Source organism: Copadichromis virginalis, linkage group LG10, assembly GCF_057382275.1.
Source record: "Copadichromis virginalis isolate Kocher_CV1m ecotype Utaka linkage group LG10, C_Virginalis_male_GT1.1, whole genome shotgun sequence".
Taxonomy (NCBI): Eukaryota; Metazoa; Chordata; class Actinopteri; order Cichliformes; family Cichlidae; genus Copadichromis; species Copadichromis virginalis.
The window spans coordinates 10,803,264-10,947,442 of record NC_140627.1 but is presented as its reverse complement, the minus strand read 5'-3'; the positions used below and the strand labels follow the sequence as shown (position 1 = coordinate 10,947,442).

Genomic DNA, 144,179 nt, shown 5'->3' with positions numbered 1-144,179 from the left:
CACGTGTTCCTGTTCTTAATTATACTAAACCAAACAAACTTCAGAGTATTTTCAGTATTAGATCCCTGGTGAAGCGTGTATTTGTTTTTAAATTGTGTAATAGGTGTGTTTTAACTGTTTCTTAATAAGAGTATATCAAACTTACTAAAGTGGGGAGAGAAAAAAAAAAATATAATTTTTTATATATATATATATATATATATATATATATATATATATATATATATATATATATATATATATATATATATATATATATATATATATATATATATATATATATATATATATATATATATATGAATGATGAAGAAACAAGATAACATTCTCCACTATCTGGTGCCAGAAATTATAAGTTTAAAACAATGCAAGGATTTATTAAAAAAAAAAAATAAACAAAACAAACAAAAAAAACCCCCACCAACAACCCCAAAAACAAAAAACCTAAGCCCTGTGCTCTTACAAAAGGGTGATGGAGGTGGACTATGCACCAGTACTGCACAGCTACCGCCCCTCACTACCTCTCCAATCTCTTCATCCAGGAGGGCAAATTGAAGTGGCCTATACGTAAAGAGCGATTTAAGGACAAGTGTGAGGCACTCAGTTTGGCTTCAGAGGGTTTAAGAGGTGCTAAGGGCATAAACAAGTTATAAAAATAGATAAAACTGCAACGTCTGTTATTCCTTCAATGCCTGCCTCCACTTCCACAGCTCTGCAATGACCTGAGGAGAAAAAAACCCATATATAAACAGCTGACTTAAATTGTTGTCAAAAACAGAGCAGGTTCATGCAACATGGTCTCTCATTTACTGCAACACAACTTCCTCCTTACTTATGATTGGAATATTTGGACTTTGATGCCCCCTAGTGGCATGACAAATAAATGCCAGTACACCGCCTCCATTTAAATCAAATTACGGCCAGTAGCTACATTTTCACAATAATCTAAGAAAGTAAAAATGTTATAATAGCAGGCAATAGAAATTTGTTGTATACCTTGGGCTCTGTGACCTTGTGACCATGTTTCACAAAGTTCTCAAACTTGGGCTGGGCTTTAGGTAACGTTACTCCCTATTAGGAAAAATATAAACAAATGTAATCAATTTGCAATTTTAATCATGCCAAACAGATTCAAAGGACATCCAAGAACAAACCTTTTTCACTGCCTCCATCATCTTGGCTTTGATCTCTGGCACACTCAAAGGTCCTTTAGGAGTTGGTGGGGTTTTGGGAGACTTGTCACCTTTTCCTTTAGGTGTCTTTTCCTACATTGGGCAAAAAAATAAATACAAATAAATTAAAGTCTAGACATTAGAAGTGTTGAATTTAATTTTTTTAATATATTTGCCTTTGCTCGCCATTCTTGCTCATGTAAACGATTGTTACCTGGTTTTTGGCTGGAGTGTTCGGTTTTGAACTCTTGCCATTCTGTGCAGGTGCTTTGGGTTTGGATGGCGTCTGTTTGGATGGTATAGATTTGGCTGGAGCTGCCTTGGCCTGTAACAAATGGGCAGCTGTCAGTTGCAGAGTGAGCATGTGTAAATTAAGCTTCAATTTAAAACTCCGCGATAAAGATATCTGCTTGCCTTAACGGGAGATTCTTCTTCCATGCTCTCCTCGTTGTCCTCGTCGTCATCAGCCTCATCATCATCCCTGAAGAAATGAGAAAGATTAAAGCAATAGCAGTTCAACTTTTTTTTTTTTCCTCAAATTGACCTCTTGCCTGCAGCAAGGTCAAAGCTTAATTAAAAGCAACAGTGCTCCAAACTGTCCTCACCATCCCAGTAGAGAAATGCAACTTAAAGATGAACACAAGTCATAAGGCACTGTAGCCATTTACTGGAGGGAGGAGTGAGGGAGTGGGCTGTTCGATATAACGATATCGGATGATGATATGAAAACTTCTATATATTCTCTTACATTAAAATAACCACACTATGGACGGACAAGCGACTGCTTTTATGCGTTGTTGTTAGCAACCACGATTGCTCCAACATCCGCTTGTTCCCCCCCCCCCCCCATAAACCTTTCACAATGAAGGTGAATATCCTGTTGAGATTTTTCAAAATAAACAGAATCCCGTGAAATAGTATGCAGTGTTTACGGCCGAGAAGCTAAAAAGCTGTCAGTTGCTAAAAAAAAAAAAACAAAAAAACAAAAACCAAACAAACCTTAGAACAGGCTTTTCCCTGTAGCACAATGTGTAACTAGAAAGTGCATTTTCTGAAGAAACTGCAGTGTGAATGCTTGAATCTGAATGTATGCACTGAAATGAATTAATTGCTGAATTTTGAGTTAAAAATATTGAATGAGATTAAAAAAAAACAAAAAAAAAACGAATTTAACCTGAAAACAAAGGTGCTGAACTGCTAAAAGCTGAAGGTTACACAGAAGAAGGAGTTGGAAAAAAACTGAAAATGTTTTAAATGTAAATTAGAAAACCCTAAGAAATGAGAAAAGAACATTTAGAGTCAGAAAACATCTGAATGAATATTAAAAGGTCATATTCTTTGAATCACTGAATGACTCAAATGTGATCCCTCCACTTTGATCCACACAGTTTAAAAAGTTTAAATGCCTGAGCTTTGAAAGATACGGTGTTGGAAAGAGAACAATAATGGCGACAATTTGAGGGTAAAATGATGGCTGTAACACTGTGGACACAGCAGCAGTTGAAAGAGAAGTGCTTAAGATGAATCTTGGTACAGTGGCAGGCAGAGCTCGTTAAGCAGGCAGGTGTGAGCCTGGTTGCTATAGTGACCGCACCCAATGGCTCCATACACACGTACACAGACATGCGCCTCACTTTTGCTGCTTAAAATGAACAGAAAAGTCAGGCCGAAACAAATCGTTCCCAAATGAAAAGTAAAAGTTGTATTGACAAAATTCTTTCACCGTGAGTGACAGCAATGTCTAGTCTACTGAATTCTCAGTTTTCATGCCTGTGGAGTTTATTATATGGACGTGGTGACAGTGGAAAGACACCATGCTCTTCTGATTTTCAAACGAACCTTCTGAGACATTTTAACATTAGAGTCTATGGAAGAGTTGGAGGGAGGAGGCTGTGCATTGGTGACATTTACGAAAGAACCATAACACCTAGGACAATAGTAAACACATTGGATGAAAGAGGACAGCGATGGCTACGTTTTGAGGGTAAAATCATACCTGTAGAGCAAACGCTGCGGACACAGCAGCAGTTTTAAAAAAGATTTTAAGATTAATTTTTTTGCTCCTCTCACTCTAGCAGTTGAGCTGCCTCACTCTAGCCCCAACATTCCGTCCCATACACACCCATTATAAACTCTGAAACGGGTGAAAAAACATCATGAAACTTAAACTGGAACTGAAGAAAAAGTATAATAGATATTGAAAAGATAAATACAAGTTGAATAGTTGAATGTCTTGTCTTCGTTTTAAAGTTTGAATGGTGGCTCTATGTCAATGTATGTGGAAGTAGTAAGAGTTTAAAAATGAGTAAGTTGAATGAGGATTTGAAGGGTCTCCCCATTGAAATACATTATAAATTTTTGTTGAATAAAGTTGAATAAAATTAAAAATATAAATGTTAAAAATATGAAAAATAGAAGCAGTGTTGTCCAAAAGAATAGGAATCTAACGGTGTTTGAATGGTTTTTCTAAGTTGAGCGGTTTTGAAGGAGTTAGATGCCAAAAAACGTACGGAATATATAATAATAATAATAAAGATTCGAATAACAATACTGTGAATGCTTTTCAAGCATTCACACTAATAAATACTCAAGAAAATTGTGGCCATTTCAACTTATCTAACACTCAACTCCAGGTATATGACACCCAGCTGAAAACATTTCTTGCAAGTCAAGTTGCCCGAGAATCACAGAATTTACAGAAAAAGTAGAATTTTTGTGATATTGTTGTCAGGACGATAAATGTCTTATATCGGGATATGAGATTTTGGTCATATCACACAGCCTTACGAAGGGCTCTCTCTGTAGCATGAACATGGTTTGGTTTTGAAAAGTCTGACATGGACCAGAAAACTTTTTCCCTAGTTTCAAAATAACAGTAACTACTATGCACACTGTCATGGCTACAAATATAACCAGTTTTTAGATGGTTTCCTACAAGTTTTGCTTTTATCATGTTAGGAAGCAACCTCCATTAAGCATTATTTCCACGCTATTAGCAAGTAACAAATGAGCTCTTATAAAACATGACAGAACAAGTGTTCAAAAGCCATCTGACCTTTGCTATAAATTTTATTTTCACAATTTGAGTTGGTTGGGGAAAAAAAAAAAAAAAAAAAAAAAAAAAAGGGGTCATTTTCAACAAAAGCCTGCTACACATGCTGGCAGCAAGAGAGCAGAGGTATGTTCTTTTACCAGCAATGCAGTGACGCAAATATGAAATAACGCTTTGCCCAGAGCTGGCCATCTTTAACAACTGATCGCCTACAGTCATCGGCTCTCCAAGAGGCAGGAGAAGGAAAGATGTAAAGCTACCATCTGTTCGCATGAGGACTGCAACTTAAAGACTTCACAGCATTTGTGTGGTCAGACACTCACTCATCCTCCTCATCTTCATCGTCCTCATCGTCATCTTCCTCATCATCATCTTCCTCCTCCACCTCCATTTTCATCTTTTTCTGTGTATGAGATTAAAAGTCAGTCATGCGTTTTACAGTGACAAGTTTACACTTTATACTAAAACCAATTTAAAAAAAACAAAAAACAAAACAAAAACAAACAAACCTGAGACTTTGCAGCAGGGGAAGTGGCAGGCCTTTTCTTTGATGTTATGACATCCTCCTCCTCTTCATCGTCATCCTCATCGTCTTCATCAAAAGACTGATCTGCATCCATCACTGCGGGGGCAATTTACAAGGAATTTATAATAATAAAAAAAAAAAAAAAAAACTACTCCGTCTGCTGTGCTATGAGGAGTCTTGATTGTGTGAGGGTTTTCGCCACATTCTCCGAATTATGAATACTCACTGACAAGGTGCTGTCCACTGATATGGATCGGACCAGAACCTGCCTTCAGGCGAAAAACTGCTGGGGGCGTGATTGTGTAGCCGCCAAGACATGCCTGCAGCAAAACACACAAATAAGCCAGCTGCTGCAAAACTATACAGCGGTTTTTCCTGAGGCAGCACAGAAGCCCCTCAGTGAGGCTAAGGAAGAATAAAGCATAAAATTATTTGGTCGCCAAGGTGTGTTTTCAAGCAGAACGTTTACTTACACTTGGCAAGGTAGAGGGCTTAAGTGAAACCAGAACTGCCTTGACCTTCTGACCCTCTGCGTCCTGCCCTTCTACCTCCACCATATGAAGTTCATCTTTTGTGCTGGGGTCCACACACACCTAAAGACACAACAGAACATTTGATGTTTTGGTGGTGGAAAATTTCAAACTGAAAATGTTAACCAACGATTTGGTATTCACTGTACCACTTGGCTGCATCCTTCTCACACAACCACAAGCAATGTGCTCAGTGTGTGACAATGACATTTCGTACACTGTGTCGTAACAGCTTCAAGTATACAGGGATGAACAAACTGCATGAAAGACACTCACCATCCTCAGATCCAACTGATGCTCCAAGTCATCGTCGTCAGGATTGAAGACCACTTCCTTTCCAGCTTCCAGCACACACCCTGATGAAGAGATTAAAATAAAATTAATTTTAAAAGAATACAAAAGTAGAAAATGAGTAGAACCAATCACTTAGGTGTAAAGCGCTACATATAAGGTGCACACAAGAGGGAGCCCTACAGAACAAGGGGTGAACATTGCCACATGGCAACAGCAGGAATTCCCCTCAAATGAAGAAGGGGAAGAAGTGAAAATCACGTCATCAAAACTTATGCTAAAGTTCTGAAACACCTAGCAAAAGACACGTGCCATGTTAATATTCCAATATGCATCCTCTACAGGTATGACATTTCAATTAACCTTGGTTAAAAGCCAATTGCAGAGCTTTGGATAAGCATCACCAAACTGGAGACAGTCTATTATCAAATTAGAACGATTTGGCTTAGTTTCTGTGTGTGAAAAAGATATTTAGCTCTTGCTCTTTTAGAACCACCTCAGAATTTGCAACATTAAAACAGTACACTGTGACCGTATCTGCTGTTTAAATGATGTCTGAAGTATCCACCCTAAAAGAAGAGGTTAAATTTTAGTAAGGGGAGCAGAACGACAGATGAAGAATAGAAACTCTTTAAGATCTGGGGTGGCTTAAAATGCAGTCGCAGGAGGAGCGGTGGGGAGGTCAACGCGGTCCGCGTGTGTTTGAAGCCACGTTGAGACCAATTTCCCCGGCCAGCAGAAAACTGTCAGCTCTAAGAGCTTCAAATGGACAGTTCATCTAAAAAAAAAAAAAAAAAAAGCAGGTGCTTCCGTAGAACAGCAGCGCTAACTCTTTGTTTAAAGAAACTGATCAGATATCAACTCCGTTAATAAATCACTGGGGCCGCCATGTTGATAACCAAGCACGTGTGTGGCAGAGTGGTCTGAAGCACAGCAGCTCAGCAAGACTCATTCAACCTCCTGCCACGACTCATAACAACCAACACCACAGGACATTTTAAATGTTTTAAATGCAAACAGGTCCACTGTCTTCGTCTGGAACAAGGCACGTGTAGCTAAGCATGCTACGTGTCATTTTTTCTGTTGCTAATGCCAAAAAACACGAGAACACAGAATATAAAACAACCTCAAGTCACACATAAAACAAAGTTGTGCTCTCACCGTAAAGGAACGTTTGTGGCGCCATTGGTTCATCTAGCCCGTTCATGTTTGAGACGAGGACGCTGACAAACTCCTTATATGCTGTAGAAGAATAACCAAATGGTACCAGCAGCCACTAACTAACGTGCTACAGCGCTCCCGCTCTTCTTCTTTTCTCAATGAGGCACGGAGCGAAAAAATCAGCCCACACCGCCACCTACAGGACCGCTGCACAGAGCGTCTTAAAGCTAGCTCCATTGTTTGTGTTGGAAAAGTGTAAACGCGCATTGACTGTTAGGAATTACGGTCATTTTGAAATACGTCTCAACACTATAGTCCTTCATTTATTTCCCCATGCATACTACAGTCATTTAAGATGTTTTCTTTACATAAACCTTTAATTTTACGATCCCATCAAACCTATTATGTTCTTCTGTCACTGAAAATCTGTCTGTAGGTGTCAGCAGTGTGAAAAAGTCTCGAGCTCTTCCTTATTTCTTTACAGTTTACTTCCAAGTAGCCAGCCTTTCTTGTATTGTTGTCAATTTTATTTATGTAATGCCAAATCACAGCAACAACAAGGTGTTTTATACTGTAATGGAAAGACACTACAATAATAAAGTATTAAAAAGTATTTTTTTATTTGTTAAGCCACTCAACACTGATCTATCAGTCATTCAAGAATGATTGAATTAGGACGCATAACTCAAAGGATGAACCTTGAACCAATTTAAAGAACCAATTTTAAATTGTCTCTTTAAGCAGTTTACTAGTAGCCCGTCAAAAAATCACATCACTTGTTTCCCTTTTCTGAGTCAATCTATGAGAAATACCAAAGATAACACAGTTTGAAAGGCATAAAACAATATTTTTGCATCACAAGGTAATCCCTAAAGAGCTTTAGCCAAAAACTTGGCATATTGTGGTATGGTGTGCAGTGTGTCCTTAAAGACATAAAGTGAAGGACAAAATAAGTGGCAGGTCTAGAAAAATAATCTCCTGCACATCGACACTATTTGAAAGTAAAAAGTAGAAAAAGAAATCCAACAAAGGCCTGACACAGGACCTGAGCGATGCATCTAACCGTTCAGTTGATGCTTCATCACTCAGGGAAGTGAAACGGGGATAGCAGTCTCAGGTGTGCCAAGTTACAGAAGAACTGGACTGAAAATCTGTGGCAACAGGTCTTACGGAATGATTGATACAAACCTGAAATTTCACGTGTGGAGACCCAACAGTGACTCTCTACAGCCACATGTAAAACATGATGACGGCTTTGTCATGTTTTGGGCTCGATGCTGGGATCTTGTCAAAATTGATGAAATTAGGAATGCAGAAAAGTACTGTAAGGATCTGATCACCATGAAGAAAGATTAACTCAAATTTTGCGCAGAACTGAACTCATAATATAAATGCCAAGAAGTTGATAGATGGGCAATTTCTTCACCAAAAATCTTTTTTTCTGATTTTCCCCCACAGTTTGAATAGTTGAGCTAAATGAATACAGATGGGTAAGAAGAGAAAAAAAAAGCTAATTAACATGACCCAAAGAGCTTCAACTCTGAGGACTTGCAAATGTCATGGCATATGATTCACACAGTTTTCATACTTGTTACGTCCCCACGATGAAGGTCTAGGGGTGTGTGTGGACTGGTAACAAATGGGTCCAGAACAGAATGAAAGGAGAACAGACAGAGGTGCTTAGTAAATAAAATAGTTTTTATTATAGATAAAATTAACATAAGGAGCCGGCAACGCTGTTTTACCAATAACACTAGAAAAAGAAAAAGGTTGCAACAACAAAGAACACAACAACCAAACAAACTCCACACCACGAGGAGGCACTTCCAGGGGCCCACAAGCTCACCCTGTCACTAGCAGCAGCTAGCTTTACTGCTGCCGAGGCCCACAAGCCCACACTACTCATGTGAAGCAGCTACACTGCAAACTGCTTCCACAACTCCACACTATAGGATCTCTCCCGACACCTTCGACACACAATGTGGGAACACCAGAGAAAAAACACTCTCTCATATCCAGTTCATCCCCAGCTTATATGACCTAGGAGAGGTGATTGCTAACTGGGCCCAGGTGGTAAATGAGGCCAATGAACAGCAGCTGTGTCCTGGGGAGAGAGAAGAGCAAGAGAGAGACAGAGGGGTGGAGCAAGAGAGGAAGAGGCGGAGAGAAAACACCACACCCACACAAGGGAAATTTTAGGAGGCCCAGCTAGGGCCGTAACACCCCCTCCCATAAATACAAACCAGTGGTTTGCCACAGGATGTCCTACACAAATCTTAAATCTATCACCTACCGTGCACCATAATAATGGTTAGGCATACCCTGCCAAATCTGCCAAGACCTTTTTGATGGGTTGAAAACACTGAATCGGGTTGGCTCAAGTCCCTCAACATAGTGTCCCAAGTGACAGCCAGATTTTTTTTGAGCCATCACATATGGAGAACCCAGCGAATAGCTAGAAGGCCTTTCTGAAACACAAAGACACTTCTTCGCTAGCTCATGGCAACAGGCATGCTGGCTAGCCAGAGGTGCAGGTTGGAATGGTTGTGTCACACACAATCTGTCACACTGTAGGTCATCTGGAAGATGGTCAACAGGTGGCAGCTCAGAATTAGTCGACCTCTGACAGTGACCAAAAGACACCACTGAGCAATTATGCTCCAACTGTCGTCTCGGACTGGCAACTTTGTCCGTTTGTGAACCACGATTGACTCCTTTCAAAGCAGAGCCTTTTTGCTTTGAGTGGGCTTTCAAACAGTTAGCAACCAGGGCCCTGTTTCAGGAAGCCGGTTTAGAAAACTCAGAGTGAAAAACGATACGCAGGGTTGAGTAACCCCGAACTGTCCAACTCAGAATATTCGGTTTCAGAAAGGCTGATAACAATTAGTTCAATCAACGCGGAGTTGCTTTAACCCCAAGTTAAGCACGCGCACGAGGATACATAAAGCCCTGATAAGCGGAGCACAGATTAAGCGAGTCACCATGGAGACGGAGGGAAAGAAGGCGCGGTCAATGTATTTTACAGCGCTTGAGGCCGAAATTCTGATGGCAGCATATGCCGATAACATGCAAATTCCGCGGAAAAAAGTAACACAGCCTCAGCTGCGAAAGAAAGGAAGCATGCATGGCAAAACATAGCCGACAGAGTCAATGCGTGAGTGTTAATTTAAACATTGATCTAGGGATTTCCACCCATTTAACACGTTATTTTATTATATTTTATTTGTTATTTTATACATTTTATTTTGTGACGTGATGTGAGCGCAGGTGCAACCCAACAGGCCCCAAACGTTCCTGGCAGCAAGTAAAAATGAAATATAAAAATATAGTCCAAACAGGTAAGGTGTAATTGTATTATGAGCCATAGTGCTTGGTCTGTTTGTCCGATGTAAATCGATTGCAGTTAGAGGCTACATTAATTTTCTTTCTGTAAGCACTTATTGAAATTATCTGAGCACATTACAAGTACATATTTGCTTACTCTGTATGCTCAAATGTGGCCCGTTATAGCCAACAGAAAAAAAGCGGAGGCCCGAAAAACAGGTGGGGGTCCTCCACCACCACCACTCACAGAGGCTGAGCAGTTGGCCCTCAGCCAAAACAGTGGGCGCCCTGTGGCCGAAGGCATCTCTGCGGGGACATCCTCTGAGGCAATAACCCCGCAAGACACAAGTGCCTACATAGGGGGTAAATTCAAAATAATACATGATGTGCATACATCCTTTCTTCACAGTCACCTTTGCAGTGCGACTCATTCATTTGATAAACTCTTTACCATAATGAATTATTTTGTAGTGAAGTTATTTTCCTACTGATTTTGCCTTCCCTCAGTCTTGGTTGTCTCTGAGAGCATAATGACAATGACGTGTAAGGTGATTGGTATGTTTGTTAATTGCCATTTGGTCCCTTGTAAGTTATAAGTGACCTGTATAAACCTCATATTCTATCAGTTGATGGTGGTGGTGTACTGCATCTGGTGCAGCCTCCTGTTGAGCCAGACCAACATGCAGTTGTGAGTAATACTCCACAGATTATATGAGTTTACAGTAGAACAGCAATGTTGTCTATTTCTTTACTACAGGAAAACAATGAAGAAACATTGACAGCTGTTACAGAGGAGGAAGCAACAGAGACACTTTATGAGGTTTACATCTTTTAATACTTTGTGTACAGGAAACACAGGTGACCAATAAAGCCAGTTGAACAAAAAACCTGTTTATTCTTCTTTCAACATGTTGAGGTGATGGGTCAAAGGAAATGATTGTGACATATGGTGTCTCTGACTGCGCTTCCATCTTGTATGTCCGTGGGAGGGTCAGGATGTTCATGGTTTGGATCACTGCTGATGTTTGGTTCAGAAGGACAGTGTTCTCCTCTAATTGTGGCAATGTTGTGAAGAATCACACATGCCACAATAATGTCACATGCCCTTTCTGGGGTGACCCTGAGTCTTGGAAGGCACTGGAACCGGGCCTTAAGCATTCCGATAGTCATTTCAATTCTGGCTCTTGTCCTGCAATGAGCCAGGTTATATCGCTGCTGTGGGCCCGGTTCAGGGTCAGGGTAAGGGGTGAGCAAATAGGGTAAACATGGATACCCCCTATCACCAAGCAAGTAGCCAGTGAACTCTCCTAAGACAGAAGGATACACTTCAGTTCAAATGTCCCTGAAGCAATTGGTCTTTATATATTTTAAAGTATTCTCAACTCACCATGTCCAAATTTTGTGCTCAGTGTACATTCACGGAATATTTGTGAGTCATGGACAGAGCCTGGCCACTTGGCTTCCACATTTGTGATAATGTTGGCAGCATCACATATGATCTTCACAGTGCAGAGAACACAAATTAGCATCCATTACTATGATGAAATAATTTGTTAGTTTGAAATGCTACAGGGAACTATGTACCTGTACATTAATGCTGTGGAAAGACTTCCTGTTCACATAGTCTCCTTCATTTACTGAAGGAGCAATGATTGGAACGTGAGTGCCATCTGTACAGCCAATCACGCCTGGGAACCCTGAAAATAAATGTAAAATTTAAGTAGTAGTTCAAGTATCACCACATCATGAATTAAGTTTTGTTCATCCTGATACCTGCAATTTTGTGGCATCCCTCTTTGATAAATCTTGTGGGTCTATGACCGGGGAACACCACACACGAGTACAGGAGACGTTTCAGTGCAACTGTAACATTCCTGACTGCCCGACAGACGGTAGCCTTGGAAACGTGCTCAGCGTCACCAATATTATACAGAAAGCTCCCGTTTGCAAAAAACCGAAGTGCAATACAAATAATATGTACAGAACTGAGAGAATGTCCGCGATGTGTCACATGCGTAATATATGGCCTGAGGATGTTATTCAAATAAATTATAGATTGTGCTGAAAAACGGTAACGTTCGCACAGAAACTCATCAGGAAATGATAAAATGTCCAAACGCGCTCTGATCACTCTCTCCCGGCGGAGAGCTCTGCAGAGAATTTGGGCTTCACGATCTACTGGCTCTTCAAGGACGGGGCACGCCATGTCTGACACTTCCTACTGTCAGGTTTCCGACAAAGGGGCGGAGACAGTCAGGGTTAGTTGTAGTAAACCTGCTAGGGAGCAGGTTAGCTTCACGGCGTGTGTCGTCATAGTGACTCACTCAGGCTTCAGCTGAACTCGCTTTGTGAAACCGAAAAACCAGAGTTTTCGTTAACTCAGGGTATACTTACTCAGTTTTTCCACTAAACCGGCTTCCTGAAACAGGGCCCAGGTGGCCAGGGCCCTGTTTCAGGAAGCCGGTTTAGAAAACTCAGAGTGAAAAACGATACTCACGGTTGAGTAACCCCGAACTGTCCAACTCGGAATATTCGGTTTCAGAAAGGCTGATAACAATTAGTTCAGTCAACGCGGAGTTGCTTTAACCCCAAGTGAAGCGCGCGGACGAGGATACATAAAGCCCTGATTAGTGGAGCACAGATTAAGCGAGTCACCATGGAGACGGAGGGAAAGAAGGCGCGGTCAATGTATTTTACAGCGCTTGAGGCCGAAATTCTGATGGCAGCATATGCCGATAACACGCAAATTCCGCGGAAAAAAGTAACACAGCCACAGCTGCAAAAGCATGCATGGCAAAACATAGCCGACAGAGTCAATGCGTGAGTGTTAATTTAAACATTGATCGAGGGATTTCCACCCATTTAACACGTTATTTTATCATATGTTATTTTATTTGTTATTTTATACATTTTATTTTGTGATGTGATGTGAGCGCAGGTGCAACCCAACAGGCCCCAAACGTTCCTGGCAGCAAGTAAAAATGAAATATAAAAATATAGTCCAAACAGGTAAGGTGTAATTGTATTATGAGCCATAGTGCTTGGTCTGTTTGTCCCATGTAAATCAATTGCAGTTAGAGGCTACATTAATTTTCTTTCTGTAAGCACTTATTGAAATTATCTGAGCACATTACAAGTACATATTTGCTTACTCTGTATGCTCAAATGTGGCCCGTTATAGCCAACAGAAAAAAAGCGGAGGCCCGAAAAACAGGTGGGGGTCCTCCACCACCACCACTCACAGAGGCTGAGCAGTTGGCCCTCAGCCAAAACAGTGGGCGCCCTGTGGCCGAAGGCATCTCTGCGGGGACATCCTCTGAGGCAATAACCCCGCAAGACACAAGTGCCTACATAGGGGGTAAATCCAAAATAATACATGATGTGCATACATCCTTTCTTCACAGTCACCTTTGCAGTGCGACTCATTCATTTGATAAACTCTTTACCATAATGGATTATTTTGTAGTGAAGTTATGTTCCTACTGATTTTGCCTTCCCTCAGTCTTGGTTGTCTTTGAGAGCATAATGACAATGAAGTGTAAGGTGATAGGTATGTTTGTTAATTGCCATTTGGTCCCTTGTAAGTTATAAGTGACCTGTATAAACCTCATATTCTATCAGTTGATGGTGGTGGTGTACTGCATCTGGTGCAGCCTCCTGTTGAGCCAGACCAACATGCAGTTGTGAGTAATACTCCACAGATTATATGAGTTTACAGTAGAACAGCAATGTTGTCTATTTCTTTACTACAGGAAAATAATGAAGAAACATTGACAGCTGTTACAGAGGAGGAAGCAACAGAGACACTTTATGAGGTTTACATCTTTTAATACTTTGTGTACAGGAAATACAGGTGACCAATAAAGCCAGTTGAACAAAAAATCTGTTTATTCGTCTTTCAACATGTTGAGGTGATGGGTCAAAAGAAATGATTGTGACATATGGTGTCTCTGACTGCGCTTCCATCTTGTATGTCCGTGGGAGGGTCAGGATGTTCATGGTTTGGATCACTGCTGATGTTTGGTTCAGAAGGACAGTGTTCTCCTCTAATTGTGGCAATGTTGTGAAGAATCACACATGCCACAATAATGTCACATGCCCTTTCTGGGGTGACCCTGAGTCTTTGCAGGCACTGGAACCGGGCCTTAAGCATTCCGATAGTCATTTCAATTCTGGCTCTTGTCCTGCAATTAGCCAGATTATATCGCTGCTGTGGGCCCGGTTCAGGGTCAGGGTAAGGGGTAAGCAAATAGGGTAAACATGGATACCCCCTATCACCAAGCAAGTAGCCAGTGAACTCTCCTAAGACAGAAGGATACACTTCAGTTCAAATGTCCCTGAAGCAATTGGTCTTTATATATTTTAAAGTATTCTCAACTCACCATGTCCAAATTTTGTGCTCAGTGTACATTCACGGAATATTTGTGAGTCATGGACAGAGCCTGGCCACTTGGCTTCCACATTTGTGATAATGTTGGCAGCATCACATATGATCTTCACAGTGCAGAGAACACAAATTAGCATCCATTACTATGATAAAATAATTTGTTAGTTTGAAATGCTACAGGGAACTATGTACCTGTACATTAATGCTGTGGAAAGACTTCCTGTTCACATAGTCTCCTTCATTTACTGAAGGAGCAATGACTGGAATGTGAGTGCCATCTATACACGCCTGGGAATCCTGAAAATAAATGTAAAATTTAAGTAGTAGTCCAAGTATCACCACATCATAAATTAAGTTTTGGTCATCCTGATACCTGCAATTTTGTGGCATCCCTCTTTGATAAATCTTGTGGGTCTGTGACCGGGGAACACCACAAACGAGTACAGGAGACGTTTCAGTGCAACTGTAACAGTCCTGACTGCCCGACAGACGGTAGCCTTGGAAACGTGCTCAGCGTCACCAATATTATACAGAAAGCTCCCGTTTGCAAGAAACCGAAGTGCAATACAAATAATATGTACAGAACTGAGAGCATGTCCGCGATGTGTCACATGCGTAATATATGGCCTGAGGATGTTATTCAAATAACTTATAGATTGTGCTGAAAAACGATAAAATGTCCAAACGCGCTCTGATCACTCTCTCCCGGCGGTGAGCTCTGCGGAGAATTTGGGCTTCACGATCTACTGGCTCTTCAAGGAAGGGACACGCCATGTCCGACACTTCCTACTGTCAGGTTTCCGACAAAGGGGCGGAGACAGTCAGGGTTAGTTGTAGTAAACCTGCTAGGGGGCAGGTTAGCTTCACGGCGTGTGTCGTCATAGTGACTCACTCAGGCTTCAGCTGAACTCGCTTTGTGAAACCGAAAACCCAGAGTTTTCGTTAACTCAGGGTATACTTACTCAGTTTTTCCACTAAACCGGCTTCCTGAAACAGGGCCCAGGTTTGTGGCAGAAGAAACAGAGCTTTGTTTTGGCTCTTGAAATCACGCCTGTATCAGCTTTGCTAGCTGGCACACTCCTAGCTCTCGAGACCAACTGTTTCTGTTTGTAGGCCTCACAATTTGCTATCAAATGGCCAGACCTGAAACAGAAGAAAAACTTTCTTTTCACCTTGGGACGGGACACAGGTACCTCGCTCTTTGGGTACGGCACGGCTGGCACATTGCTAACCTTCACTGAGGCATCGCGTCGGTAATGCTTAATGACACTGGTTTTATGGATGAGGGCAAACTCATCAGCCAGTGTTGCAGCCTGCTGTAATGAGGAAACCCTTTGTCTGCTAAGGTGTACTGCGATGCGCTCGGAGACGCAGTTCTTAAATTCCTCTATCAGCATTAATTCACGCATCGACGCCAGGTCTGTAGCTTTGCTGGTGTGAGTACAAGAAAATAATTAGTGTAATATGTGTTAAATTTGTTTAGATCAGAGGAATAGGGAAGGATTTGTTTGTCTGTGTTTTAGTTTGGCTTAGTTGTAGGCCTGAGAGTGTGTAATTGTTTAGAGAGAAATGAATTTATGGATACTGGGGGTCTGCCTGCCATAAAAGGAGACAGGAAGCTACAGTTGGGGGTTGCTGATGCTTATACCTTTAATAAAACTCTTAAGTGTTATACACTTAGAAGTAGGTTTGCAGGAGATTCTCCACATGATCTGTAAATGTAAGACAGCAAGAGGCCAATGGCCCAGTGGATGCAGAGTGGGGGTCTCAGTGTTTGTAATATGTTAACTCTGTTTTCTATGTTGTGTAGAGGAATTGTGTGTAGCTTGGGTGAGATTACTTTTATGACCCCCAGGAAGTCACGTACACAGAGACACACAGTGCTTTGACTGTTATGACGCACCCACACCTACATGCACAGTCACTCACGTGCACTCACATAGACACACGGGTATGCGCACACACAGGCACTCACATGCTCGTGCAGACACACACAGACAGAGTTTCCAGCACACACTGGGGGGTTTTATGATGGGGTCACTTCTACAAAACTGTTTCACAGACAAAGCAGTGAAGGTCTGCAGAGGGACACCGGCCTTGCACGTCTTCCCTTCTAGAAGATGCATGCTTAGATGAAGATGAATAAAGATTTTGTGAAATGACTACTGAGTTCCGGTGCCGTCTCTGGATGCCTGAGGGGAGAAAAAAAAAAAAAAAAAAAAAAAAAAAAAAAGAACCGGGGTGAAACTGATTTCTTAACACTGGACACCACCGATCAAAAAGCACACTTTTCTTCCTCGCGAAGTCTCAGTAGGATTGACCTTGTCCCCTTTTTAATCCCCGGAAACGCTGCCTATAAGCTTCTGGGACTAGCTCCTAAGCTAGAAGAATGGCACTTTTTAGCTTGTCATAATTCAGACTGTCCTCAGCGGACAATAAGGAACAAACTTCCTGAGCTTCACCTACCAGCTTACATTGTAACAAAATGCCCCACGAATCCCGTGGCCAGTGCAAGGCTGTGGCTATACGCTCAAATGACTCGAAGTAACTGTCGCGGAACACCGGAACCAGACGACTGCTTTTCCCTACATCTGCCTACCGAATGGAGGCAGTTGGAGGAAGGGAAGCCGGCTGGAGTTCCAACTGTTGCAACTTGACAGCTGTCTCCACCTCCACCTCCTTCAATTCAACCTCCCTGGCCCTTGCAAGCTCTGCCTCTAAACGCCTAAGTTACAACTCCTTTAACTGGAACTCCCTTTCACGATCCTCCTTTTCCAACTTAAGACGAGCCAGGCGTACACAGAGCCTAGCATCCTGCTTAGAGCCTACTGATGATTCAATGGAGAGAGGTTCGAAGTGAGGCAGTGTCATCTACTTGTCCTCAGGCAACCCCTGAGCAACAGGCGTAAACACTGATGGAGCTACAGCTTGAGCTGGCACCTGCGGAACAGGCTGAGACGCTACACCATGCTCAGGTGGACTGGCAGACACCGGCAAGGCCACCATCCCTTTCTCCACCAATCCAGACATAAGAGCAGCTTTCAGCTCAGCCTTACGCAGAGCTATGGAGACACAAATGCCATAAATTGCTGCCACCTCATGCAAATCCCTCTTCCTACAGGCGTCCAGCTGGACAAGCGAAGGGTTTGCCTTAAACATGGCAACATCAAAGGTAGCCATTCAAAACTACCTGAGGCTAACAATAACAACAAAGAAGCACCACCTCCAACACACAAATCAAAAACAGGTGGGAAATATGTGTGACCACAGGTTAACCAATAAATAAAAATACCATCGACCCTGGCAGCACGGTGGCACGGTGGTTAGCACTGTTGCCGCACAGCAAGAAGGTCCTGAGTTTAATTCCAACATCAGGCCAGGGTCTTTCTGTGTGGCGTTTGCATGTTCTCCCCGTGTTTGCGTGGGTTCCCTCCGGGTACTCCGGCTTCCTCCCACCGTCCAAAGACATGCAGCTTGTGGGGATAGGTTAATTGGATAATACAAATTGTCACTAGGTGTGAATGTGAGTGTGAATGGTTGTCTGTTCCTGTGTGTTGGCCCTGCGACAGACTGGCGACCTGTCCAGGGTGTACCCCGCCTTTCGCCCTATGACAGCTGGGATAGGCTCCAGCGCCCCCCGCGACCCTGAAAAGGATAAGCGGAAGCAAATGGATGGATGGACCATCGACCCTCTCCCCAGACCTACCTACTAAAATCTTAGCCTAGTTAGCTTCTGGAGTGTACCAGGCTCGAGGCAACTTTAAAGGTTAAGCATCAAGTGCACAAAGCACCGACAAGCCTACCCCCGACAGGGAACTAATCCCCACTTGGGATTACTCCGAAAATAAAAAAGGCAAAATAAAAAAGGAGGAGCTTACGCTCAGCTAGACACCCCCCTGTGCTAACTGGAGAGAGTATAGCAGATACAACACAACTACACAAGCCACCGGCAAACAACACACTACAACCTAACCGCTGTTCCTTCCAGTCATATCCCGGACGAGCCCCCACATTGTTACGTCCCCACGATGAAGGTCTAGGGGTGTGTGTGGACTGGTAACAAATGGGTCCAGAACAGAATGAAAGGAGAACAGACAGAGGTGCTTAGTAAATAAAATAGTTTTTGTTATAGATAAAATTAACATAAGGAGCCGGCAACGCTGTTTTACCAATAACACTAGAAAAAGAAAAAGGTTGCAACAACAAAGAACACAACAACCAAACAAACTCCACACCACGAGGAGGCACTTCCAGGGGCCCACAAGCTCACCCTGTCACTAGCAGCAGCTAGCTTTACTGCTGCCGAGGCCCACAAGCCCACACTACTCATGTGACGCAGCTACACTGCAAACTGCTTCCACAACTCCACACTATAGGATCTCTCCCAACACCTTCGACACACAATGTGGGAACACCAGAGAAAAAACACTCTCTCATACCCAGTTCATCCCCAGCTTATATGACCTAGGAGAGGTGATTGCTAACTGGGCCCAGGTGGTAAATGAGGCCAATGAACAGCAGCTGTGTCCTGGGGAGAGAGAAGAGCAAGAGAGAGACAGAGGGGTGGAGCAAGAGAGGAAGAGGCGGAGAGAAAACACCACACCCACACAAGGGCAGTTTCAGGAGGCCCAGCTAGGGCCGTAACAATACTCATTAAATTTTTCAGTGACTCCTTAGAGCCTGCCCTGTGTTTTTGTGCTCTTCACTCATCTGTTTAGGTTTCTGCTCTAATAATTATTACATTTTTTAATAGCATACAAAAATATAGGCACACCAGTATAAAGTAGCACACCACTCAAATTTAAGAATGGACACATTTATTCATATGGCTTAGAATGAACCTGTTGGTGAGATTTAATAATCTGATTCCAAAATAAGATCTCCAAGACCTGAGGCTGCGATGTCACACGGTCGCACGGTGCAGAAAAAAGAGCCTCTCTAATGACTGCGAAAAAGAACAGCAATTAATATTTTAGTGCCTAAACTACGATAGTCTTGTGAGTTTTCTATTATGGTGGCGCATTTAAATACACCACGAGTCACAGGAAACCTTCAGTGGGCTACTGCTACAGAAAAAAACCCTATTTTCGGTGTACCATGTACGTCAGTGTGACATCACTGTCCTCGTTTAAATGGAGGACACAGTGCCAAATGTTCATTATTACAAATGGAGCTGTCCTCAGTGTCATATCACATTCCAAAGCTGACATTCAGCGGTTTTCCCTGCAAGATTATCAGAAGCTTTCTCAGTTCTTTGCTGGAATGGACCAGCAGCAAAATCTTGCTTTTTCTGACACAGTGATGTCTTTTGGACAAAACTTCTTCTGTGGCATCGCTGTCTCCATTTGAGAGTCACATCCCGATTACTTGTCATCTGTGCAAATGAACATCTAATAAGCCTCTTCGTCAACATCTTTGATTTGCGGGCATTTCATAATTCTGTTTAAAATTTTTTCCTGTTCGTTTTTCAATCTTTTTAAAAAAACCATTTTTGACAATACACCAATTTGACCACAAGCCGAAAAGCAGCAGATGAAAACATGAAAAAAAGAATGAATTGGTTTCTTTTTCACTAAAAAAAGAAAAGAAAAGATAAGCACACACACACCATGTAAGACCCAGGAAATGTGCTGCTTTAAAATTATTTGACTTGTACTGTAAGTTTTGGACAGATGAGCATAACACAGACTCAGCACACAAGCGACATCCAGGCCAGCACAAATTTACAAGGGTCACTGCATCAGTGAAACCAACGTACAACGTTTGCGGTATCTCATATCTGTCAACCGCAAGATGGATGGGACACAAGTATAGATTTACTTATGGTCAAATCTGTCAAAAAAAATTGGAAATAAAACAAGCATGCAATCATACTTTGGCAAAAAAACAATAAAAAAAAAAAAAGCAAAAAAATAAACAAACCCCAACTGCTTCTTGGCAAAAAAGAAAATAAAACGATCAGCTTCTTGAGCACATTGCCCTTCGCTGGTCAGGAGCAGCCTCATAATGGATGAGCAGCTTTATCTTTAACAGGCCAATCTTCATGTCTTCATGACAGAACAGAGACGAATGTGTTAAAATCCATGTCTTTGTGTTGTGTGTCGAAACTCGTCAGGAGCACTAAAGAGCATCCCAGTCCAGTCCCTTCATACAAGTCATTGTGGGGGATTCAGCCTATATCCTGACCACAGCTGGATAAAACAGGAGGAGGAGGAGGAGAGACTGGATGTACTGCACATATGCATCCACACACACGCACTCACATTCAGCCCTCTCATTTTTCCATGTGGTTGTCTCCACCCTCTCCGCTTGTTCTACATCACGTTTTCAAACAGCTGCATGGATCTCATCATAGTTTCATCCTGTTGAGAAATAAGACAAATGGTGTATGGAATTATTTTGAATACCTGTGTCTGTGAAATGAAATCATCTGATGGATTGTGGATTTTCTTATGCTTGACTTTTGACATAAAAAAATTTAAGTAATGGTGAAATTATGTAGGCCTATTTACACTTTACACTATTTACACTATTAACACTGCATGTATTCAGGCTAATATACACCACTGAGTCCTTCTCTAAAAAAGGGCCAGATTTAACAATGTCTGTGAATCTGGATTAAAAAAAAGTGTTTAAAGTTTTTATAACATGTATAGTGCCATCTTGCACCAGTACATAACATGATGTCAGTGCGTTAGTTGGTTGCTGCTGATCGCTAATATAATTTAATGTAAGTCTAACTACTAAAAGAACCAATAACTCAATAGAAAACAAAGAAACAAAATCTAAAAAGCAATCTAAAAGAGTCACTTTAGTTTTATGTTTAAATAACAGAGGATATACTGTTCACATTCACTCTTTCAAACAGTAAGTGGCTTTTAATTGTTAGCTAGCTGCAATGAAATGGGAAAATCCACCTGTTAGCCGTAATGTTAGCGTTCGTAGACCACTTTATGAATGAGGACTGTGTGGAGGAGAGGCTGTTTGAGTCAGGTGTAGTGGTGGTTTCACGACTAGAATAACAAGCTTAAGTAAGAAACTAGTTGCTTTTTTATGCATATTATATTTTAATTCTTTAAAATATAATTCATTTGACAAAAACACATGAAGAAGAATACTGACCTCTTGGCAGGCTACAATGAACTCCTCCAAAGTCACCACACCATCTTTGTTCTTATCCATTTTCTGTAGAGAAAAAGTTATTTTTATTTTGTTGATTCTGTTCTGGTGGCATTGCCTTGCATCCTAACCCTAATGAAACAATCTAATAATGACTACAAAGCTGCTATAAACCAACAAAGGTTTCTTGGGAAGTTACGGGGTTATGACAAGAGACATTAAAAGTCTGCTTTCCTTTCATAATGTGTAAACACTAGGGTTTATAAACCTTACGAGACTGAAAAATGTAGTTAAGTTGAAAGTGTGAAAAAAACTCCATAAAGGGAATTGATCCAATTTAAACAAATAGTATGGCTTGTTGTCTGTAATTTTGTAGTAATCTGTAAATCTGTAAATTTTATTGTCAATTCTTACTGTCATTTAATGGTCGGGCATTGCACAGCAATAAGCATTTCACCAAACATCATACTGTGTATGGTTGTGTGTGTGACAAATAAAATTTGAATTTGAATTTGAAATGAACCTGAAAAAAGGCATCCACATGCTGCTGTGGAACGTCTCCCTTCAGTGCAGGGTAGGTGTACTTGCCCATCATGTCATATATGGCCCTCACAATCTCAGTCATTTCCTGCAAGAACAGGAGATTCATGTCATGCTTAGACAAAGATTTGAGATAACAAATAATATCCAGTTAAAACTGTAACAACACAGTCTCACCTCTCTGTTTATGTATCCATCTCTGTTGATGTCATACAGGTGAAACGTCCACTCCAGCTTTTCCCTTAGTGTTCCCCTCAGCAGAATAGATAGTCCCATTACAAAATCCTGTCCAAAATAGATCAGGGAAGTGGGAAAGCATAAATTAAAAAAAGAGCAGAAAATTAAAGAAATAACTAACATTTTGTCCATTTTTGTACCTTAAACTTTATGGAACCATTGTTTGCAGTGTCAAAAGCGTTGAACAGATAATGCGCATACATGCTTGCATCTGTAACACACATGGAAGAAAAGTGTAAAAAAAAGAAAAGCTTCATAGTGCAATAAAAAAGATTAAAAACTGTGTACTTTACCTCCATGAGGAAAGAACTGTGCATAAATGTGTTTAAAAGTCTCCTCATTCACAACTCCACTTGGACATTCCTGTGGAAGAAATGAGACTCTACAGTTATTCTACTCAATGAAAATTTGGTTGTCTGATGATGTGATGCACACATATACTATATTGCCAAAAGTATTCACTTGTCTGCCTTCACATGCATATGTACATAACTGACATCTCATTTTTAATCCATGGCATTTAATATTATGTAGCAATAGTAACTTAAACTCTTCTGGAAGGGTTTTCAACAAGACTTAGGAGTGTGTTTATGGGAAGGTTTGACCATTCTTTCCAGAAGTGCAATTGTGAGGTCAGACACTGATGTTGGATGAGGAGGCCTGGCTTGAATTCTTTGCTCTAATTCATCCCAAAGGTGTTCTGGCAGGTTGAGATTAGGCTGAGATACAGACCAGTCAAGTTCTTCTACAACAAACTTGCTCAGTCTTGTCTTTATGGACTTTGCTTTGCACACTGGTGCGCAGTCATGTTGAAACAGAAAAGGTCATCCCCAAACTGTTCCCACAACACTGAGTTTCTTTCACTGAAACAAAAAGGATGAGCCCCACTCCTGAAACCCCCTCCCCCGCAAACTTTACACCTGGCACAATGCAGTCAGACAAGTACTGCTCTCCTGGCAACCGCCAAACCCAGTATTATCCATTGGATTGGAGAAGCACGATTTCTCAGTCCAAAGAACATGAAGCGCTTTGTGTGCTTTACTTGAGCAAAGGCCACATGAAGCACATGTGCAGTTGATTCCACAGAAAATTAGCGACCTCTGCTCAATATGCACCTCAGTCTTGCTGACCCCACTCTCCAATTTTATGCGGCTTACCACTTAATGAGTTGCTGTCATTCCCAATCTCTTCCATTTTGTCATAGTACCACTAGCAGTTAACTGTGAAATATTTAGTAGTGAGGAAATTTCACAACTGGACATTTTGCACAGTACCAGAGCTCCTGAGAGCAACTCATTCTTTCACAAATATTTTTAGAAGCCGTCTGCATGCCTATGTGCTTGATGCTATTCACCTGTGGCCATGGAAGTGATTGAAACACTTCAATGCCTCAGTGATTTAGAGAGGTGTAACAATACTTAGAATGGAATAGAACAGAGTTTTGGCAATATAGTGCATTTTAGTATGACTGCATTTTTTAAAATAACAATATCTGGTGTGTGCTTACATTTTTAAAACCACGATAGAGGATCTGCAGTTCCTGCTTGGTGAAGTTTGTTTGGGCTTCGAGTTGCTCAAGTCCTTCTGGTCTGTGGCACACCATCGTCATCTCAAGCTCATCATCTGTTTTATCTACAGGGAAGGGTAAGAGAGAGGCAGTTTAAAAAAAGAAGATGTATGTGAGCCTCAACATTTACACGCTGTCTGTTTAACAGTATGTCCCACTCAGGATTTAGAAATATGATGGCTTTTAAATACAGGAAAGAGATGACTCAGCGAAGCTTGAAAATGTTAAGTCTGCAACGAATGTTGTGGGATCAAAGAGAATAAAAAAGTGCTTCTCGGAGTGAAGCAGAAGAAAAATAAGGGAGGATGAGGGAAAAAGAGAACAAAGGAAGGATTTGTGGAGAACTTCATCTACTTGACAAATTAGGTTTCCCCTTAGGAGCTGAAGCATTTTATTAATGGCAACATGGTGCTCAGTGCCCAGTCCTGTGGAGATGGATGGTGGTTAATGATCTGAAGAGATGCTGCTGTGGGCAAGTGTTTGTCACTGTGACTATCTCATGCTACAGGGCAGCGGCTTTACAAACATGGACAAATATCCAGAAGAAAACTCCCAGTGGCTGTTGTGGGCCCCGGTGAAGAAAAATCTGAAGTCCGACGCTTTGTGTGAGGTATAGAGATGGCCTATTTACAAAGGGTGGTCTGTGGCTTGAAATGCATTGTTGAGACTGCAGGTATTATTAGATGATATGTCCTTGAATGAATTGTTTTGACACAAAAGTGTGGACAAAGCACACTATCAATTCCCAGAATTTCTCAATCACCTATGTTATTAACTTGAAAAACACACACGTGAGAACAAATAAGCTTCCTAATGGATTCAGACTCAGTTCAGATGATTAGACACGAAGAAAAGGAGATTAACATGACTACATTGTTCTTCTTCTTTTTTTTGGATGGTAGTGATGACTCATTCATTTCAGCCCATTCATGAGTGGTGTCAGGATTAATCCTCAACAATGAAACTGTATCAAGTAGCATACATCATTATGCCAGAGGCCATTGTGATTTAAATTTTAAACAGGAAACAGGAGAAGAGGCACAGCTATAGAACTGCCTGCAGCCACATTCTCGGTCGTAACAGGTGCAATCTTCATTTAAGTCCCACCTACACCAGGGGGGAAAGCAATTACCGGCTCTTCGTTGACTTTTGAGTGGGAGAGACGATCCTTGTCAATTCTGTCTGCTAGTGAAAAATAGAAAACTTACTTAAACGTTCTGTGTGAAATGGACTGCAGACTGATTACAGAACCCAGAATAGGTTTTTATGAATTTCTAAACTGAAAAACTGTGACTTTAAGGAGAAATAAACTTCTAGGAAAATCCCGTGACTAGGAAATGTAGTGAAACTGTGGGATCCTAACAGTCATATACGGAATATGTCAAATAAGTCGATAATGCCAAAATTCCAGCTTATGTCCATACCATAAGCTAAGCAGGGTCAGGCCTGGTTAGTAGTTGGATATGCAATGTGTTAGTTAGTGCTGTTGCCTCATAGGAAAAAGGTTCTGGTTCAAATCCACCATTTAGCCAGGGCCTTTCTGTGTGCTGATTGCATTTTATCCCTTTGTTTGTCTGGGTTCTCTCTGGCTTCTCCCACAATCCAAAGACATCCAGTTAGTGGGGTCAGGTTAATTGGTGCTTCTAAATTTCCCATAGGTGTTAGTGAGAATATTGTCTTTCTGTCTGTGTTAGTTCGGTGACAGACTGAGAACCTGACCATGGTGCACCCTGCCTTTTGCCCTTGGATGGCTAGGATAGACTCCAAGCTCCCTCACAACCCTGAATTAAATAAATGAAAAGATGGATGGATGTCAGTTTTAGTCCACTACATTTCTGCAAAATGAGGTAACAAACTTTCAGAACGCTGTAACATTACTATGCATGTAAGTGCTTTAGCTAACAACAGTGGCTTGCTACTGTTGTTAGCTAAAAGTTTTTATTTAGTTTTTATCTTTTTTATTCTCTAGTGTCAGAAAGGAGAATTATTCATGGTATGTTCATTGGTAGAGGAAGATTGAAAAGCTGTTGGCCAATCAGTGTGCACTTTCACAGTGAGATCCCACCCTTGCTTGTCACTTCCAGTTTCAAACAACATGATGGTGAGACCAAAAATGCTCATCTCAAGGCTTAAAAATGGATGTCTCCGAAGGTACACCCATCTGCTACGCTGTTTAGTATTTCTAATAGATAGCTAACATTAATTTTATAATAGCTATGTAGATACAAGGTGCTAAAAAAGTCCTAGATTAACAAGCTAAATCTAACATTTTAGTCAGCTAGTTGCACTTGTATGGGCAAGCCAGAGGGCGATGGCACGATATGGCAGCCTCGCTTCTGTCAGTCTTCCCCAGGGCAGCTGTGGCTACAACTGTAGCTGCCTCCACCAGTGTATGAATGTGAGAGTGAATGAATAGTGGTATTGTAAAGCGCTTTGGGTGCCTTGAAAAGCGCTATATAAATCCAATCCATTATTATTATTATTATTATTGTATAAGCATGCCAGCTTTCTTTTTATTATTGTGATGCTAACTTTATTCTCCTGTATTTTCTCCTTTGTTTCATTTAGTAAAAACATGCACTAAAGGTTTAAATACTGCTTACATCTGGACAGGATGGTTGACACAGCTATAAAAACCGTTAGGGAGTAGTCATTTCAATGAGATTTTCCACATGCTTGGGAAACTATAGCAATAAAATGTTCACTAGAGACACACATGTTGCCTCTTACCCCAATCTGCCACTTTTACATGGCCTATTTGTCAGTGGTGAGATAGCATGGTGTCCATTACCATGCAAACATATAATGTGTTACTTTCTCTCAATCTCCCTTCCATCTTCCCCTGAGCTCCAGTTCCAACCCACTGACTCATGTTGTCATGGAGATAGATAGCCATAATAAATGTGAGCAGTGGTGGTTTCTGATGACTCTGCGGTGGTTGGATGCATCAGCAGGGATGATGAGACAGAGTACCGGGCTGTGGTCGACTCCTTTGTCACATGGTGTGAGCAGAATCATCTGCAGCTCAACGTGGCAAAGACCAAGGAACTGATCGTGGACTTCAGGAAGACCAGGAAACACTTGACCCCTGTTTCAATCCAGGGGGTCAGTGTTGACATTGTGGAGGACTATAAATACCTTGGAGTACACATTGACAATAAACTGGACTGGGCTAAAAACACCACAGCACTTTACAGGAAGGGCCAGAGTCGTCTCTATTTTTTGAGGCGACTGAGGTCCTTCAACATCTGCCAGAAAATGCTGAGGATTTTCTATGAGTCTGTGGTGGCCAGTGCGATCCTCTATGCTGTTGCATGCTGGGGGAGCAGGCTGAGGGTCGCAGATGCCAACAGACTTAATAAACTGATCCGTAAGGCCAGCAATGTTGTGGGGATGGAGCTGGACTCCCTCAAGGTGGTGTCGGAGAGGCGGATGCTGTCCAAGATAAAGACAATGTTGGATAACACCTCCCACCCACTCCATGACATGTTGGTCAGTCACAGGAGCTCGTTCAGTGAGAGACTGAGATTACCGAAAAGCACCACTGAACGACACAGGAAATCATTCCTGCCTGTGGCCATCTCCCTGTACAACGCATCCACTTAACACACTGTTTGCTGCTACAACTACACATGTTTCTTTTCCAAATATTTATTTATAAGTGACTTATGTATGTATGTATGTATATATATATGTATATATTGTACTATTCTTAGTTAGCGTATTGTCTGTCTTGTCTTAATGTTGGTTTAAAATGGAGCACTGTAACAAAAAATAATTTCCCCCAGGGATCAATAAAGTATTCTGATTCTGATTCTGATTCTGATATACTGGATCAACCATTTTTTAAAGGTGTCAAACACAATTTGTACATATATTTTCCCTGTGACTAAAAGTCTCTCGGTTACATGAAAACAGAAAGACAAAGGTGCTGTTAAGACTCCACCTATGTGGACTAATCTTTCCTGTGGGCTGATTTCTCTTTCCTGTTAATGTGACAGTGTGATTAGAAACAGATGAAATGGAATGAGGGTGATGAAAAGGCAGAGGTGTTGATTAGAGAAAGCTGAGACAGGACTGGGAGGAGAGGAAGGAAGAGGTGGCAGAGCGTGAAGAAAAACAAGAGACAAGAAGGAGAACAGCAAAGGGCAAAATGGGAAAACACAGAATAACACCGAGAAGAAACGAGAGCTGAACTGGGCTCAGAAGCACAGTCAGCAAAAGAATATGTTGCCTGAGGGTTTCAAAAACCTGTTGAATATATCATATCATATAACAGAATTATTTGATCGCAGAGTAAGACTCAGACAAAGAAATGCTGCAGACTTTTGCAGTGAGTCTTGTTATAAATGGTGCAACAACTGCTCTGCATGTGATCACTTATTAGCATGTAATGGAAGAAGGTGGGAGACGCTGAAATGGTGCTGATAATTGAAAGTGCGTGTACATGCTTTCTTACGCAGTCAGTGGCAAACACTGCAGCACTAATGAAAATGAAGGTCATGTAGAAGTCTATGGGAAAATTACTCTTGGTTTTCCTTATAAATTTATGGTCTTAATCACTAGTTTCAAGTCATAGTTGAATCTAACATTATCTATTACATCATCTTGTAAAGTATGTCCTATAGGCTGATGTTATATTTTGATTAGGAAGTTACTACCATATGAGTGTGCAGTGTCCCTCAGATCTGCCTCCTTCTCATCACATCTGGTTTTGGAAACACCAAGATCAAGGCAGACACTTTTTACAGTTCTGCATGCTTTGACTTTGGCATGATCTTGCTTTCTTCTTCCCTTTTTTCTTCTTTCGTCCTCTTAACTTCACGGAAGCAGCCGACTGCCCAAACAGCTAGCCTTGTTCCAAATATAATCATCCTACCAGTTTATCTAAAGCCTGCTACTTATGAGATTATATCTGGTTTCTTTAATCCAGCAGCCTTCTGGTGTCTGTAGCCATGAGGACAAAAGTTGAAGAAGTCACTGAGCCGGGTCAAAATCATAGTCCCCTACGTGATTCCTCACAAAACCCACAGCAGGCTGTTTGGTTTTGCTTTGTACAAAAGCTGACTGGGCTTTGGAAGTGCTGAATGCTGCAGGAAGAGTGAGGAGAACCGTTTCCCCTACCGTATTGTGTGGACAAGCCCCCCCAATCCTAAGAACACATTTTGACCTGAATGTTTTTCTTGATTTGCAACAGCAATCTCTCTGCATGTTTCAAAGTTTTGTTGAAAGTTTATACAGGACCTTTTTCAAGACAAACCAGGTATAGCACAGATTGGCTATACTGGTCAAATATATACCAGTTATATTAGGGCATTAGAGAGATAAAAACAACAAGCCCTCTTCCTCTTAAAATAAGTTATATGATTTTGTGTATATACACTGAACAAAAATATAAACGCAACACTTTTGTTTTTGCTCCCATTCCCCATGGGATGGACGTAGAGACCTAAAATTCATTCCCGATACACAATATAACCATCCCTCCCAAACAGTGGTCACAAATCAGTCCAAATGTGTGGTAGTGGGCACATCTGCTATATTGAGATAATCCATCCCACCTCACAGGTGTGCCACATCAGGATGCTCTTCTGACATCATGAGTAGTGCACAGGTGTACCTCAGACTGCCCACAACAAAAGGCCACCCTGGAATGTGCAGTTTTGTCTCACAGCAAAATGCCACAGATGCCACAAGCAATGAGGGAGCGTGCAATTGGCATGCTGACAGCAGGAATGTCAACCAGATCTGTCGCCCGTGCATTGAATGTTCATTTCTCAACCATAAGCCGTCTCCACAGGCGTTTCAGAGAATGTGGCAGCACATCCAACCGGCCTCACAACCGCAGACCTCGTGTAACCACACCAGCCCAGGACCTCCACATCCAGCAGGTTCACCTCCAAGATCGTCTGAGACCAGCCACCCAGACAGCTGCTGGAACAATTGGTTTGCACAACCAAACAATTTCTGCACAAACTGTCAGAAACCGTCTCAGGGACGCTCAACTGCATGCCCGTCGTCCTCATCGGGGTCTTGACCTGACTCCAGCTCGTCGCCGTAACAGACTTGTGTGGGCAAATGCTCACATTCGATGGCGTCTGGCACGTTGGAGAGGTGTGCGCTTCACGGATGAATCATGGTTCACATTGTTCAGGGCAGATGGCAGCTGAGAATGTCCCAGTTCTTGCATGGCCAGCATACTCACCGGACATGTCACCCATTGAGCATGTTCGGGATGTGCTTGACCGGCGTATACGACAGCGTGTACCAGTTCCCACGAATATCCAACAACCTCGCACAGCCATTGAAGTGGAGTGGACCAACATTCCACAGGCCACAATTGACAATCTGATAGACTCCATGCGACGATGTGTTGCACTGCATGAGGCAAATGGTGGTCACACCAGATACTGACCGGTTCTGGGTCCCCAGACCCCCAATAGCGCAAAAAACTGCACATTCCAGGGTGGCCTTTTGTTGTGGGCAGTCTGAGGTACACCTGTGCACTACTCATGATGTCAGAAGAGCATCCTGATGTGGCACACCTGTGAGGTGGGATGGATTATCTCAATATAGCAGATGTGTCCACTACCACACATTTGGACTGATTTGTGACCACTGTTTGGGAGGGATGGTTATATTGTGTATCTGGAATGAATTTTAGGTCTCTACGTCCATCCCATGGGGAATGGGAGCAAAAACAAAAGTGTTGCGTTTATATTTTTGTTCAGTGTATATATATATATATATATATAGCATTTATGCATACTCAGTGATGAGCAGTATTGCTAGAACAAGCTATATTTTGTATCCTACTTGTAGCTTACCTCTGAGTCTCATTTCTTGTGTGGCTGTGGTCCCTGTTTATCCCCTACAGGATCAGACTTTATCTGTCCTATCTTACATACCTCCTCACAGCTGGCACCACAACGCATTTTTTAACAGACCACTTACTTCGAGCTAAAAACAATCCCTAGATGACCTGCTTTGCTGAAAGGTCATTTAAAGGCTCTTATCAAAACACAGACAAGCGGTTTCATCCTATCTGCATTTAAAGCATTACCCTCATACCGTGGGGCATTTCATCAATGTCTTTTTAAAAAGTCATTATTTTGCTGCCTTTTCATGGTTCTAATCTCGATCTCCCGCTGCCATAAATTCATCATTCAACCTGGTGGAGTATGCGCTCACACTCTCCCTTTATGCCCCTACAACCCAGTCTCCATGACAACAGGCTTTTCAAGCATAAGGCCAGGGAGAGGTATGATATGTGAGCTGCGTGTTAATTCAAGTGCCCAAAACCTCGCTCCCTCCGTGTTTCTGTTTCGCTCACTCACTGGCGCGTTCGATGGGCATGCACCAAACACACACAGGCATAATTACAGAGACAGAGCAGTGATTTTGCTCTGTTATTTTCAAGGACATCTTTCTTCCATCCTGTTGTCTCTAAATCATTATCTCCGCACAAGTGCTGTACCTCGTCACTGAACGTGAGTAAGAGATGCTTCACCCTCCACAATACTGCTGCCACTTCTAGAAGTAAACATTGTAGATTTCTGTTTGAGAAAACAGAATCAGCACTACTGGCTTTTCATTAAACCTATGTAACATTTCCACGATTCATTATCCACTTTTTTTTTTCCTTTAACTTCATAGTTCAATTAATTAAATCACTTGGCAAAAACAGGGTGAAAGCATAAAGTCTCTTTGCATTGGATAAGCAAAGAAAATAACTAAAACAAAGACATATCATGATTGGCAGCTGGTGTACAAACACTACGATCTTAGTGTTACTGTCAGTTTGGTCTAGCTTTCTGTTGCTCTTTTTGTCTCGTCTCCATCTCTTCTCTTTGTGACTAACATCGACGTACCTCTAGATGGTCTCCGCTGTTTGGTTTGCATGGTCAAAGTGCCCACCACTGCACCCATGTTGTCACTGTGGAAGCCAGGCCGGCCAAAACAACCCAGAGAGTAATAGTCCCTGTATTTACTTCACGATTTTGTCAGCCTGTCGTCCCGTCGCTGCCTCCCTCCACGGCTCTGTACCTTACAGGATTTTTTTTTTTGCCCCTGTCAAGTCCTTTCACTGGGTCCAGATCTGTCACGGGGGGACGCTTCTCCTCTTTGAGCTGACTCTCTTGAATTTCTGATCCCTGTCTCCAAAGACACACACACACACTCACACGCACAAGCTGCTCCTGCCTCTTTGTGCCACTCCCTCTGTTCTGTGCCTCACTCTACTCATCTGTCAGCCTTTACCCCCCCACTCTTTCGAGCTCCCTGCCTCCTCATGCCCTTGTGGTATTGTAGAGTGGTGTAGTCACTAATAACGCTTACTGACATGTGAAGTGTGTGCATTTAAAGCACACACGTGTATTTTCTCAACCCAGTGGTTACTACTCCAAATGAGCAATTTGCTCCCTGAAGTGTGTACCATAATGAGGATGTAGCTATATGTAAGACTGCCCACTTGGGATGGCATTTGTGCATGCCTATGTTAACTCACCACAGGATAAAGGAGCACATCTTTTTCTCTATCTAGAAAGAATTAAAGTTAATTGTGAGATTTTGAAGAAATATTTTTAGAAAAAAAAACAAATCAAATGTGCTACAAACAAGAACATTTGTATTAAACGGTGCCAACGAATCTTCACAGAGTGGACTGCGTGTAACGTGGGATGGAAAGCTGTGGGGGTGAGTGATGCTTGTTTTCCTTCAAACTCAGAAAATAAAGCAGGGTTGCTGGATTGCAGCACAAACAACACAAGCAACAAAAAATAGCTAATCAGTAAAGCGTAAAATTTAGATTTCACTGTGGATTTCTGCAGGAGAATTCAAATGGTCTAAGTTTATGGAAGCTACTTGAAGGGCAGTTAGCTCAGTCTTTGTAAGCTGCTTGTAAAAACATTGAGATACACACAGAAAAAATGTGAATGATATTGCATCCAATCAAATATTCTACTGGCGGCCGACCAAAAAATGTATTGCCTTTGTCTCGCTCCTTGTTTGTGTATGTGTGTGTCTGTGTTTGTGCACGTGAGGTTCAGAAAACCCTCTCACACTTTAAAAAATTCATTGAGGGCCATTTTTTCAGTGCTGTTTCAGCTTTCTTGTTTCTTGAAAGTTGACGTCTATATGTTCTGTTCTGAGTATTTAAAAACAAGATCCATGAGCAAAAATGATAATAATGATGATCAAATCCACACTGTATGGGAGTACAGATTATTTTTTACAACCTAACTCTGGAGCCTGACCCTAGATCAGCTGTGCAGTTCAGTTTCTTTGTGTGGGTAGTGCTGAGAAAAAGAACTTAACATGGACTAAATAATTAAACATGAAGTCATGCATAATTCTAAAATAATTTAAACTTCTCTCAACTTAGATATTATCTGAAGTTAGATGGATGTAGCCGCTGGATCTGAAAAGTGAAGCAAATTTAAGGATTTTTTCTTAAGGTTAGAAAAGGTCAACTATTTTGGCTCCAAAAATAAGTCTGATTGCATGCCCGTCAATGAGAAAACGACCCTACTGCTTACTTTACAACCCCAGTAACCAGATTAGTAGCCCCAGCTTTTAGAGAATCCACAGTGATGTATGTTTTGTAAACTGTGATCTAATTTTGAGTAAAATAGATGATCATCATTGTATAGTCAATAAGATAAGTGACTGTATAGTGAATGGGGGTTATCAAGATCTACTGCTTACTTGGTGTCTGAAATCAAAAAAGCCAAGATGGTGAGAGCTGAGCGAGGGGCATTCTGCAAAACATTAAGGACCATCATGTTTTATATCAAGTGTCTGTCCTAAATTTTTCTTGTATCCCAGTTTCATCCATTCAAATATAGTCCCTCTGTATAGTGACTTTCATGTAATGATTTCTCTGCCTTCTTCAATGCAGTAGTATTTATTTTTCCTTCTTGGATAATTCAGGAAGCATAAAGAATTCGTAAACTGTGTCACAGATGTTTCTAACTCGTTTATAATCTTCACCAAAAATAACCTGCTTGACATACAGACAGTCACACTCACACACTTGCGATGGGAAATTAAGTATTCCGATTACTAAATAACCCGGTGTAATCCCTGTGACAGATGTTTGCCATCTGGAACAGTCTTAGTGCACCATATCACCCTGCACTATGACAGACATTCAAGGACGCTGCATTGCAGTCTGGCTTCATAATCTCTTCAAAATCTTTTCTCTAATTCACATACAACCCCTTCTACAAACAGTGGGAAGGACACACTTGGACCTTGTACACTAATCAGCCATTATTTATGATTTTATCAGTCATGTTGTTTTCCATTGCTACTTTGGTTAGTGTTTTTTTTAAAATAAAAATATGAGATGAGAGAGGTGTTATCTTTGGTTCTGAAACACAGCTGACACAACTGTTTGCTCTTTCTTGCATAGTCAGTATGCCCTGAGCAAAGCAAGAGGCACATTTGTGCACTGCCTATACTGTGTGTTTAGATTTAGTTGCTCCTAGTTCCAGTAAAAAAATCCCTTTATGCTTTTGGAAAATTACACGATTCCCTTATGAAAAACCCAACATACAGGCAGCAAAACCAAGAGATAAGTATACACACCCCTGCATCTGGTCTCTAAGATTGGAATAGAGTCCAGCCTGACATCCAGAACTAACCTGGGCATTGAGTTGCATCCCACTATATCTAGCCAGTACTTCTCAACTGCAAGAGCTCAAGCTCCTAACTCTACGGTGAGGTAATATTCCATGCCCCAACAACCACTTTCAACAGCTGGGGTTTGACCTGCCAGGGGCTCTGCCCTTGACCGCCACACAGCATACACACATTGCAGCCCAACATGGGCCAGTCCTCTTGTGGATTCATCAGATATCAGACATGCTGTAGGGATTTGGTGCATTGTGTGCTCGGTGGCTGGTTAAAATAACACATTCACAAGAAATCCTGTAATTTGAATGCAAATAATGATAGTGCACATGAAAGACTGTTCTTTTCACTGCCACATGTCCTTTTATTTCCCAAAGTGTTTCATTGCTCCATCTGCTTTTGGTATTCTGTATGAATGCATGCTCATGCACGCATTAAAGGCAGCTCATCGTTATCATTAAACTCCTCTTACTACTTCCTCTAACAGTTATTTCAACCTGCAATTGCCATGTAAATCAAGTGAACCAAATGATGATTGGACAGGAATCACTTTCCCTCCAGTGGGCTGAGACAGCAGTTTCAGACCTCATGTGGCTTTCTAGTCTGACTATGCAAGAACTTGCATCTTTAAATTATGTCGTCTCGTCTTCTTTCTTTAACCTGACATTCAGTTGTGTCCTTTTTAGAGCTACTACTGAGATGGGAATTATTACACAACAGCTTTTGAAGCTAGTATAGCAGCTTTCTGGAAAAAATGGGGACATTCCTGGAGTTTGTGGTGCTTTTCACTGTCAAGTAAATTTGTGTATATTAATTACTTTTGTTTCTTATGAAATACAAAATCAAATAAACTAAACATAAATGAGTAATATATATTTTACTGTTAATACAACTACATACTACTTATTATTAATGCCATTATTAATATAATAAGCTGAATTACAATGATTCTTTAGGATTCCATAAGGAACGTTTTAATAGAATAATCTCAGGAAGCCATCTCATATGATTTCAAAGTAAGTATGTTTATTTTTTTATATATGATAATACAAATGTTTAAAAGGAGATACTTTTAAAATTAAATCCTATCTTCAAAATGTACGACTCTTATGAAAATTAAGAATTAGAAATGCATTTGTTGTAAAGTAAAATTAAATGGATGGATGGACCTGTACACCTGCAGTACCTTCATGGCCCACCAGATGCCATCAGCTTACACCTTGGGAATCACTGATTTAATGCGTCATATAAAGATTAATTGGATGGTATCATTTTCAAGGTTTGACTGATGATTAAAGCTTGTTTTTATTGTAATAACTATTTATTAATATAAGAATACAAATTTAAGCTTTAACTTTTAAAGATTTAAGAAAAACTAAGCCTGAAGACTGTGTCTTATTAGAAAGCTGTGGCTCAACCTTTGTGTGTATCTGTGACAATATGATGCTAATTGTAATCCAAACACTGAGACTGGAGTCACTTATCTGTAATGAATGCTATATAACAAATCTCAGTAACATTTGAAAATTGTTAACAAATTCACAGTATGGTGAATAAAATGTTAAGCATCTAGATTTAAGTGTCATTGTTTGTTGTCAGATGTGATAACAAAGATCAGATTGGAAATAATAAACTAAAATACATGATACAATTATTATTGATGAAGACTATTTATCATATGTACTAAATTTGAAAGCGTTTTTATTAATTGTGGTTATTATTATGCATTCACCATTAATGAAGCTGCTTTGGCTTTCATCACATCTTTTTGATTTACCTGTATTTGATGACTTTTGAATCTTTAGGCGAATACCCACAGCTCCCCTTTTTGCCACTTTGAAATGTGTATTAAGTTATCTGTGAGTGCAAAATGATGCTTTATTTCAGGAGGCTAGATAATAATAATAATAATAATACTAAAAAAAAACCCCGAAAATGCATCAAGCATCTTGAAAACAGACTGTCACAAATTTAGTGTGAATGTTCTTACAAAGTGTTTTTAACCCTGCAAGACAAAACCCATCAAAAATAGCCAGAAAATTCAGATTTTTTGGAACTGAGATGTTTAATAACCCCATAACAAAATCCACAAAAATCATTTTGCTATATCATGTTGTGTGAAATTATTATATATTTATTATATATTTTTTTATATCACATTTGATACATTGGAGATTTTTGGCACCTTTTTGTTAACAACAATGTTAATTTTAGACAAAAAAAGAATTTTGTCCATAACGTTTTGAATTTATGGCAAGTATTGATCATGATACAAAGTGCATTAGAGGGTTAGGTTTTCTCAGCAGAGAACTCTAACACATGAGCTCAAGTTTCTAATGCTGTGGAGTTACCTGTTAAACGACAGATGGCAGCAGAGCGTAACAGTTCCTGATGCAAGCAGCAGCTCATGTCACCATTCAAAACAAGTTTTGCTCCCGATTTAATGCATCACATGCAAAAATCCTCAGGGAACTACTAAATATGAACATGAAAGAGGAATTCCACAGAAATGTGGCTGAGCAAACATAACCATACTGTTCGCTGGATCGAATAGCCATCTAACCATAGGAGATTCTGCATATAAATACCAAGTAGTAAAACAACGTGGCTGGACAGGAGTAATGGTGGGGCGAAACACGTACACACCCACGGAGGAGGAAAGAGCAAGAGATAAAAATAAATCTAGAAGAAGACGGTTACATAAAAGTATGTAGTGAGGTGATGTAAAAAATTAAAAGCAGAGACACACACTGTCAGCTCCAATCCACTGATTCTACAGTCACAAAAAAAGGGAAAGAATCAGAGGAGAAAGATTTTTTTTTTAAGGAAGATGGTTGTAAAACCGGAGCTTAATGCCAGATAACTCTTATGCGGGTTTTGAACAAAATAGATGCTACGTTAGAAGAGCTTGAGCCATAGATTTGAATCTAACTCTGCAGTGTGTGGTGACAGAACCACTGCTGCAAGGTTATGCTCTTAGAGGACACATGTGACTTGTAATAGTGAGAGACAGGTGCAGCATGAGGTCGGGTAGGAAAGGTTTCTGTCTTTACCTGCACTCTTCGTGTTTTCAGGACCTGGGTCTACACAAAAGACAGTATAAATCTATTGTGTTTGTTGAACCATGCATTTTTTATGTGCTTCCCCAGATGTGTCTCGTTTCCCGTATCTAAACAAAGATGATTGTCAGTTTGCATGATTGCATGATGTGAACTAAATTTTAAAAGTAGATGTTGAAGTTGTGATAAAGATAATCTTTACCTCATGAGTTTGAATATAATGGCAAATTTAATTTTATGGGTATAGTTTTCTAGGTCCATAGTAAGCTGTGGCTATAGTAAACTATAAACTCTGTAGTTTATTGTGTGAGTGTTGGCAAACAATTACAACAACAGACCTCATTGAAAACATGCTTACAGGGAAGAAGCTGCTTGCAAATGATCCATCCATCCTTCCATCTATCCATCCATTTCAGCTCCTACCTAGGGCCGTGGAATGGGTGGAGTCTATTCCATCTTTAAAAAAAAGACATGCAACCACAAACCCACCTACAGCCTACATCTACACGCTAACTGAATTTCAGGAAACGTGATAGAGATGGATCATGAGCAAAGGATGGAAGTTTTAATTCTTCCAAGCAATCTAAAGGTGATTGTTTCGTAGGTACAAAACTTTGCTTGTTTACAAAAACAGCAGGGACATTTCAGACGCCTGCTTTAAGCAACAATGCCACAATTTTTATCTCGAAATAGAGGATATATATTTTCATGCAAATTGATGGGGTAGTGTTGAATCTATTTTTTTTACCATTCAGATCTGGGAGTGGTCTTGTGGTATTTAAGAAATGATATTGTTTTAATTGTGAAATTCTTTTAAATACATTCAACGTTAAAAACACAGACATTTTTTTCCTAAAGCTAAACTGTATGTCTGCTGTTGTGGTTAAACAACACATCAAAAAAAAGTTTGAAATAGTATTTGTTAAAAGTTGTCCTTAATAAAATTAAATCTGTGTGCTGTTCCAGTTTCCTTGTCAGTCATTCTGTCAAAGTCCCGTCAGTTCAAAAAGAGGTTTTTCTTTACTTTGTCAGGTAATGCACAGCATCAGATTTCCCATTAGGTTTGACATTCAGTACGTCACAGCAAAATATATATAACTCACTCAAAATATACCTCACAAGTCCCTCCCTTTGTCTGAGGCCTTTTAGCTGGTTTCTCACGTGCTGTAAAATTCGAAAAAAGTTGCCTCTAGCTGAATGTTTGAGGCTGCACTCTGCCATCTTGCTTTTAAAATGTGCTGTGAGAGGTCACTGTCTCTTTTTATAACAACAGGGAGGACAGCCATTTTTAAATGTGCACTAACATGAATGCAAGGTCAGAGCAACTGTCAAAACACTGAAGCTACTAGTGCTACTCCTTTGTATCTTTACATGGAAACTATTTTTTTTTATTTTACAAGGAAAGCACTATGTAAAGAGCATAAAGTACAATGTAATGTTAGAAACAGGAATAACAGTAAGTCAGCTGCAGCCCCGAGGCATATCATAACTACTGTATCCTCACTTGGTTTGCAATGTTTAAAGGTCTGAGGATGAATATGCATGCTGCTGAACTTAATAAGACTTAAGGCATAAGACTAAAGATAAGACAGTTCATTTTTGTCTATAGTGTATGCAAGGAAAAATGCAAAAAACAACATAGAATATAGCTGTTAAAATAGCTCTAAATAGCTTGCTTGTGTGTTAATGTTTATGAGAACATATGTGCATGTTTTCATGTCTTCATCCGTGCATACTTTAGCATGCGGTCTTCCTCTGCCGCAATCTGGAAGCAAGTGCTTGTGAAATCTGATTATAATTAAACTGTGCAGAGGAAGGGCTCAAAGCTAAACAAGACATTGTTACTTCATGCTGTAACCGCACATTACAAGATCAACCCCCTCCATGTAAGCACCAAAATCAAATTAATACCTATGATGTTTAAAACTTTGAATAATGTTTGTTATCATTCCTCCTGTGACCCTGAATTGGATACGTGGAAGAAATATTATGTTTGCCTGTGTTTTTGCATGGATGGATAGTTGTGCCTGTTCATCTTGAGCTATGGCAATGAGAAACTAACATTGTATAAATGTAAAAATTCCAAAGGTTTAAAACCCCCACTGTGGCATAAAATCATAGATTTATTAAATCCCCGTTTAGACCACTTAAATGTATTTTGACCAGTGGCTCTTAATTAACTCTGTGACATTTAATTATGAAGCTAAATGAAGACTCGGCCCTTATGCTGCCCAATGCGCACGCATCTTAACTTTAAGTCAGTAAAGGTCAGCGAAGCACAATAGAACATTTTGGACAGAAGCAACAAATGTCCAGATGCACAGTATCAAGCAAGTGGATGCTCAACATAATTTACATTACATTTGATCAGTTATGCATCCTTTAAGAATGCAAAGAAAAATATAACTAACGTCTACAAATAATGAGAGAACCAGATATCATCTTGATAACCAAGTCTGCTATAAACTGTAATCCTTCGTTCCTTTGGTAAAGGATTAGCTCCTAACCATAAAAAAGTAGGTTTGGGATTGTTTCAGTCAAATAGCTACGTTATGCGATTGTGTTGCATGACCTAGATAGTCAGCCTACTCACTGCCATGAGTTGGTTGGATAATTTTTAGAATAGCTCAGCGGCTGACTAAAACACCAGTTTATATCACATAGGTTCATGCTACAAAGGATTTACATACTATTTTTTCTTCTTTTTTTTTTAACATTGCAGATGAAAAAACACTGGACAAACACTGCACATGTAACAGAGTAAGTAAGATTTTGGTTAGTTCATTATTATAAACCTAAGCCTGGCTGGATTCCTGCTTAATTCAATGAAAAACATTGAGCTTGTTGCTCCTGTAAATGCATATTTGCATTTGTAACACAAGCTGTGGGAAATGTGTCAACAGATTCATCCTTCATTATGCATGATAGTAGCTGTTTATGTGTAAAAACGTACAATTCAGGCATCATGCTGTCATTGTCAGTTTGTTGACAGTATCTGATGTGTTTCTCAGTTTGCAAGTTTCTTTCTTTGCCCTGTGAAAAATCAATTTCTCAGAGTGCTTATGGCTGCAAATAATTTAGAGGTAGATAGTAAGAGTATCCAAATGCTTCTAGATGGAAAAGTAAAGAAGTGGTAAAAATACATAAATTTGGAATTTGTGGCCCACAGCGAGTGTTAAAATGAAGCGCTGCCTGCACCTGCACAAATATTTTATGCTCCATACATGTGCGTAGGGTGAATTTTAAATTTATATCAGACCACAGGTTCTTCTGAAAGTGAGAGCAGTACTGTGTTTGTGTGTGTTTTTTTAGTCGTGACATACTCGCAGCTGCACTCTGACATCGTGACTCAGCGTTTGATTTTTGCAGCTTAGGTGAAAAGTAACTTTTTAACTATAACTGAGAAAGGGGCAGAAAAAGCAAACAAGCACTAAAGCATGATGAATAGAAGAAGTTTAGAGTACATCACAGCCTCAGCCTGTGAGCTATGTGCAGATGAGAGTTAAATGACCTCATCATTTAACTCAAAGCCACTCAAAGCATGCATGTCATACAAGAAGGAGAATTTCCTGGCGTTTGTTTTACTTGTGTTTTTCTGCACATGTGAGTCTCTATAGCAAAGCTTACTAGATGTAGATGAAAATTAAAAGTATACAGATATGTCCAAATGAAATATTGACATATCTGAAATATCTTATTAGCTAAAGATAAGTCACATAATTTATGGAAGGTCAATTTTTTTTTGTAGGTGGTCCTCAATAATAACCAAAAATGTAATCATTTTTGGTTATTATCTCAAAATTTTGGGTTTGCAATCTCAAAATTTCAACTTTTTCCCTCAAATTCAAAAGGTTGATATACCTAACCCAACACCAACTGTTAACACATGTAGTACTGTAGTGACGTTTATGCTTCAGCACAGTAAGCTAACACAGTAAAAAACAGCATTTTTATGCAACCTATAAGAAACGCTAAATTAGTATCATTCAGGTTTTTTTGCAAGACACTTTACAAAAATGTAATTTAGCAACACATCATACATAGATCAAAGATTGAAGAATGATTTAAAAACAATGAAGAAATATATGACATGTAGGGCTTGAATGTGTAAGTTACATTTCTAGTGTATCAGTTCCCATGTTCCAGACAGTTACATAAAGCTGTGTGAATAAATAGCAACATTCAAAATGTTTGCATTATTTCCTTAACTTGGTTTGGTTTATCTGCTTTTACAGCTTTTATGCTTAGGTCATATTAATGCAGAAATTTAAACACAAAAAAAGTACAAGGGATTCATAAACTCTTTCCTGCAACTGTAGCAAAGCAAATGCTCTGTAATTTTTAAAGACACGATGACAGAACATGTGCCTCTTGCTTAATAGACCACACAATGGCTCAATCGTGGAATTCAAATTAAATCTATGTCAGAAAAACAATCCTATTACAGTCTTAATATGAACTTTCAGCGGAATGAATGATGGGATCATAATTTGACAGATTTCTGCTGCTAGGCTTGGACTAACAGGCACCCCTTTCTTTTCCTGTTTTTCACTCGGTGTGGATTTATGCCATCATTGCATTTCAATTCTGTGTTTTCTCTCCACCGCATTTTCTCTTTGTACCTTTCTACAAGTATCTCTGGCTTCTTGGCTGTAAGTTTTGGATCTGCAGCTACTAGCCTCACCGACCTGCCCAGTATTGATTGCTTGTTGTTTCTCACTGCTCTTCTTTTCTCCTATAGGCCTTCTTATTCCAACACTTGAGCCTACAACCACTTTCACATACGCACTGCAGGCCTGAACCTTGTTAGGACTATGGCACCACATTTGGGTAGGTATTTGGCTATGCAGTGTGAAAGATTTAGGAAACCTGTGGTTGTATGCAACAAAACAAAACAAACCCCCCCACCAGGCTTAGCCAAATGGCTCAAACATCGCTTTTGCAGATTCTACGGGAAAGAATTGCAGACTTTCAGCTACATGCTGTAGCTGTTTTCTGTCACCAGGGGACAGTGTCACAAATAACTGATCTGTGGGCTACACACAGCGTCATCCGAGTTGTGCTGTCTCCTGAGCAGTCTATTCGGGCGGCTTCTTCACAACCCACACAAAGTATTTCCAGTAGTACGAAGCGAGCTATTTCCTGTTGTGTTTTGCATGTGGCTACTGAATTATGTTTCGTAGGTACGCTATAACCATAATCCTTTCTGAAACCCTGCACTATAACCTACAGCGTAACCTACTCTGTAAGCTGATGTGTCCCTCCTCAGGAATGTTGCGACATATTGCATCGACTACACCTGCAATGTGATCTGTACTGTCACTTTGTCCCGCTCATTTCTGGATAATTCTTCTTCTGCCACCATTTTTGAAATAGACTGGAGCGAATGGATCAACACCATCGTCAGCTGATGTTTTGGTGGTGAAATTGCAGTGCAAATGGGGCTCACCGCGGCAACAGTATCTGTCGCTTTCATAAGCTATGTTAAAGGCTCTACGTTAAGTTTAACACAGACGTATAAATTATGCTTGAGAAAGGTAGAGGCAGTGGCAGATGGGTAGGCTTTCTTCAATATATCTTTAGGAATCTTTGAGCTTCTTTAATTAAAGCAAAACTGAGTGCTATTAGAAGGCAGCTGAAATCTGTCACTGATATAAAGTACAACAAATAGGATATCAGAAAACAGGGACACTTACTAGCAAATTATTTTAGATCAACTGCAGGAAGACAACATTAAGCTGATCAAAGCATTGCTTTGTAGGGGGCGAGAGAGAGAGTGGTGGTGGAAAATGTCCAACATCCATCCACTTTTTGCCAAGTGCTTGGTAACAGGGAATACTCATTTTTCTATATCAAGTAAAGTTTGGCCTAACTGTTCAAAGGCAATAATAAACTATCTTGTGATGTGTTGCCACATAAAGAAAAAGGAACTGAACTGAATTCACATGCATACACAGGAGTACCCATAAGACCTCACTGTATCTAAGTTAGCTAACACTCAAGAGGCTCAGAATACGTGAGTGCATCAGTACAAAGTACCTTTTGTGAGGGTTCCTGAGACCAATCTCTGCAGGGACTGGATTAATTTGAGCACCCCCTGTCTGCAGCGGCTGGTACAGCCAGCCATCCTGAGGTAGATGCAGTGGCAGATGGGTAGACTTTCTTCAATGTATCTCAAGGAATGTTTGAACTTAATGTTTCCCGTGATTGTTATCACAAAAACGAATCTGCTTCATGTGACATCATGAGGTCCTTCAAGCAGCTCCTTGTGAAGAAAAGGGATACGATTAAGCCTTTGCTCCACAGCTTATGTGCAAGACAATTTTACTTACAATATGCTTCCAAGCTGTCACACATTAGTACCTAAAGCACTCAGGCGTGTTCCACTCTCTCATTCAGAAAGGCATGCAGAAACACTCAAAAGAAAAACATACAAATATACACAAGCAGTACCCAAACAACTAGAAAATGTTCAACATTTCCTGTTCTCTGGCTTCAGACCTTTACGTTAAACTTTTTAAAAAGCAAAGTTGCTTTTCACAGACCAAAATAAGTGAGAAGATAAATAATTAAAAGGACTCTAAAAGTAGAACACAAAGCGCTTCGCCCCCCTGGAAGTTCTGTCGGTCCAAGAAAGAGCAGAAAACCTCATGCAGTGCTTCTTACCTCCTCTGTCAGTTTGTCTCATCACTTCTTTTCTTGTCCTCCACTTTCCTTTACCTTCTGTCCTGTTAGTTGTTCTGACTGTTGTCCCCTTGTATAATATTTTGGTGTAAGGTTTCCCTCTAAACTGCAGTGGGAACCCTGCGGCTGTGATCTGTCGAGGAGCTCTGCTCTGGTGCTCTCAGCAGATCTGTACTGCAGAGAGCGCCAGCAGCCACCACTATACCCACCCTGCCTCCTCGATGCTCCCTCCTCCTGTCTCACATTCTGCTCTTAGTCTGGTTGATGTGCTTTATCTTACCTTTTTCTTGATCCTGTATATTTGCACGATACACCAACTGGGCTGAATCAATCAAAAGAAACAAATAAAGGTTAAGCATGGTGGATTATAACTGGAGCACTAATTCAATGTATAAAAGGTTCCATACGGAGTTTCCAGATCCTCTCCATGTTGCAATAACAGAGCGCTTTATATTAAAGTGGGCACTCTTGGTCCTCTGCAGTTACACTCAGTGTATTAAAATGTAACCTTTTCCTAATAAAACATCAGGAATGTGTTTTAAAGCACACGTGTGCTTCATGAAGCCAAGACTTAAGCCTGGAATTTTAATTGTATGTGAAATACTATTATTTTGACCTTGCAAACAGCTGATTTATTTAATTCAGTTATTTGCATTGAGATTTTTGAATTATTAAAAAAGTGATGTTTTTTATTTAGCATAATAAAGTGTTTAAATATTATTATTATCATAAACCTTATCGTACCCATTAAAGATTATTTTTTGGCGTAAACAGGTAGGAAGATGAGAAGATGATACTGTGCATTCGTGTGTTATAAGGTTTCCCAGAATGTATTCAATTAAATACCATGCAACCACATGAAACAAATGGAATAAAACTAAATTAGGAAATGACATTAAAATGTATAATGAAACAGCAGCTATACCAGAACACTATTACCTGATCACCTTCATCGTGTTCATCATTAACCAATATGGAGAGTAACATGCACAGACTGCATGCACATTTTTGTCACTTTCTTAATCAAACTTCTATCAGAAATGAGACTAAATCCTTGCTGAGACAGAACCACGCTCTGTGCCAAATTCACTTTCAAGCAAGCAACACACAGTAGTCTACTCTATCTCCAAATGACTCCAAAACAGGTTATGTAAGCCTGGGAGTTTGCTTTTGGAGACAGAGCTTTATGTTTCTCACTCCAGTGACCTGGGGAAATGCTCAGGGAGAGCATGACGCAGTACTTCCTCTGTCTGTGTTTCTCCCCCCCCATCCTGTCTCGTCTTTATTTAATGTTTACAGATTCTATTTATCTTCCAAGGTCAGTGGAATATTGTTGTGAGTCTCTGTCTGATACTATCTTCATCCTAAATGTCATCATCAATAGATTCGTACAATAAAGAAAATAAATAAATAAATAAAATAAAGGAAGCTTAAGTAAGACCATAGCTTTCGTGACTTGAGGTGGTTGTTCGCACAATTCTGCTTTGATCCCATGGGAGGTGCACTTTACTCAAAGAGTGGCATGGTAAAAATAGAAGCACAGAGCTGGCCACATTGCCAAAAAGAATATGTGGAGGATATCGGCAATCAAAATTCAATTAGAAAATATGAAAAGGCACTTTTTGCAGTATCATAATGCGTTATTATAACAAGAACACACATAACAGGAAAACAACAAAATGCTTGGACACTGCTAGCACTGGGCGCCCACAGAAACGCAAAGCAGGAGATGAAGCATAGCTGAATATGTTTCCAAACCAACTTCATTCTAAGCCAAAGACTAGAAAATATGGTGAAGCATATCTTCCCTTTGGTTTCACCTGCACAAGTGCAAAGGTAGGTCTCCCCTGCAGAATTGGTTTTCCCTTCGTCAGGAGCACCGCTGGGCTCTTCAAATCATGGACAAACAGTATCCCACATTCTTGATTTTTAGTTCACAAACACTTGTTGTAATGACTAACTACTCCTGGAGATGTTAGCTCTTTATACAGTAAAGTTACAGTGGGATACAAATAACATCAGGCTGATCCTGCCACGATTTGTTCCCTCGGTTCAAATCACGGACAAACAGTATCTCACAGCTGTTTATGTTTTTAAACCCATTTTGCACAGAGAGGCATTTTTTAAAAAAATGTATTGATAGCAATGTTGAATATTATTACACAGGAAAAAAACAACTACACGTAAAATAATCACACTGTGAGGCCTCTGCCTTTGTAAATGGAGGGACAGTAACTGCATGTAAAACCTGAAGACAGTCAGATTAACAGTATTTCGTCTCTATCTGCCATTCTGCAATCTATCTCATGTAAACAATAACAAAAGGCACACACCTTTGACGTTGCGTGACGAACTCTGTATTCCTCGTCCACACATAAAAGCAAAAAATCTCCGTTTTCGGTGACGAAACAGCTGCGTTTTCAAAAATACCCCTGTAGGTGTGGACGTAGCGTAAAAGAGTTAGTAGTTTATTTTATTACTACCTGCAGATTACTTGTATTTGCTTAATTGTTTACTAAATGTTTGAGGTGTGAAATAAACCGCAATGGAGCAGAATATGGGTGTGTGTGGTTGGAGGATGTGTTTGTGCGTGCGCGCGTGTGTGTGCACGCGGGGGGAGTGTATGGGAGTCTATAGGGAAACAGCCCTCATCTTCATTAATCATCAGAGTTCAGTCAACACAGTGGCTTATGTCATGGTGGCTATTTCCATGTCTTATATACAGTCTATGAAGCCAGCAAGAAATAAAAGATATGTTAAGTTCACGAATTTCTGTTATGAGATTTCTTTACAGGTTGCTTTATCATTAGATGTGCTTTCCAACAAAGCTGCAAAGCACCTTGCGAATCCAGAAAGTCACCCATTGGCATTCTCGTCTGCTGCTTCATCCACATACTCATTGTAATCATGTCTGCTCCGCAGAGACCATTAGTAGCCATGGCAATGCCAACACACATAGAACTTGGATAATTCACTGGTCTAATTTCTGCACCACTTCTAGAGAGTGTGCTCTGTGGCATAGTTATTAGTACAGCCCTTCATCAACGTCATAACCCAAACCAATTATTTGATCTATCATTGTGTACCAGGCAAAAGTGACATTAGTCATAAAAAAAATGTTGGCAGCAATATTCTACAAAGATCACTAAAAAGAAGCCAAAGGAAGTTGAAGAGAGAAGAACTGGTTTGGTCATAGTATCCATGGTGATGTATGAATCTGAATAAATGAACTGATGAAATACTTTGTCACATATTGGCAGAAAATATTGTTGCCATAGTGAAGCACATTCCTCAAGCACAAAGAAGGCTTTTTCAAATAGTGCATATTTTGAATCAAATTGCTTGAAAGTCGAACCCCCGGTGCTCTTTCCTGCACTCATTCTGATGATCCTGGCGAGGGAAGCTACAGATTTTTTGCCATTTCCTCGGGGTTATCTGTTCAGTGCTGTCAGTATGAAAACAACTGCTGTTGGGTGCAGGCATCCGCACAGCTGACCCCTGCAGCAGCAGTGTGCTGCCTCCCACACTCAGATGTTAAGTCTTCCAAGCCCCCGCACTGAGCATGCTCAGACAAACCAGCTCCTGGATCTCTACAGGAGTTTAGCTTAGCAGTCATCTGCGCATGGAACGATGCGAAGTGACAAGAACAGTGGGAAGCCATGGAGCTGAGATAAGAAGCAGAGCCAAAAGCTAGACCGGCATACAAAAATACACACAGACCCACGATGGCAAATGTAGTATACATAGAAAAATTTATTTATTTATTTATTTTTTGCTCTGTCAACGCACAAGTCCGTCAGAAACCAGACAGAAACATAAAGAAAGACGATCTTGTGTAAGCTGCTACAGTAAGAAAAGAATGTTGATATAGCGTAAGAAAACACAACTTTATTAATAACATGCCTTTATCCCATTTTCAGTACTTCTAAACCTAAAAGCAAAACCTGTAAAGTTGTACAGTTATTCCGGCTCTCCCACAGAGCTGCAAATCTGTGCACTTCCTCTGCTGCAGCTGACACTAATGTAGGTAGAACAGAAGTGCTGACTCCACAAAGAAAGCCTGTACTGCATCAGAGAGGAAGGCACAGCACAAACACGTGTTACAACCTTTTCAGTGCAAACGCAAAATAGCTCCAGATTAGGCTCCAGACGCAGAGTGCGGTTGTTATCGGAAGCGTATAGCGTAGAGTAGTTCTTTCACTTTTATGTGTTAATTCTAAAACAATTGTAAAACCTCCGTCAACTCCCAGTGCAGCCTGCGGAAGAAATTTGTTTAATTATCCATGGCAGCTGCTGTCCTGTTTGGGTCTACTGGGGACAATTAGGACGTGCGACTTAACAAACACCAGCCAACAGCCTCCAATCACATGCAAAGGCAGTATTAGCAAGCGTATGCAGACTTTCATGATGGCACTGAAACCAGAAAAGGAATCTTATTTTAAGTTATTTTTTTCTTCACCTCACCACCCACCTTCTCCTCCTACTCCGTTGCATAATGCATGAGGATATTTAAATGCTCTTATCACAATCCCAAGACAATAAACAGATAGATACCAAATAAATGAACAAATGGCAGCGACTGGGCACAGACTATGTGAAAATTAGAGAACGCTTTTGAATTTTTAGACTCACATAAAAACAAAACAAAACAAAAAACTGTATTTATGAGCTGATATCATTTCTATTAGTTCTCTTTTCTTATCTTTGACCTAAGGAGAGTCAATAAGGATCTTAATTAAATAATAATAATCATAATAATAAAAAAACTCACTTTGTCTCTTTCTAATCCCAAAGCTGCACATTGGGTACATTCCAGAAGGGTTCTGATCTTAATGACTCGAGTGGTCTCTAATGAATCCTAAAGACCTGCTAAACTCTGCCTCTGACTGCTGTTCCTCGTCCAATGCATTATGCTGTCAGAGCGCTCTTTTTAATATGTTGATATTAGTTATTGCAGAGATATAACCACAATCAGCAGACTGTACCTTGATTTACTGTTATTTTAATAATCCATAATTGTTGATTTCTGCATGTTTGCTTTGTGCCACATGGAGAAAGACTAAGGCCTTGAAAAGCAAATACGCTTCAGATGTTAAACAAGTCATCAGAGAGAAAGCTGGCTAACACTGCCACCTGCTGGAAATATATGGTTTGTTCACTGACATTTTCACTGATATATGGGCATCTAGAAGAAAACACAAACAAACAAACAAACAAACAAAAAACCAGTTGATCTTGGTGAATCATCTCTGAAAACTATTCCCATGCCTGCTCAGCCACTCAGGGTGAAGCTATGAAATATACTCCTATGAAAAGAATTAATCCACTATATAGGATTATTTTGGCCCAACTAATCCTATAGTGGATTAATTAGAGACTGATCCTTTGGCAATGTAATGTAATATCAGGTCATTCAGAAGCTTGTGTTGTGTCATTTTTGACACATGGTTCCACCTCTGTAAATGATGGGTTCAAAAAACTACATCTTGCTTTGTTTTTTTTTGAATTTGGCTAAATTCAAGTTTGTGTAGCTCCAAATCACAATAGCAGTCACCTCAAGGCGCTTTATTCTGTAAGGTAAATGCCCTACAGTATTACAGAGAATAAATTCCCAACAATAAGATCATCCCCTGTGAGCAAGCAGTAGGGAAAAACTCACTTTCAACAGGAAGAAATCTAAAACTAAAACTAACAGTTAACTCAAGTTTCCACTTCAAGCCAGAATCACAGCATATTAAATTGTTTACTTTAGTTATAGACTTTTGTTTTGAAAGATCATTACCAAAAAAATAACTGCAATTAACAACAACTCAATCTTATTAAAGAATTTCATAGTTTCATATGATGGTTTTTGCATAGTTTCAGACAAATGAGATTTAACATTTTGTGCCAAAGTGAAACTGACATGACACACATTTTTTTCTTTCTTTTCTTTTCTTTTCTTTTTTTTTTTTTTAATTTTTTTACTGTGTGCCCTTAACCCAGCGGTTCATCTTAAACACTGGTAAAAGAGAATTTTATTTACAAAGATAACTGATGCTGAAATGGCAATCCTCAACAGCAGACCTGCTGTTACGCGTATGTGATGTGACATATATGTGCGGTGTTACATAAACGTGGACAAATAACCGTTCGCACAGAGACACACTCCAAAGCTATAATAATCCAGCTATTGACAGTTAGATAAAAGTGCTGCTCTTTGGACATTTAATTTTATTTATCCTCGGCCCTAGAGGTGTAATGCTGGAACTGACGATACACAGGTAAACAGAGATAAAGGACTGCACATCTGAGACTATAAAAGGTTTCAAATGTATCAGGCCTTAAATAAATAGTGAGGCAAGTAAAAATTTTGGATTAGAGCACTTCTGAGCCAACGATGCGTTTTCATAAAGGCCATGATGACGCATCGGCTTTTTCATCAGCTTAATCACAATGAAAAATTACAATTTGGTCCCATCATGTATGCCGATGACTACAGAAAGCACTCTTGTATCTTGATTGTCTTTCTGACCTTTATATTCAGTCTGGTTTAGTTAATCTGCAGCACAGACAACCCAGACTAAGTTAGATTTGTATATCCTGTTAAAGAATGGAACCTGTTGTTTGCATAAGTTATTTGTACTTACTTATAATATGTATTTTTTAAGCAATGCAATATACATTATACATACAGATACATATCAGAGCTTAAAAAATAAGGATCAGTTCATTAATTTTCTGATGAATGATGTTTTCAGCTATCATTTTTTTCCCAATTAAACACACAAAGCAAACAAATATTGATTATAATCAACATTCACAAGAGCATATCTCTCACTTCACTCACTTCAGATTTTGAAAAGACAAAGAGAAAGCTGCACATTCTGCAGTTGCAGTAATAAATAAACAGTTTAATATAATGCATAGAAACAGATGTAATGTCCAGGAAAGAAAGCCCATTTATTAAATGTTCATGACTCTCTGTTTATGTTTCTCCTGCAGGAAGAACATTTGTCCTTCTGAAATGCCAATGAAACCTCCCACAGCACCTACGTGCAGGAAGCTGTACATGCAACACTCACTCTGAGCTGTGCTTGGTGCAGTAAGGTCCAGCTTGCCTTGTTAATGAGTTTTGTTGAATTAAGTTCCCACTGACAATCTTCTTCATACATTCAAAGACACAAATAAAACCATGTTAGAGCATTATTCAGTATATAGCACACTGTCTGTAAAATATTCACAACATTCATGCCACAGTTTACTTTTGAGTAATGTTTGATTTGGTAGAGTTAGGAGGTAATTAATAAAAATACTTTTATGGAATAAAAATAACAAATATAACATGAAATGAGAATGCTTCATAAATACACTGAATGCATTAATCTCTTGCTGTGCTAATTTCATTATAAATTAAAAATGTAAGCAGAAATCATACATTTTGCTTAGATTTACGTAGATTTGATTTTTACAGTAGTCTATATCACCACTGTGCATAAGTTTCACTTCTGTCTATAATGGCAGATAAGTGATCTCATCTGTTGATGTATTTATAATACATAAAGGCAGCATAGCTATAATGATGTAGCTCATGTCCATTAAGATAAAAGAAAAGAGCTGGTCGTTATCATAGCTTAACTCATATTTTTCTTTAAAAAGTATATCTTGTTCAACTGCAGTTAATCTGTAAAAGTGTCCAGGAAGTCCTTCTGTTTGTCCTATTTGGGTTCATACACATATTGCACATATCAAATGAACTTGCTGGTCACTTATTTACTTTGAATAGCAGGGCTGGAGGGTTTAAAAATAAACAATTTGCAAACTTTTAACTACACATGTCTCCATGCAGCTTTCTGGGAAGCTTACTGGGTCATCTATTTATTCGACTCAGATCAACTTCGCTACACTGAAGACAGCAGTTAAAAACATGCAGTTCAAACTTCTGTCTTAGTCCAACACTATTATAACCAAAGAAAAATGTGCAACTTAAAATAAACATGTAAAGATTTATGTTATTTTCCAATAACAGTGTTATTAATCATTAATAAAACTTTTATATAACATTTATTGTACTGTGCCTGGGATTGCATAAACTTTGGCACTATCTATCATCTAGAAATGAGTGACAGTGTAAACCATTGGGTAATCTTTTACTTTGAGTGAGTAATAGTAAGCAATATTTTGCTGGAACTCTAGATTCTATTGGGGAGACAACATCCATAGCATTTCATCTTGGCTCATCAGGAATACTATTTCCCATTTGTAGCGTGAGGGTCTTCTCCTCTGTGTCTTTTTCTTGTATGTCTATCTGTCCCTCACACTGTTGAGAAAGTCTTTTTCCATTGGTAAAGGTCAATCGCTTATTTACCGATACACCGTTAAGGTGCAGTTTTCTCCGATATAGTCTTTTGCAGTGAAGCAGCTCTCTGTAGGCTCTGTGGAAATCCCTGTTAAAGGCTGGATAAAGTATTGGATTAAGGGTAGAGTTAAAATAACCCAACCACAGGACTACGGAGTGAAGTGTATTAGGCGGGTTTGTCTTTTCCTTCATTCCAATCCAGGTGAAGTAGGTGAAGTAAGGGAACCAACAGATGACAAAAGCCCCAAGTACTGCAGCCAGGGTCACTGTAGCTTTGTGCTCTCGGGCTATTACTGCAGTTGCTGTACGTGCAAATGCTGGCAGGGTAGCACGAATTCGCCTAGCCTGAAAAGATTGGTTAAGAGAAGGACAGAGAGCCAGGGGACAAAGATAATGAGATCTTGGGACTTAACCAAGTCACTGATTTGATAGTCAAGGATTTACAATTACAAGACAATATGAATTTAAATAAATCCCATTTAAATGTCCACTGAAAAAACAAAAAAATATCTTTATTCATATATGTATTTCTATAGCAGTTGGCCAGACATCTTCAAAAAGAAATGTAAGCCTTGAAGTAATGACCTTTGACAAAATCATAATAAACACTGACCTGTTCTCGTGCCATCCTGAATATGCAAAGATACATTCCACACATAACCATCAGAGGCAGGTAAAATGAGCCAAAGGCATAAAGAAGAACATAGTTGTTATTCCATCCAAACTGACAGTAGTAGCCCTCTTTTTCATCATCCCCCATGCCCCAGGCTAAGTTTTGAACCCTGTAGTCCGCTGTGTTCCACCCCAAGTGGATAGGCAGAACGGACACAGCTAGTGACATAGCCCAGATGGTGATGATAGCCAATGTCACCCTTAGAGGTGTAACTCTCCGGGAGTGGCTAAGGGGTGCTGAAATAGCAAGGTATCGGTCCACACTGATTGCTAGGAGGGTCAGGATGGAGGCCGTGCACAGCATGACGTCTAATGAAATGTAGGTGTTGCACAGGGCTTCTCCAAACGGCCATTCCCCGCTGCGCAGCTCCACAGTGGCGGACAAGGGAAGCACCAGTAGGCCAAGGAGGAGATCTGTCACTGCCAGCGAAACCACGAAGCAGTTAGCAATTCTCCATAGTCGACGGCTCATTCCTACAGCCAAACACACTAGCACGTTACCACCAATGGTTAGAATGATGAAAAACACCAGGATGAGCCAGCGCAGTGCTGTGGCGATCATGATGCACTCCTTCTCTGGCACTGGAACAGTGCTACTGCCAGTACCTCAGTAGTAAATATTGAAAATGCCTCATCTGCTTATCTCCAAAGTTTCTCAGCTGTTGTCAGGTCCCTCAGACTGTCTTTTCCATGGTATCTATGTGCATAGAAGCAGTCTGGTTTAAAGGTTTATCTCTGTATGGAAAGCCCTTCATAGTCTTCTCTTGTTTCACATTGCCACAGCCTCTGAAGTAAACATGACACTGATGAAAAACAAAAACAATGGGGTTACTTAAAAAGCTATAAAAAGGAAACATGTTTATCCCTCTGTCATTTAATGAAAAAGTCCAAGTCCAACGCTGTTAAAGGTCAATATACCACAGATGGTCACTGAGAAAATGACAAATAAGCAAACTATGCACAGGGCTGCATACAAATCCTGACATTAGGTGTGTATATGTAGATATAAAATAGTGTCACTTCAATTTGTTTTTTAAGTAATAAGGTTTCCATAAAAATATAAATAATTCAATATAAGACAGTGGACTACAATACTGACAGGCGATCATATGCTACACACTGAATGCAGCATGAGCTCTGGACCTTTTCTGCATGTCTTTCTCTGCGTGCTCTTCCTACTTTCTTGTCTCATCTTCATTCCTCCACTATCCAATAAAAAATAAATCTTCATAAAAGATTTGGTTTTTGATTTTTTATGCTACTAATGCAGTTCTAAGACCAAATGTTCTCAGTTGAAATCAGAAATGAGAAAATTGATCTCTACTCTGACTTTGGATTTGACCTCCCAGGGAATCTGTAACACTGCTAAGTAAAGTTACATATTTTTCAACACATATTAAAGCATTCCACAATAACATTTTCCATTTTCTTTCACAAAATCATGTTGAATTTACCGTGACTCATAGAACTTAGACCAGAGAAATGTATACAACCCTTGCATTGTGCCTTATATTGTTAAATAAACAAATACATCCAGTTGAGGAGTCCTCTATAGACAGAAATGCACCCAAGTAATGACACCCACACTGACATTTCCCCATGTTACACTATCCATAACTGCCAGATCTGCTGTAAAATATACAACAAATAGAAATAAAAAAACTGTCCCTAGATGCAAATTTTTACTAGCTACACTATATTATGCACAACCATCAGCGTAATGCATAACAAGATATTAAAACAGTCATAAAAGACAATAGTATAAGTCTAATGGTATAAGAAGACATAAACATTAAAGCTCTTTAAGCATGGGAGGACTTTTAAAAGACAAAAAAATCCCGACTTACATCAAATTTTACAGTATGAAAATATAAAAACCCTAAATGAACAGACTCGCGCTGTTTTTCTTTGGCGTGTTTGACAGCTGCCCTGCCTTGAGCCAGTGCTGATGGATGCAACTCATAGTTTAATAATAAGCAACATAAACCAATTTCCTGTAAGAGTTAATTTAATTTGATCACATCTGTATAATGTATGTTGTCATGCTTCATGTGTTGTCCATGCATCATTTTTTAAATTCATTCAAAATAGAAATTAGACACATGAAAATAGCTACAATCATAGACTGTTTCATCGCTAGTGTTTTTGTTTTTTTGTTTTTTGGCCTTAGACAAACATCAGAGACACATGCAATATTTAGTGAGCATGGTTTAAACAGAACGTAAGATACCAGAGCCTCAACTTTATGACATGTTTACCAAGACAAACTGTTCATTCATGTTTAGATTACAGTTGTGGTAATTTTGTTTTGTGGCACCGATCCAGATCCTCTTCAGGGGTTTCACAACAGAATGTAATTCATGCTGCGACAGCAAACATGCAAAAATAATAAGAACAGATATCGCGTTATGGTGTTTATATTGGGGTGGAGGAAATTATGGCTGTGTTCCAACAATAATAGAATGATAAGTAATGATAACAGAATAATTATTGTTCTTTTGACAACCATGTTCAAAGATCCTATTTTTGGAAGAGAGGATATGTGATTAATTTAGTCACGAGGTTTTGTCTCAGGAACATGCTAGGTACACAGACTAATCAGGTGTAAATGTAGGTAGAGCTAATTAAGTTTTTCAATTATTTTTTTAAATTATATTTTCAGGAAGAAAGTTATTATTTCTAGATACAGCCATAGCCTATTATAGCCTATAGTGAATGGCATCTCTAAAACATTGTAGATCAAAATTTTGACAGTCGGCATTTTTCAGAAAGGTTCCTTAGGTACACACTTCTAAATGAAACCAAATCGCTCAAATCAAATTAAATTAGCCAAATAGAATTTTTCACAGTAAACATCAAAGTTTGGTGTAAAATAAATCACAGTTTTTAAAAATTAATTAATTAGATTCAAATTTAACAATTTTTAAACATTTTTTAATCATTATAACGTATGTATAGTTGACTGTTTTTTGTCATTTCACTTTAATTTTCTGCAAATTATCTAAAAAGCATAATCCCTATTGAATAAAATAGATTCATGTAATTTAATTAATTAATTAAAGAAAGTCAGATCCATATTTCTGGCTTCACAGGCAACAGTTGTGAACAATACTCTTCAAAATGCTTTTTTAAAAAAAAATCCCTACACATACTGTTCTGCTAACAGTGTTCCTTCTAAAAAAAAAGCACACAAAATGTCAACACCCCTCACCTAAATGTTCCTCCATATGATGATGTGCATAATGGATATTCCGTGATTTGATTTTCTTTTAAATTTACCAGTGTAAATGTGATAAGTCTCAGCATTTGCAGACTTTGGAGATCTCATAATGATGGAGCAAAATTCTAAATTAAATTTTTTTCTTCCACAAATACTGTTCAAGCATAACATAACATAAGAAGAGTGTACAGGAAATGAGTGTCTCCTTTCCTTTTACAGTAAATACCTGAAAGTTAGGTAAGGTGCAGTTTATCAAAAATGACAGTTTTCTTAAGATGTAAGGTGGTTTATTCTTCGCACAATTACAAACAAATTAGGCAGTACTTAAAAATATTTATGCAGTACTTAAAATTACTTACGGTATAATTTGTATCTCCTTTCCTCCAAAATTTGGGCGCTATTATTTAATCACGAATCAAATTGACTTACAATGTAATTATTTCTTCTTTCCTGTAAAGTATGTGAAGTTAAGAACTACCTATAATAATATAATAATATAATTGTATCATAATCAACTCATAACTAGGCCATTATTTCAAATCATGACATTACCATTTGTCTTCTCATGCTTCAAGTTAATGAATTTAAAGCAGCCTTTGTTTCACCTGTACTTGGCCATTCAGAGGATCGAAGCTTTTAATGTTTTTGATCATCTCGATGGATTTCCCTCGGGGATAAAAACGTGTTGTTTCCATGGGGACTATGTTTGTTCAGTACAGACAGAGGTTTAGTAATCTGGCTACCGTCATTTACAGCCATAATAACCAGGCTTTACTGAGTATAGGCCATAAAAAGTCAGGGAGGATTTAATAGGAAAGAAATTCAAATAAAAATCACTGATGTTTGTCTCCATTTTTTTGCACTTTTGTTGACTTACAAACGCACAGAGAGAACCGGTGAAATGCAACATTTTATCTGCAAACAAATAAAATAAAAATAAATAAATAAAAATTTCAAACAATTTTTTATTTGTCAAACTTTCACTTAGCAAGAGGTTAATAAAAGGAAGAAAAGCCTAAAGATTAAAAAAATAAGCTTGCCAAGTAATACTTACAATAGTTCCCTGCAATGTGAATAGTTGGATATAATCTGTGGTCACCATGTTTCAGTAGGACACGTGCGTGTGTTTATAACAAACGGATGTGCGGATTGATGTCAGGCTAACACTCTGTGCATGACTACAAACTACATGCCACAAGTAATGCTGCCTCTTTTAGCTCATCATACTACATTGCTTACTAACAGTTACCACATGAAAATTCTTTCTTCAATTCTGCACTCCAGACTATCTCATGAAAATAATGAAATGGTAATATGTTTCTGTTCAGCAGCAATCGTGCACACAGTGGTCAGAGAACCTGAATTGATCATGGAACTAACGAAGGTACCAAAAATCAACAATGAGAGGGAGTAAGATCTTGGCTGGAATGGCAGAAGAATGTAGCGAGTAGGGGGAGGGACCATTATAGTTCAATAATTTAACAACTGAAAAAAGAAACCACGAAGAGCAGTCTGGTAAATCATTTGGGAATTTGTCAAAGTGAAATCCTAGAAGAGGTTATATAATTTTTGCCCAGTGGCACTGGGTTCTTGCCTTGTCTTCTGAAACTCTGCTTTTTGCTTTTTTACTACTTGTTTACAACTTGTTTAGAGTAAACTGATTTCATTAGGGACACGGCTCATGTCTTTTCAGAGACACAGACTTAATTTCATGTGGCTCATTCGGAACAACTCCTACATGTTTACTGCAATATCAGCAAGGCCTACTGTCATTTACCCAAATCTGAATCTGAAGTATGAAGTCAGCAAAATCAGAAAATAGAACCCATTAACTTGATAATCCACATTTAAAACTCACATGTGACATGCAAAAGCATGCCTGGCCACAGCTTATCTCTGTGTTGCCCTATACATATACTGCCAGCTGCCTACATGCCAGCTAATATCCTCTGAATAGGAATAAAAATCAAATAAATCAAATCCCTACATCCGTTTGGTATAAACACACACACACGTGTCCTACAGAAACATCAAGTTTATCTTTTTGCGAGAGCCTTCATCTCAGCACTGTCTCATTTCAGATAAGATCACAACAACAACCACAAAAGAGAAATGTTTATTGCCTCACCTCACGTGGTTTGTCGTAAACACCTGTCAGATCCAACACTTCTTCCTTGAACATAGATGTACTGATTCCTCAGACCTGGCTGTGTAAACGTATCCCTCTCTCTCTCTTGCTCTCGCTCTCTCTCTCGCGCGCTCTGTCTCTCCCTACTGCCTGCTCTGTTTTAGTAGATGTTATCAGCACATGCACTTCTTGCAGTTCTGTGACATCGTTTCATTTGCTCCCTTTAAAGTTTATTTCAGCCCACATCTTCAGAAGAGTTGAATGCTTATCCCACAACTTCAGCCTGTATCATTCTTTCTTATACAAGACAGAGTTAGTAGGTAATATAATTAGTGGGGAAAAGTGAGCCGCTATTTATTTAATTATAAACAATATGTCTTTAATTATATAACTGTATTTGTTATCATTTACAATGTTGCAGTGCAGACCACTAGTAGTCATTATATGACACTCAGTCGATCATATAGCAGTAAGTGCATCACCTGCTTAGAAAGTCTATTCTTTTCTCAGCATTTAGAAAGGATCCTTTGAGCAGCATATAATTTAAACAAAAAACCTGCAGCACAGGAAATAAGCATATTGTTTTTTTAGTGACCTACACAGCTCAGGGATGATTATCAAGATCCGCACCCTGCACACGTGTGATGCTTTTCATAGAATCAGTATTATACATTCATGTTGGTAAACTGATATGGCAACTTGCTGATGTTTAGCACATGATTCTTGCTATCTGTCACATTTTGACTTGTTTGCATGGTAATATTGATTTATTAATGCAGAGCAAAATTTAAAGTGCAGTTTGCTAACAGGATTTTTTTTAATTCTAGGGAATTAAACATGCAATTAAACAAGCTGACTGCACTCCACGAGTGCAGTCAGCTTCTTCAGCCAGTAGGTGTGAACCATGTTGGGGCCTGGTGCCAACTCTTCATACTGGAGACCCTTTCTTGGATGTCTGCCACTGTGATGGTTACTGGACCCTGTTCAGGGAGGTTGCTGTGGCCTCCCCTATGCTCTTCCAGTATTGCTCCGTCTCCAGCCTTGGTGGTGCTGTTTTCATATTGTTCCCCTGCCACTGAGAGTACACCATGGCTGGTTCTGTGGAGAACAGCTGGTTTATTCTCCTGCCTTCAATCTCTCTAGTGTACCTCTTTAAGTGGCTGGCCAAGGCTGCCTCAGGTATGGACAGCTTGCTGTACTTCTTAGGCACCTTCTTTGTCGCACCTTTCTGCAGCTCCAATAGTTGGCTAACCTCTCTCCGTGCTACCTTGATCTTAGCCTCTAGTCTCCTTCTCCATGGTTCAACTTATAGCCCAGCATCTCACTGATCACTGCCGCCGTATTGTAGATCAGCTTGTTAGAGTTGGTAATGATGACTGTAGGTATCGTCCGCAGTGCTGCATTAACATCATCTAGCAGACCTTCTGAGGGTACTTCACATAGTCTTGATAACCAGCTACGGGTGATCCAAGTTTTAAGCTTGGCCATGATCCTATCTTTCAGTTCCTCTCGCACTCAATGATCCTGCTTCTATCGCACTTGGGGCTTGGTACCCAGTCTCAGGCGCGGGTGATGATATCTCTCCCCTGACCTGGCATCCTGGCTCCCCCTTGCCATAGCATTTGTGTTGTACCTCGTCAATAGCTGTGAGAGCAGTCCCTTCTTTCGAATGTTGGAACACTGAGCTGCTAGTTGTTTCGCCGTCATTGTGGATGTTGGGTGTCGAAGATTCCATAGGTCTCTCATCCTATTCATGTAGCCCCTTCCGCCAGGGTTACATGCGTAGTAGCATTCCAACAACGCCCTAATTTCATCTCTTGCCCACCGATGCCTTCTTGTTCCAGTAGCCCACTTCTCATTAGGGTGCTCTGGTTCCTCAACACCTGACGCGGACCTTGTTGATCCGGGCGATGGCGCCGGCATGCCTTCATATTTATCTGTCTCGCTCATTTCTGCGGTAGGCTTGCTTAGCATGGGGGGTCTAGCCCTGGGAACCTTACTGGATACAGACCCTCTGCTCCAAAGGCATGTAGTCTTACAACTACGCTATCCAGCTATATCTATCTATCTATCTATCTATCTATCTATCTATCTATCTATCTATCTATCTATCTATCTATACACACACATATATATGTATATAAAACAAAAAGTTCAATTTCACTCTCAGTCATTGTCACTTAACAGGCATTTTATTTATGGTCTGTGTCTTATATATTCAATAACAATGTCTCTTCTCAGCAGCAAGTCCCGACTTAAAAAAAAATTCTCAGACTGTTTGTTGGTATTTTAGCTTCAAACCTTCTAGTGTGACATGCACTGTCTCTCTTGAATCCCTAAACTAATATTCAGGCTCTATAATGACTAGTGATCCATTATAAAACTGTACCTCCATTGCAATAAGACTCTAAAAATAAATGGTCATTTAACAAAATAAGTTAATGGTTTCTTTCAAACGAGGTTCCTGAGTTGACAGTACGTGCTCAAATCACCATACTTGCCCACGAAGGAAAACAAGTTAACAATTAAAGCAAGTCTGAATAATCCTTCAGGCTCAAGGGATTAAACAATAACACATGTAACTTAAGAGTTATGATACCTAACTGTACTGCAAACTCTAGATGATATAGGAGGCTTCATTTTTTCAAAGATGTCTGTCCTGGGATCCCTGTCACATGTATAGTAGTGCCCATATTTGGATGTGTACACATGCGAGATTATCTCGCATGTGTACATATCCAAAATAAAATCAGAAATCCTGCTAAAAATGTAAATATAATTCAGTTCAGTTCACTCTAAGATAGAGATATATATACTAAAAAAACAAAAAAAATTTTCCTTTGCAGTAAAATCTGGGTACATACAGTGGCTTGCAAAAGTATTCGGCCCCCTTGAACTTTTCCACATTTTGTCACATTACAGCCACAAACACAAATCAATTTTACTGGAATTCCACGTGAAATATCAATACAAAGTGGTTTACATGTGAGAAGTGGAACGAAAATCATACATGATTCCAAACAGTTTTTACAAATAAATAACTGCAAAATGGGGTGTGCGTAATTATTCAGTCCCCTGAGTCAATACTTTGTAGAACCACCTTTTGCTGCAATTACAGCTGCCAGTCCTTTAGGGTGTGTCTCTACCAGTGTTGGGACTAACGCGTTATTAAGTAACGCGTTACAGTAACTACGTTATTATTGTGGCAACGAGCACGGTATAACTAGTTATTATGCCAAAACCGGGAACGCGTTACTCGTTACTGGGATTTAGATAGGCTCGTTATTCGTTACTTCGTGTGGTGGCTATCGTGGAGCTTCCACAGATTCAATAACATTAGCAAGTGGTGGAAGCCAGCACGTGGATGAAGGAAAAGGGAGGCAAGAGGGGAGACCCGAAGCGGCCGCTGGTCCGAGTGTCAGGTGAACTGAACTTCAGGTAAGAAGTTATAACCTGCAGTCCATCTGGGTCAGATATGAACCAAGTTTAGTTGGAGTTTATTTTCGTTATGCTGACTTTTTCGTACTGCGTGCTAGCTAGCATGGTCATGATATCGGTGTGGTTATCTGGTGAGAGGGAAACATGAAGATGAAACCAGGAGATGTCCTTACTGAATCATCAGAGCTGAACAGGTGATGGAGAAACAGGTTTACCTTTTAGTTAACATGAATGAGTTGAAGGGAAGTTATGAACTGTTTCTGAGAGACAAATAACCCCAGGATCCTTTTCTATGTAGCTGACAGCTGGTAACTGTGCAGGGGCGGGTCTAGCAAAGTGTTGCCCGGGTCCATGTAGGGCATTAAAAGGGGGGCACAAGGAAATACTTTCTTATTCTCATTTAAAATGTCTCACTTTTTTAAAAAAAATTATCTGAGTCTTGCAACAAACAATTGATAGATTGATACATATATACCATCAGAACAGTGTACATCACTGTCACAACAGTGTTTATTTTCATTCAAAGGCTTTATGGTTTTTCCTATAATGGTGGTCAAAATGCCCGGGACGATTTTTTTGTCCCAGTCCAGCTCTGTATGCAGCTCATCTGCAGTCTGGTGTTACCTACATCTTCCTATTCAGAAGGCAGAATTTCTGAGTTCTGAGTACAATCGAAAGCACCACGACTGCAGTTTTTGTGTTGGATGTAAAAAGCAGGCTAGGATAGAATCAGGCGTGGGATTTCTCTCGTGGAAATGTGCACATTATTTTTTCCTTTCTATTGGTAGGTGGCACAGTGCACTTGTGGCAAGTAAGCAAGCTAGAAGACTGGCACTCTGGCTGGGTATCCAGTTACGGAAGCAACACATTAACAAGAGCATTCTGAGTAAAACCAAAGTTACTTTCCCTAGTAACTAGTTACTCTGAAAGTAACGAGTAACTTGAAGTAACTGAGTTACTTTTGATAGAAGTAACTAGTAATGTAACTAAGTTACTAATTTAAAGTAACTTACCCAACACTGGTCTCTACCAGCTTTGTACATCTAGAGACTGAAATCTTTGCCCATTCTTCTTTGCAAAACAGCTCCAGCACAGTCAGATTAGATGGACAGTGTTTGTGAACAGCAGTTTTCAGATCTTGCCACAGATTCTTGATTGGATTTAGATCTGGACTTTGACTGGGCCAGTCTAACACATGGATATGTTTTGTTTTAAACTATTCCATTGTTGCCCTGGCTTTATGTTTAGGGTCGTTGTCCTGCTGGAAGGTGAACCTCCGCCCCAGTCTCAAGTCTTTTGCAGACTCCAAGAGGTTTTCTTCCAAGATTGCCCTGTATTTGGCTCCATCCATCTTCCCATCAACTCTGACCAGCTTCCCTGTCCCTGCTGAAGAGAAGCACCCTCAGAGCATGATGCTGCCACCACCATATTTGACAGTGGGGATGGTGTGTTCAGAGTGATGTGCAGTGTTAGTTTTCCGCCACACATAGCATTTTGCATTTTGGCCAAAAAGTTCCATTTTGGTCTCATCTGACCAGAGGACCTTCTTCCACATGTTTGCTGTGTCCCCCACATGGCTTGTGGCAAACTGCAAACGGGACTTCTTATGGTTTTCTGTTAACAGTGGCTTTCTTCTTGCCACTCTTCCATAAAGGCCGACTTTGTGCAGTGCACGACTAATAGTTGTCCTATGGACAGATTCCCCCACCTGAGCTGTAGATCTCTGCAGCTCGTCCAGAGTCACCATGGGCCTCTTGGCTGCATTTCTGATCAGCGCTCTCCTTGTCCGGCCTGTGAGGTGGACGACCTTGTCTTGGTAGGTTTACAGTTGTGCCATACTCCTTCCATTTCTGAATGATCGCTTGAACAGTGCTCCGTGGGATGTTCAAGGCCTGGGAAATCTTTTTGTAGCCTAAGCCTGCTTTAAATTTCTCATTAACTTTACCCCTGACCTGTCTGGTGTGTTCTTTGGACTTCATGGTGTTGTTGCTCCCAATATTCTCTTAGACAACCTCTGAGCCGTCACAGAGCAGCTGTATTTGTACTGACATTAGATTACACACACAGGTGCACTCTATTTAGTCATTAGCACTCACCAGGCAATAGGGCTGAACGATATATCGCATTTGCGATAATATCGCGACATGATCAAGTGCAATTTTCTAACCGCAAAGGCTGCGATTATACTCTGGACATGTCCAAATTCATGGGCTGCATCCTCCTGAGGCCGCATTTGTAGACCGATTACGTCACAGCGACGCGCCGAAGGCTGTCCAAATTACTACCATATCCCAGAATTCATAGCGCGGCCCAGCCAAACTCCAGTTTCCAGCAATGGCGGCCGCTACTAAGTTTTAAAATTACTCATACTAATCTTTCTGGGTCACAAAATAAACTTTTAACATATTTTCAGGCGAGAAAGTAGTTGTGTAAACATCAAATATCTGCTCGGTTTATCAAGATATCCCATATTTGCAAAAGTGCTTCGACGTTTTCAGAGGCGTCTGCTACCCACCAGCTCGACAGCTAGCCGGGAGCTCGAGGGTTACTGATGCGGCCGAGAACGGCACAACTCCCGGCACATCATTTTCAGATCACCGCGGAGTTTCGCTGCTCGGGTTAAACGTAATATATAAGTCACTTAGACAACCTAAAAATGTTATTGTTGGGCTTTTTTCAGTGTTTTGTTTGTTCGTGAGTAAATCGGTTTGGCTGAGATTAAAGTTATTAGATTAGATAAAATAAAACTTTATTAATTTTAAATTTTAAAGGCGTGTTTGTGTGTGTGTTTATACAATTGCTATTATATTTGCACTTTATGTGTAATGTTACTGACTGCAGAGATCAGTAAGATGTGTGTATTTTTTATTTATTAGTTTTATTTATTTAATATTATTTTTTAATTTAATGACTGTCTAGTAGTTCACAGATGTCGAAAAACTGAGTGTGGTAAAGCCACTGATTTTTTTTATGTATATTTCTGCAATCTGCACATTGTACTGACTTTCATTTTAATGTTTACACCAGGGTTCCTTGTCAGCACTTTATGCTCAGATGTTTGTAAGCTAAAAATAAACTATTGTGTATGTTCAAATATACTGTTGTGATTGAAGAAGTTAAATAAAAATGTCAGTCATCAATTCATGCATCACCTCATGTCATCATAACAGAGGTCTGTCTTCCAGGAAAGAACAGTTTAAAATTAATGTAATATAGTATTGGCCATACTATATGATGTATTGCTTGTCTTTGTTTAATAATACAGAAGACAAAGACCTTAAAAAATAATCGCATATCGCATCGCAATCGCAATATTGGGGCAAAAAATCGCAATTAGATTATTTTCCATAATCGTTCAGCCCTACCAGGCAATGTCTATGGGCAACTGACTGCACTCAGACCAAAGGGGGCTGAATAATTACGCACACCCCACTTTGCAGTTATTTATTTGTACAAAATGTTCGGAATCATGTATGATTTTTGTTCCACTTCTCAAGTGTACACCAATTTATTCATGTTTGTGGCTGTAATGTGACAAAATGTGGAAAAGTTCAAGGGGGCGAATACTTTTGCAAGCCACTGTTTCTTCAAATCCTCTAGTCAGTTTAGTAACTCTTTTCTCCCACCTGCTGGGCATGAGTGGGTACTGTAGAAGGGGCTTCAACTCCTGCACTATCAGAAATGGATAGAGACAGAAAGCAATTCCCTAATACAATTGTGCATAATGTCCAGAACTGTACTTTATGGATCTATGTAAACATGTAGTTATTCTGTTATAATTATTATGTTTGTCCTATTCTATAGATATAGATTTGCTTTACTGTATACAGTATGTTCTTAGTTGATGATATTTAGTTTGCTGTCATAGAGAACAGTGAATTTTCACATTTGGAAACACAGCGAAGAACCTTTTAAAATATGATCTTAATTGCTACTCAGATGTTTTAAAGTTTTACATAAATCAATAAATTATATTATGGATATATCGATATATGCAGCTAACTCTGTTTCAGCTTCTACCTGTTGTAACTATATTCTGAAGGAATATAAAATGTACATAAAAAACATGTAATTGTTTGAAACAAATGCGATAGAATAAACTAGGAGCAGTGTAAATCATTAATAATCTGACTTATTAAGTAGCTGTTGCACTCAGCTTTGCTGAGTCTTTTATTGCAGCGGTTTACGGTGCATTAGCATTTAATGGTGATGTTGCATTCAACATAAATGTATGCATGAACTCAGTTTGCATATGGTTTTCTTTGCCTTCCACAATAAAATTTGCATAGCGCTGTGCTTTATAATGTGTTCATGTAAAAATGTTTGCATTTTTGGAGGGAAATCTGCCAAGCTGCTATTATTGCTTATATGCATATTTTCTTGACTGAACGCAGGAATGATAAAGGGCTTTGAGCTATGTTTTAGTCATTCATCATTATTCAAACAGGTGTGCTGACAAAATGTAAGCCTGGAGTGCTGTGCCTGACTAACAAGCTTTCTGTCACTCTCTCCGAGGTGTTGAGTATGTCCTGCTTGGTGTTGATGCGTCCCCAAACCTTAGCTTTCATTTATGACAGCTGTTCTATAAAGTTGAAAAAAAAAAAACCCTAACTCTAATTTCTTTAATAAGCAGGTCTTCTACACACACAGAGATTCACTAGGTAAGTTCTCTTCAGTTGTGGCTTCTTCTTAATTTGCTGATATGTAAGATAAGCATTTGAACTAAATATGGATTTAACAAACGAGCAACCAGGTAATTATCTTTGAAATTTGAAAAACGAAAGTACAAAACTTCCAGTATCCACACTGCATGCGAAAGAGTATGTCAGATGACTCAGGTGTTTATGTTTGGGATAGTCTGTCAACCTGTCTCGGATGTACTAGGCCTCTGCCCATATGAAGCTACGCTTCAGCTCCCCCCAACCCTAAACTGAATAAGTGGAAGAAAATGTATGAATGAGTAGATGTCATGCATAGAGGGAGCACAGAGGTGCTGGAGGCATTGTTACTTCAAAAGAGAAATTGTGGTTTGAACATCTCATAGTCAAGTTATATGTATGTTATATGTAATTCCATAGGTGTGAATGTGAGCATGAATGATCCTGTGACAGACTGGTGACCTGAAGTGAACCCTGCCTTTGTAATTCTGTAGTTATTAGGCAATTAAAAAACAGATGTCATCATCTGATGTCCAAAAAATGCACAAAAAGTCTAAATTCAATTCAATTCCATTTTATTTATATAGCACCAGACCACAACAAAAGTCACCTCAAGGTGATTCACATTGAAAGGTAAATACCCTACAACAATAAAAAGACATCCCAACAATCAAACGATCCCTTTTGAATGAGTACTTGGCAACAGTGGGAAGGAAAAACTCCCTTTTAACAGGAAGAACCCTCTATCAGAAATAGGCTCAGGCAGGGGCAGCTATCTTCTGCAACCAGTTGGGGATGAGGGGAGGAAGACAAGGCAAACGACATACTGTGAAAGAGAGCCAGAGATGAATAATTACTAATGATTAAATGTAAAGTCATCAGTGAGTGAAAAAGGTAGAAATACTTAAAGCATTATGGGAAGCCCCCAGTTCCAACCTTGTTGCAACATAACTAAGGGAGGATTCAGGATCACCTGATCCGACCCTAACTATAAGCTTTAGCAAAAAGGAAAGTATTATGCCCAGCCTTAGAAGTACAGAGGGGGTCTGTCTCTCAAATCCACTCTGGAAGCTGGTTCCACATAATGGGAAAGTGTGTGAATTAATTTAGTTAATATTTTACTAAATACGTAAAAGCTTTTAGATGCTGCTTCCGCTCTCAAGGTTCTTTTTTTTTTTAAGATTCAGATTATATATTTTCTATTGTTCTATCACAGACTAAGGAATGGTGTAAAACATACAATCCAAAAACCATCAGTCTGACCTAAGTAAACTCAAGTAAAATTAATGACAAAGATATTCAAACTGCAAACTAAATTACCTTTAAAAAAAAGTTTAATGTGTTTTTTAATATTTAATATGCATTAAAAAAATTCTTGTGTTACATGTTTATGTATTCTATGTGTGGATACGTGTGGTAGTCTCCTTGTCAGTCAAATAGATTAGGCTCTTGGGGAAATGAGGGACATGTAATGTCTTGGTTACTGTTAGTCATTTTCTTAAAGAGACATCACTTCTATTAAATAAAGCAAGCATTGCTTCTAAGCTCTCAAGGTTATCTCTGGTGATTATAATTCACACTACAAATACCGCCTTAATGTGGTGTGATGTGGAGAGATCACAGGTTTCACACATCCCTATTCATTGTTTTTTATTAATTTGACCTCACGCAACATTTAACATGATGGTGTAAAGTCATGAAAAAGAAAAGTCAGACTAAAGTGGGAATTGTCATGTTTGTTAAACAAGACTATCAAACCACATTACATCATATTCAAGACCATAAAATAAACCCCAGTCAATTGACTTGTCTCTTATGGAAATTTAACCATTACGCTCTCCTTTCTCTTCCATGTCATTTTTTCCATTTCTGCTCGGATTACTGCTGCTCTAAAACTCCTCTGGAGGACACTCGACCCTGAGAGGAGCAGTGAGCTTAAACCCCAATGTGCCCTTTTCTGCCCTATTCCACTCCTCATTGTCCCCAAGGAACACTGGCAGTGAGTCTCCATGTCAGAATGAGTCATTAGCTTACTCTGTGAATGAAACCGGCAGCAATGTTTCCATATATAGAGGAGAAACACAAGAGCCAGGGATATTTATCTTTGGTAAAACAGCAAATAGGCCACATTCTGATCAAACAATCTGATTTAAACAAATAAATAAGCAAATAAATGAAGACATATGAACTGAAATCAGCTTTACACTCTTATGGCTGATTGGAAACCTGGTGTAGTGATTTTTATTTTTGCTACATTTTGCATATTGTCCACACTTTGCATTTTGTCCACATATAATGAGGTCAAACTTACATTTTCTGAATGTAATTATATTACTGAACAACCCTAATGCTGTTTTAATGCATTTTAAGTGCATTAAGACGGCACTTAAAATTCAGCATGCAGTTTCTTGCGTACAGCCCTACTAATACAGATATTTACTAAATATTTACACTTAACACTTTCAAGTATAACAGCGAGGGCAGGAGTACCTCACTGTGTAAAACATCCTCATGATGACACTGTCAGAGTGAATATGCAAAAAAGAAGAAGCTGACATTCTTTTTAACATTAATTGTCAGTAGAGATATAGAAAGAGATTGAAAACTATGGCTAAGATGACTCAAAGTCTTCAAATTTAGGCCAGCTCAGTTTGACTAGATTTTGGAAAATACATTCATTATAGCATCCTGCAGGTGTAGAAATCCACCGCTCACTGTGCTGGAAAGAAAAACAACAGAGCAATTTGCACAGAATTTCAGTCTAAAAAATATCTGTCAGGGCACAGCAGCCTGCCCTGGGAGAAAAGCACTGCAGTGGAAATGATTGTCCTCTCTGAAACTGTCTCTCTTGGGACAGAATCCCCGCCTCCTAAAAAAACAAAAACAAAACACAACATGTTAAAACACAAAATATTAAAATCTTCACTTTTATTTCAAAAATTGCATGAATGGTAACTTTTTTTCTTATGTTCCTAAATTTCCTAAAAAGAAGGACCCTGCCTTCAAGCTATTTAGGAAAATAGCTTAATCTGTTACTCATGCTAATGTGTGCAAGTACTGTTTGTGCAGTAGTGTGCTCTTAAAAAATTAGCATATGTTATACTGGATTAAAAGCATTCATGAATCATTGGTGTCACATAACACTCACAGCGCTGTAAAAATACAAGAAAATGTAAATCAGCACCAGCTTACCTCGGTGTGCTTATTTGTGGTACGCTTGCTTCCACTCTCAAGATCATACAGTAAATATTTTGGAGAAATCCATACAAATCGGGTGACAGATAAACATAGTCACAGATAAAGTCATACTTTTGTCAAAGAGTAATAAGGGAAAAACATAGTATGGCTTATGAATGCCATACTAATATATATATATATATATGTATATCTATATATCTACATATATATATCTATATATCTACATATATATATCTATATATCTATATATATATCTATATATCTATATATAGAGATATATATATATATATATATATATCTATATATAGAGATATATATATATATATATATATATCTATATATAGAGATATATATATATATATATATATCTATATATAGAGATATATATATATATATAGATATATATATATATACATACATATGTATATATATATATATATATATATATATATACATACATATGTATATATATATGTATATATATATATATTGAGCCATAGGATTGTGCAAGCAGTATCCTGTTGAAAGTCATCGGAGTTAAATGATTCCGAGTTTCACTTTCTTTCTTGGAAGTGTCCTTTTATCACAAGATGTGTGTGTAGCACATATTAGCATGAGAACTTGAGCTATGTTGTGTGTTTTGTGGATCTGACTGTCTGAAAATCAGCATATCAAGGCAAGTTGAGGCAAGTTACAAAAAGAAAGGAAACAAACATTAAAAACTAAAATTACTCTGACACAGCATCCTACACATCACTATGTTAGCTTGGGAATATTACCATGTTGCATTAACATTTATCTCAAGGCACTGGGTATTGCAGTTGATATTTCATTATTTATTTATTATTATTTTTTAAATAAAATCATTGATTATGAGAAAACTGGGGCTAAAGAAGGAATATCAGCATTTTCTCTGAAGTGGGGCAGCAAATTTTGGGGGGAGGCCACCCCCCACCCCCCCTGGTGGCACCCCTGCTAACTAATCTGGCTTTCACTATGCCTCATAATCAATGAGTTTTTCATAATTAATGAGGCTTTCTGCCTTTTTTCCACACAAAAAGGCACCAAAACAGGTAGCTCCGTATGTTTGAGCTGCCAGATTTAAACAAAAAAATATATCTCAGAAATCCTTCATACAACACATGGATTTATAGGAAGAGATTTACTCCTCTTTGGGTCGAACCAGGAATCTTTTACCTTACTTGATTGTGTAGACCGTTAAGCAATGCATCTCATACAGTGATCATTGCCTGGGTACAGTGAAAATAATTACTTTGGCCCCATTTGACACAAGGTGGAAACCTATATTGTTACCAGTTCCCTTTAATCCTATATTAACTTTTTGGACTACAGTATTATTCATCTACACAATCCAGTCCCTGTTCTTGTCAGATATAAGTATATTCTATTGCCATAGCTCTTGGGAGGGTAGGGCTTAATATATGATCAACATTATTTACCAGTTGTAAAATCACTTAATCTGCTGTTCAATGCACAGGTATAGTCTACAGTATACAGTGTAACTTATCTGAGCCTGTGAGCTGGCTGCTACCCTTAGCTTTTTTTTTTCTTTAATGCTAGGGCTGATGGAAGTCACTGGACCTAATCCAGATGGACCATTGAACCAAAATAATGAAGTGGCTGAGGGATGCATGGACCTGCAGACCAGCTGCAGTGTTGTAATACTTCACCTGGAAGGTAGTAATCTGATTTGGAGGTAATATCATCTATTATATGATGCAGACTGAAGGTGGCGGACTTTTTTTTAGTATTGTAGCAACTATAGAATAGAATAGAATAGAATAGAATTCAACTTTATTGTCATTGCACATGCACAGGTACAGGGCAACGAAATGCCGTTTGCATCCATCCAGAAGTGCTTTAGTGATATAGATATATTACAATATATATTAGCAATAATATAGATATGTGAGTATATTACAGAAATGGGTCTATTATGGTATGTTATAATGTACACGGTATGAAGTATGTTGTGAATATTCTATAACTATAAGTATGTACAGGCTGTAGTGAGTACAAGCTATGTACAGGATATGAACAGGATATAAATATGAAAACTATACAGAATATGAAATGAAATAAATAACTTTACAGAATCTGGGATATACAGCTATACAGAAATGGGAACTATGCAAGTTGTAAACAGTTGTAGGATTAAAGATTATCGAATGTACAGAATGATTATTTACACAGAGCTATACAGTAGTGCAGTTAAGATAAGTGAGGGTGTAGATAGTTTCTACAGAGGCTATATAAAGTGCTAGTGGTTGTGAGTGGTGGTTCAGTCCATGTTATTATTGTGTTTGAGGGTACAGTTGTCCATTGTGGGTGTGTGTATGTTCAGTCCATGAGTTAACGTGGGTCAGATGTCAGGAGGCAGAGTTCAGGAGTCTGACAGCTGTGGGGAAGAAGCTGTTCCGGTACCTGGTGGTCTTAGTCCGGAGGCTCCTGTGGCGCCTCCCAGAGGGCAGGAGGGTGAAGAGTCCATGTGATGGGTGACTGGGGTCTTTGATGATTTTCCCAGCCCTTTTCAGACACCGCTTCCTGTAGATGTCTTTTATGGCAGGAAGTGGTGCTCCGGCGATGCGCTGGGCAGTTTTCACGACCCTCTGCAACGCCTTCCGGTCCGAGGCAGAGCAGTTCCCGTACCAGACTGTTATACAGTTGGTCAGGATGCTCTCGATGGTGCAGCGATAGAAGTTCACCAGGATGTCTGAGGACAGGTGGTTCTTCCTCAGAGTCCTCAAGAAGAAGAGGCGCTGGTGAGCCTTCTTGACCAGCTTGGAGCAGTTGGTCGTCCAGGTGAGATCCTCGGAGATGTGGACTCCCAGGAACTTGAAGCTGCTCACACGCTCCACAGCCGTCCCCTTAATGTGGATGGGTGGATGTGGGTCAGCATTCCTCCTGTAGTCCACGATGAGCTCCTTGGTCTTCTCGGTGTTAAGCAGCAGGTTGTTTCTGTCGCACCACTCAGCCAGACGATCCACCTCCTCCCTGTAGGCGGCCTCATCGTTGTCACTGATGAGGCCAATCACCGTGGTGTCATCTGCAAACTTAATGATGGTGTTGGAACCATCAGCAGGTCTGCAGTCGTGGGTGAAGAGGGAGTAGAGGAAAGGGCTCATCACACAGCCTTGTGGTACACCGGTGTTCATTGTGATGGTAGATGAGCAGCGGTTATCCAGCCGGACATGTTGGGGGCGGTTGGTCAGGAAGTCCAGTAACCATTTGCAGATGAGGGAACTGATACCCAGGTCTGTCAGTTTCCTGATGAGTTGTGAGGGGTGGATTGTATTGAATGCTGAACTGAAGTCTATAAACAGCATTCTGGCGTAGGTGTTGTTGTTGTCCAGGTGTGAGAGGACAGAGTGCATTGCGATGGAGACTGCATCCTCTGTGCTCCTGTTCCGGCGGTATGCGAATTGGTGGGGGTCCAGGGTGGGGGGGGAGACAGGATTTGAAGTGTGCTAGGACCAGTCGCTCTAAGCACTTAGTGATGATGGGGGTGAGTGCTACTGGGCGGTAATCATTGAGGCAAGATGGGTTGGAGTTTTTGGGTATCGGGACGATGGAGGTGGATTTGAAGCAGGCCGGTACCACAGCGTGGGCCAAGGACAGATTGAATATGTCTGTGAGCACTCCTGCAAGCTCCCCAGAACACGCTCTGAGAACACGCCCGGGGATGCCATCAGGGCCTGCAGCCTTGTGGACATTGATCCTGCTCAGCACCGCTCCTACATCGGTGGGGGAGAGAGTCATAGGTTGGTGGTCTGGCGTCATGTCTGCTTTGGTTGTGGTTGTGGGGTTCCCTCGCTCAAAACGAGCATAAAAGTTGTTGAGCTCGTTGAGGAAGGAGACATCAGAGGATGCGGGGGAGGGTTTGGTGGTCCTGTAGTCTGTGATGGTCTGGAGTCCTTGCCACATGCGTCGGGGGTTGGAGTTGGAGAAGTGTTCTTCTACCTTCTTTTTGTAATGGTGTTTGGCTTTTTTGATGCCCTTCTTTAGATTAGCCCTGGCTGTACTGTAGGCGTGTGCATCTCCTGACCTAAAGGCAGTGTTGCGGGCCTTCAGGAGGAGACGAACATCCCGGTTCATCCAAGGCTTCTGGTTGGGGTACATGGTGATCCGTTTCTGGGTGGTGACACTGTCTGTGGTTTTGGAGATGTAATCCAGTACAGATGAGGCGTACTGGTCCAGGTCTGTGTGGGTGAACATATTCCAGTCTGTGTTTTTAAATCTGTCCTGGAGCACTGCGTCTGTCCCCTCTGGCCACACTTTAATTGTCCTCACAGCAGGTTTCACACGTTGGATGAGTGGTGAATACCGAGGTGTGAGGAACAGGGAGAGATGGTCCGATTGTCCAATGTGGGGGAGGGGTGTGGCTTTGTAGGCTCCAGCCAGGTTGGAATACACATGGTCTAAAGTCTTGTCTCCTCTGGTGTGGCAGGAGACATGTTGGTGGAATCTGGGGAGGACTGTCTTTAAGTTGGTGTGGTTGAAGTCGCCAGCAACAATAAAAGCAGCCTCGGGGTGTTTATTCTGGTGTTTGTTAATGGCTGCAGAAAGTTCTTTCATGGCCAACCTAGCATTAGCGTCGGGGGGTATATACACGGCAGTGAGTATGATCGAAGTGAATTCTCTGGGGAGATAATAAGGTCTGCATTTGACCATTAAAAACTCCGCATTAGGTGAGCAGTGACTCTCAGTAGTAGTGGAGTTCATGCACCAAGCATTGTTAATATAAATGCACAAACCTCCACCTCTGGTCTTGCCGGAGTCATCTGCTAGCCTGTCGGCTCGGTGTGTGTGGCGTCCTGCTAACTCGATAGCATTGTCCGGGCAGCTGTTGTTCAGCCATGTTTCGGTGAAAAACATGACATTTGAGTCCATAATCCGTCTGTTGTTAGTGATGGAGAGCCGTATCTCATCCATTTTGTTTGCCAGAGAACGGACATTGGCGAGAAAAATACTGGGTAAAGGCAGCCGGTGTGGTGTTAGCTTTAGCTTAGCCCGTAGCCCTCCGCGCCTACCTCGCCTTTGTTTACGATCTCGGCGCCGTCTGCGTGCACTTCCGCCCAGCCGGGGAGAGTGGGCAGCCTCCAGTGTTCTGGAGATCTCTGGGATGAGTCGGAGATCGGCGATAAAACTGTTGGAGTTGTGAGTCCAGATGTCCAGAAGCTCTTGTCTGCTGTAGGTCAGCAACGCACAGCAATTCTGGACGAATAATCCGGTTAAAAGTAGATAAAAAACCGCTAAATAGCAGATTCTGGAGAGACACTGAGCCTCGCGTTGTTCACGCGCCGCCATCTTGGAGCTAAAAGGTCAATTAGCACTTTATATGTAAACCCGGTTTCTATTATTTGATTATGTGCAGCAAAATGATTTTTATATGCATATGTATACATATGCATGTATACATATACAAAAAATATGTATACATATGCATATACTGCAACGAATGTAAGCTGTGTGTTATTATATATTTCTGTGGTTTACAAGCTACGTTTTGTAGCTCTGACTATCCTCTTACAAATGTGGGAATATTGTTGAAAATCAGCGTATCAAGGCGAGTTACAAAAAAATCCACAAAAAACTTCTATTAAAATTCAAAAGAAGGAAGCATATATTAAAAACTGAAATGACGCTGACAAAGTATAATATGATTGGGGAATCTGGTGAAAATGGCTCACAGAAATGTTTGGAAACTAAACTCCTGACTGTGGGAAAGCAAATGAAGATAAATGCTGTTTTAAATGCATAAAAGCACGGGGGTTTAGATAAACAATCTCCACTTAAATAGAAAATGGCTTCTTAAAGAATTACTTAAAGACTTTATTTGTGCAGTTCCTCAGATATGTATGCTTTAAGTACAGCAGACATTTTAGCATTGATGATTTTTTTCCCCCAAATATCTGCCTCCAGCTCTACCCACTTCAAAAGCAGCAACAGTCATATTTTTTGCAGTGATTGTCTATGAGACACGTTAAATTGTTTTTCTTTGCCTCTTTGTGAGTTACACTAGTTGATTTACAAGCACAGTAAAGGTTGGAAATGACACTGTAGAACTACTTGTCGAACCGCTTTAAAATGTAGCACTTGAATTTGCACATAGATGACACTGGTTTAATTCACAGTGAAAGATAATCTCTGATGTGGATATCAATAAAAATGTAATATGTGGTCTGCCCTGTTTAAATTTATTTTATGGACCCATTCCTCTTGTCTTCTAGGGCGTGGACTGTGGCTGCAATATTATTCAGCAGTACCACTTTTCAAAATTAGCAGGCCCCAGATAAGTACACAAACTCAGCAGAATGCTCCTGCACAATTTCTATTAGCCAAAGTTTATAAACTTCTTTTGTGTATAGTAAATTTAAGTGCAAATCTCTCTTTGAAATGAATCAAATCACGTATTACATTTGACTTAAGTTTAACTTAATTTTGCTGAACTGGCTCATGGAGAAATACAAACATTCAGAAATACAAACTCTCCAAAGTGTCTCATTACATTAAAGCACTGACATAGTACAGACTCACACAGGAGCTTTCTTCATAACTGACATGAATTCTGAAAAGTTCTCCTCCTGCACAGCTTGTACCTACAATCCAACCTGACAGTCAGCAGCTATGTGAGGATTTCAGCATATTACGCTATCAACATGCAGGGGAAAAAAGGCTAAAGAAAAGGCTCCAAAAAAAATCAGTTCAGTCACTTACCGACCACGTTCTCATACCAGATGACAATGTAATCAAGATGTTTAGAGCTAAAGTGCGTTTTTAGGAAAGCCTACCACTAGCTCCAATAATGTTAGCTTATAACCAGCCGTTGTTGTTGTTTAGCTGGCTTATTGTCAGATGTCCCGAGATGAGAGAGGGCCACATGTCTAATTGCTGTGTTAAAGCCCTGAAGATGAAACTTGAGCTGAGGAGGTAGAACTGAGGGAAGCAAGACAGCAGTGGTGGAGGAGCCAGACATAATGAGAAATAAATGATGAAGGATACATGCGCAAATATATAGTTTGAAAGAGCTATTTGTAAAAGTAACTTCTTAGGCTGGTCTCTGGCCACATAAAATGTGATTACATGGAACAGTGATCTTGACCAGTGTATGTATATATTTTTCATATAGCATCAAATCGCAACAACAGTTGCCTTAGGGTGTTTTGGACAATCATATATTTTATTTATATATTTAGTATTTTATACCTTTATGCATTTTTAAGTCTGCACCTAAAAGTCAATGCAGAATTTTTGGGACTTTAAGTGAAAATTGCACCTTTGCATGTCGCATTACTTACATTTAAATGTACTGAACAGGGCTACTCGTACGAGGCTTCAAGGCTTTCAGAGGTGCTTTGAGCCCTCATTCCTTGTAACAGTGTTACACGACTTTCATTTTCAGTGTGCTTTATTTCTTCTTAGAGGGGTTTTTAATTAAATCCCGAGTATCGCCTGCTAAGAAGGTAATATCACAATCTTTGTTTGACATACTGCTCAAATAAAAGTTGCACGCACTCTTATTCACAAGCTTTCATCCAAAATTCCCCTCACACTTTATGAACAGTTCTATGAAACTACAAGGGTCTGTTTCACGTTGCTAGTTTGCTTTTTATGTCCATAAGTGTGTGTCCATGAGTGTGCTCATGGGTGTGTGCATGCTTCATTGCAGCCTTTCGTCATTTCATTGTTTTACTCAGAGACCTTTTATGAAGTTCAGATTGTTCGGGGATTTGGAGACCATCAGCACAATTGGCAAAGGCATAATGAATGCTTCTGTATTTTGTGCACCCTTGTGGCCAGTTTGCAGTTGTGAAAAGGTTTAGATGCATTGAACGTACATGTCCTAAGTGAAAAAAAATCTTTATTTCATTCATAAATGACCAAAAACAGTTTAGCAATTAGAATGAATCAAATTAACTAATTTATAGACAAATAAACAGAGGTTATATCAAACTACTTAACGGTAATTAAAAGGTAAAGCGACATTAAGCGACATTTAAAACAGGGAATATAGAATCAAATGCTTTAATTATAACAGTGCAAACAGAACAGAATCTCATGTACAAAATTAGATATAGAAATCTACATTTTAATGCAAGCATATTGACAAGAAAACATATTTAACTTGAGAAAAAGTGAAAATACATTTCTTATGGATGGTACTAGTTGAAGGTCACAAAGATCAGGTTCAAATTTGAGAAAATCCTTCATATAGGCTTTGACAGTGTGCAGAAGAGTGGAACTTTACTTGGGAAGAACATAATTCAAAGCAATCTCATTCCACAGGAAGAAAGGGAATAGTAAGAGTTCTCTGCAAAAGGCTTCTGCTGGTCACTTGTAACACAGGATAATGGCTATTAAACTGCACACAGGTACTGAAAAGAGTTCTAGACTTTGTGAGTTTTTCTTGGAAGCCATTTGAACAGAGTCTTGCACAGCTTTTTGCTTTTCAGCTTTGTCTTTGTTAAGTTCTTAATGACGACATTTTGGAGCAGGCTGAAGGTTAAAGGCTGGGATAGGTGCCCAGTTGAACGATTCAGAACCTCCAAGAAGCGTCTTTCCTGCTGCCTGAAGTCATACTCTACACTGGAGAGACACACACACAGCCCCAAATTAGTTATTCTCCACCTGAAGAAAACACACATTACAAAAAACAAAAAGTGTGTCAAACCTGAAAGCTTTCTCCGAAGATGCAAATGAATGTTTTAGTGTGTTGTATCTGCATTTCCAGCTCATTTTTACATAATGCAAAAGCTTTTCATGCCTCAAAATCACTATAAACTGTGTTGCTACATTTCACTTTGCTTTGTGTGGTCTCCTCATGTGGGAAGCGCTGCACTTGTCAGGTTTCAAAGTGGCTGATTGGTTTGGGCAGGTAGACATTTCCCAGCAGGATATCCTCTTTTTTTGGAGGGTACACAAGTCTGGTTTAAATATTCTTATCTTCCCACTTGGCCTTTTAAGGACCAGATGCCCACACACACACTCCACACACACACTCCACACACACGCGCACACACACTGGTCAGCAAATCAACTTATGTAACACTCTTTTTGTCATACAAAAGGGGTTTTGGAAAATAAGGAGATCAACAGGAATGTTTTGAATATTTCACGATGAAGACAATTTAAGGTTTTGCTTTCTCGAGCTTGAGGCGTTTTTGTTTTCCGAAAAGATGATGAGAAGAATTTTAGATTTTCCTCAGCCCACTTAGTAATATTTTTTATTCTCCATTGCTTCCAGCTGATGCAACATTTTAGTTATTAGGTGCAAACTATACCAGTGTTGGAATATGAGAACTAACCAATATTCCATGATAAGTCTTACAGGCAAGGGATGCGAAAGCTCTTCTCAGACAGCAGACAAACAATTCCTTTCACTGCTTTCTTTAATAAAGTTTGCAATGCACTGAAATGCAACTGCTACTGCTGAATTGCTGTCATGAAAACTAAGACAGTAATAGCTCAGTTTGCAATAACTACTTTTGATATATTCTCCTGCTTCCTACGAGTCATCGAATCTTCTAAAACATTTCATTTTAATACAGCATAACATCAATTAGTCTACAATCCAACTGACAATGCAAATTTTGACTTCATAAATCAGTATAAATCAGTTTTGTAGGCTGCTTGGACCTGACTCAGTTCTGTCTGCCTGCTTACATTTCCAAATAGACTATGCTACATAAAGCAAGTGCTTAAATTTGGCAGTTTTTCCATAAGATTTATCGTGTTCTCTGACAGGAAAATATAATCCTTCTGTTACTTCTGAGCAAGAAACTGCTTGCTAATGACAGTAAGTCATTAATTTTTAGAGAAATGAAGAGAACAGACTGGCCAAGAACTGGCAGCTGCAATGGCAAAGGTGCTGACCCATGAACTGAACTGTGTGCCTGAAACTGTAAATCTGTTGTCCGACTTTGTCCTTGAATAAACTGATACGTGTTCCTGTTACTGTGCATGCCATGCATGTTGATTTGGTTTAATTGGTTTCTTCATCTCTTTTATCGAATGAACACCAAAAGGGAAGCAAGTAGCAAAATTAAGGTGTATTAATTATACTGTAGCATTCTTATGGTACATTGCAGCAGATTTGATCAGTTATGTGTTCAGACTTTGCATGTAGGCACAACTGTCATCTCACCTGTATACAACACAAGCAGTTTTCTGACACGTTGAGCAGTCTTTGAAGTCCTGTCCTGTTTTGTGGGATCGCCGACTGGAATACAGATAAAGCACATTTTATATCACAAATATTGTGAATAACTGCTTAACTCTGTAACCCTTCAGTGCAAGAGAGTATGAGCTATTAAGAATTCTAACATAACTTGAATGGAAAAGGAAGGATGAATTAATGTATGACCCTATCAACTATCAGCAGCTTACATGAATCATTGTGTCTTATTGTTAATGAAAGAAAAATAAACGATGCAGCTGATGTAACAACTAAGGTATATGATGTCTTTTTAAGTCATGATAAACCATAAACCCGTCCTTTTGTGTTAACCAAATCATCCTTTTAGATTTACAGTGTAATCATCTTTCCTATCACTGTATCCATCTGAGACACTTTCAGTCTATATAACATAGCGTGTAAGACATCAGTAGGTTATTAGGAGTTGGTTTTTCTAAAACATGACCTCAGAGACAGTCACAGCTTATTAACACAGCACACTGAATGAGAATGATTGACAGAGACACGTTGCCAGAGGCCTGTTTTAATTCCTGTTATTTGTCCCAGAAGAATTGCGTGGCTATATAAATCTCTGCCCCCCTGAAATGCCCAAGTAGGTTTCTATCATACTCAGGAGCATAATCACGGACCTGTTTTTCAAACCTGCAACAATGTTGCAATGCCACATAACTACAATTCGAATCAGATTTTTTGCACGTTTGTGAAACAGACTTGATAACATGTTAGCAGTACTGCCTTCAAATTGATTTGTGCAACTTAAATCACAGTGTGCGAAATTATTTACACGACTGAAACTCGTTTGGTTCAAATGTCATTGAGGTCTTCCAGTGCAGATGCTGGAATATCTTTCTTCCTATTATTTACTTTAGTTATAGGACAGAATGGGGAAATATGTGAGAAATATGTGAGAAACACGTGAAGCTCTGTGCTTTTGAAAAAAAAACTGACCCTGTTTTGGTTACTGTACCCTTGCTTTTGTACAGTAATAGATAGAAACATCCTACATCCTGGTTTTCTGTATCATTTTTGTCCTTGGCAATACAGTAATTAGTAGCTAATTAACTGAACAGTGGGTGAGTAAAACATGTGTTTATAAATTTAACAAATGCACAACTGTTTTCAGTCTAAAAACAATGGTGTTTGCATTGATATTCAATGCTGCTGAGTGTTTCCAATCTAAGTGATGACTCACTGTAAAGCCAGAGATCAGCAGAAGCAGGAATGTTTTTAAAAATAATTCCTAGACAGGATTCTGGCTGCTGTACCTGTACTGGACTGAATATAAAGTATTACAGCAAAGTATTTACAACTCATCTCTAACAAAGCATGTTAAGTACAGTGGGGCAAAAAAGTATTTAGTCAGCCACCGATTGTGCAAGTTCCCCCACTTAAAATGATGACAGAGGTCAGTAATTTGCACCAGAGGTACACTTCAACTGTGAGAGACAGAATGTGGAAAAAAAAAAAAATCCATGAATCCACATGGTAGGATTTGTAAAGAATTTATTCGTAAATCAGGAAAATAAGTATTTGGTCAATAACAAAAATACAACTCAATACTTTGTAACATAACCTTTGTTGGCAATAACAGAGGTCAAACGTTTACTATAGGTCTTTACCAGGTTTGCACACACAGTAGCTGGTATTTTGGCCCATTCCTCCATGCAGATCTTCTCGAGAGCAGTGATGTTTTGGGGCTGTCGCCGAGCAACACGGACTTTCAACTCCCGCCACAGATTTTCTATGGGGTTGAGGTCTGGAGACTGGCTAGGCCACTCCAGGACTTTCAAATGCTTCTTACGGAGCCACTCCTTTGTTGCCCGGGCGGTGTGTTTTGGATCATTGTCATGTTGGAAGACCCAGCCTCGTTTCATCTTCAAAGTTCTCACTGATGGAAGGAGGTTTTGGCTCAAAATCTCACCATACATGGCCCCATTCATTCTGTCCTTAACACGGATCAGTCGTCCTGTCCCCTTGGCAGAAAAACAGCCCCATAGCATGATGTTTCCACCCCCATGCTTCACAGTAGGTATGGTGTTCTTGGGATGCAACTCAGTATTCTTCTTCCTCCAAACACGACGAGTTGAGTTTATACCAAAAAGTTCTACTTTGGTTTCATCTGACCACATGACATTCCCCCAATCCTCTGCTGTATCATCCATGTGCTCTCTGGCAAACTTCAGACGGGCCTGGACATGCACTGGCTTCAGCAGCGGAACACGTCTGGCACTGCGGGATTTGATTCCCTGCCGTTGTAGTGTGTTACTGATGGTGACCTTTGTTACTTTGGTCCCAGCTCTCTGCAGGTCATTCACCAGGTCCCCCCGTGTGGTTCTGGGATCTTTGCTCACCGTTCTCATGATCATTTTGACCCCACAGGATGAGATCTTGCGTGGAGCCCCAGATCGAGGGAGATTATCAGTGGTCTTGTATGTCTTCCATTTTTTGATGATTGCTCCCACAGTTGATTTTTTCACACCAAGCTGCTTGCCTATTGTAGATTCACTCTTCCCAGTCTGGTGCAGGTCTACAATACTTTTCCTGGTGTCCTTCGAAAGCTCTTTGGTCTTGGCCATGGCGGAGTTTGGAGTCTGACTGTTTGAGGCTGTGGACAGGTGTCTTTTATACAGATGATGAGTTCAAACAGGTGCCATTCATACAGGTAACGAGTGGGGGACAGAAAAGCTTCTTACAGAAGACGTTACAGGTCTGTGAGAGCCAGAGATTTTCCTTGTTTGAGGTGACCAAATACTTATTTTCCACCCTAATTTACGAATAAATTCTTTACAAATCCTACCATGTGAATTCATGGATTTTTTTTTCACATTCTGTCTCTCACAGTTGAAGTGTACCTCTGGTGCAAATTACTGACCTCTGTCATCATTTTAAGTGGGGGAACTTGTACAATCGGTGGCTGACTAAATACTTTTTTGCCCCACTGTATATGCCATTCACAAATATGTAAAGCTCTATTGTACTAAATATTAGATATTCAAGTAAAAAACTGATGATCCTGAAGTGATAAAGAAAGCTCAACACATCCCTTATTACACTTCCACACACACTCAGAGCCCAGACACACACGCACATTTACTTACCCACTGGTTGGAGCGTGCCATGTCTCTAGGTCATGGATAATGTTAAGCAGAGTAGTGATCCTGTCCTTGTTGGCTGCCAGGCTGGCCTCCACAGTCTCGAGTCTCTGCTGTAAGGCTGCTGATTTGCAGCACTGTGGGGAAGATGGCAGCAGCAGGGCTGCATCAGCTGGGTGGGAGTGAGCCAGGCTGGTGTCCTCTGGGCATGGCTGAGGAGGAGCGGGGTTGTCAATTGCCTCCACTTTCTTAGACTGGAGGCGGAGATAGGATGCCAAGGGCTTTGTTGATGATAGCAATATGGAATTGCAATCAAGGCCTGTGTGCATACGGGGTTCTCTCTCACTGCTGCATGGGGCTGGCGCAGTGAAAGAACGCTCGGTACGTGTGAGTGTTTGTGGCGGTAATAATGTGTCAGAGTTTTGCTGGACTGAGGATTTGATGATGGGTTTGACATTTCTAGTTGAGGTGATGGGTCCACAGTTTGTTTGCACTGTTATAGAGGGTGTTGAGTTGATGGGATGTGTCTCTTTAACTATGTCAGTTTTAAGCTTAACATTTGCATGACTGGCTGATACACCCAAGGCAAACCGTTCTGCATTTGAATTCTTTTGCTGGGCTGTTGTTACCGGTGGGCATGTTGCACAGTGTCCCTCATGTTCGGTTTCTGCACATCCTTGATTATGTGCAGGCTTTTGTTGTTCCGTTTTTATGAAACCCTGCAGACAAGAGCTGTTTGACTTAATTAGGGAAATGTAATTCTGGAGGTTTGCGACCTGCGATGGATTTGAATTTTCATGGTCTTTTGACTCATGCACAATTAATTCATTGGTTAGATTAGCACTGAAGTTACTTTTATCAGAATGCAACTCCTCGCTGGGTTTATTGGTTGATTTAGGGTGATTAGTGCTAGCATCACTGCCCCTGTTATGATCTTTTGGCACAATTTGAGGCTTAGATAATGCATGCGGAAGTGCTAAGTTGCTTTCCTGATGACAAACAACACCACATTTACCAGGTTTGTTACTGCTTTGAGTTCTGATGTCTGGTCCTAGTGTGCATTGAGGTTTGCTTTTGTCAGGGGCTTCATTACAGCTAACTACCTGTGCTGTGCCTATTGATTGAAGCAAATTTGCACTTGATACAGAGACATTATTTTGTTTCTCTGTCAAGGCAAACAAATGCGTGCCAGCTGGGGTTGCAGATTTTTTCGAATTGAATGCTGTGTTCCTGAGAGCTATATTTTTGTTCAGGGTGCTGTTAAATCCAAGTCTAGAGCTGGAAGTAGTACTCACAGGCACCTTAACTTCCGAGTCTAGGAGATTGGATGCACTAGATGTTGTGTCTAGGAAAGATGTACAAGCGTGAAGCAGAGGTTCAGAATTTGAAGAGTTAGGGTGAATTATTTGTGCAGGCACAGACTTATCATCACATGCAATTTGATCTGAATTAGTTTTATAATTTAAAATGCTCAAATATAGATGCGGTATAGCTGGATGCTGTGGATTAGCAAAAGCTTGAATTCCAGTTGAGCTTATTCCTCTGTCAGTAAAAGGTATTTTAGCTAAAGATGTGCTAGCAGCTACTGTGGATGCCTTTTCTTGTAGTTTATGATGTTCAAGCAGAGCATGCGGTGGACCTGAGGGTAAAACGTGTGCAGGTGACTTTGATTTATGCATTTGGTTGAATGCATTGCTGGCCAGTGATAATGTGGGGCATTTAGGGCTAATTTGTTGGTTATTAGTTGTATTTATTTGACCCGCATGCTTGGAGTGTAGAGGCTTGTGCTGAGTATTGACTTTAGCAGCTATGCTTTCAGTGGACGTTGGTGCAGAATTAAAAACTGTGGTTGATATGAGTGTGTTGGTACTGGATGTATTTCCAGTCCCTGTGGCTACAGTATAGAAATGCGAAGGTGGTGACAGTGTAATCTCAGGTGCAGCATGTATAGACACACATACATTTTGAGATTCTTTGTATTGTGTAGAAATGTGTTGTGTTGTCTTAATGCGCTTGGGGTAAGTGTGCGAATGTGGGTTGTTGGCCTTGGTAGCTATGGCCAACTTGGGGGTCAAAGGGAGAGTTGTTGGACGAGAGAGCTTATGGTCCTGTGGAGGTTTAGCACCAAATTTTTCACTGGAAACATCCTGTCTGGTTTCTATTGTTGCTTTTGTGATAGTGATGGTTTTAGCATGTAGGACGGTTGTAGGTTGGATTGATGTTTCACTTCTGGCAGGATTTATATTTGACAAAGTGACTTGATTGCCTATAGAGTGGACCGGGCATGCAGGGTGTGGTGTTTTTCGATACCTTAGTTCCTCATTAACGTATAATAATTGTGGATTGACTGTAATTTGGGTCCTGTTGTCAGTATTATTAATGCTGTCGGAGAGTTGTTGGTTTGCCGTAGGGTTTTTTTCAGTGTGGGATATTTGGAAAGGCGTAGAGGTCGAGAGTGAGGTGAAGGATGAGTTTAAAGAGTTCCCTCTAAGGAAAGCATTGGGAGTAGGAATTTTCTCCCCTATAATAACAGCTTTGTTGGTTACAGACTGTCTCCCTCCACAGTGGTTGCATATTTTTTGAGGCATACCAAAAGGTCGGGCAGCAGATAATGGCAGCGTCTTCCTACACAAATCTGTATAATGACCTTGCAATCTGGTCCGGTCTCCTCCACGACAGGTTGCTCCCTTTACAGGCTCGGCCTCATCATTGTGTACGGTAATCCCACCGATTGCCTCTGAGTCAACCACACTGCCATTAGTGTAACGGTTACCAGATTTACAATTAGACCTGGCATTCCCTGCAATGTGTGGATTTGTCTTGATTGCCCTGGTATAGCAATAAGTCCCTCTACTGTTCCTCTGACAGCAGGCCACATCCTTTGAGGCCTCACCTCCAAGTGCTTTGAAAGTCACTTCCTTTTTGGTCTTGGATTCGCCACTTTTCTGTTTTAGAATAGCCTTTTTCTCCTTGTCACTCTTTGTTAGTAGTATCTCCTTGTCTTCCGTTTCCTTGGTAATATAGCTGTTGGATGTTTGACTAATGTTATCTGAGAGTGTATCAGTTAGCTGGGTAGGAGGTCTACTTATCGCAGGGGATGTCTGAACACCAACACTGCACTGAAGTCCCCACAGGGCTCCTCCGGATCTGTCTCCTCCTGTTGCCTTCCAACCACGCACGCCAACCAAGGCAGGGACTCCTAAAACCGGAACCGAAGTCGTCAGGTCAGCTGCTCGTCTCCCCATTCCTCGACTGGTCGACTCAAAAGTCTGATAATTCAAAAAGGGGGTCAGCGTTTCCACATCATTACATCCATCTAAAAGTAAAAGAGGAACACATTTAAAGCGAGAGACATTTTAGATGGCACTGTGAAGGAAATCCATGAGTAAGCAGGAAACAATGCACAGAGCTTGGGCTGAGACAAGGAAGCGCTTTAATAGTGCAAAAAAAGGAGGATAACTAGAGTTGTCAAGAATTGTGAGGATTGTGCTCTTACTTTCTTGGAATAAGACTGGAAAAAGCAATGACAATGTGCAAATGCTGATAACAAGAGAAGTGTTGTATATTATATCAGCACTTTGAACATAATGCAAAGATCCCACCCACATTAATGTTTCAACATAGCGCCTGGAGTAAACTCTAATGTCTTCTTTCATTACAGTATTTGCCATAGAAGGCAGCGTTCACCCCATTACCCTTCACGTTCAGCTCACCTTGAAAAAGAGTACCATACACTAATGCTATAGCCTTAATTAAGGTCTGTGTGCATTTAACCGCAACACCATTTCACGAAGGGGACAGCCTGTGTAAGTGTGTGTGTGTGTGTCTATGCGTGCACACAAGTTTTCTCATGTGTAGAGGAGGTCATTTTAATGATTTATGCAACAACAGTTCAGTTGTCAACACCAGGGTGATCATGTGTGGATTTTTCAGCAATTCTTTATTATACAGTTAAACACAGAGTGTGTGTCTATGTTAGCGCTTGCATGTATTCATTCATGACAAAAAAAGAACATGTAAATACATTTTGGTAAGGCTTTCTTCACTTTCTCCTGGCCTTCATACCCCTCAAACTCCTTTATCCAGATATGTCTAAATTGCTAGACGAACATTAGTCATCCACAGGGACTATTATTTTGGTTCTCGTGTCAACTGATGTTAGTTGAGCTAGGTCAAGTGACCCACGTCTGTAGTTGCTGTCTAATAATAAGTGACAACTGTCTTGTCCTGTTAATACATCATAAAAAAGCAAGCAGAGAAAAAACAAGCTATTGAAAAGCCGCAAAATGTTTACATGCCCTCAACTTAAGAATAAAACACAGACATACCTCAGTCTTTGTATGATCCTGCTGCAAGTCTTGGCTCCAAATGAGTTAGTTTTACGCACTCTCTTTTATGTCCTCATGGATTCTCAAGGTTCTGAGTGACTTTATTTTCACATGTTTTTATCCCTTAGCTGCACAATTCAAACTCAGTGCAGTCCACAGGCAGTCATCTCGGTAAAGCAATGCTGCTTAATGAGTTCTCTTCGTAACTGCTCAGATTCTGAACTAATCTACCTTTTATTGATCAGGCATAAAGCCAAGCTGTGTCCTCACTGCGCCCGCTTCTTGTTTTGGTCCTGCTGCTCCACACTGCTCCATAGTATGCCACAGTATGCTGTCCTCCAACACACTCTGCCCTACTATGCCTTATCTTTTTACCTCCTCTTCTCACTTACTCTTTCTGCGGTGCTCCCTCTCTGCTCTTTCTGCTACTGTCCTCCTTCCCAGCATTCATGTATCCTGGTCTATAGCTGGGTGGAGAAAGAGAGCAAGAGAGAGCAAGAGAGAGAAAGAGAGAGAAAGAGAGGGAGAGAGAGGAAGTGACTTGCATCAGTGGGGTAGGGACTGTGTGTAAATTACCATACAAGTTAAAAAACAGGAAATGTAAATGGCAGCAAATGTATGTAAACAAAGTTGTAGCAGTCTGAAGAGGCGGTAATTACAAATTAAGCCTCTTTAACACTATTACTAATTTGAGTCTCTAATTTCTTTAATGTATGTGGTTTCTTTTACAAAGAAGGCACTTTTATTCTAGATCGGGCTTAGTCCAGGTAGAAAATAAGCATTCATGTATAGCTAATGTTTGATTTTTCACATTTTGGGCACACATCCTTTTATTATCAGGATGTGTGGCCCCATGTCTTCAGTGCTCTGGGGGGTCTTCGGATGCCCTGGGTCTCCTGGGCTTTTCTCTGTCTGCATCTAGTTCCCAGAGGCCATTGTTTCAGCTTCTCACTGCTCATTATGTACATTTCATGACCAGTGTTGGGGTTGTTATGTACGTATTTCACATTACTTTTCTTAAAAGCAATCAAGTACTTTCTTAATTACTCACTGGAAAAAGCAATTCAATACACTAAACATTACTTTCACTTTATTCCAGTAAACAATATATACCATAAGCTAATGTTCTACATACCAACACAAATCCATATTCTAATGAGGACACATCTTTGAGGATGAGGATCTCTCTTTTAGTGATTAGATATGAACACAAAATCGACAGCACAAAGCAAAGTTGAAAACCAACCCAAAGAGAATTCAAAGTGATCGTCACAGTGATTCTACTTTAGCATGTAAAGACAGAAATGGAGGCAACAGTGTTTCAAGCCTGACTCCTTATCACTTCCTCTGTTATGCCACTGCCTCTGTTGAAGTTCAGGGTCCAGTTGCAGGTCTGGGGCTTGGAATCACTCAGCTTCAACATCACTCTGGGTTTGTTTTTTTTTTGCCAGCTTTGCATTAGCATGCTGTCTGTGCAAATGTTGGCAAAAAGGAGCCAAAGTTATGTTAGCAGAATAATACAGATGTTTCTGTCCTGTACACAGTTTGCATTTCACCATCACACCCAGGTCCTTTGGCACAACAGTGGATGTAGACCATAATTCTGCTTGGACAGGACACCCTTAAAAAAGTACTTGTAATTAACATATAGTATTTCTATCGTACAGTGTACTTTTCTCCACATTGGCATTTAAAGCACTTCACCACATGTGTATTCTTACTTTTATGAATATTAATTACTTTTCAGATTCAGATTTTTTCTTGTTTTTGCAACTTTATTATGTTGTTGTGCAAAATTTTTGATGTCTTCACAAATAAATAAAAATAAATAAATAAATACATTTAAAAAAAATAAGCTTTGAAGGTTTTTTCCTGCTGCTGACATTAAAGCATGGTTTCTACCTTTATCAAGTACTGCAGTTAAGCCCTGTGGAATTCTTTTCTTTTGGCAAATTTCTTTAATTATAACAACAATTTGAATATTGTCTTGGGATAATGGAAAAAAATATTATTTTCCATAGCAAACATGCAACATTCAAGTACATGTTTTAAGTGAATAAAAGTTTAATTTAATATCAATTAATGTGTATTTAATGTGTATTTTAAAAACCATGTATTTTTACATCTGACAAATAATTGATAAAACATCAAAATGTTTCTCATTTATGGATTTTAATGTGTCGTATATAAGCCCTTTGATGTATGTCATTTAAGTTTATGGACACTAGAGCCCACAGCCTCTAACATAATTTATCACCATGCCTGCATCAACAGGATATTCATAGGATATATTGAAATTATGAATAATCAAGTATGGTAATGTTTATATTTGCTGTCAAATAAATCAGGTTATGCACTATTATGGACATCATAATATTGATTATAGTCAAGTGATCTTTGTACAATCTCTAAATAATATATTCCTAAAATAAAAAGATAAGAATGAGTTGTTTTATTACTGTATGTTTTGATGTTCATGATTTTTTTGCACCTGAAATGATTTTTTTGCATCATCTCCTACAATTTTATTACTTTCACAAGATTAAATCTTCAGCCAGCATTAGACAGCACTGCAAATTAAAGGAGAAAAGAAAGGATAAATTAGACAGGATGAAGAGGATTGTCATGGATGTTAAAACCTCCAAAAACGTTAAATACAAAAACAAATGAAATCAAACTAAGAATATTCTAATACTTTAATGTTTTATTTTCATACACTAATCTATTAAAATAATGAAAGTCCTGCTGCGCAAGGAAAATGCATCCATTCTGTGACTCTATATAGCATAGACTGGCTGCTGACTAATAATTTGGTTGGTAGTCAGCTCCGTTTAGACTGGAAAGATGAGAAATATGATGTGTAATATAATTATTTATCAGACTATTGTTATCATCAGATATTAGCAAATTTGACTATGGAAACCAGGCTGTGTGTTGACTTCTGATTTCAAGAGATTGCACTCAAATTCCATCACTGCAGCTGTAGGGAACATGAGGCTGACTTTGTGAATAAAATATTATCTCATAGCCTCGGGGCAATTACACAGTATTGTATCAGGGAAAATGCCTACAGTGAAAACGGTTTAACTGTCACTGTAAGAGTTTTGTGTGGTTTGCATTTATTCATCATAACAGTTGGTTATGCTTTAGTGAAGACATTTGAAAAGGAAAATCGCTTTCCTTTAAAAAAAAAAAATCTTGCGAGGGTGTATATTTGTATTTTGCCTTGTTAGCGTGGTGACAATAGACTGATAATTTGACAAGTGGGCTTCGAATATTAGATGTGGGTCTAAGAGATGCACATACATTTACATTTTACTAAGGCTCTTTCTCTTTTTTTCAAACATGTTTCCTTTAGGCAAATATAATGACATATTAGAATAATTATAGCCCATCTTTTTAAACCATGAGAACTCCTGATAATAGTCTGTACATGTGAATCAGAGAGAGCGACATTATTAATCCTTGGACTCTTGTTGTCATTTGTCACAATGCAATATGACTATCGAGAGTTTGGTTGTAGTTACCAATTAAGTTATACAAAGGTGATGAAGTGACATGGCTTGTGACTCTGTCTGGATTATATAAGTCTTTTGCAGACCCGTTAGGGTGTTTCTTGTAAGTCTAAAGTTGTTGCCCTTGCCATCAAATATTTGAGAAGTTACTGAAAAGCTGTATGCAATTCAGCAGCTTCCAGAGTGCTATATTCTTGTTGAGTCACAATGGTGAAAACATATTTTAGTGAGGTTCAATAGCGTACCATACAGCTGTAATATGAAATCCAAACACTTAAATTAGCAATTTTGTTTTTCATTTTAAAGCTGCATTCAAAAAAACTGCCACAAGAGGGCAGATAAACATTAATTATGCCCCTTCACTGTTTCTTCCTCTTCTATTTTTTTACATCACTGACAACATGTCAGTATGACTGCTAATTATCATCAGTCTGTTGGAAAGGGACTGACATTTATGTAACATTTTTTCCATCATACTGACCGCTCAAAGCAATTCAGACATACCTAAATCACATTTAACCATAGATTCATGCACTACATTGTTCTATGCACTTTAACCACGTTATCTACCTCACACTAATGAGTTAAAATCCCCAGTTAGACTAACATACGTGCTTTTAGGCTTTTAGGTAGAGTTTGATGTCTTTAGATATTAATTCCACAAAAAGAAAGCCTTTTTCTATGAAGTGCCTTGAGGCGACTTTTGTTGTGATTTGGCACTATATAAATAAAATTGAATTGAATTGCCAGGAAGTACCCAGAAGAAAGCCAGCAGGCCTGGTTAGAATGCTAATACAGAAAAAGGTGACCATGAGGTTTGAAGCAGGGACTTTCTTGTTAACCACTGCCCCCCTGTGCTACCCAGGAATGGAGGAAAGTCACAATCCTATGTACAAGTGTCTTCAGAATGAATTGTGTTAGAATAAAGTCATCTTTAAAGTAGAATTTGATGTCTTTAGATATTAATTCCACAAAAAGAAAGCCTTTTTAGTTATTACATATGCTGCAAACAAAATGCTTATTAAATATGAACAGTATGGGTCGGCTGCAGCAAGAAAGCGGAGGAAGGGTGGTGTGCATTAATTACTTCTCCAGACAGATGGAGCAAGTGCAATGAATAGATAAAGGCTTTTCCTATTTTCCTAAAGAAAGACAAGTCTTTGTTCAAATAGAAGGGATGTTAAAGTCCCACGTTAATCATCATCCAGTCCCCTTTTCATGGCTTTGCCAACTTTAAAATGTTGAGATCTTGTTGACCTCGGATACTAATGCTGTATTTTCTCATTTCCTGCATTCCTTATTTCAAAATTCCACTGTTGCAAAAGTGGAGAGGAAAAAAAGGGCGTCACAGTCTACTGAAGGAGAAAATAAGCTGTTAGTTCAACTGAATTCAAAACACTGTTTGAGATATTTAAGAAAAAAAAAACTTTATTTGTGACGTATTAACAAAACACATTACCAGATTGATTAAATCATAAGAATCACTATGATCACCTTTACAATGATGAGCAGGTGTACAAAAAAGTTATTAACAGATCTGCACTGTCACAGTCGACTGGTATGTGCCACTCACCGCCACACCCAACGACTGAGGAACATTCACTATACACAAGCAGAGAATACATCAACTTTATTTTTTTTTATTTCATTTTTTTGTATTTTGATATTTTTTTTCTTATTTTTCTGCCTTTTTCTCTACTGGGCAAGGGAAAGGTACAGAGGGTGAGCAAAGTATATAATTTCACAATAGTGTCTTTTTGATCATCATTTCAAAGTTGAACACAAGTTAGTTTAAGGACTGATTTTCTTATCCATGAAAATCATATGGGTAAAAACAGAAAGAAAAAAAGGCATTTCATAGCATAACACAATAGCATTATGTTTATCTAGAAGATTAAATTTATTTTCAACATGATAAGAAAATGTGTTTCTTTTAGGTTTTTCCACAAATTGCTGCTGCCATGTCTGTATTTACTGTATGTTTGTGTCTGTAGGGAGAGGTGTGTGTATTGTCTTTGAGAATGTGTATCAGAGGTATATGTAAATATTCCAATACGCATTTCCCAGTGGAAAAACATATCTATGTATATATATATATAGTATCTATATAGGATCTGTTTCCTTTGCTTATAACATGCAAACAGCCACTTGGTGATCTGACAGCACAGAAGTACACCTGAAGAACAGGGCAGGTGAGGAGGGAATAGTGTGCATGGGAAGGACTGAGCAGCACCTATATACCCCTATAGTGATTGGTAATATGGTGGTCTAATAAAAGGAACAGCGAGGTGAGATTTTATGACACTTTCAATCATGTTGACGCTGCTCCCATTTCTACCACACTATGTTTATACACAATATCAGTGCCAAAACTTCCCAGCAAACTTTTTCCCCCCATATTCATGTGGAGCCATAAAGCAAAAAAAGGGAAATTTTAAGGTGATGCCAGGTGAAGCCAATGAACTTTTGTCACGTTTCAGTCACAATTTTTATTATAATAGTAATTATCATAATTTGAATGCAGCCTCTTTGTACTGCAGCTGAACTGTACTTCCCAGTCAGTGTTAACTGCAATACATGTGCTTGTGCAAAGGCTTGTGAAATGACTTGCCCAATAGTTTCTTTGTCTCCTACACTGTATCTACACAATGGACTACTATGACTACTATTTTCTGACTCTCACTCCATCTTGCCTCATATCTAGCACAGCATAATCTCAGTTTCTGCTAAGCTCTCAGGCGTCTTCGCAATTCAGTGCATACAAGTCATGCGAGAGATGACAGAGCTGTCAACAATGAGCAACCAGAGGAGACATTCTGGCAGAAACGCCTAAACTCAGCTGAAGTTGAGACAAAAAAAATGTCTATGAGAGTGTGACATGTGTCTATATGTCTATGTGTCTGTATCTGTGTAAATATGCAAATACACACATGTTACTGTTGTACAGTTCATTGAAGCAAAGTGGAAAGATGTCCAACCATGTTGATTTGAGGAAACAGGAGTAGAGCGAGGAAACAGGCGGCGGGCAAGCACATCCTACAAGCACTGAAGCAGGCGAGGCAGTGGCGCAAGGCTTAAAGAACAACTATTTAACATTCAAAGACAGAAGAGGACGGATCGGAACAGAAATGAAGCGACAAGCAGCGTTCCTGCTTCCTAGCCATATAATACACTCCCATGTTAAGGGTGGCATTGGCCTTCAGTTTTTGGAGTTTCCACAAAGGGCTGCGTATTCTTTTCGTGTATTTTGAATTTATGTGTTCATGTGTGCGTATGTTTGATTTGTTGGATTGTGTGTAAGCGGCGGAGAGAAAATCAGTGTTTGTGTACAGTAATGTGTCTTTCAGACTGGGTGTGCTAATTCAGACCCCATTAACCTGTGTCACATTCCAAGAGAAGAAGCCATGTCAGGGGCTGGTTGCATCAGCTGCACGTAGGTTCCCTAGTTATGGCCGAAGTCGCCACAATCCCATTTCAGGCATTGCTAAAATTACAAGCGGTACCACTACAGAAATCTGTCCAAACGTAACCTTAAGTAAACGCTAAACATATTAAGCAAGCAATAAAGCAGGTGCAAATGATACAAGTCACACAAATGCACTCACTAACAATAAAGAATCTAGTTTTCTGCACGTAGCATTTTTTTTTTCTTTAGCAGTTCCCTGCTGTTTTGCAACTTGAAGAGCCACAGCCATGATTTTGAATGTTTCTGTCCATTGTCTACACATTGCACAAACACTTTGGGCTATTTTCAACTATTTAGTGTGTCATTCCTTTTTTGTTGGCATTAGATTCCATGGAATGTGAAAAATAATACGCTGAGACTCGCCTTAGGTACTGTACCTAATCTGGTTAATTGTGTCAGTGCAGTAGCTACACTATAGTGTGATGAAAATACGGCTTAAAGCAAGGACAAAATTCGATGTGTTCAGTGTGAAACAGTTCCGAGTCTCAGCTAATGCATTTTTGTGCTATAGTCCATTAAAAAAAACAGGTAAAAAAAAACCCCAATAGAATTTCCAAAAACAAAATGATGTGCTTTAGAAAATGATTAGCCTTAAAAATGACTGGTAGAAAGTGGACTAAAACATTCAAATACTAGCATTTTCCTTTAAAAGTCAAATGAGAATCGGCCATGTTTTATGCCAATCTAGTCCCAAAACCATCCAGTATATTGCTATTACTTATTTGCTACTCATTCTAACTTTTAATAATATCAAAAGATCTCACCTTTGAACTCACGTCTTAATACCTACTCTATCATTGAATTTAGCGACATGCTAATTGCAAAGGAATTAGCAGTTATGAGGCCACCACTTTATATCCTAACCTGGGAACAAACTTGCGCATAGTTGGTGCAACCCAGTCCAGGTCCTCAGCCTCCACAATGTGCTATGTTACACTGAAACAGAGCTCTTTATTGAGCGTGGTCTAACTTCTTTCAGGCACCTTGTAGTCTCAAAGGTGCTAATCCTATGTTACGCATACTATATGCTGTTGTCTTTGCTCATTTTATTATATTTTTTACGTATTTATTTTTTATAAAAGCCCACATTTTTAGATTTTCTACAACGCCTCCATAATTCTGAAGACAATAGCCCCGTTTATTATTTTTTTTAATTTTAAAGTTATTTCTTTTACTTTTTACTTACCCTTGAACTAGTCAAAAAGGAGGAGGGCCAGAGATGTCATCACAGGCAGCCTCAGTGGACAATGGTCGTTACAAATAGTACACCTTTTTTGGGTGCTATTTTTGTTGTTGTTATACAAACTGGGGGTGGGGGAAGGGGTTGGGGAAGTGGGGGTGGGCAGCAAATCACAAAGGCTAATCTAAGACAATAAATCATTTTCTGGTGTAATTTGGTCCATTCTTTCGATAAAGAGCATTTGTTTAACAAGTTCGCATGACGTTTGGAGCCAGGCCTGGTCTAATGAGGATTTGGCCACTATACAATGTCTATGCAAATATGGCGCAAGGAGGCTCCCTTGGTTCTACAATATGCATTTGGCTTATTTTTCTGGCTCTGAAATTGGGTAGTTTGTTAATAGCTTTGCTGTCATATCACCACTTCTCTAGTCATCACCGCTTTCATCTTTTCCTTTCTCCTTCTTATCTTTCTTGTCCTTCTTCTTCTTTTTCTTCTTCTTGGCGTCCTCCTTCTTGCCAAAGCTTATGAATTCACCCTTGTCATCCACAGGACCTGGGTCGTGGCGGATAGAGATGATGGCTGGAGATCCAGGAATGATGAAGGCTTCAGGTGGAATCTCTCCTGGTTTCAGGGGCTGAGGAAGGCCATAGCCTTGTCCAGCGCCGTATCTGAAGTGCCAGCTGTTGCTGTTAACTCCAGCGCCCACTGGAGGTGATAGCTCTCCACCACCTTCTCCATCTACACACACGTGATTAAAAAATGGAAAAGAACAAAAAGGAAAAAGAAAAACAATGAAAAGAGAATAATTCATTACATTTTATTTATTTGTTAAAGGAACTGTTTAAAATTTTAGGGAATCGATATACTTAGCATTCTAGCTGAGAGATTCTGATTAAAAAAAGGAAAAAAATATTAACTTTTTAAAAACATCACATTACCTGGTACCCAGTTGCACCATAGAGATGCTGGTAAGCAGACTTAAATACCTTTAATGAGAGTTAGGCTAAAGCTATCCATTTGTTTCTAAAGCTTCCAAGCTAAACTATCCCAAAAGCCAAATAATGAAAAACTCAGCTAAATAAAATAAATGCAATATCACAGACCAAAATAATTTGGAAATCTTAAAGTAAGAGCAAAGTTAAATTGAAATGACAAAAAAGGAGAAAAGAGCTGAAATCAAAGCTATATAAGATATATTAAGGAAGTAAAATCTCAAATGAAAGCATCAATTGTCGAAAGAAGTGGTAAAGATGTGTAACTTGACTGATTTTGACTGATATCAATTTTCCATTAATCTTTTATCAATGAGGTGCATTTTGTTGGTACATTTACACATACGCGTTGTATACTCTTTCAATGCGGCCTTAACACGCAGCGATATTTTGATCGTTTTGCTTGTAAGTGGTAGAAGCATGATATGATACATTTGGCATTACAGGGTTAAATGTTGGCCTGACAATAGCCAAGATTCATATACTTTAAGGAGAGCAATGCAACCCAGTTCACTGAAGGGGACTGGAGGGGACTAACCTTTAAACCACAGGGATGTTTAACTTGGCAGTGCGATTTGTATTTGGATGATGGCTGCAGCATAATCCTACTCTCATTGGAAGCCAGAGACAAGGATTCAACAGTGCATGGATGTGAAAGATTAAGAAACCCAGATTGCAAATTGACAAAAAAATAAAAAATGAAGAAGGGATCTATAGCCTATATTGAATAATTATTTTGAAACGTGAGAAAAGGACCCATCTATTGAGGTCAAAGGGTCATACATTTCGTAATGCAAAAAGAAAGCGGATGCTAGATGAGATGAAGCCGGAGAGAGAAGGGAGAGAGAGCGTGAATGAGAGAGAGGCAGTAAGAAAGATGGGGGTGGGCGGGTTTTGCAGACACGGCGCTCTCAGGCTCACACCAGTTCCCTCTGCGCTGACCTACTTTCAGCCTGGATAATATTTAGATCAAAAACGGGCCCCTACAAAAAGATTCTGTTTGATTTTTCTTTGTAGGCTATTTATGACATTGCTGGAGTGCTGAAATGATTTCAACCACTGCCCCACTGGGAAGTACACTATTTTGAAAATGTGCGCTCTTCAGACGCACAGTGTCCCACAAAGTCCCCACAACGAGTCCATTGAGTATAAAAATATATAACACGTACAGGCTACAATGACAGCAGATGTAATGGTCTCTACTGAACTGGTCAGTCAGTCGCTCTGCATTATTGTGCTGTTTAACCTCAGTGAGCATATAAAGTGTATAGGCATTCTTCATATATGATTTATCATTGACTCATTGCAAGTACATTAGATATTAAATAAAGAAACTACAATGCCAGAAAGGGTCATTGATTTTAATATAGAAGGAGTAGTCAGATAAGAGAGAAATAAATTATTAGTTCGAATTAGTTTCTGCTTGCAGAAGTGATCATTTAATTATTACACATGTTTAACATTGGCAGCCTGGCTTCTGTCAGTCTGCCCCAGGGCAGCTGTGGCTACAACTGTAGCTGCCTCCACCAGTGTGTGAATGTGAGAGTGACTGAATAGTGGCATTGTAAAGCGCTTTGGGTGCCTTGAAAAGCGCTATATCAATCCACTCCATTATTATTGTTATTATTAAATTACTTACTAGTTTAATTTGTCAGCAACTTTCTGCCAGCCCTCGCTCCTTGCTTTTGCAGCCTTTGCAGTGTTCCCTTGCGTTTTAATTAAACTCTGAAACTCCTGAAATCCCTCACTCAAGAGTTCTTGCTCTGCTGCCGAAAAATACCGAGCCGAGTGCGCTCCGTCGACATTTTCGCCGACCAATCAGAGGGTTGCCGATCAATGTTTCCACTATCGATGCGTAGCCCCTTTTACGACACCCAGTGATGTCACATTACTGCGTCCAGCTATACTAATCGTCAACAGCAGGTGTGTTCGGGGAACCGGAATAGCGAGCTCACGGTTAGCGCGATGGTTTGGTCTTGGATGTGTCATTTGATCTTGGATGTAGTGAGCGACGTACGAAGAACGGGCCCCTGATGCCTGCATGGCTTGTGTTCTTTTGTGTGTGTGTGTGGTGGTGGTGGTGGGGTTTGAACAAGCAGTGAGCATATTTGGATCAATGGATATAAAGATATCAGTTGTCAAATATCAAAACTCAAGCAGAAACTCTTAGAAGGTCTATACCTCACAGCAAACCATACTATTTGTTAGATAACTACACTAAAAATACTCCAGAAGGTACCAGAGAGACTTCCAGTTAAGTGACTCAAATTAGCTGAGGTAAAGCTTAGCGTCTACCTATCAGTCAAAGGGGCCATGGGCCTAATAATACATAGTGTTAAGCCTTTAAGCAATTTAAACAGGTGATCTCAATATATTAAAACTCACTCTAGAGTTCCCATAAAGGCCAAATAATTTCTGGTCTCCATAGAGGCTGTAAAAACATTTATTTCTGCTGTCTGGCAATTTACCATTGGGAGGGAGGGATTGGCTTAACCTTTGAGCCAGCGCTGCTTAATTTTTCATCCTGAAATGTTGCTACTTGCGTTGGTGGAAACATCTGGATCTATAATCTGTAGTAAATAAATGTTTGGATGATCTTTAGATTTTCTACAATTTTAATTTTGATTTGTAACCATGTTACCATTACCTGCTTAGAGTACCAAATGTGTGTGGATATAGTATACACAGAGCAGAGGTCAAAAAGTTTGTATTTCTCTGCATGATGTACAGAGAAGTACAATATCCACTGACACAGCATACTGAAACAAATGGGTATCGCCTTAGTGTCTTGGAACATTCTAGGGCTTCATGCACTGCTTGAAAAAAATCCAGACCTCTGGCATTGTTAATTTAAAAAACAACCCACGTTTTAATTCAGACATTTCCTGTTTAGGTGTATATAAGCTCTTCATGTCACAGAGTGCAAAATTTTAAAGAGCTTTGCTGCCTTTGTGCTGCTGTTTATCTAACATGCTCCAGCCAGTGTTTCTTTTTAACAGCCTATACTTCACAGCAAATGGATTACACTGTAACTGCTAGTGAGCAGGGAAGTATAGCGAGGAGCATGTAGTGGCACCTGATGTGAAAATATAAGGGTGTCGGAAGCCTCATTTGGTGTAACCTACATTTAAAATAGGCTACTCCGAGACATGGTTCCATCTGAAATGAATCCCTCTGATGGTTTGTGGCACACTGACATGCGACAGTCACAGTGCTCGTACATATATGTGACATGTACCACATGTATTCTGCATAGGAAGCATAAACTTTGCTTTTCCACCTGATATCCTCTAAAATGCCTTTTCTTTCTTTCTTAAAACCATGATTTTGCCAAGTCCCCTTCCCCTTTACTCCTCTGTTTTTTTGTCTCTAAATATTCCATTCAGAGATATGACCGGTTGTTATGGAAACTGCCTTCGCCCACTCCCTGCTGATGGAGGGTGCGGCTGCTGCAGCAATCTCTCAGTTAGACAGTGTTGCCAGGCAACAGGTCACATGGTGTTCCCTAGCAACACCACTACTGCAGGAACCTGCCAATCCTCTTAACCTTTCTCTCTCTGTTTCTCCATCCCCCCACACCTCGCTTTTTTTCCCTCCATCCCCCTGTACGTCTCTTCTGTTCATCTTCTAATCACAGTTTCTTTAAATGTTGCCACATCTTTCTTTTTTTTATGGCACTTTCTTGTTTTTGATAACAGCACATCTCCCCCTCTGGCATCAGACAAATGTCTCCTCATCTGCACCAAGGGTCACTTACATAAACACAGTTTTGAAGGTGCCACATTTAGATGCATCACAGCATGTCGGAAGACTTCATTGTGATAAATCGCAGCAAAGATTTCTGGCACAACTTCACCTATTTCCAAGGTGCATGGAGAGGATGAAAGAATTCACAATGCAGGAACTCCAGCAACACTTGATGGAAGATGAAGAACTTTAATAATTGGCCAATTATTAATAATTGGTCAATTATTAAAGGCTTCATTGTGATAACAGTTTGCTACAGATGTGAAAATGTGTCACAATAAAGGATGACGTGTAACAGAGAGGATAAACTTGTCTGTGCTATTGCACTAAGCCACTTCTAAAAATGTATTTCCTAATGCATCAGCAACAACTGGAAGGACCGCAGTATGCTGAGCACTCCACTTAAAGATAATATTTGAGACAATATTTGAGTCTTTATAGGGGCGGAGTTGGCCAGATGGTTTCCATCTGCTGTAAGTAAAAAAATTGCACATTTTTTGCTGCACTCTGGCAGAGGGGAATACACTAGAACTGGGAAATGATGCAGCTGGTATCTCAAACAATTTCCCAACTTCCTTTTATACAGAGAGAAAAAAATCTTTATTTATTCATGTTTACTGACAGGCAGTAAATTCATACTCTGTCCCTGGTTTGCCAAGTGATTTACTGTGATGCTACTCTTCACCCTCAAGTGTCTACGTATGTCCTAATTCCTGAAGCCAGACAGAAAATCAATGAATGGAAGCGGGGGTGGAAGAATAGGGGGACGGTTCACAGTGCTGAAACATGGTTTTGAAATCTTGCTTACCAAAGTCTTCCAGCCTCTGTGCCCTTGTAAAGTTCCACACACAAACTTTTAAGCATTAGCTCTAAGACACACTTTCTGTAAAGCACAGGTCTATGAGTCCAGCTTTCTTTACACATCAGTTGTGTTGCAACATTTTTCAGCACTGTCACCCACTCACTAACTCATTCTTATAAGAGACAGCTGCCTTTTCTGATTTCTAGCTCTTGCTTGCTGCTGTTGTGGAAAGTGACAATATTCTAGGTATGAAAGTGCTCTGCATAAGGGTCCAACGGCTCTGGTGGCTATCTGACTATGCATGTTGCTTGGCCTATGGAACTCTGCATACATGCTAATTTGTTTGTTTGCTGACAGTTACATGATGAGACAAATGTCAATTACTTATTTATGGTAAATATTAATGGTGGATAAAAAGTTATAGATTAGGGTGCTGGTTTAGCTGAGTGGGTGAGCAGGTGACTGGTTCACCTGCTCAAGTCTGACCCGTGGCCTTTTGCTGCATCTCTTCCCCTCTCTCTCTCTCTCTCCCCGCTTTCCTGTCTACCTACACTGTCTCTATCCAATAAAGGTTAAAAGGCCAAAAAAATGATCTTACAAAAAAAGTTGCAGGTAGAGATTGAACACGGGTTCTTCTTCAAAAGAGGAACCTGTCAAAATTAGGAAAAAAATCTTTAAGATTTTGGCATAAGGTGTTGACCTTGGCAGTGGGCTTCACTGTTCAGCTGCCCTTCAAGTTATATCATGATGTAAGGACAAAAACAGCTTCTCATCCATCAAAAAGTAGAACTTTTTCCTTTGCTTTATTTTATTGTTTTGTATTTTATTTTATTTCATTTCATTTTATTTTGTTTTATTGTGTTTTGGATTTTTAGTCTACTTTTTCTTGGGACACTTTTTTCTAATGTACAGTACTTTGGTCAACACTGTTGTTTTAAATGTGTTATATAAATCAACTTGACCTTGACCTAGATGGTTTAACCCAAATTATATTTTGGGCATCTGAACTATTTCTAGCTAAATATTCTGAACTACATCTAACTAACACAAAATCAGTTTAAAAAAATCTTCATCCTGTATCCTGATTCCTACATTTCCACTCACCTGCAGCACTAGATACAGTGGGCCAGTTCTGAACCAGCATGCCCTGGGCTCCCTGCATCACAGAGGACTCCTCCATGTGGACGGAACTGAAAGGCAATCACATTTAGTCAGTGAAAAATTTGCAAACATTCAAATATTTAAAAATAGGACACATTTTCCTTAACATTCGGAGATTTTGTTATGAAATTCAAATGATTGTTGGTGCAGACCCTGGAATCCATCCACAACTGAGCAATTTAAAATAATAGTCTAATAAGATGACATTTCTGTTTAATATAAGGCAAATTAAGTGGTATTCAAATAGCTTAAAAACTTTCAAACAGCAATACTGATTATTTTAGACATTGACAGTGGCTTTCTGGCTCTCCAGAAAGAGAAATTGTGGATACATTCATGTGGTCTTGTTGTAAGTGGGTACAGCCCCCCACCCCCACTTTAAAAAAAAACCACCCTTCAGGCTGAATACCTGTGCTTTGCCTCATATGACAGAATATCTAAAGACTCAGGGCTTTTGTAATGCATTTAAATTGGTCTAGGAATAGCTATGAAGAAAGACGGAGCACATAAAAGAATGAGCGACTTTTCACAGAATAGAAATATGCATACTGACGACTACTGTAGGACTACATGAAGTGCTCTTTAAACTTTGCTGCTTATAATGGAAACTGAAAATAGCTGTTCTGTCCCAGATAACCAGCTGTTTTATGTGGTTGTGTTTGTGGTTGAAGTTGACCAGGATTAAGAACCGCTAAAACAGTGCGCACCAGTATACACTATAACTACACTAAAATACTATAACTATGGCCAAACACCTTGCTACATGAAAACAGTGCCACTTGCAAAGAATAACAAAGGTGCACTGCAAGTCTTCATTTTCATTCATTTTGGAGCTTCCATGTAAAATATGACTTGACGGATTTCTGCACTTGTAATCGTTCCATAGCTTTTGAAATTTATAAGCATAATGAACTATCCTGATCCATGCTCAGTGTTTTGAATAGTAATTGAATATGTCTAAATGACTTTGATATCACAATAGAATAATGCATAAAATGCATATGTTTCATTGTGTGCCTTTAAAAAAAGTAATTCAACACTTTAAGTGACAAATACTTTCATATTCACTTTGAAATAATAGCATAATGTAGGTTAATGTAGTTGTTACATGTTTATACAAATACATAAGAATACTACTGATGGCAATAGTATATATAGAGCTTTTCAAATGTAGAGCTTTTTAAAAAGATCAGTTAAACCAGTGAAAAAGTCATTTAACAGTCTATCAATCAAATTTTTTACTAATTACAGATTTAGTACAGTGTGAGACTTTGTTTTGCCATCATTTTTGGGTGTGCTAGCTTTTCATCTTCCCTGTGATCTTTGTTTCACCTTGTGTGTGTTAGCAGGGGCTGAGCTGTAAGAAGCACAGTAGGGGAGAAACAGGTGAAGTGAAGACAGCAAAACTATTTAAGTTAAAGAGCACTTGGTACTTTTCTACGAGTGCAATAAGCCTACCAACAAATGTTAATCCGTTTGCATCCAAGGATGAACAGATGTCGATCCCAGATGTCTGAAAATCAGGCCAAAAATATCAGCATTTTCTAAATCAGCCAACCTGAATCTGCCAGCAGTAACAAGGTTGCTAGAAGTTCTCCTTCTGATGATAGGAAAGCTAGTTCTGGCCAGTGCCCTAGCAACCCCCAAACAAGAGGAAGAGATCTGGCTTTCACCTACACTGGCTGCTAGAGAGAAAGACTAACAAGGGTACAATTAGGTGCAAAAATAGGAATTTAACTCAGTTCTGAGAAAGAAAAACAATTATTTTAGTTTGTCCAATTATCTGAGTGACTGAGCAAACCTGCCCCTTTCCATCCTGGTCTCCAGTTTTTAAGCTAAGGGAAGCCAACTGACAGCTTGCTTTATAGCGTTATCTTTACCACGCTGACACCGTGGTGTGAAAACAATCACATTTGAGGAAATGCATTTGGCAGAAAGTCCAAATATTTGACTAAATATGAGTGTATGAGCTTATATAAAACTGACACACCCACCCTAGCAAAAAATCTTTTCCCTCATCCATTTGTTATACATATATAGTTAATTGTTGTTGACTAGGTTTTTCTGCAGCACATTAATACTATCATCTGCAACCTGCATTATCTTGATTTCCCCATGAAGAAAAAATGACCAGGTGTATTCTAAGCAGTTTGATGTATACGAATATGACACAGAAAGTACTGATGTACTGCACTTCTGTCTACACTCAGAATATGGGTCAACAGTGCTGGTGTTACATGCTGGTACATTACAGCACGCCTGTGTTGTGGCTAAGTGTTGATGTGAGCCATCTCTGTGTCTCTGTGTGTTTTACAGTCACTGTCATTTAAGAAGTGGCAGCGGCAAATTGCAGTGATGATTTATCTGAATCCATGTCATGTAACAGTGACTTGATGACAGAGTGCACATGATCCATACAAATTAACACTAATATCCAATTAAATCAACTTAGACTAAGAAGATGACTTCACAAATGAGCGGTAAGCACTGGTACCATGAAATTTGGGAGAGTTTTGCAGAAAGCATAGGCGTGTGAATAGTAAACACATTAATTCCTGATGTCCCTGCTGTTTTTAGATCAACTTATGGGGAAATAAATGACATTTTCTGACATAATCATGGGAAAACTGTTAAGTTTTGTTTTTGGGTAGAATTTTTTCTAATCGTTGGTGCTTTTTTCTATGATCCTCTTCATTTCAGTATTCTCTGATTTGCAGCTAATGACACTGCTTAAAGTGTAGTGCTTCATTAATTAGATATATGTAGGTGGGAATACTCGAAAGAGCAAGCACACTAAAATCACAACAATCTATTGTTGACACAATACCTAGGAGAGGTTTCAAGCCCAAATCTTAGAAATCATGATTTTAGGAGAGGATAATCATGGCTAGAGTACTACAGTGTTTGTAGACTTAAAACAATTCAAATGTTTTAGTTTAATATGTCTTTGGAGGTGTTGTTTTGTGTGGATTTGGTCTAACAATAAGAAGTGGAAAAACTTAGAGATGTAAAAAAACATCATCTTTGCACAATAATATGTGATACACAGAGAAATGCAAACGCATGCATGGGGTGGTGGTGAGGGGCAGTTGTACATGCAGACACTGAAGCACATGTGCATGTGATAATCTAGGAAATGTCATCATCTGCCTGTTTGTCCTTCATGCTTCCAGCTTAAAGACTGCAAGTGAGGGAGTGATGCTCAGAATGTAGATGACCTATATAGTATTTCACTGCAGAGGACCAAGGCTATGAATCCAGTGACCGAACCGCAAAGGCCTTTTCCCAAAGGGAGAGGTTGAGGTTAAAGGTTCAAACAAATGCTTAGGCGCCACTCACAGTCATTTCTGAAAAGCTACAGCATTAGTGTTGCAGTAGCTTTTTGAATCATTTCCATAGAGGTGTAGGGATAAATGTAACTGTAACATGTGAATAAATCATTTGCTTGGGGAATCGTATATGCTATAGTTGCAAGAGCAAAATGAGGGGTCTCTCTAATGGTGCAGACTAGATGGCGGCAGGATGAGTAGAGTGGAAAGGTGGAACCTTTTTTGAGATGATAAAAAGTTGCACAAGACTTTAACGTGGAAAATGCTTACCTCTGCACCCCTGCCCTCAAAGATGCAGAATATCTCCAGTCAGCATTCGGGGCTTTGGGCTGAGCGAGCAAGAGGGAGAGAGAGGTTGCGAGAGAAAAGAAAATGAAGGAGAGAGAGGTAGAGACAGAGAGGGAGGATGAAGAGAGTAAGTTTAGCTTGATCTCATACTGTGCAGAGCCATGGCCTCATCAATTAATCATGATACGCATCCCAGCTCTGGACGTGATAGGAACACTGCAGTTGTGTCACTGATTACAAGCACAAACACACACACTTATGCACGCACGCACGCACGCACGCGCGCGCACACACAAACACACAAACACACACACACGAAAGGACTTTAATAAGGACAATGACTGCAAGCCATATTGACAGCTTCTGGACAGTCTCTCATTCCACTGTTCTGTAAATGTGTGAGCTGGGAGAGTAATGCCCTTTAAAGGAATACTATGATGACAGTACAGACTGATGCGTATGTGTTTGTGTGTCACTGGAGTAAATCTGTCTGCTCCTGATGAACCTAGCTGAGTGCTTCAAATTCCCAGCAGCCCTCTGGTAAATAATTGCCTTTAAACTCCAATAAAAAAGAGAGACCAGCCACATCCACTATCTCTGGCCTGCATTGGTCCTTGCTATATTAAGATACGGCTATCTCAGCTATCAACACATAGTATTTATAAAAGTATTTCCTCTTTACTTGTGTTCCTTTTCTGAATATCTCATCTAAAACATTAAATTATCATTAATCAATGGTAACTGTATGGACACATTTTAATAGTACATAGCACATTCTATACTTGCACTGAAAACCTGATAAACAAAATTCCACATGAGCACAGAAATTTAAAAAGTATTGGTGAAGTTCAGATCTGGGGCTTGAGGCTATTCACCATTGAAAGCCTGCTAGGACTCCCAGAAATAAGTGGAAGTCCCAATATGATTTTGGTCATTGTAGATTTCACTGATGATTCTACATTTAAGTTCAAAGAACGTCCCCCTCTTTGCAATATAAATGGCATAGAGGGGCAAGTCATTGTTTTAATGAGCTAAAGCGCTATATAAATACAGGCCATTTACCATTTACAAGTTAATGCTTCACAGCCATTAATTATGCCGGACTCTTTCATAATCATGTTCTTCATGAGTAGGCACATGCACAACGCTGAATTTAAAAAAAAGCTGTGTTTAAGAAACAAACCTGCGCTGGCAGCAGCAAGTGTCCCAGATAAAGAAAGCACATCATATTCCTTAGTTCATATCAGGGGGGAGTATTTTTTGCTGGTAGACCCAGCCCATTTGAGTAAATTTAATTTGCAAGGCTGATGAACACAGTGTGGAGGTTAATTTCATTTACACTGCTACACTTGTCTTGATCAGATTTATTTTTAAAATAACTAATTTACCAGAGACTGCCACCTGCTAATTAAGACAGGGAACTCGTGGAAAATCCAAACCTTCAACATCATATAAATTAAAAAACAACAACAACAAAAAAGCAAAAAACTAAAAATAACTGAAAAAATGAATATTTGCATCATCAGCAAGCATTAGTGATAAAAGCAGAATGTGTCACCCCAAACTTTTTTGCAAGAGTCATTTAAGACATAATCTAAATGACTTTAGAATAACTTTAAAATAAACACAAATGGAAATAATGTGCTCAGGAAATCACATAAGCCAAACCCTTGATTTTAATATTGCCAGTTAAAAAGCTCTATTATTAAATGAGGTTAACTCATTAATGATTCTCTCTTTTTTTTTTAAAAAATCACCCAGAAGTCATAAATGCAATACAGCCATAAAAATAAACCTCAAAACTAACCATAATCAGAAATCAAGTCAGGAAACCCCAACTGCTCCTATGTCACTGCCTTACTCAACACAACAAAAACACAGACAAATCAAAACTGCATGCAAAGAGGGTGACCAAGTAGTAGGAATGATACATGACCTGTTCCTGGTGTAGACGTGATGACAATCTCAAGGTGAAACACAAATCTCTGAATCATCAGAAATAACATAGGACCCTTGAAAAGCATCACAACTGACACTAATTCGGTGTGAGTGCTGAGCTAGGCTACACTGAGTGAGTTTGCAGTGCAAGTGGGAACTAAACAAAGAGACTGAAGCTTGCAGGGATTCAGTTCAGGAGAGGGTAAAAACCTGATGTGCAACATGTCATCTCCCTGCAGCAACAAAGTGACAGTGACAGAGAATATGGTAACACTGCACACTGGCACCATATTGGAATGAAAAGTCCGGTTTGGTATGTTTAAAAGTGCCTAATACTGCTTACACCTTGGTCAAATTCAAGACACTTTTTAAAACTTGAAGGTTCCTGACCTTCCGGCTATGCGAACAAAAGGTAAAAATAAAAAATTCATGACCCACCTCTGGGCAGATTTGGAGGGAGGCATCGGGCATGCTGAGTCTGCGTACAAATCCACTTCCACTGGTGAAAAAGCGGTCGGCACCGCTGCCCCAGGTGCCGCTGATGGGTCGTCCTGTGTTGTAGAACATGAAAGTGTCACTGCCAGACGTGGCAGTCAGGCAGGTCTTGTAGCAGTAAGTCTTCGTTAGGGAGCCATTCCCACGTACTTCGATGTAGTGAGGCTCCACTTTAAGGTCTCTCCGAAGCACCACATTGTTATTAGGCTGGCCTGGAGCTCCACTGCTGCCACCTCCGCCAGCACTCACGCTGCTGTTCCCACCATCTGGAGGGGGTTTCTGTGACACACAGCATGGGGAACAGGACCCAGGCTGGGTGCAGTAGGCGTGGCAGCGGACAATAGCCAGCACCACCACAGTGACCAGGAAAACAAAGGTCGTGGCACTCAAAGCCACGGTCAAGTAGACGGTCACTTTGGACAAAGGGATTGGGCCTTGAGGTCGCATAATCCTCTTGGGATCAGACACCACTTTTGGTGGCACCTCCATGACTGCCACGTTAATAGTAGCAGTGGAGGAAAGAGCAGGCTGGCCATGATCCTTTACAAGAACAGTTAGAGTGAAGGAGGTGGAGTTGTCTTCCAAGATCCTCCGAGTGGTCCTGATCTCTCCGTTGTGTTCATGCACCTTGAACAAGTCCGGGTCAGTGGCTGTCTCCAGCACATACCCCAGCCAAGCATTTGGACCAGCATCTGCATCGTATGCCACCACTTTGGTCACAAGGACACCAGGTTCGGCATTCTTTTGTACCGTCTCCAAGGAGCGCGTGCCATTGCCAGGGGGGTTGACTATCAGTGGTGCATGGTCATTCTGATCCATTATATAGATGTAGACTGTGGCGACGCGGCTGAGCGGAGGAATGCCCCCATCTTGGGCTTTGACCTGGAAGTGAAACTCTCTCAGTGACTCATAGTCAAAGGCTCGCAGGGCATAAGCCTCCCCTGTATCGGCCTTCACAGACACATATGAGGTGACAGGAATGCCGTGGTTGTTGTCATTGAGCACTGTGTAGGTGATGCGTGCGTTCTCTTTGATGTCGGCATCTCGAGCTTTCACAGTACACAAAGAGGCCCCGGGGGCATTGTTCTCAGCCACATAGACTGTATATGAGGTCTGTTCAAATCGTGGAGGGTTGTCATTAACATCTGCCACATCCACCTGTATAGTCTTCTGGGAGGATAGGGGAGGATTTCCTCCATCTGTGGCACTCAGAGTGACATTGTAGGCATCAGTGGTCTCACGGTCCAGAAAGGCTGAGGTAACCAGAGTGTAATAGTTTCTGAATGACTTGATCTTGAATGGAAGGCCTGCTGGGATCTCCAAGTTCACCTGCTTGTTAGCTCCAGAGTCTCGATCAGTAACACTAATAAGGGCCACAACTGTGTCTGCACGGGCATCCTCCCTCACGGGGCTCGACAGAGATGACAACACTATCTGAGGGACGTTGTCATTCACATCCACAACCTCTACTACCACCTTACAGTGTGCTGCCACAGCACCGGGGCCCCTGTCCATTGCCTGAATGTACATCTCATAGGAGTTAGTCTCTTCATAATCAACATTGTTTCTCACTCTTATCTCTCCTTTATTAGTGTCCATGCTGAACATCTGCCTCACTCTCTCCGGGGTGTAGCTGCTGAAGGAGTAATAAATCTCCCCATTTGTGCCCTCATCCAGGTCAGTTGCATTCAGTTTGATCACCAGGGTGTCTTTGGGGGAGTTTTCTAACACTTTCACTTTGTACACTGAGCTGTCAAATGAGGGAATATTGTCATTTGAGTCCAGTACCCGGACACTGATTTTAGTCGTCCCCGTTTTTTCCGGCGTCCCACCATCCACAGCACTTAGAATTAATTGATGGTAAGGCGTCTGCTCGCGATCAAGGGGCTTTTTGAGCACAAGCTCGATGTGCTTTGTATTTAGAGAGGGTTTGTTAGAAACCAGCGCGAAATGGTCGTTTGTGCTAAGCTGATACATGCGAACAGAATTTGACCCAGTATCTGGATCTTGAGCGTTTTCAATTGGGTAACGAGACCCCGGTAAAGCAGACTCTATTATTTCCAATTGATACTCGTCTCTGGGGAACTGCGGCGCATTGTCGTTGGCATCTACAATCTCCACCTCGACGTGGTGCACTTCAGTGGGGTTTTCAATCAGCACCTCTAGATTAATGAGGCAGGTGCTGGATAAATCGCACAGTGCCTCCCTGTCAATCCTTTCATTGACAAGCAATTTCCCATTTTTGGGGTTGACAATCACATTGCGTTTGCCGCTGTTGGAGGTTACCTTGATTTTTCGGGTGGCGAGCTTTCGAATATCCAGCCCCAAGTCATGCGCTAGATCACCAACCAGTGCCCCATTTTCTAGTTCTTCTGTAATCGAATATCGTAACTGTCCAAATGAAAGGCCACAAAATAATGAAAATATCACAAAATAAAAAGGCACATTATTCCCTATCCGGTTGCACAGCCCAGCCACAGCCATTGCAAGCTCACAGGATCCGCAGACGGATTAAATGCAGCCTTCCGCCTTTTTAGCTTGCAGTATCTCGCATCCCAGCACCTCATTAAGGTGGGCTAATTGGTGTCCCGGTAAATGAAACAGAAGCGGCTCATCCACTGTGATACCCGGCTGAAGCGAATCCTCTCCAGCGCATCCATATTACCTTTGTCCGTGAGGCGCTTTTTTTGTCTCCAATGCGCGCTGCTGACGGGTGTGTTTCCCTGTCGCTGGAGCCGTCAGATAATCAAGGCAGGCGAAGTTTTACCTTATGGAATCGGAAAAGACTGCTGTCCCTTTCAAAATAAAATTATAAGCGGTCTGTGCCCAAGTTTGCTTGCACTAGAAGAGAAGAAAAAACGATTTAACCAATCCAATGTGTGGGATTATTTTAGGCGCTGAAATAAAAGGAAAAAGGTCACAGCTTGGCGAGGAGTTCTGTAATTCCTTACTTAGAAAAAAAATTGTAAAATTTTGAACCATTATGAATAATAATTTGTTCATAATCACATAAAAATTTGTGATATGTCACTTAACTATTACCATTTTAAATAGTTATTTTAGTATTGATTAAAGACTTTTATGTGAGACGTGATGCTTGAAATGTATTACATTTTTTTTGTGCCTCATGTTGTATGACATGATTAAAAAGTATTATGTTTATGTATTTAATTTAGTTTAATAAATGGAACTATGAACCAAGCACTACGGATCAAATATTTACACAGTATGTTCTGTGCAAAAAAAGCAGTGGTCTGTTCATATTAGGTTTATTTTGAATGGATAACCGGAACTCATAAAATTCAATGTAGGTGACTTGACCTTGGAAGGACACTATCCGCCCTAGCGCGCACTCAGATTTCAGCTCTCTCCTCTCCGCTGTGGCGCAGCTCCCCGCTTCCCCCTCCACCCATTTCTCTCCTCTCATCCCCCCATTGCGATGTCGGTGTAAGGTCTGTGAGCTAACCACATATTAAAGCACCTCCAGAAAAAAAAAAGAATGGCGACCACACAAAAAGACCACATAAATATTTGGCGTATGCATCCAGTCTTACCAGACTTTCATCCGGTAATTAAAATTAGCTGTGCAGCATGTGGCAAAATATTAATCGCAGACTTACAGGGAATTGATGATATAACGTGAATATTTAGTTAAAATGTTTTATTTGGCAGATTCTCTTGGATTCACTATTGCGCAAGAAGTGAGGGGCGGTGGTAATGAATGGATCCGCCGAAATTCTCAGCGTAATAAAATACAAACGTGGGGAAACGTGTTCACAAACACAGACACATGTCCGGGAACTGGCTCATATTTGTCGTCCTTTGTCTGCTCCGAAGTCGCAAGGATGGTTAATTTGCCAGTGGCGATTCTGCAGCGCAGCCTACCGCATGGCGATCATTTAGGCAAGGCACAGCAGCAAGAAAGCATTGTACTGACAATCACAAGCTCCTCTCCACATGGATCACTGTCAGAGGCAGACCTCAGACTGTCAGGTCACATAATCGTATTAAAGAAGCCCCATAAAGGACCCCATAAAGCAGAAGTCTCATTCCTTGTATGAAACGTGATATACGATGTACAGGTGAATGATGACTATATATATATATATATATATATATATATATATATATATATATATATATATATATATATATATATATATCAAATCAAATCAATTTATTTATATAACACTTTTCACAGGATAAAAACCACAAAGTGCTTCACAGTAATATAAAACAGAATACATTAATAATCAAACATACAGCACAAATCTAATTAAAAGCCAATCCAAATAAATGAGTCTTAAGCTGCTTTTTAAAAGAATAAATACAATCAAGGCAACGTAATGATGGAGGGAGAGCAGTCCACAACCACCTCTAGTCTTAAAACGAGTTCGTGGGACTACCAACAGCCTTTGATTAGATGATCTCAGGCTGCGAGAGGGAGCGTGGGGTTCTAAAAGATCAGAAATGTAAGCAGGGGCATCACAATTCAAAGCTTTAAAAGTCAGTACCAAGATTTTAAAATGAATTCTAAAATGTACTGGAAGCCAGTGTAATGAACGTAACACTGGTGTCTTAGTTAAAAGCCTTGCGGCAGCATTCTGGACTAACTGGAGACGGTCAAGATTCCTTTTGCCCAAACAAAGAAAAAGACTGTTACAACAATCTAAGCGAGATGAAATAAAAGCATGAATAACCATTTCTAACTCAGACTGCAAAGTTCGCAGTTTGGAGATGTTTCTTAGCTAAAAAAGGCAATTCCTAAACAACTGGCAAGAGTGTTGTTCTAGGGACATGGCAGAATCAAAGATCACACCAAGGTACCTGAGGCTCAGGTGAACAGATGAGCCAAGAGAACCAAGATGCTGTTTGATTAGAGATATCTAATATAATATATGTGTGTTTGTGTGTGTGTGTGTGTGTGTGTGAAGGGGGGGGGGGGGGTAGTACTAAAGGAGCAACAGAATCATAGGAAATGATCATAAATCACAGAAAACCATGACAGAGGTTTGCTAGGTCAGTAACCATGGCTTGGGGTAGAGCCAGAACATAACACCTATCACACTATGAATACAAAGGAAGCTCTACTGATTACACATTATGAAGCTCAGAGCTTTATGGTGAATAACAAGGAAGAGTAATAGCAATTTGAGGTGAAAGCTAGCAAACCACTGGAAAAAAAATGACTTGTATCATTTCAATGTAAAAGGGCAGCATTTTGTTTCTGATTAAGCTAAGGTCTGGGAAATCGTTCCAAATCAGGAAAGCAAAGTCGGTCACAACAGCTGGCAAGGCTGTCCTGATAGCCTTAAGCAGAATAGATCACTGGATGAATGCATCCAATGGAGGAAAGCCATAATGTCTTCTTTGGCTATTTATGCACAGTTAGCTGGACCACTAGAATGTGTTGCAATAATAATCAAAGTTTTATCAGTATTTCTGCAACAAAACATCACTTTAATGTCAATGCCATATGCTACTGAGATATCATGAATCACCACATAGCTGAAGTAAAGAAAAAATGAGGAGAAAATAGGTTAAAACAGCCATCGATGTGTTTTTATTTAGTACACAGAAGATATTTTGCTACTTGCACAAAGCTGTTTCCCATCCTGCCCTAGAATTAGCATGTCTTTAGTCCCTAATTTGGATTTTTACAAGCTATTAAATTTCATCTTGGTGCTAATGCAGGGTTGTGATAGTGAAAAACAACAGGCACAAAAGAATTAAAGGTTTACAATATTAAGTCTCAGACCTCCTGTGTGAACTCCACACAGTTATGAAACAATATAATGATATGATAATAATGTAATAAAAAATATAATTAAGTAATTATTGAATATCGCCATATATAGAGAGGAGATAGAGGAGGTGGTGGACAAAATGGTGGTGGCTAACCAACCGGACATAGTGGTGGTAGACAAACATGAGAAGACGGCTGCAGTGATCGATGTAGCGGTTCCGAATGACAGCAACATCAGGAAGAAGGAACACGAGAAGCTCAAGAAATACCAAGGGCTCAGAGAAGAGCTCGAGAAGATGTGGAGGGTGAAGGTGACGGTGGTCCCAGTGGTAATCGGAGCACTAGGTGCGGTGACTCCCAAGCTAGGCGAGTGGCTCCAGCAGATCCCGGGAACAACATCGGAGATCTCTGTCCAGAAGAGCGCAGTCCTGGGAACAGCTAAGATACTGCGCAGGACCCTCAAGCTCCCAGGCCTCTGGTAGAGGACCCGAGCTTGAAGGATTGACCGCCCACAGGGGCGAGTGGGGAATTTTTATATATATATATGTGTGTGTGTGTATGTGCATGTTATAGATAGACACATTTTTCATTCAGATATTCTCCTTGCTGTTCACCTGGTTATAGGAACCATTTTGCATTTGTTGCATAAGACTTCTGTTTCCATAGCAACAGCAATTTGATGAATATGTGAGCTAAATTGGATGTGCTGTCCTCACACAGATCTATGCTTATTTATATTCCAACATAAAGAAAGGTCCGTGTTACACTTACCAACAAAGAAAGAAGTGTGGGAGTACACCTTTCACCACAGAGATTTTTGAACTGATCTTAACTTTGCCTGCTGAGGAAAGTCTGTGCCTGTTCATGTTAATGTTCGATTTAACACAAGCCTTTTGTGACTTCTGCGACAGACATGGCCATTTTGCCAAACTGCACAGTATTTAATGGACTCCTGCTTGCATCTAAAACAACCAGCAGACGCATCATAAATGAGTGCAGCAGTAACCCCATGGCAAGGGCAACCATGCACATAGATAACCGGCCACAGGCATCACTCAAGATGGAGCATAAGTCACACTGCACTTCACTCCATCATAGTACATCCAGAAGATTACCCTCCAGTTCAACATTCACTATTTCCATCACTGGTCTCCCTGCGAGTGGGAAGCTTGCTTATTGGTATCCTGGTTATTCGTGTTTGTATATCCACATCTTTAATATTCAATACATACAACAAATTACAACAAACACACCAAAATAGACAGATTTTGTCTGTGGAGATCTAGTGAAATAAACGGTAAATTTTGTAGATTCTGCAACAGATTTGTATCAGTGTCTTGTCCAGTGTGTCTCTCTAAATCAGAGTGACAGCCTGGTCATGTCCTTTTCTGCAATAATGTAATAACTGTTTTATCTTTGTCACACAGCCTCCTCACAAAATCAAACAAATGACAGGGATACTTTGCAGGAAACCTCTTTAGTTTTCTTTTAGCTGTAGTGAAGACCAAAGCTCTAGGTGATAAGACTCATGACCCCATTGTGCATGGGCTCCAGCCAGGGTATCTTGGCTGCTCATCTGACTCATGCATAAATGGGTCAAGTTCTCACATGCTGTCTGACACTTTGACCGATAATGCTGCCAATCTAATAGCAACATGGGTTCCTAAATGAAACAACAAGGGTAAGCTTGTGTAGCAGGTAAAGCTGCTCTGATCTGACCTGATTAAATCAAGCGTTTAAAATTGTTTTTTTCTGAACATCATATCCAGATGACAAGTGTGATAACTATTTTATACTGGACGATCCAGCATTGCTCCTCTTCCATCCTCAGAAGTCAGACTGACCCAGTAACTTCTTGCCAAATCTGAGTGATGTCTTTATTATCCGATTTTAACAAATATGGGTCAGGTAAACCTTGTTTAACTCCGCCGTTGGAGGAGTTAAAGGAGGAGGGTTGGGCCTGGGGTTAGCAACCCCACCCCAGAGAAAATCTCAACCACTACAGGAAATGCCAATAAGAAAAACAGAGACTAACTTTCTGGAAGATGGAGGACCCCCGACAGTTCAGGGACGAATGACGCTAGGTGGTGAAAGCCGAAAGGAAGCCACCGAACCGATTCTCCTTTCAACCAGGAGAACCACTCTGGAGATCTAACTTTGGTGGCCCATACCCTGGGAGTGGTGACGGCAGTAGTAGTAGAAACCTACGGTAGTTTAGAAAAAACTGTAATGCTAAGTTGGAGTAGAGATTCCCTGCTAAAGGATAATCTTAATATTGCAAATACAATAAGTCTTAAGAGTGCACACATTTTACCATTGTTCACATTGATTAAGAGTTTCTAAATAATATTTTTGCCAAGGTTATCTGACTTTGCCTGAGTGTTCTGGTAGTGTAAGCGTCGACCTCACAGATTTTTGCCAAAAGTATTTGATTGTCTGCCTTCACACACATATAAACTTGTGTGACATCCCATTCTTTAGGGTTCAATATGATGTGGGTCCATCCTTTGCAGTTAGAACAGTGTCAACTCTTCTGAGATAGGCTTTCCACAAGGATTGGAAATATGTTTATGGGGATCTTTGACCATTTTTCCAGAAGCAAATTTGTGAGGTCAGACAGTGATGTTGAATGGGAAGCCTGGCTTGCAGTTTCCGCCCTAATTCATCCCAAATATGCTCTATCAGGTTGAGGTCAGAACTTTGTGCAGCCCAGGGAAGTTCTTCCACACCATTCATGTCTTTATGGACCTTGCTTTGTGCACTGGTGTGCAGTCATGTTGGAAGAAAAGAGGCCATCCCCAAATTGTTCCCACAAAGTTGGGAACATGAAATTGTCCAAAATATCTTGATATGCTGAAGCATTAAGAGTTCTTTTTACTGGAACTAAGGGGGTCAACTAAGAGGGGGACTAAGGGGGCCTCCACACACCTCCACACCATAATCCCCCACTCTACCAAACTTCAGACAAGTTCTGCTCTCGTGGCAACTGCCAAACCTAGATCTGTCCATTGGATTACCAGACAGAGAAGCGTGATTTGTCAGTCCAGAGAACACGTCTCTAGAGTCCAGTGGCGGTGTGCTTTATATCACTGCATCGGACACTTTGCATTGCAACTGCTGATGTAAGTCTTGCATGCAGCTGCTCGGCTATGGAACCACATTCATGAAATTTGGAGGTCTGTAGTGATTGACTGCAGAAAGTTGTCGACCTTGTGCACTAACCCCGATCTGTAATTTGATGTGCCCTTAGTTGCGGTTGTTCCCAATCACTTTGTTACACATCCACTAACATCTGACGGTGAAATATTTAGCTGTGAGGAACATTCACAAGTGGACTTGTTGCATAGGTAGCATCCTGCAGTTTCACACTGGAATTCGCTGAACTCCTGAGAGTGACCAATTCTTGTTTGTAGAAGCCGTCTGCATGCCTACATGCTTAATTTTATAGAACTGTGGCCGTGGAATTTATTGGAACATCTAAATTCAAAAATTTGGATGGGTGAGTGAATACTTTTTGGGAATATAATATGGGCTTATATAGAGTTATCTAGAGTGGACGATCCACAATGTAGGCACCAGATGTCTACTTTATATTTTAGGTATAATATTTGGTCACTGACTCCTTTTTTGAACTTCGTTTATTGGAGAAAAAAAAACCCTGCTTAAACATGTGTTTAAAGCAACTAAATCAAAATCACATTAATTCATAAAAAGGAGAATTGTTTTAGGTTGATTATAGTTAATGCAAATCCACACACTGAAGCTGATCTAAAGCTGATCTAAAAGAAGCTTTTACAGTGGCCAAAATATAGACTTGAGTCAGTCCAGATAATCTGGTAAAAATATGCTTAAGCAGCTTCCCCAAAGCTCTGTTTTGAATATTGTATCTCAGTACTGAAGATTAAAACACACTGCCACACTTAACGGATCGATATAGTGCTGTGTGATGAGCTAGCTGCAAACAAAAACATTTCTTTTTACTGTGAGGCAGATAGATTTTAAAATGATTTATAATGAAGCCCACACATTAGATATGGAAGCACTGCAGCATTGCAGAAAAAAGTGGTGATGATGTGTAATGGGGTGCTTAATTGCATACCTCTTCAGACCACAAAGTTGTCTGAAAAAAAAAACCCAAAACAACTTCTACTACATTACAGATTACAGCAGAGAGGAGTTTGTTTTTTTAAGTGCTGCTGCTTCACTATAAGTGCACTCTGAAAACACTTAACCTAACCTAACATCGGTTTGATTTTCCACATTTGCCTGCTCTGTTTGGGTTCACGGTGGGACAAGAATCACTGAACAGAGCACCCTGGGCAGGTCACCAGTTTTATTGCATTGAAACTGTGTGGATCCCTAAACAGATCAGAGCTGGGTGGCTAGACAGTGCTGCCCTAAATACTGCAGCACAGTTATCAGAGGTTTTGGCTTCCAGAGTGAATCATGACAGTTTATTTTTTACTGGTGGGAACTGTTTCAGTTTAGTCAGGATACAAAATCTTTTCTTTCCTCCTGAAATCTACTTTTTAATTTGTATTTACATTTTAGATTTTGGTTTACCTTTTAATTACAGTATGATGACCTTGTGCAGTACAGTACTTATAAACATTGTAAAACAGTTAAACATTCTAGGAACCAGTGTGATTAAAAGTACCCTTTTGAACTGTAGTTGCACTCTGCTCGTGTTTATCACTGGTGGGTTGCACAACAATTTCAATAACATGGACTGCGTTGGTTTAAAAAACGTAGCTCTCCTGAGGGAAGAGTTGGCGGGAACAGCACTCAGCACATGGGATGTAGCCACAGTTGCACTGCTCATTTGCACTGACCTACTTCAGGATCTTTTAAAGCACAAGTTACTTAAGAACTTTTGGGCCTTCTCTATAGTATTGTGTAATTTTACAAGGTGCTGTATTTCTGAACTGACCAGCATACAGCTGAGACACAGGACTGTTTCTCAATTTTATTATCCAAATCTACTAGATTTCAGTCAATACTATCCTTAATAGTTTTATTATATACAGGTATTGATTTTGTTTGAAAAGCAAGCCAGATCATTACTGTGAAAGACACTGTAAATCACATCAATCCAGGTATGGAAGTTGTTATTATTTAGCCAGATAACAGATAGAAATTTGCTGTTATTGATAGCAGTGGCAATAGCTAGTGATACAAATTCACAGTACTCTCATACATGAGTCTGCCATAGGACTACAAACTAAAAGCCCTGTGTGGCCACAGCGAAGAGCAGACTACTGCAATTTGGCTCATGGCTTTTACTAATCCTGACAAAGCTATTATTTGTCTGCTTCTGTGATTTGAACTGCAGGCGCATCTCCTTTATTTAGTTTTCAATTTCCAAGAATTAGTACAGAGCGTTATAAAGAGAAACTGGGTCAAAATGTGTGTATGTGAGGGAATTTGAGAGAGCAAGGAAGAGGGGGAAGAGAGAACATCATATTGAAGAAGTCACTTCTGATCACTTCAGCTTCATTCTTCATTAGAGAAACAATAGAAAGACAGATTAAAAAGCTTTATTCAAACTAGCATGATCAGGCAGAACATTTAAGCCAAATAAGCAACATCAAAATCTGACAATTGACTAGACTTGAAAACAAAGCAAGACCATTCTCACCCATACTGTCTTTGATTCATTAAATGGGATGGAACTGGCTAACATTTGATGCGACTCTCAAAGCATACTGTACAATCTGACTGGCAAATAAGTGAGAAGGAGAAAAGTAAAAAAAAAAACTGAGCTGTGTACGCATGAGAATTACTCACGTTTACAATACTGAGCACAAGCACCTCCTGTGCCATTCAGTCACAGTGAATACAGAAAATATCAAAAAAGTCTACTGTAGAAAAAACAAAGTACAAAGCACTTCATTTTACAGTAAATGCATGTTTTTTTTTGTTGCTTTTTTTTGTTTGTTTCTTTGTTTTTAACTGAAAACCTGCTCTGAAACCAAAAGGCTGAGCCCCACCCAACAAGAAATTCAAGGTATTGTATCATGGGTGTCAGTGTAATTTGTAATACTAGTGGAATGCCATTATTTCATTCATCAACAGTCATGTTTATTTTTTACAATGCAGAAGGCACACAAAGAGCTCATCGTATGTGCAATTCAAAAAAAAATCATTTTAAACACTGTTCGAATTGGTTCAGGCATGAATTAAACATATAAAACGTTCTTCACAGCGAGAAATCGTTTATTACGTGACATCGTTAGCCTGACAGACAGCCAGAAAGATGTGTTTATGTCTGGGAAGCCTGGTGCAAAAGAGAGGAAGAGAGGTTCAATTTCACTGACTCTAAATGTGAAGACTGATACTTCCTGAAATCTTCTACCTTCACTGCATTACTGAAGGGAGTGCTCCGATCACATTTAGATTCAGATTCAAAGTGCTGGCATCTGCTTAATGCTTTTCACGCTCCACGTATGGGTTCAGCAGATTTCTGAACTTGCAGAGTCTGCACTTTAATGCTGTGAGCATAATTAACACTGCGCTCTTCTTCTCATAATCCAATACTTTTACCACATACAGTTACATTTGATCAATTAGCACCCTAATAAGTGGTATTAATAAGCTCCTTGTTTCTGAGTCATGAAAGTCCTGGGCTTATTCGTAGTGCAACAGCGCTACTTTTGAGGTCAAGAGAAGTATTCTAGTTTTATTATTTATATATTAATATGTACACCATCAAAACAACATTACGTACACTAAACTACAAATATGCAACAAAAAATGCCCTCAAATAAGCTCACAAAAGCAGCATTAAAAGTTACTACCAAAAAATATATAAAAACAATAATATTCCTAAATTGCCATGCCTGTACCTGATATCCCTTTGTACCCTGGCAAAGATAAATACATTTGGATATACTTGCTCTATATTATTCCTTTGTTTTCATATTAAATTAATCAATTTGCACTTTGTGCAATGAGTGAACACAGTTATTATTTGAACTGTGAACTTTTAAGGAAATGAGCCCGAAGAGATGATAGCTTGTAATAAGCAAATCTTCTCACAGACAGTTAAACTGACATTTGATATTTGATTGTGTTTTTTCAAAATACGGTTCATTGTGTCTGAGAGTTGTACATGTCCCCCACTCTGGCCTCACCCCACTCTGTGATTACCTCAGTTAAAAAAAAAAAAAAAAAGAGGTGTAAGCGCACCCCTCCTCCAGACCCCTTGCTTAGTACAACGTAATGAGACAAGCTCAAACTACAGTGTGAAAATGAAAATTGTTCAATATTTGTGTAGTTCAATATTTTTGTGTAGCTCATACACGTCAGATAAAAAACGTAAATCTGTTGTTAGTTAACTTTTGTAATCTTGTTATCGTCCCTATACGACTAATCTATCTACAATCAAATGAAAAGAGAAACAATGTATCACCTATAATGTGATTGTTTTTTTTTTTAGTTTTCTTATCTTTCATTCTTTTTCATCACTTTGACACATTCATAACTTCTCTAGTACAACAAATACTGTTTAAAAAATTTAAAATTGAATAAAATCTTTTTTTTGCTCTTTTTCTTAGAAACTTACTACAGCTGTTTTCACACTTGCACTGTGGGCCTAAACTTTCCTCAGCATTAACCAGCAGAGCTCTACGTGAGAAAGCAAATGTCATTTTGGACATTTAACAGTCTTTACCCTGACAGCTCTTTAGTAAAAACACCATGTAACATCTGAATGCACCCATTTGAGACTAGAGCAGGTAATTGCCCAGTGAATTCACAGCAAGTGTGCTTTCTGCACACTCCGCCAAGGCAGCACTCTCGTCTATCTGGTAATGAGAAAGCATCTGACACCGACTGTTCCCCTTTTGCGTGCTACATGTGAAAAGGGCAATTGTAGACAATGTCCTTCAGTAATTCTCTCAATATTTTCTGAAGCACATGTGTGAAAACAGCTCAACTAAAAGCATATGAATCTTACTAACCAGCAAGACCCATAATAGAGTAGAAACGTTTTATTAAAAACCGAAAAAGAAACAAGACAAAAAGGCTGAATCAGTGACATAACCAGCTGCAGTTATGTTATATCAGTATTATGGAAGAAGTATATTCACCCTGATTCACTTGTATATTTAGGTTTAGGCATATTTTGAACTCTTGCTTATATGAAATGCTGCCTGACTTGAACTTAAGAATATTGCAAAGTACTGAAGGTTTCTACAACTACAACACTCAGCTTAAACTCTGGAGAAAAAAGGCAAAATTGTCTATTTAAAAGTTTCAGAACATCATGAAGGGAATGATTTATGACATGAGGTCTGCTCAGTAATGTCCACATATCCTGCCAGAAACTATTTCAAATTGTTGTCTGAATACTTAGTTGTAGAATCATGCAGATTCATGCTTAAAAGATTAACAAAGCTGGAAGGCTGAGGTGGTTAGTGGCCAATGGAGGAAGCAGAGAGAAAGAACAGCTGGAGCAGAGGGACTAGCAGATGTTTTTTTTGTTTCTGTTTTTTTTTTTTTTTTTACATCTTCTTTGTGAGTCACAGGGAAGATTTTTTAGCCAAAGACTCCCATGAAGAGATGATTATATCATGGCAGTTCTCTTCTGGGCCCCTGCTGAGAGAAAGAACATAGAATTAGCCAACACAGGAAGTAAGTCTTAATATAAACTTACAGAAAGTCCTCACTCATGCAACAGTGGATCGTGACTGGTTACTGCCACCATCATTGACATGTCAATAGACGTTAGGGACTTTTAAATTGAAAGATAAGTCACTAAATCAATCATAATCAGGATTGTTTTTTAAATTTGTTTAAAAAAAAAATCAATCTACAAATTTAAAAATACAAAAAAATTTGTTTGACTAACATACATGACTAAAATAAAATATCAAAGTCATTAACTGAAATAAGGGAAGCAGAAGGTGTGACTAAAGCATGCACAAGCAAGCATCACAATGTGCTATTTGGTATTTTGGTATGCCAATATTAAACTGTCTAATGTTTTTTTGACGTGGGGGGAAAAGAATAGGGCATAATTCATTTGCGACATTTAAAACGTCACCTAACAGAGTTTATATGTGGAGATCTGAGTTTATATAGTCACTGCTCTCAGGTATGCTGAGAATCCACTCAGGGCAATTCATTCTTTAATCCTTTTTTTATGTCTGTGCCATCACTTTTGCCCTGAATCTCTACCAAGCTAGCCAGATGTGCGCAACACAGATCTGACAAGCAGCCAATTTTATTCTAATCTCAGCTCTTGTTATAAGCTGATACATGGTTTTCTCACTTCAGAGACCAGCCAATTTAGATTTTAATGCTCACAGTAGCAGTGAATTAGAGGGGAGTGTTGTTTTTTTGTGGGCTAGTGTAACCTGTTCTATTTAATCAGGAAAATATCTTGGGAAATGATTTCAGCAAAAAAAAAAAAGGAAGAATCAGAAAAAAAAATTGTATAAAATCCAAATTTTTAGAGCCAAACGAAGAACGAACACCAAATAGAAAGAGATAGAAAATGTCTACACAATTATAGTGGCTCTACAGATGTAGTTAGCAACCAGCATACCTCCAGTTGTAGAATGGACTTCCTTTCATTTTGAGTACTTAAGAATAGAAAAAAAGAGACAAATTCAGTGGTAATGCAGACACTCGAACTCACGCTCACAATACATCCACATCATACATGGGTGTTTGTCTCTTTCCCTCCATATGCCCCCGTACAACATGCATATTTATGCTGATCATTCAGCGGATCACTCGATTCAGTTTACTCTGCAGGTCCAGCTGTACAAACAGAAACAACATCTGGATCATTTTTTTAGCATCCATGCATTGTTGATAGTCTACAGTGTGCCAGAACACTGCTAGAGACTCAAGAGGCATCTCGCTTGTCCTTGAAGACAACCCTCCCACGTCTGATCTTCTTTGTAGTACTCCCCCTCTTGCACCTACCAGTTATGCTATTATTCTGTGCTATGCATCTGCAGTACATGACCTACATGCTACATAAGACATCAAAAAGTGACAATTTTTTGTGGGGTGGACTTGTTTGGCCTAATTATGCAATAGCAGCACTGATGATTTGCTCTAGAAACACATGCTTGATGAAAAAACTAAACTAAACTAAATAAATTGAGCTGTCCTCTTACTTGTAACTTATTTCCAATAATTTTGAAAATAGGTGCATTATTATTCATTACAATATACATTTCACTTGATTAATGTCAATGAAATTACTTATAGTCATTATCAAATTCATCCATTCTAAAAACTTTAGCCCCACTTTTATTTTCAACTCATATCAGATTTCAGACTGCAGAGAAAACTAGCCCATCAGACCCATGACACAGACCCAAGGTAAATAATAGAAAGCGCTTTGATTTTTCAGTCAGTCGTGTCATCCTGAATGCATTTCAAAGTACAAGCGAGGAGTCACTGCAGTGGAAGAAGTACTAAGATCCTTTGCCCAAGTAAAAGTACCAGTCCTACACTTTTAAACAGCCTGAATTAACATTCAAAATCCTTCATAAATATTATTATTAAACACACTGAAAAATGACACATTATTACATATTACAGTACGTCATTTGATTTATATACAGTTCAATAGTTTAAACTAAGCCAGAGGTTGGCCTCCTTCAGGGGATCCCGAGACTTGGTAAAATCTTCACTTCAGGATTAACCTCAAACTTGCAATATTTACTTCTGAAATGTTGTCGAGTATAAGTACAGTATTTCTGATTTATACTTGAATGCAGGTTGAAGGAAACTTCAACTCAAGTGTTTTCACGCTTGTATGCTTTTCATACAAGTTTCACACAAGACAGATACAAACTTTATAAGATTTATATATATCTTTTCCATATGGGCAATTTCAACGTTTTTAAGCTTTTTACCAAACCCATCCGATATTTCTACATACCTCCAGTGTTGATGCTCTGGAATCTGTGGTCTCACTTGGCCCTATGCTCCTGGGTATGCTGGAAACAAAATACCCAGCTCCTTTGGGAATTATGGGCTGTCTCACGACCACTTTGCCCTTCCTGGTCTCTGCGAGGAACAAGCTGTACCAGTAGGCATCGCTGGAGATCAGCGTGGAATCTGCGATAGTGGAGCTTCTCTGGCTGATCACGCTGTTCCTGCTGATCACGCTATTTCTATTGGCTGGAGGGATCTTGATGGCCTTTGGCTTTGGTTTTTGACACTTGAGCACAATAATAACTAAGATGGTTATCAGTAGCAGAAAGGACACGGCTCCTAAACCGATCACTAAATAGAGGTTTAGGTCAGTGAACATGTCATAGTCTAGTGGAAGCTCTGTAGTCTCTGAAAAGGCCATTGCATGTTCCACTGTTGATATCTTGATGGTGACAGTAGCAGAAAGAGAAGGTTGACCATTGTCTTTAGCAACAATTACCAGCCTCTGTTGTCTTGGATCTCTGTAACTAAACATCCTTGTTGTCCGGATCTCACCGTTGTACTGATCCAGGCTAAAGAGGGTTGAATCGCTGATCTGAAGTAGCTGATATGTGACTCTGGCGTTCTGCTCAGAGTCTGCATCAATGGCGATCACTTTGGCCACCAAATGTCCCTTATCAGTCGACCTCGGTATCACCTCCTCTACAACAGAGCCCTGTGCGCGCCAAGGTGACACTATGAGAGGGGTGTTGTCATTTTGATCCAGAATAATAATATGCACGGTACAATTGGTGCTCAGCGGGGGAACACCAGAGTCTCTTGCCTCAATGTGGAAAAGAAAGTCCCTTTCTCTCTCATAATCAAAGGTCTTCAGGGCATAAAGATCACCATTCTCAGGATTGATGGAAAACAACATCGACATAGAAGTGTTAACGATTTCTTTCTCCATTATGAAATAAACCAAGTACTGGTTCTCATTCAGATCTGGGTCAAATGCGCTCAGAGATGTCAATAATGCCCCCGGTGGATTGTTCTCCATGACATGGATTGTGTAGAACGACTGGGAGAATGTAGGTGCATTGTCATTGATATCCAGTATCTCCAAAGTGATGGTTTCATTTTCCGATAAGGGTGGCACACCTTTGTCTGTCACTCTCAGTATGATGTCATATTTGCTTATTACCTCTCTGTCCAGTGGTTTTGACACTAGCATTTCAAAGTAACCCTCAGAGGACTTGCTTAAGAGAAACGGTAACGTTTCTTGCCTATTTAGAGAGAGCTCCACTTCTCCGTTGGCTCCAGAGTCCCTGTCGCTCACACTGACCACTGCAATCAGCGTCCCTACAGAGACATCCTCAGTCAGCGAACTTTTCAGAGACTTGATAGTCACTTCAGGGTAATTATCATTGAGATCTGTCACAAACACTGTGACTTTACAGTGTCCGGACAGAGGGTTCGTCCCTCTGTCCTGTGCCTGTATGTGCATCTCAAAACTCTGACTCTCTTCATAATCGATCACCCCCTTCACCTTGATCTCACCTGAATTTGGATCAAGTGAGAATAGCTCTTGTGTCTTCTCCGATGTGTACAGTGTGTGTGAGTATACCAACTGGGCGTTTGTGCCTTCGTCTAAGTCTGTTGCATTTAAGGTCATGACCACCGTTCCTGCTGCCGAGTTCTCCGAGACATTGACTGCATATACCGGCTGACTGAATATGGGGGCGTTGTCGTTGATATCCAGGACGTTAATAATGATGCTGGCTGTGCCGGAGCGAGGAGGCACACCTCCATCCACAGCGGTTAGAATTAAATCGTGAACAGCATGCTCCTCACGGTCCAAATTACCACTAAGCACTAAATCGACATATTTGGAGCCATCGCTGCCGGTCTGGATGTCGATGTTGAAGTATTTGCTTTCACTGAGATAGTAGGTCTTGATTGAATTCGCCCCCACATCCGCATCCACGGCGTTTGTCAGTGAGAATCTCTCACCGGGAAGGGTTGCCTCCGAAATGTCTAAGTGCATTGTCTTTCTGCGAAACACCGGCGCGTTGTCATTTATGTCCATAATTTCCAGCTCGATGTTAAAAATGCGAACCGGGCTTGAAAGTATGACATCCATTTTCAGAAAACACGAGATTGTTTTAGTCATGCATATGCTTTCCCGGTCTATCTTCTCGCGGATAACCAGCTCCCCCGTATCTTTGTTGATGTCGAGGTAATTTTTACTGTGAATGACATCGAGTTTTGCTTTGCGCTCCTCCAAACTGCGAATATCCAGACCCAAATCTGTGGCCAGATTAGCAACAAAGGAACCCTCTTCCATTTCCTCCGGAATAGAGTACCGAGTGATGGAGAGCGCAAATCCCCACATTGCAAAGAACGAAAAAACACCCACCACTAACCGTGTCCGTAAAGATGCAGGGATAAGCGCCATCGTGTTTTGGTATATATCTTATTATTATTTTAAAGGAATTAATGAAACAAATCCGTTCTTACGCTCAAGTTGTCTTGATGTAGGGGAGCGCCGGTGTCATTCTTGCCTCCACGACTTGTAGCTGTAGCTGCAGCAGGCCATTTACAGCACAGTGCCGCTGGAGGAGGAGAGGGGGGGCTCTCACAGCCCTGCTCTGCAGGGGCGTATGCAACGTCTGAGCAGGGCTTGAGCAGACTGGCGAGGTCTCCTCAGTGAAATTAAAGGGTGCCCATATGGAACCCTTCTTTCTTTCTTTGTGTTTTTTAAAGAATATTTTTGGCATTTTGTGCAACAGCTTGCATCATGTGTTGTCTAATAGAGCATAGAGCAAAAAAAATAAATAATTGATTGATTAAAAATTAAAAAAAAGAAAAGAAATGGATGGCTGGCTGACAGATGGCTGACTGGATTAAAAAACAAAAAAACAAAGAAAAAACAGCAACAACAGCAATAATAACTAGTTCTGGTTAATGTATTTTTTAAAATTAATATTTGATAATTAACTCATTCTTTGCATAATAGCAGCGTCTTTGATTAAGAGCATATCATAGGCTTTAGAAAAATCATAAATTTGGTGAGCATGTGTTTGCTCATCTCTGGTCCTCTGATGTTATGAAAGTCCATTCATTCAGTCACTTCCACTTTTCAGGGTCGCAGGAGCCTATTCCAGCTGTGATAGGGCAAGAGGCGGGGTACACCAGTCTGTCACAGGGCTAACACACAAAGACAGACAACCATTCACACTCAGGAATTGAACTCAGGACCTTCTTGCTGTGCAGCAACAGTGCTAACCACCGTGACACCGTGCTGCCTGTTATGAAAGTCAAACAATATAATCAATTGAGTCAGAAGAGTTAACAGAATCATATCCCTTTATGTCTCATTTTTAAAATCATGTTCATTTCATCACCGTCGTCGCTCTGTGATGCCTTTCTGTGTGGAGTTAGCATGTTGTCCCCATGTTTGCGTGGGTTCTGTCAGGGACTGGCAGTTACTGGGGTTAGGTTAACTGGTGATTCTAAAATTTGGCATCAATGTGAGTGTGAATGTTGTTGCTCTCTTTCTCTGTGTTTGCCCTGTGTCAGACTGGTGACCTGTCCAGTATATCGGTGTACCCCGGTGTACTCCATCTTTCACCCTATGACAGCTGGAATAGACTCCAGGCCCCCTCTGAAGTGGAGAAGCAGAAGAAAAGGAATGGATGTCAGAAACGGACGCCATGGAGGTGTTGCCAAATTTATCTGCTGTAGCTCTCACTGTTACTTGACAAAGAAATGAAGGAGATGCTTTTTATGACCCTCAAAGGTGCTCAGCGGTAAACATGATACAGTGCAACCTAAGGCACCCACACGAAGAAGAAAAATGTACCAAAGTGCCCAAATGGATAGAGTATGTATGAAATGTAATGTTTTTTGTAAGTACCCAAACAACAACAAGAAAACACAATAAAGTGACTTTGAATGAAGAATGGGGCTTCAATTGGGGTGAGCTGAGGAAAAGTGGATACTGCAGTTCAGGACAGCGCCTCATTCATTTGAATGAAAGTTGCTTATCAGTGCATATACCAAAGGTCCTCCATGAGGTACTTACATCTGCTTCCACATTTTAGGCCCGTGAGCATGCACATTAGTTCTCATTTAGGACATGTGCAACCAAGACCCTCATTTGCTGAACTGATTGACTTTCTGTTGGCTCCCAGCACACATGAAAGGCCTCTGATAAGATAATCATGCAGCTGTTACAGACTCTCCAGAGCCAAATTAAATGAATTAAACAGCTTGAAAAAAACAAACAAACAATAATTTCGGATGCTCTGAAAAAAAAAGTATCCATCATCTTACAAGAGTTCTTTTTCCAATGTATGTGTAAGGGACAAACGATCTTCGGATCAGTGTGCATCATGTGCATTGTTCGTGTTCTGCTTTTGATTCTATTTTCAGGTTTTCTTAGTTTTAGATATGATTACTTTTTTAATCATTAAATATAGTTACTGTTTCACTTTTCCTGCCCTATTGTGTTCTATGTGTCTGTGGTTTAATCTCAGTTTCGGTGTTAGGTGTGCCCTCATTTTGTTACATCCTGTTTTATTTGGGCAGCTTCAGTCGCTTGTGTTTGTTCCCAGCTTGGTTTCTTGTCTTCTTGGATTAGTTTCAGCAGTATCTCATTACCCTGGTGTTTCGCATATCCTCTCCTCCTGTGTCTGTTTTCAGTTTGCTTTAGTTCATTGTCCCTTTGCATTCTTTTCCAGGCTGTTCTCTGAAGACAGCCCTCTGCTGTCGCCCCAAGGTTTTGTGGACTTTGTTTTTGGCTGCCACTTGGAGTGAAAAAAGCTAATCACTTAATAAATCATTTGGATCCACGAAACATTCAAACATGACAGAGTATCCTTCTGACCACTTAATGCATGCATTTCCAGTGAAACTGCTCCCTAGAGGCCCATGCAAACTTTTTCAGTTTGCTTGAGCAACTGAAAAATGCAACTTGCATTTGCAACAAGAAAGATTTTTAAAGGGTTATTCTGTTATTAATGGCCAAAAAGAGTCAAGCTCTTAAAAAATATGCTAAATGGAGGTAATGATTCAGTCAAAGGTTAAAGTTCCAAAAGCAAGGGGAAAAACAGAAGATTGTTTGCAATAAGGACAAAGAGTCCAACTTGAAAATCCAGGCATATAAAAAAAATATATATATAAAAGCTTTAATCATTTTAAATGGTCACATTTTGTTTCATGTATATTTTAAAACCATCTAAAAGTGTTATTTTAAACTGGAGATGCAGTCTTTTTTCTTCTTCTTCTTTTTTACTAACTTTACTGATGAGATGTCAGTGAAGACAACCCGTCACCCTTTAGTTTAGCTTCTTTTTTTTTTTTTTTTACCTCCATGTCTTCATGCAGCCTGAGTCTCTTCTACTAATCCTGTGATGCAAAGTTTCCTTTTCCTTTTGAGCTAAGCTACTGCAAAGAAGCTTCAGTCTCCCCCTTTAATACAGCCTATGCAGCATACAGTGCTTCTCATTATTTCTCCTAGCTGTCATATTTTTACTTGTCAGCTTTTTCTGCAAGCTTAAACCATTTTGTGTTGACATGGCAGATGACAAGATGAGGGTGATGCTTAATCTCTCTCTTTTCCTTTGGCTCCATCCAGTGACAACACAGAAAATTACAGAAAACACCGTACATGCAAAGCACACACCATGTTGTCTTTAATGCATTTGAAAGAATTGCTCAAACACTTTGCTCCTGTGCCATATATGTAAACACTGTTATGTTTTTATTACTATCATGAATTCTTTCAATCTTTCCATGAGTTGACTTTGAGTCTGTGCAGAAAGTAAAATATAGTTCATTACATACCTTCTGTTGTTGGCTGTTTTCCTCAACTTATAACCGCGATTGCCAGGGCAGCAGCTTCACATAGCCCACTGTTTTTGCCTTTTAATTAATTTTAATTAATTATGACACGTTAACTCATTTTAACCTTTTACTCAAGAGGAGGAAGAGATCAAGCTCCTCACCAAGCGTAACAAGAAGCACCACATACGCCATCTGAGCCTTAATTAGGAACAGAGATTTACTGAATCAGTTTGTTTCAGCTTGTTTAATCATTTGCTAGAAAGATTACAACTACAGGACTGTGCAAAAGTCTTGAACCAACCCTAATTTGAAAAGTGCCCCCCCTCACACCCCATCCTCCCATCCACATTAAATGTATTATTTAATTATGTATATATCCATGATAACTGGATACTTTTTTCATTTCATTTTGCGTTTTCAGCAGTCCTTGTACCTAAGCATTTTTTGTTTGTTTGTTAAACACTATCTATGAATCATTCAAACATAACAAAAGCATCCTCCTCAACCGATTAACCAGTGTTGTGTCTACATATAACAGACAACAAGCAAAGAACCAATTTGTTCACATTTCTTGCAAGTGGCAAGCTTAAAAATTAAATTTATTTATATGTATGTATGTATGTATGTATGTATGTATGTACATGTATGTATGTATGTATGTATGTATGTATGTATGTATGTACTCACTCATCAATATGTAAGGAGGCCAGGTACAACAGTAGCCATCTGTAAACCATGACAGAGGTTCTGTCATGCTTTGATGATGTGTTTCATTCAGTGGTCTTGCAGAACTTGTGAAAACTGACAAAATATGAAGGGAGAAAAGAACCATTAAATAATGACCTGCTGTGCAAATACTATCTGACTATCTGAAACATCTGATTGGCAACAGGTTAATTTTCAGTAATCTCAAACAGTGTGAAATCACCTTGACAGAGGACAGAACAAGAGACTACCCACGTCCAAAAAAGAGCTTTGAATGTCCTTCAAGAAGACTGGAGGACCAGTCCTGAAGACTACTTAGAAAAATTACAACAGAGCTTGTTTAAGAAATTTCTGGCTATGTTTTTTTTTTTTTTTTTTTTGGCTAAAAAAAAGGAAGTCATAACAAATATTAACTTTCCAACTCAGAGTGGTAAAACATCTGTTTTTGCCTTATATACTGGATTTCTGTTTTCAGATGTATCTCTCTGTTTTCAGGATCTTGCCTTGTTCTGGTTTCTCCTGGCAAAGTTTTCAAATATATACTTTTAAAACATTTGGAAAAAGAAACAAAAACAATGAGGCATAAACTTCTCAGAATATAACACAATTCAGGTTTTAATTTTTTAAAATAATGGAAATAGTAGTAAAACTTTCAAATGAAAGGAGATGTGCTTCAGGGAACATAAATTAAAAATTTCATTTGAGTCTGTTTTACATAATTGAATTAAAAAGCTGCACTATCAATGAATCAGTGCTGACTTCCAAAGATGTACATCTAACATAGATTGAACACTACACTGATCAATAATTATATAATATATTATATCAATATATTATTAGGCTTTATTATTAGGCTTTCATAAAAATGTATTTTAATTATTAAGGAAATTTTAAGAAAATTTCTTCATCTTTTGTTATTTTATATGTAACAGGAAATAACAGCCTTAACATGAATTTATTCCACTCCTAAACCCTTGCAAGGTTTTCTACCAACTGATAACTCAATCACTGATATATATATATATATATATATATATATATATATATATATATATATATATATATATATATATATATATATATATACACTGAACAAAAATATAAACGCAACACTTTTGTTTTTGCTCCCATTCCCCATGGGATGGACGTAGAGACCTAAAATTCATTCCAGATACACAATATAACCATCCCTCCCAAACAGTGGTCACAAATCAGTCCAAATGTGTGGTAGTGGGCACATCTGCTATATTGAGATAATCCATCCCACCTCACAGGTGTGCCACATCAGGATGCTGATCTGACATCATGAGTAGTGCACAGGTGTACCTCAGACTGCCCACAACAAAAGGCCACCCTGGAATGTGCAGTTTTGTCTCACAGCAAAATGCCACAGATGCCACAAGCAATGAGGGAGCGTGCAATTGGCATGCTGACAGCAGGAATGTCAACCAGATCTGTCGCCCGTGCATTGAATGTTCATTTCTCAACCATAAGCCGTCTCCACAGGCGTTTCAGAGAATATGGCAGCACATCCAACCGGCCTCACAACCGCAGACCTCGTGTAACCACACCAGCCCAGGACCTCCACATCCAGCAGGTTCACCTCCAAGATCGTCTGAGACCAGCCACCCAGACAGCTGCTGGAACAATTGGTTTGCACAACCAAACAATTTCTGCACAAACTGTCAGAAACCATCTCAGGGACGCTCAACTGCATGCCCGTCGTCCTCATCGGGGTCTTGACCTGACTCCAGCTTGTCACCGTAACAGACTTGTGTGGGCAAATGCTCACATTCGATGGCGTCTGGCACGTTGGAGAGGTGTGCGCTTCACGGATGAATCATGGTTCACATTGTTCAGGGCAGATGGCAGCTGAGAATGTCCCAGTTCTTGCATGGCCAGCATACTCACCGGACATGTCACCCATTGAGCATGTTCGGGATGTGCTTGACCTGCGTATACGACAGCGTGTACCAGTTCCCACGAATATCCAACAACCTCGCACAGCCATTGAAGTGGAGTGGACCAACATTCCACAGGCCACAATTGACAATCTGATAGACTCCATGCGACGATGTGTTGCACTGCATGAGGCAAATGGTGGTCACACCAGATACTGACCGGTTCTGGGTCCCCAGACCCCCAATAGCGCAAAAAACTGCACATTCCAGGGTGGCCTTTTGTTGTGGGCAGTCTGAGGTACACCTGTGCACTACTCATGATGTCAGATCAGCATCCTGATGTGGCACACCTGTGAGGTGGGATGGATTATCTCAATATAGCAGATGTGCCCACTACCACACATTTGGACTGATTTGTGACCACTGTTTGGGAGGGATGGTTATATTGTGTATCTGGAATGAATTTTAGGTCTCTACGTCCATCCCATGGGGAATGGGAGCAAAAACAAAAGTGTTGCATTTATATTTTTGTTCAGTGTATATAACCCCTACAACCGTGCAGGGCTCTGTCCTTCCATGATGGTTCCTTGTCTCCCTCCTCTTTCTTGGGTTTCTGCTGCCTGAGGTATTCACTGAGCACTCGGTCAGTTGGGGCCATCTTCCCAATGTATTCTTGGATGTTCGTTGTCTCATCCTGGACTGTGGTGCTGACACTCACCAGTCCCCGGCCCCCTTCCTTCCGCTTAGCGTACAGCCTCAGGGTGCTGGACTTGGGGTGAAACCCTCCATGCATGGTAAGGAGCTTTCTTGTCTTTATGTCAGTGGCTTCTATCTCCTCCTTTGGCCAGCCTATTACCCCAGCAGGGTACCTGATCACGGGCAGGGCAGGGCGTACGTGTTGATGGCCCGGATCTTGCAAGTCCTGACTCCTCAGGACTTGCCTGACCCTCTGCAAGTACCTCTTCATGGTTCCCATATATATATATATATATATATATATATATATATATATATATATATATATATATATATATATACTACTTGCGTAGTAGCATTCCAACAACGCCCTGTAAAACACCCAGCACGCCCCTGCGGGCGGTTTATCCTTCAAGCTCGGGTCCTCTACCAGAGGCCTGGGAGCTTGAGGGTCCTGCGCAGTATCTTAGCTTAGTGCAATATATATATATATATATATATATATATATATATATATATATATATATATATATATATATATATATATATTGCACTTCCTATCAAACCACAAATTAGACATAACAACTAACTTACCAATTAAAAGAAACAGGAACGTATTTAATATTTATTATTATTAACGCATTTAAGACACACCAAAACACACCAGAGATGTATGAAGTAAACGCGCCCTCTGGTGGAGATTAGATGAAATCCCTGCACTTGGCTGGAGATGTGGGAGCTATGGATTGGTGGGGGGAATAGTCACTGGAGATAAATGAAAATAAAGCAGCACAGATTTGGCTGTGAATAGATTTTACACAGAGCAGAAGCTGGGCATATGCTGTCTGTCCCTGCTTAGAGCACATGGGACTGCTAAGCTCGGCTGTTTTTGGTTATGATACAGTCAAAGATAAATCTTGGCTTCGTTATCTGTCATTTCTGGCAGGATGTTGTTACGGGCATAATTGGACTTGTTTTCTAAATTCCTAATAGTCTCTGTATAACAGAGTAAAATTTTCTTTTTTTTCCAGGTTTTATCCTCATGACTTGATTTTCAGAGTCCAAAATGGCCCTTGGCACTCAGCTTGAAGCAGTTCACTGAGGCAGTCAGGCCCTAGCCCATGATTAACCCACTAGCCTGTAATAGCTCAGTTAAAGACAATGGATCCTGTGGATAATTCCCACAGTGCAGTTTAAAAGCCGTGTCTTTACTAAGGAAAGCTTCATGAAGAAGGTTAAAAGGCATTCAAAGCCATATGCCCAAACACATCATAGTTTTATCTTTAAAATATGACTGGATGCTTCACCTCTGGAACCAGTGGAGCCCAGCATTAGTGTCAGCAGCTGGCAAAGAACAACTGATTTAATGTGAAGATTAGATTTTTACTCATCGTTTTCTAAAAGCGTTTTAATGGAAGACCACATTGAAGTGGTGTCTTTTAATAGGTAGCAAAAAGAACATCTATTTGTTTCACTCTTACACCATAGTGCACTGATGTAAATGGATGGGATCTTATATAAGACTTTTGTACTCTATCTGAACACTCTAAGCGGTTTACCTCATTCACGCTAACATTTACACACATTCGTACCCCCACTGGGGCACTGGAGAGCAACTTGGGGTTAGTATCTTCCCCAAAGACATTCAGGATGCACACTGGAGCAGACGTGGTTCAAACCACCAACCTTCAGATTACTAGTTGACCTGCTCTACTACCTGAGCTACCCCATGTGCATAGTTATTCATGGTGAAAGTGACCATCACTTTTGAGTCACATTAACTTCCAAAGTTAACTTTGGTTCTTCACATAGCCATAAAAATGTAGCAGCTTTGTCGAAAGAGCCCCCCCCCCCCCCCCCCCCGAAAAAAAGAAAAAAAACCATAACAAAAACAAATGAAGTTTTTTGAGCTGGTCTCAAGTTTATTCATTTATTCTGTACATAGCATATATACAGAGTAATAATTCCTACTAAGAATAATTATGTAAACACTCATTAATATACAAGCCCAACCACTAATAATGAATACATCATGAATACATGCAACCCATAAGTGAATTATGTGCTCTTATGCTTTCCACTTACTGTCCAGGAGCTGTAAGTCTTTTGCCATAACCTTACAGGATCTGCATCACTTCACTGGCGTTATTGCCCTTCAAAATGTCACCAACAATTCACTGTGACGTGTTAGTGTGATGGTCGACTGCACGAGACAGAGGAAATATATTATAGCTGTGATGTTATTCCCTGTAACAAAATCCCTCAGTGTAAGATGTACAGCTTCAGTGCTTACACTCTTCAACTTAATCCTCTTTTTTATTTATATTTGACAGATTAATTGCTTTAATTAAAAAAAAAAAGATGTTACATTGCTTTTCTCGACTTCTCTTTCGGTACATTTCCATACTGTTTTGCATTGCCTGTGCATTATGGACAGTAAATGGATAAAGACATGCAGGATACTAGTCGCACAAACCTTTTATTGTCGTAGTAAAACAGTTGTAGTTTTATATTTTAGAAAATAAATCACACCTTAAAAGTACATTTGTTAAATGCTGGCTATTAATAGAAACCTATGAAAGGTACTGCTAGCACAGTTACAGTAGTTTATTCACAGCTTTGACACACAGAGAAGCTACGGAAACATGACCAGTACATTGACAACAAGTGTTTGGCATGTCCTCGCTGACGTTTTGGATTACTTAAATATAGAATTACTTATATGACTGCCATCTTTGTCAAAAGATTGTTCATAGTTTGAGATGAATTTCTTTTTCTTTCCAAAAGTGGAGAAGGTGTTGTATACGTCCAGTTCTCCTCTTGGTGCCAGCTTCAGAGTGCTGTATCCAGTTGTGGTGCCCGGAATGTACACGTTGTGCTGGTAGTCCGGTGTTTCAGGATGAGGCTGTGTGGACTTGTTAGTCCATGAATAGTTTGGAGCTGCTCCCTCTTGAAGAGGCATCTTGCAGTCTGTAAAAATATGCATGCATTAAAATTTGCTTTTGGAGATTATTTCTTCATATTTAAATACAGTCTTTTTGATTTGAATAAGGCGGTTTTAAAGGCATTTTCTTAATTTTTTTTGTGCAAATAACACTTCTTTCAGGGACTTATAATCCTCATGTTGATGCATTAAAATTCCCCCGGTTTAGGGGCCTGGTATTATCTCCCTTTTGGTTTTTAATGTCGCAGTAAATCCTCAGGCACAGAAATCCCAGCCACACCGCCACCCTCGTTTACATGAACAATAATGTGCCAAAATTGCACATCTACCACCCACCATTCATGTGGTTCCCCCAAGTCCAGTACTGTGGTGCCACAGAGCAGGAAAACCCATCAGAGTCAAATTTTGGTTGGCGTGAAAGCGTGCCCTCCATATTTGCTGAGCTATACCTGGAAAGATAAGAGAAATAACAGAAGTGTAAATTCAAGTGTGTGTGTGAGTGTTTGCCCAACTGAATCAGCTATGTACTCACCTCTTGTATGCCGAGTTGCGCTGGTTATTGGTCCACGTCCAGTCCTTGTTTGAATACTTGAGCTGCCAGTTTAAAACATAAAGAAACTTTGAATATCAGTGAGAACTTCAGGGAGAACACTGCTGTGTAGGTGTAGTCTTGTTGGCTGTCAGCGGTGGATAGGTTTGAAGTTAAGAGAAAGCCAACAGAAAGTCAGTTTAAAGCTTTAAACTTGTGACACATTTTTTTCTGTCTTACATATCTTTTGCGACTGTCAAACATAAAAGTAAGGCTTTGAAAAGTGATAAAGGAGTTACTGCTTAATCTGAGAATATGTGGCTAATGTGAGGTGCAGACACTAATGCTGCTGACTAGAGCACAAATGCGCCAGGAGTTGTGTTAACATCAAAAGATAGCTTCAAGTTGGTGATAAAAACGTGTATCTCTTTTATCCCTGCAGCACCTTTTATGCCCGTGTTACACACCTTGTCACACTGTGATCTTCCAAACAGCAGGGTAGCTTACTGCTACAAGGTACAGGGTTGAGGCTGTATTTTCTATTTCATTAGTTACTAGGTGTAGAGTCAACCTCATTTGTTTTATTCCAAAAAAAAGGGATGAATAAAATAAAGTAGTAAAGTATATAATATATGTATGTATGTATCTTTATATGTAAATGTATCTATATGTGTGTGTGTGTGTGTGTGTATGCGTGTACACAGCATACATAATAGCATCTAATCTGACTTTGGGATTTTACAGATTAGCATACATGTGTTTGGAAACCATCAGTAAAGTAAAGTAAATGATTTTGCTCCATCTTCTCCCAGCATATTAGATGTTTTATGGCAGTTATGCCTGTAGAAGGCCTATAAAATGCAGCATGGCAGGAAGAGGGCTGGGATGAGACATGACAGAGTGGATATAGTTTGTGATGCCTTAAAGTGGATAGTAAGACAGAGAAGGAAAAGCACTGTCTTAGTGTATTCATTCACTTCATTTCAGCACATTACCTCGTTTGGGGTTGCTGCTCTTTTGTTGGACAGCTCATTGTGGTCCAGCGCGCTCCATCCAGAAGTCAGGTAGTCTGTGCTCTTGGCATTATTCTGCTGAACTGACATTACCGGGCTGCACGGTTTTAGGAACATGAAGTCGCTTTTGGATGATTCCGGTGTCAGGCACATTTTGTAGCAATAGACCTGGGGGAGTGCGCCATTGCTGTTTACCTCTGACGCGCCCGTGGACATGCGGACATTTAAGTTGGACTTTTTGAACACCTCTGTGGTAGTGGATATTTCTGAACGAGAGCAGCAGCAGCAGCAGCTGATGGAGGGGAACTTGGACTCTTTGTTGGAAGGTCTGCCTTTCAGTCTCCTTACCGCAACGAGGACGATAATAGCCACTAGAAATGTGAAGGACACTGCGCCCAGAGACACGATTAAGTACAGTGTAAAGTTGGTGCTGTGATGTGGGCTTAGTGACAGGTCACCCAGATCGGGCGGGGAATCTGGCAGGCTGTCAACCACTGACAGAATGATGGAAACTGTGGCCGAGAGGGGTGGCTGACCATTGTCCTTCACCAGAATGACCAGTCTATGCCTCGTGGGGTCTTTCTCCACTAACTGGCGTATCGTCCTGATTTCGCCCGTGTAAAGAGCAATGCTGAACAAACTCAGGTCTGTTGCTTGGAGCATCTCATAGAAAAGCCTCGAGTTCTGACCCGCATCTGCGTCCTCCGCGCTGATTTTGGTAACGAGATAGCCGGCGTCAACTGATCTGGGCACAGTTTCGCTGGGCGCAGTGCCGTTTTGCGGAACATGTGAAACTATAACAGGTGCATTGTCGTTTTGGTCCAAAATGAAGATGTTCACTGTAACGTTGCTGCTCAGAGGCGGGAATCCCGCGTCTTGAGCTTGAACCGTGATCTGAAAGTTTTTGAGTTGCTCGTGATCAAAGGATCGCAGCGCGTAAATGTTACCGTTGTCTGAGTTTACGGACACATACGTGGACACGGGCATTCCGTGTATGTCACCTTCTAGGACTGAATATGACAAGTACGCATTTTGACCAGAATCGGGATCCAGTGCAGTCAGCGCACAAATAGACGCCCCCGGCGCGTTATTCTCTGTCAGATACACAGTGTACGAAGGCTGTTTAAAGTTCGGCGTGTTGTCGTTCACATCAGACACTTGCACTAAAATTGTTTTCCTGGTGAATAAAGGAGGGGAACCCATATCTCGGGCAGTGAGAGTGATGTTGTACTCCGCGACTGCCTCCCTATCCAAAAAATCGCAGGTAACCAAAGTGTAGTAATTCTTAAATGACGAGTGGAGCTGAAATGGGACGTGATGAGGAATCTCGCAGTCCACATTCCCGTTTTCACCTGAGTCTTTGTCCATCACGCTTATGACGGCTATTACCGTCCCGGGAGGAGCGTCCTCCTGCACAGGTGTGGATACAGATGTTAAGATCACCTCTGGGAGGTTGTCATTTTTATCCAAAACGCTGACCAGCACTTTACAGTGAACTGCTACGGCAGATGGGCCTTTATCTTTAGCCTGGACATAAATTTCATGCATCCTGGTCTTTTCATAATCTATCACTCCTTTGACTTTGATCTCCCCCGTTTCTGAATCCACGCTGAAAAGCTGGCGCACCTTGATGGGAGCGTGGCCACTGAATGAATAGCTGATATCAGCGTTGGAACCCTCGTCAAGATCGGAAGCGTTAAGTTTTATAACAACTGTACCTTTGGGCGCGTTTTCGGCCAGCCTCACTCTGTAAAACGACTGATCAAACACAGGCGCGTTATCGTTTGCGTCCAGAACGGTGATGTCAATTTGCACAGTGCCTGATCTCTCCGGTGCGCCTCCATCCACGGCCGTGAGCACCATCTGATGCGCACTCTGCTGCTCTCTGTCCAGCGGGTTTTGCAGAACTAGCTCTGCAAATTTACTGCCGTCACTGCGCGTCTGTATATCCAAGAAGAAGTGTTCGTTTACACTTAACAAGTAGGTGCGGAGGGAGTTGGATCCCACGTCTAAGTCTTGTGCGCTCTCAAGTGGGAAACGGGAACCTGGCGCAGATGACTCTGATATGTCCAGATTAAATTCGGTCCACGGGAAATTAGGGGAGTTGTCATTCACGTCCAAAATTTCTATCTCTACCCTGTAGAGTTCCAGTGGGTTTTCTATAACCACTTGCAAGTGAAAAGAGCAGGACAAACTCTGCTCGCACAGTTCTTCGCGATCAATTCTTTCATTGACGAACAAAACTCCATTTTCCAGATTTACCTCCACATACTGCTTCTTAGTGCCAGAGACTATCCGGAATCTGCGCGCGGAGAGCTTATCCAAATCCAAACCCAGGTCTTCTGCAATATTGCCAACAAAAGCTCCATGCTCTAGTTCCTCTGGGATCGAGTAACGTATCTGTCCCCAGACTGCATCCAATAAATACATGAACAATGCCAAATAGTAGACTACATGCCATTTCCCACTCAGTCTTTTCATCGCGCCCTGTATGTCCATCTGTAGGCAGAAGCAATTCGGCAACTCACAAGGACTATGTCTGTAGTGTACTCATAAAAGATGATTGAATCTGAACTGTCCAACATACAGCCGGGATAAAACTTGACACTGGCTGGACTGGAACAGCCACTGCCTGCCCGAGAGAAAAGAGAAGAGAAGAGAGAAAGGGACGCGCAAGGGCTACTCGCCTGCCTCAGATTACTGTGTCTGTGAGTGTGTGTGTTTATTATTGGCCCCACTGTTCCAATAGAGGAGAAACGACATCTGGTGGGATAATCTTTCGCCTACTAGCCTGATCAAATTTATGTCACAGTCTCTAGACTTTGACTGCAGGTCAAAAGTACAACATTCAATTTCTTATAACAGAGTATAAAAGTGAAATGAAATCGGACATAAGCACACCTTACTGCAGTGTAGTCACGCTAACCCACAAAACTGGCAAAAAGTTATAATTGTGCAATGTAATCAAACTACTTTCAGATTTTCAAAAAATGCCTTTACTATATCAAAATAAGGAAATAAAAAGAGAACAAAAATGATCCTGCTACAAATGACTGAGAAATTAATAACACGTGTAGAAACTCATAAACTTGTTATCTTATAAAAAAAAAATGGAACTGTGATAACGATTTATTAGAATAACATCGGTGTAAGAATCTCGTTTTAATCTTTGTCAGGTTAGAGGAAAATAAAAGGGAAAAACAATCAGTATATATTCATTTATGGCAAAACATCAATGAAGTTTCGAAAGGTTAATGTCATTCTGACTGCGAAGTCTGTAAGCTGTAAAAATGTTATGAATAAGCGCAAACCCCATCAAAGTACCCTGGCAGGCACTGTTACTGTTTAAAACATCTTTTTCCGAACATATTTCAGTGTATTAGTACTTAAATAGAGCAGTTGCATTATGTTTACTACCCACCTCAATGCTTACTTCACCCATTTGCTCAGAAAAAAAGAAAAAAAAATCCCCATTCCCCTGTTTAAAACTGAAAACACAATCTGTCCGCAGGAATGAAACTGCAGCAGATGGTGAGGTTTTCTACTGGCTCATGCTCTTTTTAATTAATGGAATGGAGATTAGAGGGCATTTTCCCTGGATCATTAGTGAACAGTGGAATTAAGACATTTTGTGAGGAATAATCCCACGGCTATCCATGCGATGCACATGTGGTTTTCTCTCAGTGGTCATACTGACCTGCTTTTCATAGCCTAAGTACATGGCATCACTTACGCATAGCAGAAACTAAGTAGCTGGGATAAGGGGACACAACCACCACATTTAGGGATCAAAAACACAAAAGAGATTATCTTACTGTCACCCCCGACTCTTTCTCTCTCTCTCTCTCTCTCTCTCTCTCTCTCTCTCTCTCTCACACACACACACACACACACACACACACACACACACACACCTCACTAAAGGGCTAAAGTAGACTATCAATCCCTTTGTCTTTAACCACTTTTCAGCTTTAAAACTGCAGGATTAGAAAAGGTTAGCCTACTTTTGCCTTTAAAAAACCCCCAGAAAAACGTTGGAAACAGTGTTTTGCATTCTGCTTAAATGGTCTGCTCATCATGTAACATGCTCTGAGTGCAACTAATCATTTTGAATTCCATTTAACCCTTTAAAAAACTATTGCAGATGTTACGCATCAACTGGCATGAAACGCCGACAGCCAACTGACAACAATGTCTTTTCACATGATCGACTGTCATGGTTCCAAGGAACATTCATAGCTACCTATCCTGTTTTTCTTGCCACAAAGTGTTTAGATCCCCCTCTTGTGTTCCTGTTATTTCATGGACAGTCACCGAATGGGGAAGAGGTGCTAAACACAAACATTGGATGGTTTGTAAATTGCTATGAACAGCATAAATTTCCACAGTCTGGTAAACAGGAAAAGGTTGCTAATAATATGCCAGTCTAGTGTGCATACATTCATATAGGGTAGATAAGAAAGTAAGTGGTGATTTGAGTTCATCAAATGCACCCAGTAAAAGAGGAGAAAAAAGAGGGTTTACTTCAATTTGTGTAATCCATCTGTAAACACAGATTTTCATTAAAAGTAATTGAACAGTCTTGAAAAGATCCATTTGGATATTACCTCATGCGTGCGTTTGATTGTGTTTTTTATTAAAGTCTTTGTTGCACTGCAAAACTGTTGTTCTTTACCCCACAGAGTAACAAAAAAATCAGTTAATGAAAGAATGGAGAGGAAATTAGATGTTAAGGCCTTTGTCTTCATTCGATTTTTACAGAAATTGCTGTGCAGCAAGAATCGGCATACTATTCATCATAAAACTAGCACAATGACAGGTACTTTTTAACATAACACAGCAGTAAAATCACATTGTGCCTGTGCTGTCTAAAGTCTCCTCAAGGTTTTACATAAAACCCTTTCCTCCCTGGACCAATAAAGCAGAATTCTTTTTTACGTGATAACATTATGTCTTGCTTTATCTTTATTTTGCATTTCCCCGAACTAAAAAACACAAAACAAAACAAGTCAAAAAGAAATCTTGTACTAATATCACCCTTCATTGGAAAAAATGAGAAGTCAGAAGTCAACATATGAGCCAATTAGTGGATATAAACCCAGCTCTACTAGAAGGACCTCTGAATTGGACTGTTTGGCAATATACGGATTGAGTGTAATATTATAGTAATTAGTATTCTTTCAGCATCTTATTTCTATATCTCTTAAAACCAAATAAGAGTAAAAACATGGCAAGGTGCAAAAAATGGATACAGATCTGCAATTCCAGTTAGATTCAAATAATTCACACACCATTCTGACTCCTAACCCCCCCCCCCCCCCCCCAAACCAATTCACACTAAACCTCAAGCTTAATTAGGCAAATTTAAACTTTATTCATTTTTTCATTAAGATTTTATTTGCAGATGACTAAAACTATGAAACACG

General features: G+C 39.9%; 7 protein-coding genes and 1 long non-coding RNA gene across 13 annotated transcripts; all 8 read right to left on the bottom strand.

Moving 5' to 3' along the window:
• Positions 1–412: 412 nt before the first annotated feature.
• npm1a (nucleophosmin 1a) lies at positions 413–6,903 on the bottom strand. Its single transcript, XM_085469783.1, has 11 exons — positions 6,733–6,903; positions 5,557–5,636; positions 5,224–5,343; positions 4,977–5,070; positions 4,734–4,846; positions 4,548–4,627; positions 1,587–1,653; positions 1,387–1,497; positions 1,155–1,265; positions 997–1,071; positions 413–722 (listed from the first exon to the last, which is right to left on the bottom strand). The coding sequence occupies exons 1-11, from the start codon at positions 6,776–6,778 to the stop codon at positions 678–680; spliced, it is 942 nt and encodes a 313-aa protein (XP_085325909.1). The 5' UTR covers positions 6,779–6,903; the 3' UTR covers positions 413–677.
• A 3,887-nt stretch (positions 6,904–10,790) lies between these two features.
• Positions 10,791–12,492, bottom strand: LOC146699859 (uncharacterized). The gene is made up of 2 exons (XR_014922655.1): positions 11,641–12,492; positions 10,791–11,555 (listed from the first exon to the last, which is right to left on the bottom strand). It is a non-coding gene; the product is annotated as an uncharacterized LOC146699859 (long non-coding RNA).
• A 6,746-nt stretch (positions 12,493–19,238) lies between these two features.
• On the bottom strand, positions 19,239–44,491 carry kcnip1b (Kv channel interacting protein 1 b). Of its 3 annotated transcripts, none has more exons than XM_085469779.1 (9): positions 44,267–44,490; positions 43,640–43,865; positions 23,847–23,971; positions 22,633–22,702; positions 22,480–22,550; positions 22,280–22,387; positions 22,086–22,190; positions 21,566–21,628; positions 19,239–20,805 (listed from the first exon to the last, which is right to left on the bottom strand). In XM_085469779.1, exons 2-9 carry the CDS (start codon positions 43,725–43,727, stop codon positions 20,758–20,760), a joined length of 678 nt encoding a protein of 225 aa, XP_085325905.1. In that variant the 5' UTR covers positions 43,728–43,865; positions 44,267–44,490; the 3' UTR covers positions 19,239–20,757. The 3 variants fall into 3 exon arrangements, with proteins under 3 accessions (XP_085325905.1, XP_085325906.1, XP_085325907.1); XM_085469781.1 differs by lacking the exon at positions 19,239–20,805 and adding an exon at positions 20,824–21,456 and having other exon boundaries at positions 44,267–44,491; XM_085469780.1 differs by lacking the exons at positions 43,640–43,865; positions 44,267–44,490 and adding an exon at positions 31,778–32,126.
• A 7,960-nt stretch (positions 44,492–52,451) lies between these two features.
• hrh2b (histamine receptor H2b) lies at positions 52,452–53,856 on the bottom strand. Its single transcript, XM_085471363.1, has 2 exons — positions 53,236–53,856; positions 52,452–52,967 (listed from the first exon to the last, which is right to left on the bottom strand). The coding sequence occupies exons 1-2, from the start codon at positions 53,854–53,856 to the stop codon at positions 52,491–52,493; spliced, it is 1,098 nt and encodes a 365-aa protein (XP_085327489.1). The 3' UTR covers positions 52,452–52,490.
• Positions 53,857–77,905: 24,049 nt separating this feature from the next.
• On the bottom strand, positions 77,906–88,023 carry LOC146699856 (uncharacterized). The gene is made up of 4 exons (XM_085469778.1): positions 87,573–88,023; positions 83,251–86,560; positions 80,102–80,176; positions 77,906–78,543 (listed from the first exon to the last, which is right to left on the bottom strand). The coding sequence occupies exons 2-4, from the start codon at positions 86,487–86,489 to the stop codon at positions 78,345–78,347; spliced, it is 3,513 nt and encodes a 1,170-aa protein (XP_085325904.1). The 5' UTR covers positions 86,490–86,560; positions 87,573–88,023; the 3' UTR covers positions 77,906–78,344.
• Positions 88,024–92,497: 4,474 nt separating this feature from the next.
• LOC146699855 (protocadherin alpha-C2-like) lies at positions 92,498–111,242 on the bottom strand. The gene is made up of 4 exons (XM_085469777.1): positions 108,432–111,242; positions 106,038–106,096; positions 102,382–102,467; positions 92,498–96,474 (listed from the first exon to the last, which is right to left on the bottom strand). The coding sequence occupies exons 1-4, from the start codon at positions 110,970–110,972 to the stop codon at positions 96,161–96,163; spliced, it is 3,000 nt and encodes a 999-aa protein (XP_085325903.1). The 5' UTR covers positions 110,973–111,242; the 3' UTR covers positions 92,498–96,160.
• An 8,513-nt stretch (positions 111,243–119,755) lies between these two features.
• On the bottom strand, positions 119,756–127,734 carry LOC146699854 (protocadherin alpha-C2-like). Of its 4 annotated transcripts, none has more exons than XM_085469775.1 (3): positions 125,141–127,734; positions 123,785–123,821; positions 119,756–122,832 (listed from the first exon to the last, which is right to left on the bottom strand). In XM_085469775.1, the coding sequence occupies exons 1-2, from the start codon at positions 127,571–127,573 to the stop codon at positions 123,810–123,812; spliced, it is 2,445 nt and encodes an 814-aa protein (XP_085325901.1). In that variant the 5' UTR covers positions 127,574–127,734; the 3' UTR covers positions 119,756–122,832; positions 123,785–123,809. The 4 variants fall into 4 exon arrangements, with proteins under 4 accessions (XP_085325901.1, XP_085325902.1, XP_085325898.1 ...); XM_085469776.1 differs by having other exon boundaries at positions 119,756–122,829; XM_085469772.1 differs by lacking the exon at positions 123,785–123,821.
• Positions 127,735–136,182: 8,448 nt separating this feature from the next.
• LOC146699853 (protocadherin-10-like) lies at positions 136,183–141,379 on the bottom strand. Its single transcript, XM_085469771.1, has 4 exons — positions 138,736–141,379; positions 137,744–137,805; positions 137,548–137,660; positions 136,183–137,237 (listed from the first exon to the last, which is right to left on the bottom strand). The coding sequence occupies exons 1-4, from the start codon at positions 141,250–141,252 to the stop codon at positions 136,966–136,968; spliced, it is 2,964 nt and encodes a 987-aa protein (XP_085325897.1). The 5' UTR covers positions 141,253–141,379; the 3' UTR covers positions 136,183–136,965.
• Between the last annotated feature and the right edge of the window lie 2,800 nt (positions 141,380–144,179).

Excerpts from the sequence above, each read along its gene's own strand:
- npm1a (XM_085469783.1), bottom strand. The coding sequence starts at position 6,778 with ATGAACGGGCTAGATGAACCAATGGCGCCACAAACGTTCCTTTACG. Across the intron at positions 4,628-4,733 it reads CCCCTGCTGCAAAGTCTCAG|AAAAAGATGAAAATGGAGGT; the intron begins GTTTGTTTGTTT and ends TCTCATACACAG. Across the intron at positions 1,072-1,154 it reads TGATGGAGGCAGTGAAAAAG|GGAGTAACGTTACCTAAAGC; the intron begins GTTTGTTCTTGG and ends TTTTCCTAATAG.
- kcnip1b (XM_085469779.1), bottom strand. The coding sequence starts at position 43,727 with ATGGCTGGCTGTACCAGCCGCTGCAGACAGGGGGTGCTCAAATTAATC. Across the intron at positions 22,703-23,846 it reads TCTATCGTGGTTTTAAAAAT|GAATGTCCAAGTGGAGTTGT; the intron begins GTAAGCACACAC and ends TTTCTTCCACAG. Across the intron at positions 21,629-22,085 it reads ATGTGGATGCCTTTTTTCAG|AAAATGGATAAGAACAAAGA; the intron begins GTTCATTTCAAA and ends TTTTCTCTACAG.
- hrh2b (XM_085471363.1), bottom strand. The coding sequence starts at position 53,856 with ATGATCGCCACAGCACTGCGCTGGCTCATCCTGGTGTTTTTCATCATT. Across the intron at positions 52,968-53,235 it reads TCAGGATGGCACGAGAACAG|GCTAGGCGAATTCGTGCTAC; the intron begins GTCAGTGTTTAT and ends CAATCTTTTCAG.
- LOC146699856 (XM_085469778.1), bottom strand. The coding sequence starts at position 86,489 with ATGGGGAGACGAGCAGCTGACCTGACGACTTCGGTTCCGGTTTTAGGA. Across the intron at positions 80,177-83,250 it reads TGGCACGCTCCAACCAGTGG|TCGGCGATCCCACAAAACAG; the intron begins GTAAGTAAATGT and ends TCTGTATTCCAG. Across the intron at positions 78,544-80,101 it reads ACTGCTTGTGTTGTATACAG|TGTAGAGTATGACTTCAGGC; the intron begins GTGAGATGACAG and ends GTGTCTCTCCAG.
- LOC146699855 (XM_085469777.1), bottom strand. The coding sequence starts at position 110,972 with ATGGCTGTGGCTGGGCTGTGCAACCGGATAGGGAATAATGTGCCTTTT. Across the intron at positions 106,097-108,431 it reads CCCTCCAAATCTGCCCAGAG|CCCAAAGCCCCGAATGCTGA; the intron begins GTGGGTCATGAA and ends TTGCTCGCTCAG. Across the intron at positions 102,468-106,037 it reads TTGAGGGCAGGGGTGCAGAG|TTCCGTCCACATGGAGGAGT; the intron begins GTAAGCATTTTC and ends ATTGCCTTTCAG.
- LOC146699854 (XM_085469772.1), bottom strand. The coding sequence starts at position 127,573 with ATGGCGCTTATCCCTGCATCTTTACGGACACGGTTAGTGGTGGGTGTT. Across the intron at positions 122,833-125,140 it reads CCAGAGCATCAACACTGGAG|CAGGGGCCCAGAAGAGAACT; the intron begins GTATGTAGAAAT and ends TCTTTCTCTCAG.
- LOC146699853 (XM_085469771.1), bottom strand. The coding sequence starts at position 141,252 with ATGGACATACAGGGCGCGATGAAAAGACTGAGTGGGAAATGGCATGTA. Across the intron at positions 137,661-137,743 it reads CGCAACTCGGCATACAAGAG|GTATAGCTCAGCAAATATGG; the intron begins GTGAGTACATAG and ends TTATCTTTCCAG. Across the intron at positions 137,238-137,547 it reads TTGGGGGAACCACATGAATG|ACTGCAAGATGCCTCTTCAA; the intron begins GTGGGTGGTAGA and ends ATATTTTTACAG.